This window comes from Peromyscus leucopus, chromosome 4 (assembly GCF_004664715.2).
Source record: "Peromyscus leucopus breed LL Stock chromosome 4, UCI_PerLeu_2.1, whole genome shotgun sequence".
Taxonomy (NCBI): Eukaryota; Metazoa; Chordata; class Mammalia; order Rodentia; family Cricetidae; genus Peromyscus; species Peromyscus leucopus.
In genome coordinates, this window is record NC_051066.1 from 76,338,770 (window position 1) to 76,481,523 (window position 142,754).

Consider the following 142,754-nt stretch of genomic DNA (forward strand, 5'->3'; position numbering starts at 1 on the left):
ACTTGGATCTGAGCCAAAATGTGACTATCTGTGATGTAATCATTTGTTCATTTATTTTTCCTCCTGAATGTCATTTTAAGGTGATTTTGGAGATGCGGTAAATACTCAGTCATACTATTTTCCTAATACGTTCTATTTCCATCAATTATTGTTTTTAAATGTAGTGACTTTGCTACCTATTTGGAGAAGATGAGCACGTGGGCAGAATTTCTGAAAACCTTACTGCATCTCTTCTTCCCTTGTGATGCCACTGAACAGTTTGTTTGATATACAGCATATTAGAGCTTAATTACAGAAGAATGCAAAGTGATCACTTTGGGTGCCATCTGTGTGAAACTCTTTGTGATTCTTGCAAATGGAGGACAACTAAATAAGATGGAGTAGACTCATTTAGACTGACAAACATGGAAGCCATGATGTCAGTGAAAACACTTTTGAAAAGCAAAGGTTATGACCAGTACTCCATGCTGTCCCTGACATATAAGGGACCCCACAGGCCCTCCTTGTTTATGAACCCAGAGCATCTGAAGTCCAACAGTCAAGCCCCCATCCTCAGCCTGCATGTGCTCTTTGTCTTGCCCTCAATTAAAGCCCTTCTCCCAGAGTTCTGTGCACCTGCATAGGAGCCACCAGGTGCTCAGCTGTTTACATGCAAAACAACAACCAGCACACATCTCTATGTGGGACACACACTCTCTCAGTAGACTGAGGGAAGCAGAAGCTGAGTCTGCAGGCAGAGTCCCCAGCCAGAACAAGAGCAAGGACATCAAGCTGAATGAAAACAAATGCTGCAGTGTTTTTCCCTGAGAAAGTCAACAGATCCGACTTCAGAAAAACAAAAGGGCAATGCAGCTTACCGACATTTGAAAAACAAGTTGGATTCGCTATAAAAATCTAAATATCTACCCACTGCAGATATGTATAGTTTGTATATATGTATGTATGGAAATGCTGAGTGGTCAGAAACCATTAACCAGCACATCAAAACAGATGAAAATAAAATCAAAGCATTTAAAGAAAATCACAGAGCATTCTTAAAGAACTAAGGCCTCTTCAGGAACCAGTTGCTGACATTTCCCAAACACTCTCTTAAAAGACTTAGGAAAACATGTTTGCAAAGACATTTGATACTATGATTTTTATAAAGCCTTAATCTGTGTGTGATTCAAATCCTTTGCAGGGCTTCCCATCCTTGGAGAGAAGATGGGGAAAATGAGAATAATTAGTGGATTTTTTTCCTGTCTGGTAGTTAAACACCCTAATTACTTCAAGCACCATTACCACCACTTTCACATAAGCCATCCTTTGAAAACACTTTTCAATCTAAACGAAAATTGATGCTAATTTCTTTCCCAGAATATAGCCAATATTAACACAATTTGGAGAGCCACTGGATTTACTTTTTAAATCTTAACAGGGATGTCAATATTATAATAGTACACAATGGAGATAATCTGCCACATCCAAAGTGGAACCAACCAGAAACTCTTTACAATGACTACACACTTTTGTAGGCATAAAAAGTACTATAATTATATATCATGTACCATAACTTTTATTACTGGATTGCCATTATTTTGGTACTAAAATGCCGTCCTATATTCCTTCATGCAAAATTTACTTACATTAGAATTATAGTGCTGGGCCTTTTATTCTTCCCTCTTTTATGCTGGAGAGAATAACTTTTTCTGATTGTTATCTCGATAAATCAACATGTTGGTGAAGCTTGTGAACACATTTTTCATTAGTTTCTTTGTCATAAATTCAGTGGATTAATAAATCATGACATTATTTGTTTCTAACATAAAATATAACAAAGGAACCAGACACTAGGTACATATTAGTTGAATGAATAGTTCATGTGCTCATTTTTGTGACATTTCACCTGGCTGCCGTAGACTAATGAAGTCAATGATCAGAAACATAATGCTCAAGAGACAATCTTCACTCAAGATAGAAAATGAGTGACATTTGGTTGACCTCTACTTTGGAGTGTGGGACAAAGTGCATATAACAATAACTATAATATAAGATAAAATGCAAATAGCAAGTGTTACAAAACCATATCAACAGTCCATGGTGATAAAGTTATACCTGCCCAGAGACTCAGAAAGACTGCATGAGCGATGTGACCCCTGGAATGCATCTTAAAGGATGAAAAGAAATTCACTGGGCAGAAATGAGTGGTGGCCATCCAGACAGAAACAATGATAAGAACAAATACATGCAGGCAGAATGAAATGCACAGGAGTCAAGTGTAGTCAGTTTGCTGGTATCCTCCGTACATCGAGACAACCTTAGTGAGTCAATAGTCAATGAGCAGCAGATGGCAATTTCTTTTTTTGGTTTGTTTTTTTGTTTTTCGAGACAAGGTTTCTCTGTGACCTTTCCTGGAACTCAGTTGGTAGCCCAGGCTGGCCTCGAACTCACAGAGATCCGCCTGGCTCTGCCTCCCGAGTGCTGGGATTAAAGGCGTGTGCCGCCGCCGCCACCACCACCCAGCAACAGATGGCAATTTTGAATCAAGATTGTAACATGAAGATTAATAGGAAATTAATGCATACAAGTTGCAATTGTGAAAACAGAAGCAAAGAATTAGAAAATAAGCATGCAATGGGAAATAAGTGAAGATGAAGAGGTGAGTTATAGCAGAGGAAATGCAGAGAAGAGGTTAGAAACAAAAAAATAATGAAGGGGCTGGGAAGATGGCTCAGCAGGTCAGAGTAGTGCTCTGTAAGTGTGAGACCGAAGTTTGAATCCCCAGCACCCACGTGAAAAAATGCTAGGCATGGCTGAATACTCCCAGAAGCTGAGAATTGGAGGGGAAGGAGGCAAGTGGATCCTGGTAACTCCATGGCCAGTCTGCCTAGTAAACAGCCGGCTTCTGGTTCAATGAGAGACCCTGTCCTCAACGTGGTAATGTAGAGAGCTATAAAGAAAGATGCCTGGCCTGCACTCATACACTCGTGGGCTTGTATGACTGTACAGCGCGCGCGCACATACACACACACACACACACACACACACACACACACACACACACACCATTATACAGACGCAAAATGAACAGATGTGGCAAGCCAATGTGGCACGTAAACAGGAGAAATGTCAGAAAAAGAAGGAGGAACTGTGTTAGGCTAGGACAGTAAACACATGGGACAAGACTGGCAGTAACTAAATCAGCCCTGTCTAGACAGTCACCAGCCTAGAACCTCTCTCTCCTCTCGCTGTCACATCCTGTAAAGCTCACCTATCTATTGTCATGTCACCCTGGAAGCTTCCTCCAGTGGTGCAGGACTGTCCGAGGCTCTCTCCTAATCTTATTCCATTTCCTACTACACATTTTTAACACAGTTAAACACAAGCCCCAACCTTCAGGAGACATGAGCTCAACACTGTGAAGGGCAGGCCCTGAGTTGACCTTCACACTCTAATAGTCCAGTCCAGGGGCACCACTGGCAGAAAGGGGTGCTTTCTTTGTACTTTACTTTTTCTTTAAAAAATGAAAGTGAATTGAAAAATAATGTAAAATTCAAGATCCTAAAATAGCAGACAAATTGCTATTAAAAATGCAGACTAGAAGGCAGGGTGGTGGTGGTGCACGCCTTCAATCTCAGCACTCTGGAGGCAGAGGCAGGAGCATCTCTGAGTTTGAGGCCAGCCTAGTCTACAGAGTGAGTTCTAGGACAGCCAGAGCTACACAGAGAGACCCTGTCTTTCAGCCTGTCTCTCAAGTGTGACAACTCTCATGAGCATTACTATTTGTGAACGAATGCACAAAGCCACCTGCTTTAGACAGCTAACATGGAATTGTCTTCTTCCTATCTCTACCTTTTCTTCCCACTTCTAGTTCCTTCAGGCAGCAGTTTGCACTCTCGGGGTGCAGAAGACTGGTGATATCTATTTTGTATCTTATGAATTGTCCCTAAGTGGGATTGTTTTTACTTTTATTTGTGTTATATGCATGTGTCTGCTTGTCTGTACACAGTGGTCACAGAAGCCAGAAGAATACATTGGATCCCTGGAATTGTACTTACAGACAGTTGTAAATAGCCATGTAGGTGCTAGGAATCAAAAGCAGGTCCTCTGCAAGAGCAGCCAGTGCTCTTAACCCTTGAGCCATCTCTCCAGCTAGAAAGTGGGAATTTTAATACAGGAAGGAAGGCATAAGAAGGACTCAAAGGAGAAATTGAGATGTAAGTAAAGTTCTCCAAGAGATAAGGGGCATGCTGGACATGAACAATTGTATCCAGCCAGGTGGTTCGTGATTTGCATTGACCATCAGACAATCACCATTCTGTCCCAAAATAGTTTAGGGGTCAAAACTGCCAAAACATGACAGAGACTAGCCTGCCTGCTCGTTGAATCTCAGACACATTCACCTGCCACCTTCCCTGCCTGGGTAAACAATGAAATAAGCTACCAAAATGTATTTTAAAGACTGTGTTTAAAAACTGTGTTTCTTACATACATCCACACCACAGTGGACCTCCCTCCACTCCTCCAGCTACTCCCAGTCCTTCTCCCTCAGATCCATTCCTCCTCCATTAATTCAGATATGCCCTCTCTGATTTTTAGCTAATTTAGATAAAGGTTTATCTATATTGCTAATTTTCTCAAAGAACCAACTCTTTGTTTTATTGATTCTTTGTATTCTTTTTGTTTATATTTTATTTATTTCAGCCCCAAGTTTGATTATTTCTTGTTATCTGCTCATTTGGGTTGTATTTTCTTCTTTTTATTTTAGAACTTTCAGGTATGCTGATAAGTTGCTAGTATAAGATCACTCCAGTTTTTTCATGTAGGTACTTAGTGCTATGAACTTTCCTCTTAGAACAGCCTTCATTATGTGCCATTAGTTTGGATATACTGTATATTCAATTTCATTCAATTTTAGAAAGTCTTTAATTTCTTTCTTAATTTTTGTCTTGACCCATTTTTCATTTAGAAGAGAGTTGTTCATTGTGGTGGTTTGAAAGAAAAAGATCCCTAAAGGGCGTGGCACTATTAGAAATATGAAGTTTTGCTGTAGGCTTATTCTATAACATTAAAAATATGTACGTTTATTAAAAAAAAAAAAACTGTGTTTCTTCTATTACAAAACTGAGTCCATAAAGGGGGACTGTCTTTAAGATGGTGCCGTTTTCTCTTTATTTTAAACACCAAGACAGTACATGGAGTCCAGAGTCTCTAACCCTGTAAATAATTACATTATGAGGTTGTCTTGTCAGCATGTACATCAACTGCATACCTCCCAGGTCCTCCAGGAATTTCCCTTGTCCCCAAGATGCGTAGACCATGACCTCACAGTTCTTCTCCAACATCTCTAATCTAATCTATGCCCTCTACTCCCTCCGCACCACCTCACTCCAAGCCCTACCCCACCCACACCAGCTGCTCACAGCTGCCCAACTTGTCTCCCAGATTTAAAGTCACACCACTCACTTTACATTCCACATATCTGGGTCTTTCTGAAATATACTTTAAATCACCCCACTGGTTAAATATCTTAACCAGCTCCCCATCAACTAGAGAACAGAACCTACAACATAGGGCCTTCAGTATAGACGCGACCTACATTTCTAACTTCTTCCAGTAAGTCATCCCATTCATTCTCAGGTTTCCTTTTGAAGTCTTCACACATAGTTGTAGTTGATCTTGTTCCCCATACTCTTCTCTCCCATGAACCTACTGCCCATCCCCATTTGTACCCCTCGATCCCAAGTGTCCCCCTTCCACTTTCATGTCACATGTCTATTATCCTCCACACACTCCTCCCTTAGAACCTCTTTTTTCTACTGTAATGGGCAGGTCCTTTTCTAGTTTCCTGGTCTCAGCTCATACTCACTCCCATGTGACTATATGAAAAATTATGTAAAAACATGTAAATATGTAAACATTAAAAGCTAGGATCCACACATGAGAGGACGCATGATCTTTGAATCTGACTTACCACACTCAACACAGTATTTTCCAGTTGAGTCCATTTTCCTGCAAATTCTTTTTTTTTTCATTTTTCTTTATTAAGAAATTTTCTACTCACTCCACATACCATCCACAGATCCCCCCTTCCTCCTCTCTCCTCCCACCCCACCCCCAGCCCTCTCCCAAGCCACTCTGCATCCCCACATTCCCCAAATCGATGTCTCCCATGGGGAGTCAGCAGAGCTCAGCACACTGAGCCTAGGCAGATTCAAGCTCCTTCCCACTGCACCAAGGCTGCACAAGGTGTCACACAACAGGCACCGGATTCTCGATTCCCAGAAAGCCTGCCCATGTACCAGGGACAGATCCTGATCCCCCTGCCTGGGTGCCCCTCACCCCAAACAGTTCGAGCCAAACAACCATCCTCCATATCCAGAGGGCCTAGTTCAGTCCCATGGGGGCTCTACAGCCACTAGTCCACAGTTCATGGGCTTCCACTAGTGTGGCCAGTCATCTCTGCATGCCCTTTCATCATGATCTCGACGTTCCCCCCCACCTGCAGAATCCCTCCTCTCTCTCATCAATTGGATTCCCGGAGCTCAGCCTGGTGCCTGGCTGTGGATCTCTGCATCTGCCTTCATCAGTCACAGGACAAAAGCTCTATGATCACAGCTAGGTTATTTGCTAGGCCGGTCACCAGAGTAGACCAGTCCAGGCACCCTCTAGACCACTGCCAGCAGACCAAGGTGGGGTCATCCTTGTGGATTCCTGAGAGCCTCCCCAGTACTCTGCCTCTTCCTATTCCCATAATGTCCTCATCTATCATGGTATCTACCTCTCTGCCCTCCCACTCTGTCACTGTTCCAGGTTGACCCTCCCATTTCCCTATGTTTTCATCCCACACTCCTCGCCCTCTGCCACCCCCCTCACACACACACCCAGTTCACTCATGTAGATCTCATCCACTTCTCCTTCACAGGGTCATCCATGTGTCCCTTTACAGGGTCATCCATGTGTCCCTCCTAGGGTCTTTCCCTGTTAGCTAGCCTCTCTGGAGTTGTGGGTTCCTGCGAATTCTTTAATTTCGTTTTCCTTTATTGCTGAATAAAATTCCATGGTGTCTCTGTGCCATATTTTCATCATCTGCTGATGGACAGCTAGGCTGATGCCATATCTTTTCTATAATAAACACCTCATAGGCTAGAGCCCAGACTGAATAAAAAGGGCAGAAAAAGAAAGTCGGCTGAGCACCAGCTTTTCTTTCTCTGCCCTCAGCAACTGTCGGTCATTCATCATCATGTCTTTTGCACACTCTCAGACTTCACATCCTCCCACATCACTGACTTAAAACCTTCTACTGACTCATGACCAATAAACATGGCCGTACATGTATCACCATGGTAGGATATCCTTTGGACATTTTGCCCAAGAACAGTGTAGCTAGATCATAGGCAGTTTTTAGTTTTTGAGAAGCCTCCACTCCATGACGATTACACTAGCTTAGACCCATCAACAGTGAATAAAGATTTCTTTCCTCACATACACGCCAGTCTTTGTTGTATTCAGTTTCTCAATGGCAGCCATTCTGCCTGGAATGATAGAATCTCGAGGTAGTTTTAATTTGCATTCCTGTGATGCCTAAGAATATGGAAAAATACTAAAAATATGTAATGGTCGTTCATATTTCTGCTTTAAAAAAAAACTGTTTAGTTCATTAGCCCATTTTATAGACTAAAAGTTTTGGGTTTGGTGCCAAAACTCCAGCAACATTCTTCAAGAGAAACCCCAAACCTAAAATCTGTATGAGACTAGAGAGAGCCCAGAAATCGTAAGGAAGAAGAACATGGCCAGATGAAACACAATAGCTGAGCTCAAACTACAGTCAGAGCCATAGTGACAGACAGCATGATACGGGCACAAAAAGACATAGACCAATGGGATACCATGGAAAACCCTGGAATAAACCCACACAGCATACATACCTAATTTGTGATGATGTGTCAAAAACTCTAGAAAAAGAGACAGCCTATTCAATAAGTGATGTCAGCAAAACTAGGATGCCCACTGTAGAACAAAAGCAAATCCATTCTCTGCTCCTACACAGACAGCAATGCTAAATGGATCAAGGACCTTAATTTAAAACCTGAAGCACTGAATGTAACACCTAAGTAAACACCTCAGGATAAACATAGAAGCGAGAACTTTCTGGATAGAACCCCAATAACAAAAGAAGCCCCAAAATTTGACAAATGGGATTATATAAAGTTAGAAGACTTTCGAGTCTCAAAAGAAACTATCAGCAGGGTTAACAGAGAGCCCACAAAGGGGAGAAAATCTTCCCCAGCTCTACTTCAGACAAGGGGTCAATATCTAGAATATATAAAGAACAGCAAAAATTAAACACCCGAAAACTAGGTGTTCTTTTGACAAGTGAGTTTGCCACACATTACTGTCTTTGCCATGTGTGATGTAAATCATGTTCGTAAACTGCCATGTGCTGTTTGAACTCACGGAGAAGCTGGCCCTGGATGTGGGTGGGCTTTGCTCTCCCTTCCCAAGCATATTTGTCCAAGGTACCTCATCTACTGATGGGCTGTCCCCCAACTCTATGACAAAACTCCACATGACAGCGGGGGTGGCCTACTCCACGATGCCAAGCAGGAAGCAGAGAAGGGGATGTCAGTGTTCAGCTGGTTTTCCCTTTTGTTCAGTCTGGGACTCCAGCCAATGGGATGGTGCAGCTCACACTCAGGATTTATGCTCCGTGTTTCTTAATCCAATCAGCTGGCAGTTGAAATTAGCCACCATAGGAGGCTAGGGAATGTCACCGAGTAGACAACATTTGGGTTTGGTCATGAATCAGTAGGAGGTTTAGAGTCAGTCAAGCAGGAGGGCATTAGAGTTGGATTAGCATGCTTTCTCTTTATGGTTCAGAGAATGACCTATGATAGCCATATCTGCGGTTTTGAATGAGTGAGTTTATTAAGACTATAGCAATCCAAAGTAGAAGAACAAATAGCTAATAGTATAGAGATAAGAAAACACATCAAACCAGGTACTCAAAACTGCAGCAGAAATTGACTGTGGGGACTCCTTAAAGGCAGTCACCTGGTGTTCCCAACAGAGCCGGTCCTGGGCAGAGGGGAGTGTTACCTCAGGTGAGGCTTCCAAGACAACAAAAGGTAACATCGACAAATTGGGCACTCACAGCCTCCAGCAGAGACTGGGGAAGGTGAGGCAGTTGGAGTTTCCCACTAAGCTTTTTCTCCATGGCTCAGCATCTCATGGCTGAATCCCCAGTCTTTTTTCCCACTGCAGGCATTTTATAGTACAGGGTGAGCAATAATAACCTCTGTTGGAAAGGATTTACCTTTCAGCTGTTTTCAAAGACACAATGCTTTCACTTTGGGGCAGTTTTGCCTTCTTCCATCCAGTCTCTGCTGGAGACTGTGAGTACCCAATTTGTCGATGTTACCTTTTGTTGTCTTGGAAGCCTCACCTGAGGTAACACTCCCCTCTGCCCAGGACCGGCTCTGTTGGGAACACCAGGTGACTGCCTTTAAGGAGTCCCCACAGTCAATTTCTGCTGCAGTTTTGAGTACCTGGTTTGATGTGTTTTCTTATCTCTATACTATTAGCTATTTGTTCTTCTACTTTGGATTGCTATAGTCTTAATAAACTCACTCATTCAAAACCGCAGATATGGCTATCATAGGTCATTCTCTGAACCATAAAGAGAAAGCATGCTAATCCAACTCTAATGCCCTCCTGCTTGACTGACTCTAAACCTCCTACTGATTCATGACCAAACCCAAATGTTGTCTACTCGGTGACATTCCCTAGCCTCCTATGGTGGCTAATTTCAACTGCCAGCTGATTGGATTAAGAAACACGGAGCATAAATCCTGAGTGTGAGCTGCATCATCCCATTGGCTGCACCATCCCAGACTGAACAAAAGGGAAAACCAGCTGAACACTGACATCCCCTTCTCTGCTTCCTGCTTGGCATCGTGGAGTAGGCCACCCCCACCATCATGCCTTCCACACCATAACAGGATGCACCTCTCTGAACTGTGAACCAAAATGAGCCTTAAATTCCTAGTAGGTAGTGATCACAGCAAAAATCGTGGTACCACTGAATGAAAACATGCCTGTGATGTATAGAATTTTATGCTTCTGAGTAGCCTCAATTAAAAAGTAAAAAGAATATGAAAATTTTAATAATATATTTCATTTAGCCAAGTAATAATCCAAGTCACTCAAATGCATAATGCAAAAAAGATGTAATATTTTCCCACTAACTCCTCAAACTTCAATCTGTATCTTTCATGAAGAGTATATTTTAAATTAAGACACTATTCTGTCATCAAAAATAATTACTAGTATATACATGTAACTACATAATCACTAATCCAAGATTTTGATTTATAAAATGTACAGTTGAAAAAGTAGATTCACATTCAAAGTTGTTTTAAATTTACTTGAAAGCTTTCTGATAACTGAGTTAAATATGTTCTTGGTTTTATACTGAAATAAAAATCAGGTAATAAAACTTGGTTCCGTGGTCACAGCGGCCGCATCTCTTTGCACACACGAGGATGCAGCTAGTGATTGTTACACTGGGTACTGCAGCATTGCCAAAATGGTTCATGCATTTATCACTCTTCCTCACTAAAAGCTCTGAGTTGCTCCGATCTTCCTCACTGCCTCGTGTAAATAAGGCTTGAGTCATAAATGGTGAACGTTTGTTGAGTCAATAAAAATAAACATGCAAATCATTTGAATCTTCTGCAAGATGAAATTGAGAGAATTCTTTTGTACAGACTATAAACAGCATTTTTATGAATATATACACATGCAACTCCTCATACATATACAAGCACAACTGCAGCATGAACCAGGATATAGAAACAACCTAAATGTTCACAAGAATATTTAAGATATAGAAACAACTTAAATGTTCAGATGGATGAATAGAGTGGTATATGTATATAATGCGATACTATGCAGCCTTTAAAAGGAACAAATCCTGCCATATAGGACCATGTGAATGAACCCAGAGAACATTGTAGTAAGTGAAATAAGCGAGTCACTAAAGGGCAGACATGGCCTCTCCACTTCCATGGGGTGTCTCTAACAGCAAACTCAGAAGCAGACAGCAGCTACTGTCAGAAGCTGTGGAGAGAAGTGAGTGTGACTTCAATAGCATGTGGGTAAGTCCTAGAGATCTGCCACCATATTGTGTATGGTTTGTAACATTCAACTGTGTTGTGTGCCCAAGCATTTAAGATGCTGGCTCTGATGTGAAGTGTTCATATCACAGGAGAAGAAAAAGAACAATAGCAAAGAGCCAAACCAAAGCAGCAACAAATATCCTCCGTGGTGTGTGGAGTTAACCATGGGGGAGCGGAGAAAGGGAATGTACGGCAACTCTACACTTCCTAAGACTATGCTAAAACATAAAGTCTACTTAAAAGAGAAAAGATATCAAGTCCATTTGTTACTGATTTCTTCAATAGTAAACATTCCATACATACCCACCTCATCCTCTCCTCTTCATCCATCCCTACTCATTCCCTTGGCAGCTGTCTGAAGTTATAACTACTACTCCATAACACATCTTTATTTTCATTTATTACTAGTGGGGGAAGAGTGTGTATGGGTGTGCATTCTCTGGTACCCACATGGAAGTCAGGGGACAGCATTATGGAGTCATTTCTGTCCTTCCGCTTTACATGGCTCCAGGGACAGAACTAAGGTCATCAGCTTGCCCAGCAAGCACCTGTGTGCCATGGCACCTCTCACCAGCTGCCATGATGTCATTTCACATTCTCGAGCTGCTCTGCTTTTCCAATCCTCAACTTCTGGAGACAGATCATTCACTGTCCTTTGCAGCCATGATACAAGGATTAATGGTACAGTTTTTAATCCCAGAACTCCATGCATAGCATTAAAAATCAGTTCTTCAGTGCCTTCCTTTTCAATGACACTTAATATCTCAGCAACCACACGGATAAATACCAACATCTCCAATACCATCTGGACAATTGGGACCAAAGACCTACATATATAAGTGATTCTATTCATTATAATAATGTTTGAAATGTGTGATTGTCTTTCACCTCTAATAAGATGGGTTCAAATTCCCAGGCTTCAGTACAACACATACATGCCCTGGTACAGTGCCCTCATCAAATGCAGATTCAGCAGTCCCCATTTCCCTCTCCCATCTTCCCAATCAGTCATAAGACACAGCAATGGGAAGGAAGAGAATTCAGAAGTGGAAGTGATATCTTTAGTCTTGGTTACTCTGTGTCCTGCTGACAAACAACAGGGATAAATGAATGGAGATGTGGACATTTCCACAAAGGGAATCAGTTGGTGTATGCTTTATTCTAATGTTGGTTGAGTATGAACAAAATAAAACTAAATACAAAGACATCTATTGACTCAGTCATGGGGCTCACAAAAGTCTGTATTGGTATCCATTCTCTTCTGCTTGGCCCGCTCTTGGATGGTTGCTAACTCTCCAGCAGTGAACTTGGGAGTGAGAGTCACATTGTCATAATCAAATTCTTCATCGAGAAAGAAGGGTTGCACTTCATCTCCAAATATCTATAAAGGTACCGAAGGAGGAAAGAAACACAGTCACTGAAGTGAAGATGAAGTTGAAAACATAAACAGCTTATTAATATTTAATGAAACTTTTTTTAGATGGTCGGCACTCTCAGCTGATTAAGCTGTTTTTAAGTAATGAAATAAATTCAATTATTCAATTTGACCTAATTTAAGCCTCTTAATATGCCCCATTTGATCACACTGTATCTGAATGAGTATCATTAACTAATTCTGCCCCCAAGGCAAGAATCAGATCTGCTTTGCACAAATTCATTTCATTCCTTGCCATACTACAGTGTCAGAGATAGAGGCATATGGAAAAGCTAGACACTCCATTAAACAACAAAAAATACACCTTAAGGTCTTGACCAACCTTTTCACCATTTGCTAAAAAATATCTGTTAATGAAGCAGTCTTTCCAAATGAAATTAAAAACACCTTGCATTTACCATACTCAAGATAATATCATACCCCATTCTAATAACAGGAGAAATTAAAACACATATGATCAAATTTAAAATTCCAGCATCCCTTTTCTTCCTTTTTACATATTACACTTTGACCTGCAAAGAAAGGTAGTATTTTGTACATGCTTATACAAATGAATGAGTTTTAAAGACCTTCTAAAGGATGAGCCAGTCAAAGCACATTTCCCAAGGCTGACGGTGAAACTCAGCTGATAGAGTACTTGCCTGGTATGTGCAAGATCCTATGTTTGGTCCCCAGCATGGGAAAAGGTTTCTGGGTTTGTTCATTTGTTTGTGTTTTAATATAGAGTACATGTTCCAGTAAACAGAAAAGAATGCCTTAAATCTCAATAATTCACCCCCTGAAAAATGCCACCCAAAGCCAATGGTATGAAATACAATGAAATCACACAGCGCCTCATCAACTCTATATATATGGTGGTGCAGAAATAATTGAAAACTGTGGCTTATGCAAAAATGAAAAATGCCCTAAAGCTAGCTAGTGTCAGCTTTAAACGTTCTTGCATGGAAGAAGTTCTTCCCGAGTAGCTTCTGCAGCATGTGTGAAAAAGGAACGTGCTGCTCAGAGGCTCTGCGCTGCTCCTACAGTGAAAAGACTATCAAGAAAGCTCTGCTTTCCCCACCTAGCTGTTCAGAGTCCTATTAGGGAGTGGGGTGTTCAGTGCTAATAGCAGACTCCAGCCACTCATTGCCCTGTGACAAGAGAACCAGCTACTCTGATCCAACCATTTCCAGAGGCCTGAGCCTCTCCTCTGTGTTTTCCTGGGAAGGAAAATCAAGAGGTGCCACTGAATGATTTCCCGTCCTGGGCCTGCCCTGGTATCAGAAACCACATGGCATCAACAGTAGCCTGCCGTTAGCCCTGCCGGTACCTACTGAAAGGATACAGCTCACAATACCCTCAGACCAAGTTCTCAGCACAAAGGAGATTATTTGCCCCCAGAGGGACAGAGGGCAGGGAATAAGAGACAGTGAGGGGAGATAGAGGATGAGGGAGAAGGAGAAGGGAACAGGGAGAGGGGAAAGGGATATTTGTCCTGAAGGAGGACAACGGACTGCCTCTGGATAGAGAAGACACAGAGACGGCACATAAGCAAATGGTGGTTTATAATGGTAAAAGGAGAAACTCATGTTAGGATGAGGTGTTTAATTTTAATTGACTATGTTAATTAGGGCGGCCAAATGGGGACTTTTGTTTGCAGGACTTAAATACTTTGATAGCTAGACCTTGGTTATCAGCCTCAGAAGGAAGAAGTGGACAAATAAGGGAACAGACCTTGGTGGCTAGCTTTAAGACTATAATCTAATGGTTTTTAGCAAGGCAGAGAGAAAGGGGGAGAAGGGCAAGTGCTGCTGGAGCCACGCTTTCCACGCTCGGGACGGCTACAGTCCCTTCATCTACTACGGCCTCCCAGTCACAAAGCTTTGAAAGGCTTCAGAACTTCCCCAAGGCTAGTAACGAAGAGAAGCCAAATTTGAACCCAGGACAATATGCTTCAAATAAAGCCACGTTTGTTCAAAAACACAGGCAAAACAAGTTCAAAAGCACGAGTTCTTTGGGGAAAGAGCCCTTTTCTGGATAAGCGGCACAGTTCCCACAGCTACCACTGAAAATGCCGCAAGGCCATGTGCAAGGTCATGACTGTTTTCCAAAGAGCAGATGCGGACACGGAGCAAATTAGCCTGCAGAGGAAAGTGACTGATGTGCCATGATCACTCTCCGTAATTAAATTTCTCCTCACCACAAAGTAACAGGGAGCACTATTGATAAGACTAGTTCTAATGAAGAAACACACACACACAATGACACTTGATGTTCATGTCCAGAATGCAAGTGTCCAAGTCACCTCCAACTCTCGGGAGAAGTACTGAAACCTGCCATAGTCCATCCTAACTATGTAGACACCTGATTCTTATTGATCCTGGCCAAGATCGTGGAGGAAACTCTCTCTATGAATGTTTTTGGTCGTCGAGGACTTTTAAAGCTCTTCATGCCTTCGTCTAAAAGCAAAAGCCCACACATCCACTGAGCTGCAGGTATCTCACTTATGTCTCACCCTAGGATTCAGAATCCCACCCTGATCCTCTGAACTCATCCATTCTCAGCACAGGCAAACACTTGGCCTTCATCCACCTCCCAGGGAGACTAGGCTATTACTTGAAATTAAACAAGTCTCTCGGCTATGAAAATCCCTTTGATACCATACCATGCCCTTCCTACTCCCTGGTACATAACCTGTTTCCATCTCCCCCACCGTATACATATTCATTGAATAAGCATTGGTTAAGCATTAGGTACTGGGTACAGAATGCCAGTACAGCAAAACCTGGGTCTACAGGATTTTCTGACCCAGGAAAAGACAGTAAACAAGTGGTATCACCAACATGTGGCATGCTCATCACTAGAATAACTGCAAAAGATAGAGCATGAATCTCAGAAGTTTCATTTTCCCCCAATCAAGGATGGTCACTTTGCAGAACATACCACCAGCCTCCACATCACCTCTCCTCATTATCCACCATCTTGTCTTAGTGGTCCAGGTAAAGTAAGGCTCATAGTTTGGACTTCTCAGGGCTTCTGATCAGTACTAACTCCTATGGCCAAGTTAGTTCTTCAAAGATGGCTCCACCTAGTGCCTTCTTATACCTCCATTTCCCTGAGTTTCCAACCCACATTTGGCTGGAATATGTAGCATTATGATACTACAGGTGAAGAAATTCTCTTAAATGGAAAAAAAAGTGTTTTTGCTTAAAGTTTTTCCCCAAATAGTTGAATTCTCATTGTGTTGCATAATTTTCTATAGAAATTTTGAATTAATAAAACATTAGAGGAGTGTGGGATGAGAACATAGGGAAATGGGAGGGTCAACCTGGAACAGGGACAGAGTGGGAGGGCAGAGAGATAGATACCATGATAGATGAGGACATTATGGGAATAGGAAGAGGCAGGGTGCTGGGGAGGCTCTCAGGAATCCACAAGGATGACCCCACCTTGGTCTGCTGGCAGAGGGTGCCTGGACCAGTCTACTCTGGTGACCGGCCTAGCAAATAACCTAGCTGTGATCATAGAGCTTTTGTCCTGTGACTGATGGAGGCAGATGCAGAGATCCACAGCCAGGCACCAGGCTGAGCTCCGGGAATCCAATTGATGAGAGAGAAGAGGGATTCTGCAGGTGGGGGACGTCGAGATCATGATGGGAGGACATGCAGAGATGACAGACCACACTAATGGAAGCCCATGAACTGTGGACTGGTGGCTGTGGAGCCCCCATGGGACTGAACTAGTCCCTCTGGATATGGAAGACAGTTGTTTGGCTCAAACTGCTTGGGGGGCACCCAGGCAGGGGGATCAGGATCTGTCCCTGGTGCATGGGCAGGCTTCTAGGAATCTAGTGCCTATGGTGTGACACCTTGCGCAGCCTTAATGCAGTGGGAGGGGGCTTAGACCTGCCTAGGCTCAGTGTGCTGGGCTCTGCTGACTCCCCATGGGAGACCTTAATTTGGGGGATGTGGGGATGTGGGGTGGCTTGGGAAAGGGCTGGGGGTGGGAGGAGGGAGGATCTGAGGGTGGTATGTGGAGTGAATAGAAAATTTAATAAAGAAAAATGAAAAAAATAGTTTTCTGAAAGCTAATAAACTTGCCAATATAAGGATTAGCCACTTATAATGAACTTTTAAAAATAAAAATATAAAGTTTGTCACTTAGAACTAAAAGTTATTAATAGCAGCTCTTGCTAGATAATTTTCTTTTCTTTTCTTTTCTTTTTTGTTTGTTTGTTTTTCAAGACAGGGTTTCTCTGTGTAGTTTTGCTACCTGTCCTGGATCTCACTCTGTAGACCAGGCTGACCTCAAACTCACAGAGATCTGTCTGGCTCTGCCTCCCAAGTGCTAGGATTAAAGGCATGCACCACCACTGCCCAGTGATAGATAATTTTCTTAGAATATGACTTAAATGCTGAAACAGAACAACAGAGGAAACTAAGAATAGTCATAATTTCATATTTGCAAAGCCAAAATGTGATCTTCCGAACAATTAAGCCATTTGGGGGATATGCTTCAGTACAGCTCAGTTGAGTCAAGGTGTGAGAATAGTCCTCTGCAGTCATTCGGGGATTTTTCATTCTTCCCAAAATGTTGGAGTTCCTACATTCCTAGGCATTGTATAAGGCCCTAGAACACAAAGAAAGACCTGGGTAAAGTCACTGACAAATTATATCAGCACCAACATACCCTGACAGTGAACCGTGGGATGGCAGACTTGGGGGGGGGGGTGATAAGACCATCTAGCAGACAAGACTGGAGTGGGTTGGGAAGGAATCCGAGATGGTTAGATACCTAGGCAGAACCAGTTAACAGGCTGAGGGAAGATCAGCTTTGCAGACAGTTTCCATGAACGCACTATGAAGATAAGGTGCAGGGTTTCATGTCTGAAAGCAGTTCAGCCTTGTCTGAGCATAAACTGTAAGGACAAATGGAGAAATGGCAAGGCAGCAACATCATCTTATAGATGACGAAAAGGCCCTGAAGAATCTTTTGCAATCAGGGCAGACACTTGGTCTTATATGCATTCTCTTCATTTAGTCAAACTTTTTAATGAACACCTATGATGGAGCAAGTATCAGCAGCACCAAAAAGAAATAGGACGATGAAGCGCTGGAAGAAAAGATACAAAAACAATTTTGGAAGATAGTAAGCAGCATTTGGTGACTGGTGATATAGAAATGGCAGAGGAAAAAGCAGAGGAAGGGAAACTCAGTTGTGGACACACTGCATTTGAGGATCCCTGGAAGATACAGAAATCAAAAAGCACTTAAATACACAAACCCGAAGCTCAAGGGGGAAAAGATCTGAAGCTAGACCCCATTTACAGATATAAGCATAACAGGAAGAATTTAGAATGAAAATTGCTTCCAGCATTCAGGGAGGGAAAAGTCACAAGGCGTATGGATGGAGCCTTGGGGAGCTCTGACTTGTTAGGAGTGGGCAAAGACCTCCAAAGGAGGATGGGAGGAGCAATTTCAGAAACACACAAAGAATAGAGCAGAATTGAGAGAGCCAGTAAAGCAAGAGTATAGGGAGACTGCCATAGCAGAAGAGGCGTGGCTCTCCATGCTCCGTAAATACAGAAAAGGAAGCAGCAGACCGGGCCACTGCACTCTACCTGGTACCCTCATTCTGGACACTTTCAGGTAGGCAGCCAAGGCCAAGGCATTCCACAGTTCACTGAAAGAGGAAGGAGAAGAGAGGAAGCAGGGCACTAATGGAGTTGGGCAGAAACTAGAGGGGAGAGGAACTCAACTAGTGGCATCATGAATTTGAGTGGAAAAACAGGAAGAGGAACAGACCACAGGCAAAGAAAGGGCCAAGGGAAGCCAAGGGTGTTTTCCTTCTTTTGTTTCCTTTTTGTCAAGGATGGGAGGGGAGATTTGATCACTGTGACCTTGTGGGAAAGGAACCAAGAGAGGAGGAAAGAGACAAAGACACTACATTATTTACATTTTGGGTCATTGTAAGGAAATACCTCACAAAAGCAACAAAAGGAGGAAGACTTTTATTTGGCTCAAACTTTGAGGGGTAGAGCCTGTCATGGTGGAGAAGGCATTGGCAGCAGATAGCTCCATGGTGGCAGGAGCACGTGACAGTCACTTCCTCCCATCCATGTGGACCAGGAAGCCTAGCAAGGGCAGGATGTGAGCCAGTCTATAACACCTTGAGACCCATCTCCAGTGACCACATCCCTCTCACCTTCTAAAGACTCCACACCTCCCAAACCAGTGTCACTAGCTGGAGACCAAATGTTCAGACATTCATCTATGTGGTGCATGTCACAGTCACACCAGGACATTCTCTCCCTGGCCCCATAGGCTCATGGTTGTTTCATAATGCAAAATGAATCCAGTCCAACTTCAAAAGTCCTATAGTTTTTGGCAATCATTCAAACGTGCAAATGCAGAGTCTCTTCTGATATTCAGTATCTCTAAACCATCAGCCCCTGTAAAATCAAGATATTACACACGTCCAGCAGTGTCAGAGTAAATACGCCCATACCAAAGGGAAAAAAAGAAACCCAGCAAGGGAAGGTCAGCCCCAGGTCTTGGCATCATGTGGGGACATGTTACAGCATCGTGTACCCATCTACACAGAGCAGGAAGCAGACAGAGGACAGGCAGAGTGGTTGGGCTGTGCAGCCTCCAGGAACACACTTCCTCCAGCTACAGTCCAACCTCCAAACGTTCCTCAATTCCCCCAAAACAGCACCAGAAGCTGGGGAGCGAGCATACAAAGGCATAAGGTCTGTGATACAGACCTCAACCATGGCACTGTATCACAAAGTCATTCCCAGTTAGCAGGAAGAATGTGTTTGTTTATTGAGTAAATATCTGCTCTACATCTGTGTTTGGTTCTGAGCTCATTCTGACATTTTATGTTGCAATAACATAAGCTTATAGAGGCATGCAGGAGTGACAAGGTGCAGACATGAAATTCCAAGTGAAATGAGGTGTGCCACGCCATTCAGAGAGCATCACCGTGCCCCTTCAAACACAGTGAGGCTGCATGCTGCTCCAGCATCCAGCGGTTGACTGCTGTGGCAGTCTGGAAGCTTTCTTCTTTCAAGGTGGGCTTATTTCAGCATCTTAAGTTCTACGGCTCCAAGGTTTCAACTACAAATTGAAATTCTGGTTTATTTTAGAGAAGAATTGTTGCTATACAACACCAAATCCCCTGCTGCTAAACAAAAACAAGTGTGAATTAAGTTATTAACTTGTTATTTTTGCCTAAGGAGCTGAGAGAAATGTGTGGATTTCAGGTATCTAATTTCAAGCCTAATTGAAAATTTTTTTTGTGACCACTATGGGAATAGAATTTGTGTACTATTAGGAAACTTTGAGTTTCCTTAAAATGGCTCATGTGACTGATTCTTACAGAGACACTGTTAAAGGAGGATGCATTTTCATTCATAATACCACATGGGCAAATTAAGGAACCCAAAACTAATGCTCAAATCAATAACAGTAGCATTTAGCTACAGGCTAGAACACGGAGTGATGTGGTAAATAAAGTAACTTGGTGGGGAAATGTTTAGAATCCCATTGTAAAATGGAAGACAAGGGACCTGAGTTTCTCTACTGACCTCTTCCATGGTTGTGTCTTCAGGGAAACACAATTTCCCTCTCACTATTATGAACTCATCTTGCTCTAGAAAGCAGTTCAAAACCTCCAAAATTTATCAAAACAGAGGAATCAAAGCAAGGATTTATTGACAAATAACAAGCTGGAGGTGTGAAAAAATGTCCCTCTCTCTAAGGGGAAAATGTACATACATAAACTAGTAATAAAATTGGGGGGGGGGAATCAAACAGACCCAATCCATAGCAGAAAGCTGGGTTCTGAAAAGACAATTATGAGGAAGCAGGACTCACAGAACACATTTTAGCTTTCAGACTGCAGTCACTGAATGCAGCCACCACCAGCTCTAGCCCCAAAGGCTCCTTGATGGTTCCTCACAGGACACTTGCCGAAAACTGATGATTACATTCTTTTATGATTTAGGTGGTTAAAAATAAGATTTGTTCCATTAAACCCAGGCAGACTTGGTTCAGTGTTGTGATTTCAGACAGTTCTAAAACGATCCTCCAACAAATAATGATTACACCTGAAAATCCCAACTGGGTGTGGTGGCACACACCTGTAATCTTAGCTCTAGTGAGCAGGAAAATGAGCAAGTTCAAGGCTGACCTGTGCTACCTAGTGAGACCTGATTGCAAACGAAAAGTAATGAAGCTTACATACAAAATATCAGCCTGGGTAGCCCAAAGGCAGCCAGAACTAGTCCCAGATAGCTCCTGAGTTTGACAACACCAAAGTTGTTCATATTAATTTGATTCCAGCATTTTTAAATGTTCATATTTTCTATTAGGACAGTTACAGTCCTTTAAAAAAAATGTCAGCCATGAGTTGGCCTTAGTGATACTCACCTATTATCGTCGTACTTGGGAGGTTGAGGCAAGAGAACTGCCAGCCTGGGCTACAGAACAGGTTCACGGGCAGCACAAGTTACACAGGAAAGATACAGTTCAGTAAAAGACAAAAAAAGGATGTGGAACTGGAGGAGAGGCTAGGGAGGTAGGGGTGTATCTAGGAGAAGTCAGGAATTGGGGATGAATATAATAAAAATAGATTTCATGAGAGTCTCAAAAAGTTAATTTTTAAAATGGGGGAAATAAAGGCGTGCCTACTGTGTGCAAGGCCCTAGGTATAACACTCGTAGTTGTAATTGAGTTTCATCGACTATGAGAGAGGCCCAAGAGTAAGCTTCTTTAACCACTAAATGAAACTAATTTATAATAATTTCAATCACTGTCCCAAAATACAGAGACTCTATAACCGACGTAAAAGCAATTGCATTTCTTAGGGGCTGGGTGCCATGTCCGGTATCCTGTATGGTCACAACTAGCCAAGAATATAAACAAGCCTTAAAATGAAATGGATTCCTGCTTGGGGAAGCCCTGTAATTTTAGCTTCTTACAGCTTAGAGAGTATAATCTATAATTCAAAAGTAAGTCAGCTGTTCTGACTTATTTGTCTAGCAACCAATTTGGGAGTTCACTCCAAGCCGCAAGCATCCTGGGTGTACTTTTCAGAATAGCAGACAAGAGTACTATAAGGAAAAGGATCATTTAAGATTGAAATGTGTATGTCATCTCTGATTGAACAGCTGATTCCATAACAGAATATACAGTACAAGAGCACCTGAATGATTAAGGAAATTGAAGAGGGGCCCTAGGCTAGGGATTCTAGCAGAAAACGCGAATAGAGAGCCCCAGCAACTCCTGGGTCTCCCGCTCCATGTTAGACAGGGTATGCAGTGTGGTTGTTGGCAGAGAGCTGTACAATGAGAGCACAGTGGCTCTCAAGGAATACTTCAGGGAGAATAAACTACAGCAGGGATCCTGTTCTCCCCACTTTTGAAAACTATGCTGAGGTGACATTCTCCAGCCTTCCATATGCCTAGATATGAACAATACTCAGCAGTTGTCAATGGATTCAAGTCAGAGCCTCTAATCTCCGATTACTCTAAGGAACCAACCCATTCACTGTAGGAACTCTCTACAAATCTTTAAATGCAAGAAATGAACTTCTACCTCCTTTCAGGAACGGATTTCAGACTGGGATTCTGTTTACATCCTGTCCTTACCTTACCCAAAGGTTTACAGGTCCTCAGAATGACCAGGTTAGACCAGAAGAGAAGAAAACGTCCTTTCATCTACTGAGCAGACCCTACCCAGAACTACAGAGGTAAAACATGTTTCTACATACAAACATCACTGCTCTGTGTACATCAGAGACAGATGGAAATGAGCGAGATCAACTAAACAATTTGAACTCCAAATTATCCCAAACCGAGGAAAATACAAAAACATGCAGATACAGGAGTTCCCTGGAAGGACAAAACCCATGTACTGTCATGATGGACTTCCCGGGGAGTACCTCTTCTGTGTGCTTCGGAGTTCTTCCCATGGCAGGCTTCTGCTTCACCTCAGAAGTGAGAGGCAGGTCCACAGAAGGAACATAAGCAGGAACACTGGTGCTTATACCCTGTTCCACTTCACCAGGGAGGAGCAGCCAATCTGTTGGATATAAAATATTTCAGCTGATCCTCTAGTGAAGCTCATCATCTCCCCAAGTCTAAAAGCCTGTGGCAATCAAGACTGGCAGCTATGCTCAGGGAAAGCCGGCCCCTTGCACAGTTCTTGTCCTCATCTGTGAACTTGATTCAAAGGATTCCCCTTTCTATAAAATAGAAGCTACCTGTCTACTGATTTTTTATCATGTTGCAAGGCTACAGTCCATCTGGAAGGCTGGAGGAAGGCTTAGGGGTGACATGATGGTCCTCCCATGCCTACCTCCCTTTCTACTACCATAGGAAAATAAGGCAGGAACGTGTGCCTTTCGCCTCATTTTCCCATATTCTCCTAAGGGGGAGAAAAGAAAGAAAATGGAGTGCAGATTTCATTCTGTAACAATGCAGCAATATTTCAAATATATATATATTACAAAATGAGGAAGCCAGAAGGAAAATACTTTAGCTTTCAGCAGAAAAAAATGAAATACTCTGTCATATGAAGAATGTGCGGGCTCATTTTCAACACTTGCAAACAACATGTTTCCTGCTTGTTTAGCACAATCACAAGAATTCAATAACTAATCTTAGTTTCCCCCATGGATTTATTTTAAGTGGTTATGTTGGCTTGTTTTCACATGTGTGACACTTCATGAATGTATCACAGATGCCACTGAACCTCTGCAAGCTTCTTTAGGTGAGCAAACAGACACACAAAAGCATAAGGCCCATCCCTCCTCGGTCTAAACTTCCAGAATATTAGAGGAACTAGTGAGCGCTAGCCAATAACTTGGAACTGGTACAAGATGCTACTGCCTGCTACTCAAAGATGATCCTAATTAAGCCACTCATTAATTTCTCAGTGGAAGTGATTAATTAGCAACAGGCATATCTGGGCTTGTGGCAATGACAGCACACACAGGGAGATAACTGTGCAGGTCTGAGATCCCAAACCTGAGAGTATTCTGAAATGCATCCTTCACCCCCATAGACATCACACTCACAGGAACAAATCACTGTTGGTTTTAAGTGTTAGGAGGCAGACACAGTCAGGTCATCTGGAAACTGAGAACTGGAAACTGGGGAAACAGTGAAGAAGGTAGTTCCATCGAGCTCAGTGACTGGAATTTTAGAACAGCATCTCATCACTGGCATAAATAAAAGCAGTAATAACCACTGACACTGATGTGTCCAGTATTTTACAAGGACCAGCACAGCTCATCCTCCTAGCAGCTCTTAGGGTTCTGGTTGTAAGCAATGAGCTCTCCACACTGAGAACAACCTCACTCAGGATCCCACAGCTAGAAAGCAGACTTGGGCAGTCTGCCCTCAGAGCCAGGGCCTCAGCCAATGTCACATTATACATTTTTTAAGCAAGCATTTCTACTACATGTTTAATTTTGCTGCATTATATGGAACATCTAAGCACAGTCCAAGAAGTATCACCTGTAGCTCCTGAGCAGCAGAGCAGTGCTAAGTACATTTTGCAAACATTTGATGCCTAGAAAGTAACTCATTTAAACTCATTAACACTGGGAGAGAAACTGGCCTCCTGATGTACCCATTTATGAGTTCAAAGCCAAACTCCTGCACTGGGCTCCCTTGTGTAAGAGCCTAGAGTATGCCCAAGGCTGCTGAGGGCCTGCCAACAAGCACTGAAGAAAAGGCGTAGCCCTCTTAATGTGAGGACCAACATCTATCAGGTCAGTTGGTTGCTGGTGTAAACACTAGTTCCAGTGTGAAATCAGAATCAATTCTGCTCTCCAGGCTTATGCTGAAGACCACGGTTCTGTCTGACAAAAGGTATGGCAAGCAAGACAAGTGTCCAGGTCTTTTACTGAAATTTTACAGCCCTGATCTGTTCTCATCGAAGGCAAGACTTCCAACTACAACAAAAATGAGTTCTTCTATAACAATTCTACTGCCATGGGAACAATTACTTCAAGGCAAGAAGACGCCACATCCTCAGCATCTTAAATAAATTACTGTCGCCTTTTCTCTGGGGTAAATATAAAATCCAAGAAGGCATGCTGTCAGGGGCTAACACGGTGCCTTGCGCATGGTAAATGGCGAATTCTCAACCAGCATTTGGAAGCAGAGAATTCATTTCCTGCATTAAACTGACCAGCAACCATCAAGAGCCTGTACAGCAGTTAGACACCGTATGTGATGTAAAGCAGGCACAGTCCATCCCCTCAGAAACTGAAGGTTGTTATAGGGATACATTCTCCACATACAAAATCAAAATGAGAAAATCCAAAACCAAAATTGAATTGTTCTGACTCTAAGCATTACAGAGCTATAAAGGTAAAACAATCCTGACAGAAAGAGCCTGGTTGGGTATCTATTAGGAAAGAGAATTACTCCTATCTTTCAGCCATCTCACAGTTATTTCTACATATACTCATATTTCCCAGACACTGGGCGGGGGCAGAATATTCACTGATGAGGAGGAATGGATTATCTGAATTTACAGTCTAAATCTAGAGTGTTTCAAGACAAGAATCAGATCTTATTTATTGTCTCTAAAGCAACCCAAAGGCTTCTTACATTTTTGAATGCCCTTGGTATCTGGTATGCACTATAGAGTCAGGACAGCTTCCCAAAGTAAATTTTGTGGCTGACTGACTAAGCTGGTTGAGACTGTTTAATTGTCCTTTCTCAAGAACATTTTAGGGATTTTTAATACTTAGAAACAATCCATGCCATTTATCTATCAGTATTTAGTCACTGATGGGTAACTCAAAGGCTACAACCACGAAAGCTAATAACAACACTTAAAAGTGAATGATGTAGGCCTGGGACTGCAGAGATGGCTGAGCAGCTAAAAGCACTGCTCTTCCAGAGGACCTGGGTTTGATTCCTAGCACACACATGGCCACTTGCAACCTTTTCTGGCTCCAGTCCTGGGGGATTTGATGTCCCCTTCTGGCCGCCATGGACATAGAGCATGCATGTGACATTCAAACATACATACATGTAAAATACCATACACATAAAAATAAGTATTTTTAGAGCCTTAGTAAAAGCAATGGTTTTCAATTCTATATTAAGGACATTTTTCAATTAAAATTAAAATTTGTTTTAACAATGTATGGCAGTGAAGATTATAGCTATAGTATAGTTTGGTGTCACACACTTGGTTCACACTAAGGTACCTTTCCAATCATTGCTTTTATAACTTCAGTGATAATATCAATAAAGATGATGTGGGGTCATCGGGGTTTCCCAAGGATTCTCAGACTATATCCTTAAGGATCCACTCTTCTAGCTGGTATCAATCCAACTCTTTCTCTCTGAGAAAAACTAGAAAGGCCAGATAAATTCAAAAAATCAACTATTTGAAAGCATTGGAGGGCTACTAGGGTGGCTTGTATCTTAAGAAGTTAAGATCTCCCCAAAAAGAAAAGAGTTGAAAAATAAGTCTAAGGGTCAAAGTGGCTTTTTCAACTCAAGGCATTTTTACTGGTTTGCACGCAGGGGTTATGAAGGCAAGAAGCTAAAGCGCTTTAAAAACATAACATCAGCACTGGAGAGATGGGAGAGTGGTTAAGAGCACTGGTTGCTCTTCCAGGGGGCTGGAATTCATTTCCCAGTACCCACATGGAGACTCACAATCAGCTGTGACTCCAGTTCCAGAGGATCCAAAGCTTTCTGCCAGCCTTGTGGGCAATGCACACATATGGTACACAATATACCCACAGGCTAAACACCCATATACATAAAATTTTTAAAAATACATCTTTAAAATTTTTTAAAGTAAAAAGCATAACAGGGCTGCAACAGGGCTACAAAGGTAAAGCTGAAGGTCCTCAGTGCTCTGATGTGTCCTTACAGTGAAGAATGCTAAATAGGGAAGCTCAGAGCTCATACAAAGTATGTATAAGACAGTTGCATGCACAGAGAAAACAAGACACACGATTTCCAACAGCATGAACCCCACAGCAGAAACAGAAGGGTGGATCCACATATACCTAGTTTCTTTCCCCAAGTTATCTGATTAGGAAAACTCTTCCTTTCCTTGGATGGATTATGAAAAAAAAAATAGAATTATGTTCCTTTTTCAGGAAGAAGATAAAAATTTCTTTACACAATAATAAGTATGGGAGAGTAGGGTTTTCTTCTGGTTAACATGGCTTCCCAAATACACCTTTATAGATGAATAAGTTAGCAAATATAAAAACTAGAGTAGTGGGAATAGAGGACCACTGTAAGGTTAAAAAAAAAAAAAAATGTCTCCTTTCTATGTTTTTAGTAAGCGGTGAAGCCATCAAAGAATGATTACTTTAGCCAGGCAGTGGTGGCACATGCCTTTAATCCCAGCATTCGGGAGGCAGAGCCAGGTGGATTCCTATGAGTTCCAGGCCAGCCTGGGCTACAGAGTGAGTCCCAGGAAAGGCGCAAAGCTACACAGAGAAACCCTGTCTCGAAAAACAAACGAACAAACAAACAAACAAACAAAAAACAAAAACAAAAGAATGATACTTTAAGTTGGTTGGAACATGCCATCTTCTCCAAGCCTGGGACTCTCCAATATACATTCCCTTATGCCACAGCATCTTAAATCGTGGGTTGCAATCCTATATGGAGTCATGTAACCAAATGTATTGGTTGTGAGAAGTTTGGAAAGAGGAAGGTTTCTTAAGACACAATGACCAGAAATTCAGCCAAATCCCAAGGTATTCCTGGAACTCACCTATGGTCATAGCATGCAACTTCACTGCAGCCCTGGTCTGAACACCCAGTGTGTACACTAAATATCATGAATGCTGTTAACCCCACAGTCACTGTGAACATTTCCCAAAACACCTACCTCAGACTACAGTCCACTAGATATTATGAATTGCACTGTTTTCCCTACACATACAAAGTTTTCGGTTCTTATGGAACCATAATGGTTTAACTACAGAAAACAAAGACTTAATAATTTCCTAGCATTATTCCTCAACATGTAAGCATCAAATTAGTTTATCTTTGCATTGAGTGCATTGAGCTAGAATGGCTGACTTTAAAGCTGTTTGAGTTGCAGGCTTGCATTTCATTTTTTAAAATCCAATAAAAATTTGGCTTGGGATTGGAAGAGAATTTCCAACAAATTCTGAAGTAGCCCTAAATATAATTCTGCCACTTTGTACTACATAGCTATGGCAAGAGGAACTTGCAGCGCTGGCAACTATAAAATCAAAATATCTATCGACTCTAAAAACTGATGAAGATGTTCTGCATACTGCAGCATCAAATATTCACCCAAGATCTAAGTTTTTAATCCATCCAAGCATATCCATCTCATTATTATAAAAATTTGTTTTTATCTTTAATACATAGTAAAGTTATATGTATACCAAAAATGTTTTAAGATAAACTTCTTTATGACTTTCATAACTTTTTTATGTGCATATACCTAGGGCTACACATAATTTCCTGGTGTGAAATACAAATCATGGGAGGAAAAGGTTTTTTAAAAGCCCTACTTTCCGCCATTCCTATGCTCTCCTGTCTCCCCTCCTGCTCACCTAAGGCTCCTCAGTTAGTTCACGGTTTTCACCCTGTAGGTCACATGCTCTTAGAAAGCTTTCTCTGATTCCACAGACAGATTTCAGTTGTCCTGCTCTGTGTACTCATGAGATCTAGAACAATTTATAATGATATATATATGTGATTCTATGGTTAATACCTAATTCCTCCAATAAACTGTTAATCACATCACTTGAGAACAAAAGTCTGATGTGTTAGTCTTCAATTACATTCTAGGCACAAGCCACAGTTGTTAAATATTTGCTGAGTAAGAATCACTGGTCACAACTCTAGCAGAAGCCTCCTACTCCACCAGAAGCCAGGCCAGCACCCTGAACCCCAGAGGACTGCTTGCCAGATCAGAGGCCACACACACAGCCAGAACTCCAGCTCCCAAATTGGGTAGCAACCTTCTACTGGACCAGAGACCATCCAGGCCATCAGAAGTTCAGCTGCCAACTTGGTTGAAGAACCTCTTACTCAGCCACTGGCCACTCCAGCCAGAAGACCAGAGAAGAAACAGAAACTAAGAAAGAAAACACCCACCCAACAAAGACAAACCCAGAAATCAGAACCTAGACCTATAATCACTCCAAATTCAGATGCCTAAACATCAGCATAAGAACACAATCAACAACAGCCAGGACAATATGTCACCTCCAGAGCGCAGCCATCCAATTACAGGAAACCCTGAATATTCCAATACAGCTGAAGTGCAAGAAAACAACTTTAAAACCAACTTTATGAAGATGATAGAGGTCCTTCAAGAGAAATGAATAAATTCCTTAAAGAAATCAAGGAAAAGACAATCAAAAATTAGAGGAAATCAATAAATCCCTTATAGAATGTCAAGAAATTCAAGAAGAAAAAAAACTGTTCAAGATCTGAAAATGGAAATAGATGCAATAAAGAAAACACAAAATGAGAGAATTCTGGAAATGAAAAATCTAGATAAGCAAACAGGAACTACAGACACAGCAACATCAACAGAATGAGAGGGAAGAAAGAATCTCAGGCGTTGAAGACACAATAGAAGAAATTTGGTTAAAGAAAATGCTAAGTCTAAAACATTCTTGACATAAAACATCCAGGAAATCTGGGACACTATGAAAAGACCAAACCTAAGAATGATAGGAATAGAAGATTCCAAGCTCAAAGGCCCAGAAAATACTTTTTAACAAAATCATAGAAGAAAATTTTCCTAACCTAAAGAAGATGCCTATAAAGGTACAAGAAGCTTACAGAACACCAAATAGATTAGACTAGAAAAGAAAGTCCCCTTGTCACATAAATAATCAAAACACTAAACACACAAAACAAGAAAGACTATTAAAAGCTGCGAGAGAAAAAAAGTAACATATAAAGGCAGACCTATTAGAATTACACCTGACTTCTCAATAGACTGTAAAAACCAGAAGGGCCTGGACAGATGTCCTGCAGACTCTAAGAAACCAAATATGCTGGCCAAGACTACTACTCCCAGCAAAACTCTCAATCACTATAGATAGAGAAAACAAGATATTCCATGATAAAGTCAATTTAAATGATATCTATCCACAAATTCAGCCCTATAGAAGTACTAAAAGGAAAACTCCAACCTAAGGAGGTTGACTACACCCACAGAAACACAGGCAATAATCTTACACCAGGACAACCCAAGGAAAGAAAACACACACACACACACACACACACACACACACACACACACAACAACAACAACAACAACAACAACAACAAGTGCAACAAAATTACAAGAATTAACAATAATTGGTCATTGATATCTCTCAATATCAATGGACTCAATTCCCCAATTTAAAAAAAAAAAACAGACTAACAGAATGGATGCTAAAACAATGTCCATTCTTCTGCTGCATTCAGGGAAAACACCTCAAACATCAAAGATAAACATTACCTCAGAGTAAAACGGTGGAAAAAGATTTTCCAAGCAAATGGTCCCAAGAAGCAAGCTGGTGTAGCTCTTCTAATATCTAACAAAATAGACTTCAAACCAAAATTAATCAAAAGAGACTAGGAAGGATACTTCGTATTCATCAAAGGAAAACTCCACCAAGATGACTTTTTAATTCTCAATATCTATGCCCAAAATGCAAGGGCACTCACATTTGTAAAAGAAACATTACTAAAGTTTAATTCACACATTGACCATCAAACATTAATAGTGGGAGACTTCAATACCTCACTCTCACTAAAGGACAGATCACCCAAACATAAACTAAACAGAGAAATAATGGAGCTAATAGACCTTAGGAACCAAAGGGACCTAACAGATGTCTACAGAACATTTAACCCAAACACAAAAGAATATACCTTCCTCTCAGAACTTCAAGGAACATTCTCCAAAACTGACCACATGCTCGGTCACAAAGCAACTTTCAACAGATACAAGAAAATTGAAATAACCCCCTGCACCCTATCAGACCACCACTGATAAAAGCTGGATTTCAATAATGACAGAAACAACAGAAATCCTACAAACTCTTGGAAACTGAACAACTTTATACTGAATGACGACTGAGTCAAGGCAGAAATAACGAAGGAAATTAAAGACTTCCTAGAATTCAATGAAAATGAATGCACAACTTACCCAAACTTATGGAACACAATGAAAGTTGTGCTAAAAGGAAATTTCATAGCACTAAGTGCCTATATAGAGAATTTGGAGAGATCTCATACTAGCAACTGAACAGCACACATGAAAGCTCTAGAACAAAAAGAAGCAGACACACCCAAGGAGAGTAGATGGCAGGAAATAATCAAATTGAGGGCTGAAATCAATAAAATAGAAACCAAGAGAACAATACAAAGAATCAATGAAACAAAGAGTTGGTTATTTGAGAAAATCAACAAGATAGAAAAACCCTTATCCAAACTAACTAAAAGGCAGAGACAGAATATCCAAATTATCAAAATCAGAAATGAAAAGGGGATATAACAAGAGATACTAAGAAAATCCAAACAAACACTAGGTCATACTTCAAAAACCTGTACTTCACAAAATTGGAAAATCTAAAAGAATAGACAAATTTCTTGATAGATACACTTACCAAAGTTAAATCAAGATCAGATAAATAATTTAAATAGACTTATAAAGCCTAAGGAAATAGAAGCATTCATTAAAAATCTCCCAACCAAAAAATGTCCAAGGCCAGATGGTTTTAGCAAAGAACTCTACCAGACTTTCAAAGAAGAGCTAATACCAATACTCCTCAAATTATTCCACAAAATAGAAACAGATGGGACATTCCCAAGTTTATTTTATGAGGTTACAGTCACCCTGCTATCAAAACCACACAAAGACTCAACAAAGAAAGAATTACAGAACAATATCCCTCATGAACAATGATGCAAAAATACTCAATAAAATACTGGCAAACCAAATCCAAGAACACATCAAAAAGATCATCAACCATGATCAAGTAGGCTTCATTCCAGAGACGCAGGGATGTTTCAACATACAAAAATCTGTCAATGTAATCCACCATAAAAAAGGGGAGGAGAGAAAAAAAAAACACATGATCAACTCATTAGATGCTGAAAAAGCCTTTGACAAAATCCAACACCCCTTCATGATAAAAGTCTTGGAGAGATCAGGGATAAAGGGGACATATCTAAACATAATAAAGGCAATATACAGCGAGCCGATAGCCAACATCAAATTAAATGGAGAGAAACTCAAAGCAATTCCACTAAAATCAGGAACAAAAACAAGGCTGTTCACTCTCTCCATATCTATTCAATATAGTACCTGCAGTTCTTGCTAGAGCAATTAGACAGACACTAAAGAAGATGACGGGGATACAGGCTGGAAAGGAAGATGTCGAAGTATCACAATTTGCAGATGATATAGTATACACAAGTGACCCCAAAAATTCTACTAAGGAACTCCCACAACTGATAAACACCTTCAGCAAAGTGGCTGGATACAAGATTAACTCAAAAAAATCAGTAGCCCTCCTATATACAAAGACAGAGAAAGAAATTAGGGAAACAACACTCTTCATAATAGTCACAAATAATGTAAAATATCCTGATGTAACTCTAATCAAGCAAATGAAAGACATTCATGACAAGAATTTCAAAAGCCTTTCAAGAAAGAAATTGGAGAAGATATCAGAAAACAGAAAGATCTCCCATGTTCATGGATCAGTAAGAAAAATGGTCATTTTATCAAAAGCAATAAGGCAATCCCCATCAAAATTCCAATACAATTATTTACAGACCTTGAAAGAATAATACTCAACTTCATATGTAAAAAAAACAAAAACCCAGGATAGCTAAAACAATCCTGTACAATAAAAGAACTTCTGGAGGTATCGCCATCCCTGACTTCAAGCTCTACTAAAGAGCTATAGTAATAAAATAAATAAAAATAAATTAAATAAATAAATAAATAGTATTGTATAAAAACAGGTGGCTCAATGGAATCAAATCAACAACCCAGACATAAATCCACACAGCTATGTACACCTAATTCTTGACAAAGAAGCCAAAATTATATAATGGGAAAAAGAAAGCATCTTCAACAAATGGTGCTGGTCTAACTAGATGTCGATATGTAGAAGAATGCAAATAGATCCACATTTATCACCCTGCACAAAGCTCAAGTCCAAGTGGATCAAAAACCTCCACATATATCCAGTTACACTGAACTTGACAGAAGAGAAAATGGAGAAGGAGAATAGCCTTGAACACATTGGCACAGGAAACAACTTCCTGAATAGAACACAACAGTGCAGGCATTAAGAGCAACAATTAATAAATGGGACTTCATGAAACTGAAAAGCTTCCATAAGGCAAAGGATACCATCAATTGGACAAAGGACACCATCAATAGGACACAAAGCCTATAGAATGGGAAAAGATCTTCATCAACCCCACATCTGATAGAGGGTTAATTTCCAAAATATATAAAGAACTCAAGAAGCTAGACATCAAAAACCCAAATAATTCAATTTAACAATGGGGCACAGACCTAAACAGAATTCTCAACAGAGCAATCTCAAATGGCCAAGAAGCACTTTAAGAAATGTTCAACATCCTTATCTATGAGGGAAATGCAAATCAAAATGACCCTGAGATTTCATCTTATAGCTGTTGTAAGGACTAAGATCAAAAACACGAGTGATGGCCCATGCTGGCAAGGATGTGAAGCAAGGGGAACACTCTTCCATTGCTGGTAGAAGTGCACATTTGTGCAGCCACTTTAGAAATCAATATGGCTGTTTCTCAGAAAATTAGAAATCGCTCTACCTCAAGACCCAGGTATATCACTTTGGGACATATAGCCAAAGGATGTTTCATCCTACCACAAAGGCACTTGCTCAACTGTGTTCATAACAGCCAGAATCTGGTAACAATCCAGATGCCCCTCAAACAAAGAATGGATAAAGAAAATGTGGTACATTTACACAATGGAGTATTATTAAACTGATTTAAAAAAAAAATAACATCATGAAATTTGCAGGCAAATAGATGGAATGAGAAAAAAAATCATCCTGAGAGAGGTAGCCCAGACCCAGAAAGACAAACATGTTATGTACTCATTTATAAGTGGATATTAGCTGTAAAATAAAGAACCATTCAACAACCCACACACCCAGAAATGCTAAGTAACAAGGAGGAGTCAAAGAGGGGTGCTTGGATCTCCCTGGGAAAGGTAAATAGAATAGATTTTTTGGATGGACTAGGGGTAGATGGGGAATGGGAAGAGGAGAGATCAGGTTGGGGTAGAGTAGGAGAGTACTGGAAGAGATGACTGGAAAAGGGGGGAGCATTTCAGGGTGAGGTAGAAACTTACTGCAATGGAAATTCTCAGGAATCTATAAGGATGGCCCTAGCTAAGACTCTGGGCAATAGGTGAGAAATAGTGTAATTATATTGTAATCTCAAAAAAATACAAATCTTTTTTTTAATTTTTAAAAAAATCAAACAGGGCTACAACTGTTGAGCAGGAGTCAGTGCCCAGTCTCATCCAACACAATGAATGGCAGTCTAAATACACCCACTGTAAGAGACCTTTCTGCACAAGTGTGATTATAAGAACTGGACCTCCAAAAGCCAGTCTCTCAAGCCAGCTGCATGGAAACTGAGAGACCAAAAGAAAAAGGAACAGTATTCCTTCTCTAATGACCTCAATGTAATGACTGCAGCTATCCCAAGTTATAATTTTGTTGTATAGCAATTTGAGCCATCTTGTCTGAGGCAGGGCAGTCACCAGGTTAACTACCCTGTGTTAAATTCAAAAGAGGTAAAGGTGCTAACTGTAAGGACGTGACAGTCAGCCCTAACCTCATGGCACTGTTTTTCCTGCCCAGAAATGAACTGCTCTATTCCAGTCATTAGAGTGCTCAGACCTGAGTAATAATTTACATAGGTCCCCTGTGATGACTAAAGAAATTCAATATGGAACCAGGCATCCCTTAAGGGCCATTGACCTTTTGCTCTGGAATGCCTGGGAGATCCTAGTGGCCTGCAGGTGAGAGAAGAATAAGATAATGGGCTGTGAGGTATTAACAGCCGCCTTTGCTTCTGTAAAACCTGCTATTGCTATGGGAAAGGGGATGAAATGGTCTTTTATTACTATATAGAGGGAAGAAAAAGACAACTGAGGGAAGTAAACAATTTTCTTGCCCAACTGTGAGTTCCATGGATATTTGTAATGCATACCTTTCTGATGTCAGTCCTTAGCCACACCCCTTAACCTCCACTTCTAGCCTGGTATGAAGGCTGCAGTCCTTCAGCTAGGCAGGAGAGCTGGCCCTGCCCCTCACCAGCTGCAGCACTAGGGAGAGTGGGTCCTGCACCTCACCTGGGCAACACAGTAGAGCTGGCCCTGATGGTGTGGGTGTGGGTGAGCTGCCCTGGGGGCAGGAAAGCAGTAGAACTGGCCCTGCCCCCTTGCTACATGCTACATGGGGGGAGGGGGGAGAGGGGGCAGTGCAGGAGAGCTCACCCTGGTGGCAAGGATGAGGGAGAACTGGCAGGCTGACAAACCCAGCTACCACCCAGGCCCAGAACCAGAGCTATGAGTTGGCCCACCAAAATATCCACCCCATCTGTGAACTGATGGAGCACATGAAGGGACTGGGATCTCCATGACACGGGGCAACAGCAGGATATCCAGGAGTCGCCCAGTGAAAGCCGAGAATTGACAGTGAAGCAGAAGCCAGAGGCCTCGAACCAGACCAATGACGCACGCAATGAACACTTGCAAGTAAAGATGTATGGACTAAAGGGTATAGTGTGTGACTCACAGTGACACACTACAGCTTTGGCAATGAGATCTTTTTTCCTTTTAAATTTTATTTTCTTGGGGTAAGGCTGCAAGGGTAGAGGGCAGATACAAAGGGACAGGGAGACGAATGGGATCAGGATGCATCATGTGAAATCCACCAAGAATCAATAAATAATTTTTTTTAAAAAAAAAAGAATAAATTCATTTAATTTAAATTGGAATTGAGTCTAGGTCTCTGATTTCTCCCAGTGGACTTAAACACCACAACACTAACTTGATGTCAAATGAACAGAGGGTACCAAACAAACCTTTAGGTAAATGTTACACTCAGGCTACCCACGTCGGTGGATTGTGTTGCTTCTGCCAAACACCTGAATCTAAACTCTCCTCCTTGACTGTCAAAATAATGAGGCAAACCCTGGAAAGGAACTGTGCTCTTGAATCTTGAAGAATATTTATGAAGGTGAGCACAGTGAACAAATAAAATCAATGGTAGAAAAAAAAAAAAAACAATACAAAACGCGCTTCCTTGTTGCCCCAGGCAAATCTGTAACAGTAACAACAGAATCTAATCAGTAAACTTCCCAGCTGCCAAAATTATACGAGCAACTTGCCTATTTAAAAATGTCACATTTCCCAGCTGATATAAATATTTGCCTTCTGCTTACATTCCTAAAGTGCAATACAAATTAGGCCACACACTGAAATTCACCTTGGCACAAAGTATTTAATTTCTTTCTTCCTTTCAAGTGACCCAGATTGTACATTATGAAAATTGGGAAACCCTGGTGGCCTTTTGGTGATTAGAAAAGATCACTGCAGACTGAACCGACTGTCAGCCATCAATTCACACATCATTTCACACAAGAGACAGTCTTAACTACTTCATTCAAGTCCACTGAGACTTGCTTCAGCCTCAGTAACTGTTTATACACAAATACAAGACCTCCTGCTACCTAGTTTCTGGAAACATGATACTAGTGAGACCTTTTCATTCAACTTTTTAAAAGAAAGAAAGAAACCTGGTAACTGAATAGTATACTTGAAAAATGTTTTTAAAAAGCAATGCCACAAATAATAGGAAAAGCTGATGTAAAAAAAAAAAATTAAATTTGCCAGCCACATTGGCTTACGGTGGTTCGATGAAAGGTATCCACCTCTCCCTCGTGTACTTGCCTGGTGTTTAGCATTGTTAAACAGTGCTAGAATCTCACAAATCACTATTAACATTAGTGATACACTCTAAGTTCTTGTTGTAAGCAATACTGATCATTTCCCTGTAAATAAGCAAAGATGTTAGGGATGAGAAAATGTGACTCCCTAATTAACAGCTGTTATCCCACGTTACAGTGGTAGCCCTCAACATTTAACTTGTAGACAGCCAGGCAGATAGCACTGATGCTTATACTGGCTGTTCTCAACCCTCTACAGACACATTGAGAAAAATCCACAGTGGCCACACAATGAGCTCCTGAAGTACATTCACTCTCCAGCAAAACAGTGTCCTTTTCACTGGAAGAGCTCTAGAGAGCTTTCAAGCCTGGAGGGCCAAGGCTCTTCAATACCCTTGGCCCTGGAGATACAAAACTGGCCCTGCCAAGGGCTGGGGTATGCCAACTCCCTGAGCCTACACTTATAAAACGAAGGGCCATGGTACCCTAGGCCTATACAATAGCTGAACCACCAAGTGGAGCAAAGGGGCCCACTCATCAGAGCCAGGAGGGGAGTTACACTCTAGAGGGTGCTACATGCTGCTGCTCCCTCCTGTCTGTGGCTACCACTCACTGCTCTCAAATGCTAAGGGATAATAAAAAAATAAAAAATAAAACAAAAAAACCAAAACCCTGTCAGATACCACCACTCACAGAGATTCTCCTCAGCTATCCACAATTTCTACTGGGGAGAGCAAAAGAACACCAAGCCGTATGACTGACAAGCACAGACCTTTTCACTGCTAGCAGGAAGTAAGAAACTTCACCACAATGATGCCCAAAACAGGCTCTCTCCTGCCTGCCTGCCTATAAAACTTTTATCTTGGAAATGTTTTTTATATAGACGAGAACCAGTAGTCTTAAGGTGTCAACCTCAAACAATACCAGAATGGCTAAGAATGCAGTTCATGGGATGTCACCAAAGAACTAGTGAATTAGGTTTTCTTATGCGTGCAGGACATAGAAATCTGCCTTGTTTTTAAAAGCAAGCTTTACTCCCCAAATCAACCAAAGCAGGTGCTTTATCCTTCCTGGCTCTCCCTTAAGCAGGTCTTACAAAACTCAGAGTCACTGGGGTATGACATGTGGAAGCAGAACAAAAAATTTTATTGTTTCAAATTCTCAAAGCCTTACCAATTCAAGTAGCCCAAAAAGCTAGGGAAGGGCCTACATATCAAGTGACAAGCAGTTGCTACTCCAGATCAACTATCCACATGCCTATCTAGTCATAACAAAAACTCTTCTCCCAACAATAGCAATAACTTGTGGTTTTTATGACTAAACAGTGTGACAGCAGGAAAAGGTCAACCAAACCCACATGGGAACATCCCTGTGCCTAAACTTTAAGATTAACTTCAAGATGTCCTCTCACATTCAATAAAGAGCCAGGGTTTTCTGCTGTCCCTATTGTTAATGTTTGCTTGCTTTTCTTCATGATAGGTTCTCATGAAGCCTAGTGTTGTAGAATATTGTTTTAAGATGTGTTACATTTGTTTATGCTGTGGAATATTTGTTTGATGGTGCAAAGATGTGTTGCATTCTTTTATGTTGCATCTGTTTGACTCTGTGAAGCTATGTTACTTTGCCTGCCTAAAACACTTGATTGGTCTAAAAAGGAGCTGAACAGCCAATAGCAAGACAGGAGAAAGAATAGGCATGGCTGGCAGGCAGAGAGAATAAATAGAAGGAGAAATCTGGGGGGAAGATCAAGGAAAGGAAGACTCCAAGGGCAAGCTACCCAGTTACCCAGCCATTCAGCCACCCAGCCAGACACAGAATAAGGAAAGAAAAGATATACAGAAATAGAGAAAGGTAAAAGCCCAGAGGCAAAAGATAGATGGGAGAATTTAAGTCAAGAAAAGCTGGCTAGAAACATGCCAAACTGAGGCTATGCATTTATTTATAAGTGAGAATTAAGTCTCTGTGTGTGATTTACTTGGGAGTGGGTGGCAGGCCCCTCAAAGAGCCCAAAGAGTGAAAAAACAACCAACTAAAGCCAGCCTAGCCTCAAACTGGCTATGTAGTCAAGCATGACCTGAATTTCTGATACTCTTGTACTGATATTACCTCATGTGCCACCACACCCAGTTTTAATGGTGAGCTGAGGGTAGACATCAGGACTTCATTCGTTCTGGGCAAACACTCTTCAGTTGAGTTATATATATCGCCAGCTCAAACTCCAAAGGTCACTTGAAGAAATACACTTTTGTTTATACAAAAATGCTAACCAGGAGAGAAGAAAGTAATCCTCCATATGAACATCAGTGGATTAGCATAAGGCCCTTTTCAGTGGATTGTGGAAAAAGGACTCAGAAAAAGCAGTCACTACATGTGTTCATTTACATATTTCATAAATTTTTAAAGGCAAAATTCTGCATGTTATTATTGTTTATTTTGTGATCAATTTTTATATTTTTTATTATTTTTATGGTCAATTGCTGTTTTACATTTTCCTCTAAAATAATATCAATTTACAAGACCGTTCTTCTGGGAAATAAGGCAATAACTTTATAAGAGCTATATGTGACATGATTATTTAATAGTTTAATTTATTCTGAATTTAGGGGGAAGGAAAAGGACAGCTCTATATCAACTAGACCAAAGGTTTTATAAGTTTCAAAAGATAGATGGGGTAAAAGTTTTTGCTTTTCAAAAAGAAATTTCACAACTTCAGTTTTCCTTACATCAAGGGAGGTAAGGTAAAGATTGCCAAAAATACAAAGCAACATAAATCACTTGTAGTTTCTAGAAAGAGGTCATACAGTATGAAAAAGACAGAGAGCACATACCCTTGTTCATCTGGGGTTCACTCTCCTCCTCCATGTCCAAATCTTCTAAGTCTAGGAAGTTGTCCACCTACAAGAAGATTGGGATTATCTTGCATATATTAGACATGAAGAAAGGCAATGTAGTCAGGGACCCACACACACAGCTGAGGACTGGTTCTGCCTTCCTGTGACCTCTCCAAGCCCAGTTAAAAGCCGTTGTATGCATATACTTTCCCATCTGCAGAAGCATGACATTTGCAAGCCCAGGGTTTTAAAACACCACAGCCTGCTCTCTACAGCAAAAAGGAAAACAGACTGGGTTTCTTGTAGGGGACTCTGTTCCAAATTTTCTTCCCAGAATTTTTATCAGAGGAGAGAGCAGGTTCTGGGGTTTGCGTTTGCCTGCTTCTCAAGCAACCAGTGATGGATGGTACAGCCAGGACCCTACCTCACAGCATAGAGAGCCAGAGAGAGGAAGTTAAAGATGGCAGGAAAGAAAAGGTCATTCAAAACAAAAGCATGCTGCCCAGGTAAATCACAGGAGAGGTCAGCAGGATAAAATATCAAGTGTTCTCTCTTTCAGGCCAATAAAACTGAGAATTACTTCAAAGGCAAAAAGCACAGCAAATAACCTCCCAGACCCACTAGCAGCATTTCAATGAAGACCTATTCCACATGGAATACCGCTTCCCACTGCACACTGACAATGAGGCTATCAGGGGACTATCAAGGAATGTAAATAAGGAAATGCTGGCACACGGCACGGAGTAAAGACACAAGGTCGCCACTCGTTTTATGCTCACGACCTGAATGTAGAATTAACAAAATATCTTAAAGTTACAAATGGAGATTCCTTAACTGCAATTCAAGACAGTCTGTGTCTTTCTGTCCTGAGCTGAACGCAGAATGTGTAGTAGGCAGACCATGCTGACCCCACAGAAAGGGAAAATGATAGCTTCCATGCTGCTAACCTGGTAACAGCAACTATGACTTAGCATGCAAACTCAAAAGCAAAACTCACCTTCCATATGTTTCAATACTAAAATTTGAGAATCAGTTACATTATAGCATCTTTCCTAATGATTATGCTAAAATTCCCTTCCCATTTGTTAAACCTTAAGGAAACAAAGATCCAGAACCCAGTCAAGCACAAACAGTTTAAGATGTTCCAACACCAATTTTAAAAAAGAAAACCTTACAAGGATAAATCTGGTGACTCTCCAGTTTTGTACAAAGAAAAGCAAGAGTCTACTGTTTGCCTGTTGGTTTGTATGGGAGTTAAAGTAAGGGCTGTCTCCCACAGGCTCTAGTAATTGAATACTTGGTGCCAGTCAGTGATGCTGCTTAGGGAGGTTTAGGAGGCAAAGCCTTGCTGGAAGAAGCCTGTCACTGGAGGTGGGCTTTGAAAGCAAAAAGCCTTGCCTGCTTCTAGTTCACTCTCTCTGCTTCCTGCTTGTGGTTGAGGTTGTGAGTTCTCGGCTTCCTGCTGTCTGCTGCTTGTTATTATGCCTCCCCACCATGACGGACTTTTATCTATATACTCTTTCTTTCCAAGTTGCCTTGGTCATGGTGATTCATCATAGGAACAGGAAAGCTGCTAATACATTTGTTTATGTGTGTTCTTCCCAAGGCAGATAACTGACTCTGGCCTTACCTTCACCTTTCCAGCCCGGGTCATATCACCTTGAAGGAAGCTGCCAACTTGCTGGCCTTCATCAATCACTATCTGAAGACACAGTAAGGACACACAGTCAGGAAATAATAGTTTCTGCTCCTAGCAATATCTATCTGCAAGACCAGATTCTCTAAGCTATAGCAATGGTGAATGGATAGGTTTCAGCAAGTCTAACTGCAATTCTGGTACCCTAGACTCACCCAACATATAGCAGATGACTTAACTCAGCATGCTTATGTATAAAACAGACAGCTGCTCTACCTCCTAGTCAGGCCCACAATGAACCTCTGATATACAAATCAGAGACCATGGCTACAATATAACAATTCTAGGCCTCTCTACATTTAATAGAATCTCAATCATCACCAGTAGAGTGTGAATCCTTTATGGAAAATATCTCATATCTCACACTAGAAGCAAGCTCTTAGAAAAGGATTATGAATCACTGTTCTACACAAACACATTTCTATCACAGAGGCTTCTGACCCTTATAAAAACAAAATATTGTGTAATTCTCTCCATAATATTACATGGAAAACATTGCAAACAGAAACAAAAACTCAAATGATTTTTTAAAAAATTAATCAAAACTCAAATGGCTTGAAAAGAAAACACTATGAATTATCATTCCTTGATAATTAAAGACAATAGACAAAGAGGAGATGAATACTGTTGATGAGGCCTTGATGATTAGAGAACACCATCTAATGTCTACAAACCAAATCTTAGAAAAAAGCAAAATAATGTCTTCTACTTTAAGTCTAAATGTGATAAATTTAGGACAGAAAAAAGTCCAGTTTATACAAAGAAGTACAAAAGGGAACTCTCTTCTTAAAAACAAAATATACAATTTTATGAAGCATTTACACATGGAAAAGTGCTAAGAAGTTTTCACCAAAAACTGAGAACTATCAAACTCTGGCATGTCAAGACTTAATTCTCAATAGAGCGCTGTTCCAATGGCCACTTTTCCTAGGAAGAATGCTTTCTTCTTCAAGCTGTTTCTATAAACATAAGACAGAGTTACCTGGTCATCTCTGAGCATTCGGATGAAGTATGAGGAAAGATGGCTGTATTTCTAAAATGATGACCATTTGATTCATTTTTATGGGTCAGTTTTTCAGCAGTAAATATATTTCCTGATGAATCAGTTCCATGTGCTCCCCCTTTGGCCACATTATCCTCTGAAATGGTAAGTTATGAATTATTAAAAAAAAAAAAACACCTACTGTGGTCAAATTGTTTCTTTTGTGTTTACTGAAAAATTTTCGTTCCTTCCCCCCCCAAAAAAAATAATCCTTCTCAAAGAACTATATAAGTAGAAGTTTCTTGAAGCCTTAACTACTCTTAAATATAGATAACACTCTTTCAACATCTGATGAATATTGTCTACTTATACCCAGCACTATTTTTTTTACCACTGTTAAAAAGTTCAAGAAAGTACAGTTCCCTCAAAATTGTGAGACATTATTTATCTCATTTTCCCTTAGGTTTGGAATTTTTTCCTCATATGGAAGCAATGTACGTCTACTTTTTTAAAAAAATATGAGGAAAAGAGCAAAATACAAACATCATCCCTTTAATCCTACACAGCAGAATAACCACAATAAAACGTTTTGAGTGCTTATCTGTCCATTTCTTATGTATCAAAATACTTCTAAAACTCCAAATAGGATACATAAATGCTATAATTTTGTTTGCCAGTAGTATTTTTATGTTATTGAATATTACTCTACATAACTTTAAGTTATAGAGAACTCTATTATCTAAATGTAAGGTAGTTTACTTAAGTCCATTATTCTTTCATTATTAATTTTTTCTAGCCTGACCACAGTTTCCCCTCCCTCCTTCCCTGCTCTCCTCCCAGTCCCTCTCCCCAGTCTCCCTTCTCTCCTCACCACCACCCAACCACTCCTCCCTCCTCTTTCTCTCCAACCTCTCCATTCTCTTCAGAACAGGGCAGGCCTTCCATTAGATATCAACCAAAAGTGGCCGATCAAGGTGCAGCAAGACTAGGCACCTCCTCTCCTATTAAGGCTGGACAAGGCGACCCAGTAGAAGGAAAGGGTCCCAAAAGCAGGTAACAGAAACAGGCCTGCTCCCACTCTTACGAGTCCCACATGAAGACCGAGATACACAACTGTAACATGTATGCAGAGGGCCTAGGCCAGTCCCCTGCAGGCTCCCTAGTTGTCAGTTCAGTCTCTGTGAGCCCCTGTGAGCCTGGGTTAGTTGATTCTGTGTGGGTTTTCTTTTGGTGTCCTTGACCCCTCTGGCTCCCACAGTCCTTCCTCTCCTGTTTCCACAGGATTCCCCGAGCTCTCTAATATTTGATTTTGGGTCTTTGCATCTGTTTCCACCAGCTGATAGGTGAAGCCTCTCTGGTGACTATAGGCACCAGTCTATAAGTATAGCAGAATATCATTAGGAATCATTACATTTACTTTTTTTTCCCACTAGTCATGTTTGGCTCTATCCTAGGTCTCTGGGCTATCCAGCATCTGGGTTCTAGCCCTCCAGGCAGTGTCAGGAGCAGACTCCCACTCATGGTGTGGGTCTCAAGCTGGACCAGTCTCAATGCCCATTCTTAACTATTTATAATTATAAGTAATACCTCTTGCTGGGTGGTGGTGGTGCATGCCTTTAATCCCAGCACTCAGGAGGCAGGGATAGCCAGATCTGAATTTGAGGCCAGACTGGTCTGCAAAACAAGTTTCAGGACAGCCAGGACTACACAGAAAAACCCTATCTTGAAAAACCAAATTTTATATATAAAATTTTGGAGTCTGGGATGGGATTTTGGACAGAACAAAAAGGACAATTTTATGTGTGTGTGTGTGTGTGTGTGTGTGTGTGTGTGTATGTGTGTGTGTGTGTGTGTGTAAAATTTGGTTTTATATAGAATATATATATATATATATATGCAATACCTCTGTATTAAATCCATGCACAGTTATGGTTTTTCCTTAGGATAAGAAAAAAACCTAAGATTAATGAAAAATTAAGAGACTAAACCCATCAATAGAAATGTAGGGGAACAAAATAGAATAAGTCAGGTAAGAAATAAGAAATCTTGATCTTGGATGTTTCATTTGAGGTATTATGGAGCAAAAGACCCAAACACAGCTGCAAATGTAGGCTGAAGTGTGGAAGGAATATCACAATCAGAGGTGACTACCCGACCGTCATCTACACTGAAGCAATAGCTTAAACCAAAGAGAAAATTTGAACATTAGCATAATGGTTAATATTGACTGTCAACATCACAGACTCTAGGATCACTAAGAGACAAGCTTCCAGGCACACCTGTAAGACATTATCTAGGTTAGTGTAAATGCAGTGGGAAGACTCACCCTGAACTCAGGAAGCAGTCCATGGGCTGGGGTCTTGGACAGAACAAAAAGGACTAAGTATACAAGTACTCATGTCTCTCGGCTTCTTGGCTGGGATCCAATGTTGCTAGCCACTTCAAACTCTGACCAGCACACTTTCCCTGTCATGATGGCCTTTCCTGGCAGACTGAGCCAAAATAAACCCTTCCTTCTTTCTTTAAGTTGCTTTGTCAAGGAATTTTGTCACACACAACAATGGGACAATTAACTAATACAATTAGCAATATTGACATTGGTAAGGGCTTAAAGTCACTGAGTGTTGAATGTTCTTTCTGAGTATTTCATGAGACATTTCATTCTAAATCTTCCAAAATCTCTAGAAGGCAGTCCTGTTTCTATCCCCACTTCACAGAAGACAGTAACTCAGGATACTAGAGATTAAATAAAGTGTCCAAGGTAATGTAGCTGGTAGGTACAAGTTTGATATAAGCCCAAGCCTTCTGATTCTAAAACCTACCCTAACCACCGTTTTGCTACCCTGAGTAAAACAGCAAAACAACAAAGGGAGAGGTCCTTACTGAACAAAATAAGAAAGAAGTGCAATAAGGAGAAGAGAATGTTGTGAGATGTCTTTCTGTATTCTGTGAATATGTGTTGCTCTGATTGGTTGATAAATAAAGCTGCATTGGCCCATGGCAGGGCAGATGGAGCCAGGAGGAAAAATCCAAGAGAGACAGTGAGAGGAGAAAGGAGAGTAAGAGGAGACGCCAAACTGCCATCCAAGGAGCAACAGGTAATGGGACGGAGGTAAAGCCATGGAACACATGGCAATACATAGATTAATAGAAATGGGTTAATTTAAGATGAAAGAGCTAGCTAGCAAGAAGCCTGCTATAAGCCACACAGTTGGTAATTAATATAAGCCTCTGAATGATTATTTTATAAGCAGCTGCAGGACCTCAGGGCCGGGCAAGACACAGAAAAACTTCCAGCTACAAGGGAGAGAAAATTTAAAACGAAAAAAACTTTCAACCTTCAAAGAGGAGTCAAGGCTACAGGATATATTTAAAAAAAACTGTAACTCACTTGTGTCAATCACAAGTAGATATAAAAAATTATAAAGGGCTAAAATACAGTCATATGGTAGATATCAAGCTATTCCCAATTGGGGAATCCTATGCCATGCCCTTAACTAAACTATGATGAAAATGTCCCAGAGATGGAGGTATTATTTTAGCTGTGAGCAGAGCAGAGCCATCATACTTATTTCTTTTGAGATGTTATTTGCATGACATTAAATCTGCAATTGTTGTGATGTTCACAATTTGGTGAAGGGCCAGTTGGAACCCTGTTGTAATGGTGTCAATGAAAATGGCCTCCATAGTTTCTTATATTTGATGCTTCATCACCAGGGAATGGAACTATTTGAGAAGGATTAGAAGATGTGGCCTTGTTAGAGTAGGTGTGGCCTTGTAGGAGGACCTGTATCATTGGGGGTGGGCTTTGATGTTCCAAAAGCCCATAGAGACCCACTATGGGTCTGCTCCCTTTCTGCCTGCTCCCTGTAGATCAGGATGTAAATCTCTCAGGTACTGCTCCAGCACCATGCCTGTCTGCTTCCTACCATGATAATGGATTAATGCTCTGAAACTGTAAGCAAGCCCCCAACTAAATCCTTTCTTTTGGTTTATAAGAGTTTCTGTGGTTGTGATGTCTCTTCACAGCAATAGAACAGTAACTAAGACAGAAATTGGCACCAGGGAATGGCATATTGCTGTAACAGGCCTGAGCATGCTATTCTGTTGGAGGAAGGTGGAAGACTTTTGGACTTTGGGCTAGAAAAGCAATTGAATGCTTTAAGCGGGATTAATTACTAGTAGTAGCATGGAAGACAGTGGTGCTGAGGGTGACTGTGGACTGTGGGGACCCAGCTTAAGAGTTTTCAGAAGTGAAGAATATTATCAACTGGCCTAGAGACCATTCTTGTGATATTTTGGCAAAGAATATGGCTGGTTTTTGTCCTTGTCCTAGAAATCTTCCTGAGGCTAAAATTGAAGAGTTTAGGATTACTGGCTTTTGCAGAGAAGATTTCAAGACAGCCTAGTATTGGCCATGTCAAGTGGTTATTAGTGATCACACTTATGCAGATCTATAATGAAAAGGAACAAACAGGGCAAAGAGAAGTATAGAACTTTAGTCTGAGGGGAAAAAATAGCACTAGGAAATGGAACGTTGGAGCCACGTCGTCTGTTTAAGGAAATGAAAAGTTTAAAGAAAAGCTTGATGCTGAATGGAATAAAGGCAAGATGTCACCCAGATACCCTGCAAACTGTGAAAGGAAAAGGCCTGAGGGATTTCCTAGGCCTCAACAACAACAGAAATCTTATGCAAATGTAATTCAAGGAGGTACCCAGTTTCCAGCCCCAACAAGCAACAGAATCTGGCAGCTTTTGCCACATGGTTCTAGACATAGAGTCAAGAAGGATATAGGAACTGGTATCTCCCTCCATTGTTAAGAAAAGTTACTGAAGCCAGGCATGTGGCAGGGCAGTCCCTGCATGGAGGCCCAGAGAGGAGACTGCACGAAGCTGTAAAGGTGAAGCTGGATTGCCTTGGAGACCACAAGATGTTGAAGATGCCAAAGTCGTGGGATACCTTGGCAACTGCTAACAGGAGGTAGAACCAGTCCAAGAGAGATATGAATGTTTCAGTCAGCAAGGCTAGAAGGGAAGAGCATATAATAAACCCTTCAATATTCGACATGGAAATGCAGAATGTACAGTTTGACCTGCTGGTTTTCAGTCTTGCTTGGTCCAACATTTCCTCACTGTGCTCCTTTTCCTCCCTTGTTTGATTCTGGATGCCTTATTAAAAGTAAAGTTTGTCAAGAATTAACAACAAAATGCTGTTTGTTTGTATATGTGTATAGGTGCATTGACTATGTATATGTCTGTATATCTTCGCATGCCTGGTACCTGAGAAGGTCAGAAAAGGCATCAGATGCCCTGAGACTTGAGTAACTGATGGTTTAGAGCCACCCTGTGGGCACTGATAATGGAACATAGGTCCTCTGGAAGAGAAGCCAGTGTTCTTAATCATCTCTCTGGCTCCTTTTTTCCAAACACTTTAATACTGTTATAGAACAAAATTAAGGTAACACAGCCTGTGATAATAATTCACATCTAATGAATAATTTTCTCTTTTAAAAAAGCGTATCCATATACTTTGAAAGCAGCTCTCCAATACTGCCTACTGCACCAATACCAGCAACTCCTAACTAGCCACTATTGGAAAGATGACCTGTGCTTTGGCACCAACAAATTCTGAGTGAAATCTCCGTTGTGAAGTACAAGCCTTGGATGCCAGAGGTAGAAGAGCTCAAGAAGTGGGTAGTGTGCTAGGAGAGTTGCTAAAACCACTGCTGGGATACCAAGCAATATGAAGAGTCAGGCAAGTGAGGCTGAAATTGGTCTAGTGTCCTAGACCTCTTCCATTTTAGAGTCAGGTTTCCCATGGTTCTCAAGGTAACAGTCAGAAGTGGCAGGGTGACATGGAGATGCTTAGAAACAGGATAAGCTCCTGAGGGATGAACAGATGCCTCAAGCTTCATCAGAGGCAGAAGGGAAGGAAGGCTTCCTGTGGCTCCCACCATTCCTCAGCACACTGTTGGCAATAAAAGGAACAATTTCAGTCCTCCTGGGTATCTTTTAAGTCAAACAAGCCTAAATGTGGTAGTTACCAAGAAAATCCTGCATACTCAACCCAGCACTCCTGTACTAATCAATTGACTTAAATACTTGAAAAGCACAGTGGTCTCTGAAAACAAACATTCTGCAATGACAGGTTATATATGTTGTTGCCAGGTCACTCTGTGTATTCCTCTCTCAATTCCCCCAAAAAAACGCCTAGGGTACCTGATAGGTCATCAGATGAAACTCCTTTGAAATAAAGTGAAGTTCGAGCTCCTGATACTGTTACTGAATTACTGATAATAGTCCCAGATCCAACAAAAACTCTACTCTTTTAAAGTCCACCCTCTCATAAATGTGAAGTTTTTAATCTTTAAAACACCAAAGATTCAGAAAAGTACTTGCCCTCTCTGTGATTAAACTTAAAAGTGCCGTCCTAAACCTTGAAATTAGTTTCACAAGCCTATGTACCATGCCCCCACAAAGACGCAAAAAGTGTTTTTGCATACAGGCCTTTTATTGGTTTTTAAACCTAGTAAATAATAAATCTCTTGGCAGAATGAGATGAGAACAAAGTTCCTTTTCAATATGATAATGTCAAAATGGCAGATGTTGGCATGGCCCAGACTTGGAAGTGGCCAGCAGCCTGATTAGACCAGATGCTGCTTCCCAGAGTGAGTCTGGTGGCAATGCACACGGGCCACCCAACTGTTCATCTCTTCTGCTTCTGTTTTTCATCAGAGTCCTTCCCTACCCTTTCATCTTATCCCTAATGCTCCTTGCTTTGAAATGCGGGTGAGGCATAATACAATGAGGAAATCTAAGAGCAGTGTTTCACGTACACACAGGTTACAGAGACCTGAAAGAGCATTTCTTTGGGCATTTCTGAGTCAAACTTCAATAAAGATGAGAAAAAGTTGTTTTTCTAAAGGTTTTCACAGGTTTCATTGTTCTGAAGTGATGGAATTTCAATTTCCTTTTGATACCAAACAGATAAGTTTCCAACAGGTCAAGCCTACAAGACCATCTACACCTTCAATGTCTAATTTCGAACCAAAAAGAAATGTCGCACTCCTTAAAAAAGTGGAAAGTTTGGGTGCCAAGGTAAATTATACTTTACAAGGAGGTAAAGTTCTTGTTGATTACATCTTCCAGGTAAAAGTGATTATTTGGAGAGAGCTCATTTTTGAGGGAAACTCTTATAAAAAAAAAAATTCAAATCCTTCTATACAAAAGCCAGAGCAGTGTCTGTGTACAGAACAGTATTTCCACAGATCAGCACAACCAGTGTCAGAATCGAAGATCAAATCCTGCCAGCCACCTCCAAGTATCCATTCTTCTGCAGTGTGGCCAACAGCAATATAAATCAAGTGCATGTTCTCAGTCACAACAAGATACTGAAGACATTGCTGGAAGGAAAGAAACCCAAGTGGGGAATGTTCTGTGCACCACTAGACAGCTACAAACAGCTTTCTGCAAAGAGAATAGGGGATAAGCAATCAAGCTTGTAACAAGGTTGGGTACTCTGAAAGTCTGGGGTGATTTTCACATTACACTTTGAGTCCAAGGCAATGTTCCTCTGGACAATAATATTGTCTCTTGATCTGTCCAGCCAAACTACTCCACACCACTGCTTTTTGCTCACATGCTTTTCTTCATATCTGGCCTCCCCTGGAGCCATAGTCGTTAGGATTAAATAAGCAATTTAAAAACCAATCAATCATTAAATCAGAATAAATCCAAGGAAGCTAAATTCAGCACACCAGTGTTTTGTCTAAATTCCCTTCGCAGTGCTCTGAATTCCAACTGTTTTATGTTCTCCGTTTGAAAGGGCACAAGGAGGGAAGGATTGCCACAGCCTGGCCAGTCAGGAATAATTGTGCTTTCCCCGAGGCTGGATGATAATTGACTCATTATTCACAGTCATAGCTATCAACCTGCCAAGGCACAAATGCACAAGCCTGGCCTGGGGTGTGTGTGTGTGTGTGTGTGTGTGTGTGTGTGTGTGTGTGTGTGTGTGTGTGTGTATATATATATAATATATATATATGTCAAACACATTAGATGAGGGACACAACAGCACTAAGATGAAATTTTTGAAATGCCCAGTGTTAAGCACACTTAGAAGAAAATGTGGAGAGAGTATAAAGTTGCTAAAATTTTACGATTTGTGTTCAAGAAGGAAATCTGTGATTAGTAGGGTCCTGAAGCTTAGAAAGTCCAAAAGTGACATTCTGGGCATCAACTATGTGAAAGACGAGAAAGACAACTAAGGCACGGTCCCTGCCCTTACAGAGGGGCCAAGCTAGGAGGTTAAGTCATGTATGAAAAGCCCCCAAAGAGAAGGCGTCTGTGACAAACCACACAGGACACGCTCCAAGTCAGAACGTGGCAAAATGGTAATTGGCTTTTAGAATCATGAAAAGCTTCACTGGAAATCAGTCAGGTGAGATGGGCTTTGGAAGAAGCTGACAAGCTCAGCGGGCTTATTTATTCTGTGAGGGGTTGGGAGGTGGTACGCTCCTAAGTGAAGCTTCCAGGGCCAGAAGGCCAGGGCTGGAGGCAGCACAGTGAATCTTCCAGGAAGACTGGCATACACGTTCGGAGACAGGTGAACAGGGGGTATCTGGAGAGCTCAAATCCAACTATGCACTTGACCAAAGGAGTCAGTCACAGTCCAGCTGTGCTCTACAGAGAGACACAGAGTAGAGCAGACAGGTTAGGTCGTGGAGGCAGGAGGGTCACCTGACAGGTGAGGCACACACTGCATTGTCTACCGTGTAACACGGGTGAGAAAGAAAAGACGCCGCGCCTACAGAAGAGGCTGGATTTAAGAAAGGGGAAAAAAAGCCTGCAAAGAGAGTCCTCTTTGTGTTTCTAAAGCAAAAAGAAGACACTATCTCCCACTCGTTATGTTTCCTCCCTCTAGATATCACAGAATATGCTCCTTATCTTCCCATTGCCGGCCACACCAGTCTCTTACATTCAAATTGGCATGTCCTCGGTAACTTTCTCTGAGTCTCTGTGATGGAAGATGTAGATAATACAGCATGCTTGTAACCTGTCAGGTGAACTAGAATTTGGTTCAGATAACCCACATAACCCACCTGACAAGCTGAGCTGTGCTGTTCTTCCCAACTGACTTAGTCGAGACCACAGAATAGCAAAGGCCACCATGCAAACACCTAAAGCATTATTTGAATGTTGCTTCCAGAAGCTTTGGTCTCCATTAGGGTAAAAGCTGCTGGTGACAGTATCTACAGATGGCAGTATTTACAGAAGGTAGACTCCGTGGCATCTGCAAAGTTCATTTATTGTACACACAATCCACTTGTATTAATTCTTCAGATTAGCATACAAAGTGTTAAGTTCCATTCAGGCACTGTCCTTACCAATATGAAACTACTAAGTTAATGTGTAGTTAAATGGCAGTGGCTTTTTACATGCCATTTAAATTTTAGTTTCTATCACCCCAAAAAGGTGCCTAGTGTCAATCTGCAGACTTCCTCCACCCCTGTTACCAATGCCAGCACTACAGGCAGCAGTTCATATAATTTTTGTTGCTACTGGTTTGTGTTTACTAGACATTCCATTAAAGTGAAATTATGTACACACGATTTCTTTTATTTAGTATAGCAATGAGATGCAGCCATGTCTGGGATATACTATTATTTCTCTCCTTTTATTGTCAAATAATCTTCCACTGTGTCTTGTTTCTCCCTTCGGTTAACATTGGACATTGGGATTGTCTCCACATCTTGTACTCCCTTGATTACAATATTGCATTTGCTCCATGGACCAGCATCGCTAATCCAGGTCCACACAGTGTGAAACATAATGAAATCAAACCAACAGATAACTACAGTCTCAGCTGCCTTCCACATCAGAGGAGAGAAGAGATGCGTATGTTCCTGAGGCTCTGACTCTCCAGTCACTCCATACTATCAGCACAGATGTAGAATCCGGACTCCATCACATGGCCCTGCTTTCTTTGAGTTTATAGAAAACTCTCAGAAATTCCCTTTACAGTTTGTTTATTGTTTATTTTTTCTGTACGTGTAAGCAGAGCAAGGAGCTCCCTTTTGGGAACTCACTCATGGTTCCTCCTCTCTCTAAAGAATATGAAACAAGACTGGGAAGTAGACTGATAGTCAGGGAATTCTGCACTGGCTGCTGGGCTGGAGAGTGGATGGAAGGTTAGGAAAGTTAGGAGGCGCTGCAACATTACACCTATCTCTCAGCTAGTATATCATCTAGAAGGTTTTCCAAAAATAATGATTAAATATGTGAGCAAAGATTTCATTAAAAAGCCAGTAATATCTCTTCTATTTATTTCCTTGAAATTTTCACTTGATTGATGCCATAAATTTTGACTATTTTTGAACTAGCATTTCCATGTATAAAATGTATCCAGAGACCACAAATAAGAAGGCTACAAAGAGGTAGACAGAAAGATAAAGGTGGGGGGAGAGGGAGCAGAGGGAAGAGCAGAGGGAAGGAGAGGAGAGGAGAGAATGGGAGAGGGGAGGAGAACAGAGAAGCAAAGAGGAGGGAGGGAAGGGAAGAGGAGGGCAAGGGAGGCTAAATCTTGATGAGGTCCTACAAGGCCATCTATCTGTGATGGCCTGCCCCTACTAACATGCCCTCTGACCTCAACCTCCACTCCTCTGACTTGTTCATATCACACAAGGCACCCTGGCATTTCAAGGTGCCTAAGGTGCCAATGGCTGCTTTACCTGGCCTCTTCACCAGCTCCCCTGGACTTTAAACATTCTCAGGCTTAACTCCCTCTCTTTCTGATCTCTTTCAAATTTTATCATCCATGGCTGCCAACCCTCATTAATAAGGAACTTCAACCTGCACCTTCATGAACCACTACTCCCTCTCTGCCTCCACTCCCCAAAAGTTACCATCTTCTAACAGATGGTATTATATTAATGGTTTAGTAACTATTTCCCTTTTCTAGAATGCAAATTCTCTGAAGGCAACAATTTTTATCACTCTTGTTCACTTACATGAGCAGCAATTAGCCAAATTATAATGGCAAAACAAACTACGGCATACTCATACAACTGAATCTGTGCAGCCATCCAACACTGTTAAGTAATAATATTTATTAGCAGAGAAAGATATTCATAACATAATGTTATTTTTTAAAAGGCAAGTTTCAATGAGATAATGTACAATATGATCTCATTTCTATAAAATTATTTCAATAAATTTGTCAAATATATAAATGAAAGAAAGAGTAGGTTGAGCCTTTCACTATAATTTAGGCATCATAAGTATGAATAAATATGCAAATATGTATAGTATATATATGTAATATGTAATACTAATAAATCTATTCAATAGAAATTACTATATATATATATATATATATATATATATAATTACTGATGATAAAAGTGAAGCTCAGAGTTTGTGAACAAGCGGGTCTTTGATTCTTGTGTCTTCTCCTGGTTTCTTTCCCTTCTATTTGTTTGTTTTATCCAATTACGATGTGTTAGTTTTTGTTTTATCTAATTTTATTTTACTTTATTATATATTATTTTATTGTTATCCCTTAAAAGTCTGTGTGATTTCTTTTTCTATTTTTTAAATTTTATTCTTCTCTTATTCTTCTCTCATACATTACACCTTGACCACCATATTTCTCCTCCCTCTACTCCTCCCCGTCCCTCCCCTCACTTCCCCTCTGCCCCAGATCCACTCCTCCTCCATTTCCTTAAAAAAAAAAAAAAGCAGGCCTCCCAGGGATATCCACCAAACATGCCTAACAAGATACAATAAGACTGGGCACAAACCCTCATTTCAAGGCTGAACAAAGCAACCCAGTAGGAAGAAAAGGGTCCCAAGAGCAGGCAAAAGAGACAGAGACACGCCCCCACCCTAATTGTTGGGAGTCCCACAAGAACATCAAGCTACACAACCATATGGTATATGTAGAGGACCTAGCTTAGACCCACAGATGTCCATGTTTGTTGCTTCAGTCTCTGTGAACCCCTATAAACCCTGTTTAGTTGATTCTGGGGGCCATGTCCTCATGGTGCCCTCGACCCCTCTGGCTCTTACAGTCCTTCCTCCCCATCTTCTGTGGGGTTCCCCTGGCTTCACCTAAGGTTTGACTGTGGGTATCTGCATCTACTCCCATCACTTGCTGGATGACGCCCTTCTGATGATAACTGGGCTAGGCACCAATCTATGAGTATAGCAGAATATTATTAGGAATCATTTCATTGACTTTTTTTCTTTTTTTTTTTTTTCCTCAGTCATGTTTGGTTCTATCCTGGGTCACTGGGCTGTCCAGCCTCTGGTTCCTGGCTATCTAGGCAGTGTCAGGAGTAGGCTCCCTCTCATAGCATGGGCCTCAAGTTAGACCAGTCATTGGTTGGTCACTCCTACAAGTTCTGTACCACCATGACCCCAGCATATCTTGAAGACAGGACAGATTTTAAGTTGAAAGTTTTGTGGCTGGGTTCATGTCCCAGTCTTACTGCTGGGAGCCTTGCCTGGTTATAGAAGATGGCCAGTTTAGGCTTGTGTCCCTGTGGTGATATTGTGTTCCCCAATATATCGTGCACCATAATAAACTTATCTGGGGTCAGAGAACAGAACAGCCACTATAGACAGACATAGAGGCCAAAAAATGGTGGCACTCACACCTTTAATCCTATCACTTGGGAGGCAGAGATCCATCTGGATCTCTGTGAGTTTAAAGCCACACTGGAAACAGCCAGGCATGGTGACTCATGCCTTTAATCCCAGGAAGTGAGCCTTTAATCCCAGGAAATGATGAAAGAAAAGAGAAAGGTATATAAGGCGTGAAAACCAGGAACTAAAGGGGTTAAGCATTTAGGCTTTTCAGCAACAGTTCAGCTGAGAGGCACCCAGTCTGAGGAACCAGATCAGCTGAGGAATTGGCAAGGTGAGGTGGCTGTGGCTTGTTCTGCTTCTCTGACCTTCCAGCATTCACCCCAATACCTGGCTCCAGGCTTACTTTTATTAACAAGACCTTTTAAGATTCATGCTACATGTCCCCCATTACTAGGAGACTTTGTTAGACTCTCATAGATTCCAGGGAGTTTCCATTGCACTAGGTTTCTACATCACCCCCTAATTCTAGTCGTCTCTCCCAGTATGCTCTCCCTTCATTCCTCCCACCCCCGGCCTGATCCCTCTGGTTTCCATTCCCACCCACCACAGTCCACCCACAAAACCTACTCTATTTCCCATCCCAGGGACACTCATGCATCCCCCCACCACCCCGTGAGCTCTCCTAGTTATTTAGCCTCTCTGGGTCTGTGGGTTGTTGCATGATTATCCATTTCTTAACAGCTAATGTCCACAAGCCTGTTTGTTTTCTAATGAGATACAGAAAGGGAGTAGATCCAGATAGGAGTGGATGTAGAGAGGAAATGAGAGGAATAGAAGGAGGGAAACTGTAATCAGGACATATAATGTGAAAAAAATCTATTTCAATAAAAAGAGGAAAAAGTGAAGCTCAGAAATATAAGCAACTTTCCCAGGACTACCTAATTAGATGGTAACAAATCTTGTATTCAAACATCTTGATTATCTGCACTCATCTGTTATTAAATAATGATTGGATATATAAGTACATATTAATAAATATAGAAAATTCATAAAAGATATGTACTGTCATGGTTTCTAAGATATACGGTTTTTAATTGAATAGTTTAAAATAGTTTTGCCTGCATGAAACAGACACCTAAGGTAGCAACTACTTAAACAAGATGGAAGATTACTTCCTGCTCCCATACTACACAAATGTATACAATCAGGGGCTAATATGGATGCTGTTGTTACACAGAGTTATCCTAGAACCCATCTTCCTAAGACTTCCTTCCCTCTTCCTACTCAGCTACCACTAGAGCACCACCCTCTCCACATGCTCCAGCATGACACCCCACCACATCTCTGTGCAAAAGCCAAGGGAAGGATGAAAGAGGTGATGAAGACATACTTAACACTTCCCATGACCGGCTAAAGCACAAGGGTGCACGCCGTTAATCCCAGCACTGTGGAGGCAGAGACAAGTGGATCTCTACAAACTTGAGGCCAACCTAGTCTACATAGGGAGTTCCAGGCCAGCCAGGACTACATATTAAGAACCTGTCTCTAACCCAAACCCAGAAAGACAGTTATGGTATGTACTCACTCATAGGTGGATTCTAGATATAAAATAAAAACAATCAGACCACAACCCATAGAACCATAGAGGCTATATATATAGCATGGAGGTCCCTAGGACGACTGTGACATATAATAAATTTCAGTTTTACTCAATTATTGAAAAAAAATAGCCAAATGAATGGGAACACATGAACTATGAACCAAAGGCTGAGGGGCCCCCAGCTGGATCAGGCCCTCTGAATAGGTGAGACAGTTGATTGGCTTGATCAGTTTGGGAGGCAACTAAGCAGTGGGACCAAGTCCTGTGCTCATTGCATGAGTTGGCTGTTTGAAACCTGGAGCTTATGCAGGGACACTTGGCTCAGTCTGGGAGGAAGGGACTGGACCTCCCTGGACTGAGTCTACCAGGTTGATCGCAGTCCTCGGGGGAGGACTTGTCCTGGAGGAGGTGGGAATGGAGGGTAGGCTGGGGGTAAGGGGAGGGGGTGGGAGGGGAGAGAATAGGGGAACCCATGGCTGATATGTAGAACTGAATGGTATTGTAAAATAATAATATATATATATATATATATATATAATATATATATATATAAAAAAAGAACCTGTCTCAAAAGGTATAAAAATAAATAAATAAATAAAATTTTTGAAGGTGATAGATAAGTCAAGGAAGACAAAAACTAAGCAGCCCTAACAGGGATCCACCCAGTCCAGCATGATGTGTATGCTTTGCTCCATGATGTGATCCTTGAATTGGGTTTGGAAGACTGCTGTGGCATCCTGAGGACATGGCTCCCAATTCCAGGCCTAAGAGAATTATTCTAGCAATCTCAATTCTGAACTAGGAGGAAAGGATAAAAAGAACCTCTCTTCAATGGAAACACTCGGAATCTATGTGGGTGACCCTAGCTATGACCCCTAGCAATGTACGACAAGGAGCCTGAACAGCCATCTGCTATAAACAGGCAAGACTTCCGGTGGAAGGATTGGGACACCAACCCAACCACAATTGCTTTGACCTACAATTTTTCCTGCCTACAAGATGTGCTGGAGTAAAGATGTCACAGAAACTGTGGGAGTGACCAACTAATGACAGGCCTAGCTGGAGACCCATACCCTGAGAGGGAGCTCACCCCTGAGGGCCAGGACCCAGAGGTAGGATACCCCAGAGACCTACGATAGAAACAAACATGAATGGCAAAAAAAAAAAAGTCAATGAAATGATTCCTAATGGTATTCTGCTATTCTCATAGATTGGTGCCTAGCCTAATTGTCATCAGAGAGGCTTCATCCAGTAACTGATGGAAAAAGCTACAGAGACCCACAACCAAACATTAGGCAGACCTTGAGGAAGCCTGTGGGAGAGAAGGAGGAAGGATTGTAGGAGTCAGAGGGGTCAAGGACACCACAAGAAAACCCACAGAATCAACTAACCTGAACTCATAGGGGCTCACAAAGACTGAACTGACAACCAGGGAGCCTGCATGGGACTGACCTAGGCCCTCTGCATACATGTTACAATTATGTAATGTGGTCTTCTTGTGAGACTCCTAACAGCGAGAGCAGGGGATTTCTCTGACTCTGTTACCTGTTTTTGGGACCCATTCCTCCTACTGGATTGCCTCATCCAGCCTTAATAGAAGAGGAGATGCCTAGTCTCTCTGCAACTATATATTGCTGTAGATATTGCTCTGTATAAATAAAATGCTGATTGGCCAGTAGCCAGGCAGGAAGTATAGATGGGACAAGCAGAGAAGAGAATTCTGGGAACAGGAAGGCTGAGTCAGGAGATGCTACTAAGGGCCGCCATGCGTACCAACATGTAAGATACTGGTAAGCCACGAGCCATGTGGCAAGGTATAGATTTATAGAAATGGGTTAATTTAAATGTAAGAACTAGATAGCTTGAAGCCTGAGCCATTAGGCCAAACAGTTTAAATAATATATATAAGAGTCTGTGTGTTTATTTTATAAGTGGGCTGTGGGACTTCTGGGGCTTGGTGGGAGCTGGAGAGAAACTCTCCAGCTACAATATATATACCTTGGCTTACTGATATCCACGGGAGGCCCACCTCTATCTGAAGAGACAGTGGAGGAGTAAATGAGGGAGAGAGGTAGAGGAGGTGGGGGGAAGAACTGGGAGGAAGGGAAGGAAGGGAAACTTTAGTTGAAAGTAAATTTTTTTTTAATTAATTAATTTTTTAAAAAAAAAAGGAAGAACCTGTCTTAAAGTTATAACTCAGGAGCATTTAGCTGTAGGGGAGAGGGAGATGTTTAATCTTTATCATAGATGATGATAAAGTAGCTAAGTTCTGCTACAGAACTTACCCCCCCCCCCCGCCGTGTGTATGAGTGGGGGTGGGGGAGAATTTGTACCTTATATTATTTTCTAATTTTCCTGCCATGACGAAGAAAGTTTAAAACAAATATTCATTTTTAACTTTGATGTTCCTCTTTTAAATAACAGCTTAATCTAGTCATTCTTGGGTGATTATTTAAAATGTACTAAACACCTCCAAGTATGAAACACACAGCTAAAGATGGCTATCACACAGAGAATCTGGATTATGTTCTCTTTGATATTTGTAGCTGAAGAAAAACATTTGATTGCAAAAGCTGTTGAGTTATGCCAAAATGTATATTTTAAAGGTACCTTGACTTCAAAATTTAGATATAAGGATATGTTGCTTTGGAAAAGAGGCTCTGTTTTTGTCTCTACAGAAAGCCAGAGGCTATGGATTTGTTCCAGATTAAGATACATCATGTTTGACCAGCCAAGACCCCCTGAAAGGTCTCCGATGACACCATGGCCCAGATGATCCAACATCCAGAATCGTTTCAAGGCAACTGGCTCAGACGATACAGTCTCACGGACTACTCCATGAACCTAAAATTTTCTTTGTGTCCCCATAAGATACTGCGCCCCCTCCAGCAGGAAGTAGTAATAGAAGCTACGCCCAAATTCCCAAATATACCAAGCTGGCTTTAAAGATGTGTAAAAGTTAAAACCTTCCTTTTTAAAAAAAGAAAAGGGGAAGTGCTGTGGGATGTTCTGTATGTCCTGTGGGAGCCCTTCTTGGGTTCTTTGTGGCGTTACCCAGCAGGTCCGCATAGAGGATGATTAGGACCATGGGCCTGAGTGCAGGTGTCTGAGATGGTCTGCACTTGGCTGTGCTGGGGGATGGTCTGTATGTCAAGTTGCTCTGATTGGTCAATAAATAAAACCTGATTGGTCGTGGCTAGGCAGGATGTATAGGCGGGACTAACAGAGAGGAGAAATAAAAGAACAGGAAGGCAAGAGACACAGCAGCCGCCGCCATGACCAGCAGCATGTGAAGACGCCGATAAGCCACCAGCCACGTGGCGAGGTATAGATTTGTAGAAATGCGTTACTTTAAGATATAAGAACAGTTAACAAGAAGCCTGCCACGGCCATACAGTTTGTAAGCAATATAAGTCTCTGTGTTTACTTGGTTGGGTCTGAGCGGCTGTGGGACTGGCGGGTGACAGAGATTTGTCCTGACTGTGGGCAAGGCAGGAAAACTCTAGCTACACACAGCAGAACAGCAGAAAGCCCACCAGAAACAGAAGGATTATTAGGGAGACATTTCCTGGAAGTTCAGGCAACAAGATGCTCCACAGTCTGAGTTTTTCATTATCTTCTTAATAGCAAAATGCCCTAAAAGAACACAGTTCTCCTGGCAATGCCAGATTGTGTAGCAAGGACATTTTTCTATGGTGGAGTGATTTGGGCATGGACACTGGCACTGATAGCCTTGAGACTTGAGACAGAATTGTGTATAACCAGAGACTACTCTAAAACTCTGCAAGCGGTATATCAGCGATCAGCAAGATCACAGGAAAATTATCCCCATAATTCACTACATTCTTCCTGTCAGAATGTCTTTATATACTATGAAATGGTAACATTAAACAAAAAGACATATAGAAAACAAAAGAGATTAGTTCCTCTTTTTGTAGTATGTCCAAATTACATGAAAGCTATATAATTTACTCTTAGAAAAATGCAATTTGTACCAAAATGAGCACAAGTTTTTGAAAATTTCATGTATTTCCCTTTAGCCATCACAAACACACACACACACACACACACACACACACACATAAACACACATAAATACACAAACACACACACATATACATACGCACCTCCATCTCATTTAAGGCGTATTTTTTTAAAGCTATTCTGAAAGTCAAGGTTCTTAGGTTGCACAATGAAACTAGTCAATCGGAATTTAAAGAAAAATGCAATTTAGTAAGTGAAAAATGCATTTTAGTAAGTGCCACTCATGTGATTTTTGTTGAAACATAAGGTAGAATTCCCATGACAAGGTTTCCTAGGATAGAATTTTATGGTTATGTGAACACAATGTATTTAGTCCATCCACCAGAGGCCAGCACAGGACTAGTCACTGACTTTTGCAGCTGTACACTATGCCACACACCATATACAATATCTACTGCACATAGTTGGTTCTAACAACCTCAAGAAATAGCATAGAAACTGACTGATAGTGTACATCTAAGGCTTTAACATTTAACTTTGATATTGCTCTTTTAACATCAAAATCAGTTCCCCTCACCATGCAGCCTTTAAGACTTACCGAGGACCTTCATGAATATTTCATCCAATTCTCACCCCAAGTGCAGGAGCCAAACAGCAGAATTACTCTTGTTTTGTGCATTTAAAGAATAAATGCCATGGTTGTGGTCTTGGGGGATGAAATGTCCCAGACTAGTTCCTGGGTCATCTGATGGGAAAATAGAATAGTGCCCTTCCCATTACACTGGCTTGATCTACATCAAAAAGAACCAGAAGGGCAGCACTGTGTGTTCTTCACAAAAGATCCTGGCACCCTGAGATCATGCCTGTCTACCAACTCACAAAACATCCTCACACCCTGAGATCATGCCTGTCTACCAACTTCACAAAACCTCCTGGCACCCTGAAATCATGCCTGTCTACCAACTCACAAAACATCCTGGTACCCTGAGATCATGCCTGTCTACCAACTCACAAAGCATCCTGACTCCCTGAGATCATAGCTGTCTACCAACTTCTCAAAACATCCTGGCACCCTGAGATCATGCCTGTCTACCAACTTCATAAAACCTCCTGGCACCCTGAGATCATGCCTGTCCACCAACTTCATAAAACCTCCTGGTACCCTGAAATCATGCCTGTCTACCAACTCACAAAACATCCTGGCTCCCTGAGATCATGCCTGTCTACCAACTTCACAGCTCACTCAAGTTAGAAGATATTGCAGCAATCAGCTTTCTCCTCTTCCTCACAAATAAGTCTTTGCATACATTTATAATAATCTAACACTCAAACATGGCATGTGGCATTAGGGATCTCCAGCTTTTAAATTATGTGAGTGTTGAAAATTCTTTCATGTTTACAGGATACGTTAGAATATCCCTCATTTAAAAAAAAGAAAAAGAAAAAAAAAAGCTTGAAGTAAAGAAAGAAATGTCTACACTATTCTAATTATTCTTTTTGGGGGGTGGAGGGTTGAAACAGGGTTTCACTGTGTAGCCCTGGCTGTTCTGGAACTCACTTTGTAGACCAGGCTGGCCTCAAACTCAAAGAGATCTGCCTGCCTCTGCCTCCCAAGCGCTGGGGTTAAGGGCATATTCTGCCACTGCCCAGCTCTAATTATTCTTACTGCTTTTTTGTTGTTGTTGTTGATGTTTTTCAGAAAGGGAAGTTTGAGACAGTGTCTCCCTATATAGCTCTGGCTGTCCTGAGCTCACGATGTAGACCAGACTGGCCTTGAACTCACAGAGATCAGCATGCCTCTGCCTCCTGAGTGCTGGGATTAAAGATGTGTGCTACTGTTCGCGGCTTGCTTTTTTCTTAACTCATAAAAAATTCACTCAATCAAATCTGAGAGCCAGAACCAAAAGCAAAGTTTTAAATATGATTTGTCAGTACTATGCAAATAGTATTAATATGGCCTCAATGTACAGTCTCTAGGTAGCAAACATGAATTACTATCTGTCTTAATATATCTAAACCATTTAGACTCAGACCATCTTTCATAAGCAGACAGCAATAAATAGCAACACAGCAACTCTAACACAGAGACTCTTTCTCCATCTCTGCATTCCCAGATTTTAGTTCAATCCTTACAGCATAGCTACTAGAAGAATGTTTTCACATGTCATACTACCAAATAGAACAGCCCATGATTCTGAAATGATCCCAACATTACCAAGAACTGGACTGACACCGTATTTAGAGACTAAAGCCAGTGACCAGGTTTAGATGACTGCTTGCAATCCTTTTTGTCTAATCTGTGGCTTGTAAGACCACAAAATCTAATGCGAAAATCAGACAAAGTCCAGAAAAGCACATAAAAACATGATGATTGTCCCTATTCCCCTTACGCCCAGCGAGCACTGGGCTGCAAGATGAGCAAGCTGTCTGCTATCACTTAAATCTCTCTCACTGGAACAAATCAAAATTAGAAAAGAAAAAAAGATCCCATACTAGAGAGCTGCGGTTTTCATATAAGGAAGACACAAGGATGGTTAGAGCACAGTTTCCTGTTTGTATCCCTTTGGGCTTAGCCAAGCATTTCAACGAAAATATTATTGTTTCATGGCTGAAAGAACACTCTGCCAAACCATTCTGATCTGAACACATGCTTATTCAACTGGATCAACACATACGTCTTACAACTGCCTCAGCTTCACGTGGAGTAACTCACCTTTTCCCTTCAGGGAACAATACATTTGCCTACAATGAGTAAATACAACACCTCACCTTCAAGAAAAATAAATTCCAAACAACTGTTCACCTAGGTAATATTGCTTAAATCAGCAAAAGGTTGAAAGTATCACTTGAATTAATTTATCTTGCTATTAGTAATTTCCTATATTTTGTAAAAGTTTGAAATCCATCTGTTTGTTCAGCTCTTTAATTTATACACACACATGAAATGTGTTACATATAATGCATAAATGGAAAAGACATAGAATTGAAGAAATTATTCTTATAATTATGATCAAACCAAAGTTCTTTTTTAAAAAAATCCCTCTTCTCCAAGAAGCACACCAAGAAAAGATATCATTATAACAAAACAGTGCGCATTAAGAACACTGCCGAAAATAAATTTAATGATCATAATTCAAAGTGCTATACACACTTAAATATTTTCTTTCTGTACCCAATTACATCTAAATTGCAGAAGACACACACACAAAAAAAAAAAAAAACTAACGATTATCTATGGACTAAATATTCCCATTTGAAGTGAATATGAATTGTAAAGACCTCTGCAGAAGATTTATGCTAATATACCTAAAACAAAATGGCTCCATCAGCTTGAAATCTGTCATAATTTGAGGAGGGAAATTTCCTTCTGCAACTGAACCAGCAGTTTTCTGTGTTTCATAATTTGTCAATTTATTCCCTAAGTGTAGTGATTTAGTGACGATGAAAGAGACTGAGAAACAAATGAAAACTGCTTAATTACAGTTCGCAGATGTTCCCCCCAAAGAGAAACCCAGGCTAATGCTGTGAACGCCGTAGGAGTCTTCCACGGGGCTTAATGTAAGTTAGCTCCCTGTTCTTGGGACTATTTTCCTTCTTGGTGTTCTATGTGACATTTGATGCTATGACGAAGAGGTCACACATAGAGGGCTACTCACTTAGGATCACTAGAAGACTTACAGCCTATTTTGTCCTTTTCTTCAAGGATTCTAAAAAGCACAAGGAAAGCCTTACAGGGCTGGAGAGATGGCTCAGTGGTTAAGAACAAGTTGTTCTTGCAGAAGACCTGGGTTCAATTCCCAGTACCCACATGGCTGCTCATAACCGGCCACAACTCCAGCTCCAGGGGACATGATGCTCTCTTCTGACCTTCAAGGCAGCCAGACACTTACATGGCACACGGACATACATGCAAACTAAACATTCATACACATAAGTCTAAAAATAATTTTTAAAGAAAAGCCTTAAAATAACACTGCTTCCTTATTCCCTCCCCAAGAATGCCAGATTAATAAGCTTTCTCCTTAACTGTCTGGTTAGTTTGATTGGGAAGTCCTCGTGTGATGCCTTGTCAACTTTCCCATAGGGTTCAGTTTCCTTCTGTTTGCTGTTATTTCTTGACTGTGCTCTTTGCTGTTAAACCCATACTTGCAAAAGAGCTTCCCGGGTGGCCTGACTTTTTTTTTTTTTTTTTTTTTTTTTTTACTTCTTCTTCTTAATGTGGCTAACAGAAAAAAAAAAAAAAGAAAAAGGAAACAGAAAGACGCTCCAAATGGGTTATGAACTAAAAACACCCCTCAATATTCAGTGGGGAATTAAAGGACTGAGAACAACAGCACAGACTATGTGGTGCCGCAGCCACCTGGAAGCTGGAAGCTGGTCAGTCCGTTTCCAACTTCCTCCAGCAGGCAATCTGCCAGTTGCACGAGTATCAAAACAATGTTAAGCCCTCGGGTTTCTGTCTAATACACGACAGAAAATAACTGTGAAAGGCTACACAGCAAGGATTATTTTTCTTGTTGTGTTTTCTTTTATGAAAGAAAGCTGTTTTTCTGCTCTACTGAAATTCCTCTCCTGCTTAGAAACGGGTAAGAGGGCCAGCTGCTTGCTTTATTTTTTTCTCTGTGGTATTTTTCTACAGCAGATTTTAAAATTCATTCTTCAGACTGGGAAAAGTCTCTCTTTATACCCAACCCCACCCATGAAAGTTTAAAGATTCATTTCTAACATTCAAATTCAAAATAGCTTTGGGGATCGAAATATGTCAGCTTTAGAAACGTGTTGTTTTATGTGCTGTCTCCAGTTTCATTTTTAATTACATTTTTTAGAAGTTGTCAAGTATGAGTAGTGATATTCCTTTGGCTGAACTGACAAGTCAAAATTTATCAGTCCAGAAGTGTAAACCAAATCCCAGCACAGGATGCTAAGCTCCTGACAGAACAGACGCTCAATATGGAAGCAAACAATAAAAGGCTCCTCAGATGAGACGCATGGGGCTTTGACAAGAAACTTGGCCTCTGCGGGCCTAGAACCTCCTAGGCAAAGTAGCCCTGACTCGCCCTTAACTCCTCCATCCCCTGACCCTGTCAGTCACCTGCTCCTTGGTGCTGTCTGCCATGCCTTGCATGCCTCACGTGCCCTTTTGCTCTCTATTTCTTCTTCCACACCCAAGCTCACATCTCCACCTCAGCACCTCTGCTCAGCCTCCAGGCCAGTCTCCCTGATTCAAGGGGAATCCTCTCAGAATCACCAGCAGTGTCTCTAAGTACTTTTTATATATCTCTATGTCTGCTTGCTTCCTTGTAAACAGTACTGTGGCTTCCAGTTACTGTGTATATCAGTCTAACCCTGGAGCACTGTGACCCAAAGGTGGCTATTCCTCAGGGTCAGGTCTGACCCTACCTATCTGCTAGTCAGTTATCTCTTTATTCCATCCATTCAATAAATATTCACTAAGCATACACTCATTCCGTATTACAAAATATCATTTCTAGTGCTAGGGTGAGAAGCCATACATAGTGAGCGAAATCCACCAGAAGCAGCTCCCATGGGGCTTGTACTCAAGAAAGGCAAAACACATATGTTCTGGCATCTGTTGCAATGGCTCATATCCACATCAATGCCTCCTGGACCTCAGGAAAAAACTGCCCAGTGCTGTCAGACAGAGAGGAAACATCTCCTTCAGAGTGTGGCCTTTGAAGTCACTCTGAATAGGCAGACAGTACAACTGTCCCACTAACTTGTCACATGACCTATAGCAAGCTGGCCTGGGCAGCTACAACAAAATAGCCACAGGCTTAATGACTTAAGCAGCAGAAATCGCTCACAGTCTGGAAGGCCAGATTCCTAGGTCAAGGTTGGGTTTCTTGTGAAGACTTTCTCCTCAACCATCACAAGGCCACCTCCTCATTGTGTCATTTCAGTGTACATGTCTCTTCTCTCTTCCCCATTCCCCAAAGTCATAGCAGATTGAAGAACTCTTCTGGACTGGTTAAACCTAATGACTTCTTTAAAGGCCCCCATCTCAACATCTACTGCATATTATGGTTAGGGCTTCAACATAACAATATTTAGGGTTACATAGTCCGGTCCATAATGGCCAGTTACTTAACACCTTAGACCTTACAACTTGTTCATCCGTAAACTGGTAATATTAAAAACTAAAGTAGTTTTTAAAAACTTCACTAGGCTATACAAGACTAATTAAGATGATCCATGTAACATGCAGAGTATAAGAGCTAGTTACCACTAAATGCGGCCAGTATGCGAGCCTGGTTTTCTCACAGACTCACACTGTTGGGTGTCTCTGTGAGGGAAGTATGACGGTCAGCTGCCTGGAATTTGAATCTTTGACCTGACACCTGTACAGTGACTTTCTGGTCCCTGTGGCATAAAAAAGAATGGCAAAGGCTATACCTTCATATTATTGTGACAATAAGATTCTTGAGATGAATGATGGGTGAACATATCAATAATTGAATCCAAAACAGAGAGAACCAGACTGTCTCTTCCAACTCTACAATTTAAACAGAAACAAACTGGAGCAATTTTCTGGAAGCTTAAAGAGTGTACACAGTCCCATGACTGCAATAAGAGTCTCTGTTATGTAATCTAGACCAGTGGTCCTCACAGTCAGGGAGCCTCAGCGCTGGCTGCCTGCCTCACAATCACCTACAGAATCCCTCCCATAAAGAGAAAAATTCTTCAACTCCTCATGATAGGGACTCACTTCATAAATCCAGAATAAACTTCAAAGTCTATGTTTTCATAAAGGGTTATCATAACCCTTTCATAAAGGCTAGTTCTCAGAGCTAGCCAAGTCTAAAAACTATTGTTCAGCATAAATGCAATGGAGCATGTGATTCTAAATTTTTTTCAAATAGTCATGTTTGAAAAAAGATAAAAAATAAAAAGTGAAGTTGCCATTCATGTTTTTATTTAAATCCATTTCGATGTAGTATCTTAATACTACTAACCAAATCTAATTAATTAATATTACTAATCAAATATAGGCAATTAAAAAATATCATTGATTTTTTTTTTTTTTTTGAGACAGGGTTTCTCTGTGTAACAGCCCTAGTTGTCCTGAAACTTACTTTGCAGACCAGGCTGGCTTCAAATTCAGAGATCTACCTGCCTCTGCCTCCAGAGTGCTGAGACTGAAGTCATGGACCACCACACCCAACAATATATTCTATCTTTATATTGAGTCTTCAGAATTCAAAATCTATTTTACAGTTGTAGCATATTGCAAATCAGAAGCCAAATTTTCATTAGAAATACTTATTTTACTTTGATTTCCAAAAATTTGCCTTTAAAAAATGACTCACGTAGCCAATTTGTCTCAAACACATTTAAACTTTTATCCTAATAAATTAACCAAGTATGATTATCATATTTATATTTAAAATAATTAAATGTAAATAAATATTGAGACCCAGCTTCTCAATGGCACCAGCCACAGTTCAAGTCTCAATGGTTACCTCTGGCCAGTAGCCACTGTGCTGGACAGGGCAGGTAGCTGTGAGCACAAACCACATGATCGCCACATATCCCTGAAATATGTGGTCAGGTAGGGAGCTAGCACAGCTCCTCAAGTAACCACATGTGAGTGACAAGCACAGGTTTAGTGCTCTGTGATGACAGAAGATATTAAACTCTAAGCAAAGTGGAAACCTGTTTAGGTTTTGAAACTGTAAGGCCAGAACACCATCATTTGTCCTGGACACTCAAACAGAATGTTCTACCTAGTGTGGAATGTCTTTTCCTGAAGATATACTACAAGAAAAATAAAATGCTAAGAAGAAAGTGCAAGTGAAATGAGAAAAACACAGAGAAGTGGGAAATAAAAGTTTCCATCAAGATCTGAAAATAAAATCTTTGATTTCTACTTAATAAAGACACAACAGGTTAAAGGAGGTAGAGCAAAAAGAGTCCCTTGGGGAGTTGACCCTAGATATTTTAAGAAATAATAAGAAAATTAGGAACAGATTAATTTGAGTTGTTAATTATAAAATCACAGTGGATTCTCTTCAGTCTCCTGGTAGCACTCACAACGAATCCCACCACTCAGGAGAGGGAGGCAGGAAGATCATAAGTTCAAAGTCATAGCTGGCTACACAGCGAGTTTGAGGCCAGCCTGGGCTACATGAGACACTGTCGGAAAAAACCTCCATCTTCGTTTCCAAACTTAAAAACTACTTAGAGATGAATGGTGGGCAATATAGGAAACTTTCAGGGAAATTAATAATTTTACCTAAAGCACAAAATTAGAACAATGGCTGTAGGTTGTACATGAGTGCATGCGCAAGTAAATGTAAACACTAGAAACTGAAATTAGTGATTACTGTGATGTTCTATGTTAGTCCAATTTCTGTTGCTATATTAAAATGCTTTGGACTGGATTCTTAGAAAATTCAGTTTGTGTAACTCATCGTTTGGAAAATTCAAGCTCACAGGACCAGTATCTGTTGACAGGGATGCCAGTGACTTGGTAAGGGCTTCATGGCGGACGTTGCCATGTACAACATGATGTAAGAACACAATGGGGGAGAAAACTCAAGTCAAGATAGGAAGCCAAGGACCAGGGAGAGACCAGTGTTGCTCTTCTTATAATCGCCCATGTTAATTATCAATTACTCCACATACAATCTTCTGAGGGCAGCATCCCCACCAGCCTATCCCTTAAAGGTCTACCGACTCAATACGCCAAATGAATATTTATTTTAAAAATTCACATTTTCAAAACCTTTACAATGATACAAATTGACAAATGGGGGGGAAGCCTCTTCCACCTAGATATTCTAGAAAGTTCTTAAATTAATAGCTACAGAGGACTGAAACTTAGTACCTATCTTTATCCACAAGGTCAACAACATAGACTGTCTCTATCAATAGGAAAAGCAAAACTCCACATATTGATTTCTAACACCTATCTTCCAACTTAATTTATTCTCTTGAATTGAAGATGCTATTGAGAATTTAATTATAACTGTCTGTTTAAAACTAGTAATTAATATATCTAAACATTTTGATAAAACACTGTGCTTATAATCAAATATGTACCATTGTTTAAAAATCTAGGGTTGAAAAAAAAGGAAAGGAAAGAAAAAAAAAACCTCCAAAATATAATCAACTTCAGTGTAATGTAGTGAGAATTATGTGCGATATTAACACTCTTCAGCTGCTTTCCAGGGGTCTGAAGCAATAATGTGAATGTCTCTCAAAAAGCCTATAGTTTAATTTTTCCAGAAAAATAAGTTTAATAGGATTACTGACCCTCTTAACACTCCTCTAAAGAAAATGAATTCCATAAGCATTGTGGCATATAACTATTATAAACATAAATAGAACAGTCAATCAACAGACATAGTAATGGACTCGAGAACTTGAACCTACTGAGGAAACGTGCCTAAGTCTGCCTGATGACCATGTTAGCAGGAAGATTCATGTAAAAGAACCAAACATACTGAGACAAATGAAGAGCCTAGAAACAAGACAGGGAGATAGGAACTTTAAGAAAATAACCTAATTTCTCAGCATATCAGCCTGGATCAACTATCCAGGATATCTCTCAATTCTGAGCCATGTACCTAAGTACTGTTTGGTCTTTTGGGAGGTATTTAAATGTTTCAAGAGGGAAACGGGACAATTACTGATTTAAGACATATTTTTGTACATACAACTCTTTGTGCTTTAAGAGGAATTTTTTCAGGTCATTAGTTTATAATGTGAACAGGCGCCTAGGGATATTTTGAAAGGGAAAAGCAGCTAGTATGCTTGGAGCTACAGTTTATGTGGCTCGAATCATCATTTATTTCAGCTCAATTTGGGGCCCCATGCTGAACTCCAAAGGAACTCACCACATTTGAAGCAGTTTCTTTCTCGGCATGCAATGACCAAATCGGAATCTGAAGACAGACTAGATAAAGGGTCTGCTAATGCTAAGGTTTTACAATTCCACGGTACAAAAAGAAAATCAGCTGTACGAAAAATATCTAAAGTAATATAGATTCAAACTTCATTAATTCTTCCACTTTTATCTTTATTTGGACCATCTCATGCCAGTCAGTCACACTGCCATATTTGGGTCCAGAAAGCAAGAACTAAATCACTAGGCTCAGAGAAAGCAAGCAACTTCCTAAACCCAAGTTCATTAACAAAAAGATGCTATAAGCCCAAGTTCACAGACTAATGGTCATTCTGACATGTTCTGCATATCATGTCAAAACAGTTCATTCACACAGTTCCCAAATTAATCAACAGTCCTAAATTCTCTACTTCCCTCAAATATAAATAAAACTCACAGCCTTCCTATACGTTTTGTTTAAGTGTTAACAAAATAGATAGTGATATTATTCTTTGGCTATCAGAGAAATATGACTCAATGCTACACTGAGAGTCCAATACCATCAGAATTGAAAGTATTTTTTAAAAGAAAAAAGAAAACAGCAGTGTGTGAGAAACCCTCACCTGAAAAGGCTTCAATTTTTGGGCTTTTTTCAGATTTGAGAATATTTTAATGTATATAAAATGAGATTGGGAGGGGAAAAGGACCCAAGAAACTTGATATTGATGATTTATACACTTTAGTCTAAAAGTAATTTCATACAGTATTTTTAATGCATGGGTATTTTTACTATAACTTAGCACATATGGTTCAATGTGGACTTTTGTACTTGTGGAATCATGAATTTTGAAGAATTTCAGGTTTCAGATTTTTCAGATTAGAAGTGCTCAACCTGTACCTTGAACTATGAAACATTAGAATTCCCTTGCTTTTGCATTTATTTAGATCACAAGTCATGATTTCACATCAGGAAATGAGCTTTACAATGAAGGCCATGGTCTTCCAGACAGGAAACTCCCTATTCTCAACCATGGATACACACTAAAGGCGCCAGAGGAGCTTTTACAAAATGCTGGCTCCTTGGTCCCAGCTGAGCTGCCAAGTGCACTGTGTCACAACAGAGTCCAGAAGCCTCAGAGGAGTCCAATGTGCAATTCGGTGGAGAGTCCATGACTTACATAGCTCTCAAATGTGTATTGATGGCCCAGAAATGTCCAATGTTGAAAGCAAGTCAAGATAACTGAATGCAGAACCCCAAAATGGACACAACTCTAATGTACATGAGTGAGCAAGGCATGCACACACTTTCAGATGGAACTAAGGCACTCCAAGGCAGGCACAAGAGTGAACAAGCTGTGCACACATTTCGAGACAGAACTAAAGCACTCCAAGGCAGGGGTCCTGAGCTCCAGCTAACACTGTTATAAGGGAAATCACAGACACCAGATCTTTTCATATGGCCTAAAAAACTAGAATCAATTTTTTCATAAAACTACTAAGCATTTAAGAGTTGGCTCAATTAAAAACCAACACTATGCAGAATGAGCAAGCATATAATGAAACACACACTTTTAAGTTTAGACTTCTGGCTCCATCCAGGCTCTCTCACCCTGGGTCAAAGGGATATTTCCTGTCTACAGAAACCTCAGCACCATCCTCAGCATCAGCATCACCATCATCACAGCAATGATAACCACACCCAATGTATTAACCACTATGACCAGTTCTGCATAGTGTCCTTAGTCTTGAGCCTCCTTGGAGGGAGGTACCATGATTAGTCCCACTTTCTGGTAACTACCCCTGCCAAAGCCAAATAGCTGGTCAAGGATGACACCAAAATCCAGATGTGGAGACTGTCTTAGTTTTAAATGTGCTTTTAACAACTTAAAAAAACCAAATGAAGTGAACAGCTAATAATTTCTCAGCTCACCTGTAGCTATCAAATATCTCTGACTCTGCAACACAACTCCTGAATAAATAAAGACAGGTGTTTATACCTCCCAGTCACAAAGTCTCTAGTAAGAACCATGTGCTCTAAGGAGTTGAATGAATGTTCATGAGTCTTCTGAGAAGAAACCAAATCCGTTGCTGCAAAAAGTTTACTTCATGTACCTCTCCAGGTGGGGAAGGACTCAGCTTTCTTTAAGGGGCTGGCCACTGCGAGTGAGCACATGAGCAACACAAATTGGACTTTTTTTTTTTCTTTTTTCTTTTTCTTCTTTTTTTGGGGGGGAGAGGGGGCAGTGGGAGGAGGGCGGGACATCACAACGGTGAGGGAGTTGGCAGACCTGGGAGGACTAGGTTGTGAGTTTGCTCAGGGCTCATGATGTGCAATTCCTAAATAAGCAATAAAAATATGATGGAAAAAAAGTTTACTTCACTATTTTACCTTTTGAAAGATGAGTAAAAGTGCTCAGAAACTCTTCGTATGTTTGCTCAGGACAATTAACAAACTTATCCAAGACTTCTTTCATTAACTGATCTTCATCCATCATCTCTGGTCTCAGTATTTGCGCAGGCATTCCTAATCACGGGGCCACTCTACAAGACAAAGAAAAGCAGAATCGAGGAAGGCAACTTCAGCAACCCAATGGCAGGTGGTGGAGGAACTCAGGGCCCCAGCAGGCAGGTGATGAATCGCTGCTGCAGCAGCCGACTCCAGCACAAGGGCTAGAAGCTGCGGCCCACTTTGTGCTGATGAACTGCTTGCTTACTGCACCTATTTGGGTTTGGATTTCAGCCTTCACATCATATGCTAAGGTCACAGGAATAGTGTCACATAATTTGACTAGAAACTAAAAGTCTTTCAGTGTGAGGAGAATCTCGGGGACATCTACTGACCACAGCCACCATCACCACCACCACCACCCCATGCAGTGGCAGTCACTATTGGAGCTGATATGGAAAAGTAACTTATTTAGCTCTTACTGTGAATGGGGTGCTGTTCTAAGAGCATCAGTGTTAGCTTCCACAACCCCAGGCAAGTTCACAGAGCCAAATCCCTGAACTCAAGCCCTTAAAACAGCAAATCATGCTTCCCTCCATCTACTGTGACCACAGCAGTAGTATGGCCAGCAAGAAGTGGCAGGTCTGAAAATTCTCTCATTCCAGTGAAGCCATTGGCAGCCCTACTAAAAATGTCTAAAGATGAGCCTGCATCTGTCTTCCTAACCTACCCCAAATGTTTCTTGGGCCAGTGAGGGTGTATTGAATAATTTTAATCCTTCTAATATCTGACATCCTTGAACAAAGTCAAACTAAACCATCTCAATATTCTATTTGTTAGGACACATTTCTTTTCCAAAAGTGAGTTCAGAGTTGAGGTTCTCTGAGCAGCCCACACACATCCCTCTCACCATAATGAGAGAAGTTGGCTGTGACTTCTCATGCCACCATGTACTATACACTTAGCACATTCTTTAGGAAGAGTTATGCATACTTCTTCATCTGCTTCTACACCCATAATCATGAAAGACAGAGTGCATCTTCTCATACTTGTATCCCAAGTACTTAAGACCTTAGGATGTGGTGTATGCTGGCCACCTAATGTGAGCTAAAGGTGCTCATTTGAACAGGTACAATGGTCAAAATGTAACTAGACTTGACAAAATTCAACTGAACTTGGCCAATGACTTCACCTGTCCCTGGATAGGGAGTTCCAAGAACACTATCAAGCCCTCAGTCAGTGGACTGGGAAAGATTTGATATTGCATCACCTGTAAGTGTTTCCAATATGGAAAACTGGAGCAGAGACTCCAACATGGTCTGGGTATGGACTAATTCTCAAATTTTCAAGGCTGCACCCATTCTATTCAACTAACATCACATTCACACCACCACTGGCCCCTTCACACATAACTCATTTTTCATGCTCCTAACTGCCTTATTCTTGGCAGTGTGAGCTTAGTCTTCACGCGTGATATCATATCTGATTGAATTTCATTCATCCTGTATAAAATATTATTTCATAAAGCTTTGGGGAAATTGACCATCTACATTAAGAAGAAGAACAAACACTGCCAAAGCAATACATGCAGAATAATAAAAGGGGGAGGAGGGATCACCACACTACATGGTAAGAAAAGACAGCACCAAACGCCTTTATATTTTTCTGAACCAAGAATAAACATCTGGAGCTGGGGAAAGAGCTCCCTTGTGCTGCTCTTACAGGAGAGCAGAGTTCAGTTCCCAGCACCACAACTGCAGGCACACAACTGCCTGTAACTCCAGCTCCAGGAGGAGCTGACGCCTCTGGCCTCTGCAGCACATACACACGTGCACACAAATACACAATACACATGCATACACACACAATTAAAAATAATAAAAGTCAATCTTTAAAAAGTGATCATCTTTCACTTAGAAAGGAATAAAAATCCGTTCCTTGCTCCTAACTTTTTTCACCCACTTTCCGTTTTAGATGTTTTCTACTATAGATGTCATCATCCTTTACAATATAAACAACACAAGGATATGAAATGTAAAAAGCATTAAAGATGTTCGTAACTATCCCCTGACCCCACCTATCCCACCTGGAAATGCTGTCGGAAGTCCAGTAAATATATTTCTAAATCTTTCCCTACGATGTTTATGATTATAGACACTTTTACAAAAACAGGGAAATACAAGCTGTTCTCTACAAATAGAATTTTTTTGTGTGTATGCTAAAGACTAGCTTTTGAACATAATAAGATCCATGGCATCCCACCACATTAGGAAGTCAAAATCTAGCCTGTTCTTTCAAACAGCTACCCAGTCACAGTCCAGCTGTGCTCCTTGTATATAACATTTGGGAAAGTTACTTGCCATCTCTGGACCTATCTCCTCTCATCTAGGAGGGGGCACTGTTACGGCTCACCCTTGTTTCCTAAACCTCACTTCTAAATACTAAGGAGGTGGAAGTGTTTTCTGAAGATGATATCCAAACTCACTTACTGGTAAGACCTGACCCGAATTAACATGAGAGTACTTGTGGTTCTTATTTCTTCTACCCAGTGTGACTAATCATATTTCAACCCCCATCCCCCAAAAAAATAATTGGCTTGCATATGAGGTACCTTCCCAGCCCACCTAGAATTTGTACAATGCATGTCATATACCGCCTACCTTACTAAGATCCAACACATTCTGAAACACATGTGAACCTATGGGTTTTACAGAACCATGAAGCTCTATGAGGCTTACAAGACTGCTCTGAGGATGAAATGTGTGTCCACCTTAGGAAACGTAGCCTTCCTGATGTTCATGAGGAAGAAGACTGCAGAGAATCACTTTGACTGTGACCACTCTGGCTTTGAATGCACTGGTGCTACCCACAGATAACACCTTGTACAGTCTAATCCCACAGGAAGCACAATGCTAGTGGACCATATGAAAACAATAGTTTGGGGATCGACTTCAAATGAAAGGCACTGTTTCAAGCTACTTGTGCCTGAAAAGTTGGATACATGAAAAGTCATCACTTACAACAAACCCATGTGTACCAATGCCCAGGCTTCAACAATGTACAACTTATTAAGGTATGCTTGTAGCTGATAGATAATGAATACCAACAAAGAACCTCACCAGATCCGTGACTATTATTGCATTATCAGCAGGACATACATGAAACACAACAATCTCAACATCCATCTACTTTTCCAGAATTGGAGCACAGCATACCAATAATCTCTTCCTCAAAGCATTCAGCTGGTCTACTTCAGTGCATCAAAAATGGCCAAGCTGTGGTTTCTACTGCTGCAAATGTCTTCTCACAGTTATGGTTAACAACAACAACAACAACAAAAAAGTCACCGAAATTCCTTTAGGGCTCCTTTCCAAAGCTCCAATTGATATATTTTGAATATTTACCCTCAATGTATCTCAGTACTACCAAAGGCAGATGATGAAGAGGCTATATACTGCACAGAGATAAAACAATCTTCAAGGCTCCTTATTTCATTTCTGTGTTTATAACAATCTAGGCATTTATTGGCTTTTTTAAGACTTTCACAAACTGTCAACAGTTGAAGAATTTAACGAGTACCCATCATCCAATTTAGACCTTTCATTACCTAGAAAAGCATTAGGAACCTAATGTTAAAGGTCCCCAGAGACTGACAAAGCAGATCACCCTTTACCAGACAGTCTGGTGGTTTATGTAAATGTCAGTGGTTTTCTAGACGGAAGCATGCTTTTCATTTACCACCCACATGCTAGTGTGTTTTTATCATGAAATATTTTTCTAAAAGAAAAAAAGAGAAAGAGAGGCTTGCCTAGATAACAAGATTCATATTTTTTTTGGCTTGGCTTTGTTTTATGCTTTGAGCACCACATGAAAGGTGTAGAACATAATGGTAAGTAAAGGCATATAAATAGCTACTGGTAAATCATAAGCAACACTTTCACCATCAGAGCCTTAGAAAGGAAACAGAATATTCACTGCTCTGCTCTGACTACTAATGTCACTTGGAAACCAGGTGGTTAGAAAAAGGCTTCTCTCCTTTGCCCTGACTGAGAGATAGGAGAGGGAAATCCATCACCTCCCAGAGGTCCTGTTGTGTATTATCAAGTAACGAAGCCAACAATCATATACGCAGAGTGTTGTGTGCACTAACAAGTATACGTCAATGAAACGTGGTATGTGATGTCATCGCCACCAACAGCACATCTTGGATGTCTATCTTCTGATCCTGGTGTAATGAACTCACCCAACGAAATGCAACTCTCTGAGATGAGAGTGTGAAGCTTTAAGATACAGACCCCTACGAACAAGTCTTCTCTCGTGGTGCATTGCCTGATTTCTTAACAATACAGAGGGCTGTATGTCTGCAAAACTGTTGTAAAAAATATGCTGCGTCCCAACTTGAAAATAATAATCAACTTCTAAGGAGCTGAACTAGGTTTCTCAGAGCCCACCTTCTGTGTGATACAGTTCTGGGAAGGAGATGAAGGAGAGGACACAGCAGCAATGTAATTGACTTGACCTAAGGAAACAACGCCATCAACCTTGGTGTGTCACAGGGTGGCTGTCCTTTTATATTAGTATCAACAGTCTAGTCTCCAAAAGACCGAACTGTACTGTGTCCACGTTATTGTGACCGGCTCATAAGGTAGGAAAGAGCAGGTGTGCAGAGGTAGCCTCCTTGACTGAACTGCAACCACTCTGCACTTGCCCCGACGTTTCCAATCTTTTACACCATATCAAGAAGAGAGGACAAAACTCCTACTCTCTGGGCTGGAGAGGTAGCTCAGCAGTTAACAGCACTTACTGCTCTTCCAGAGGACCCGAGTTCATTTCCCAGATATTAGGCAACTCACAACCACCTTTAACTCCAATCCCAGAGAATCCAAAACCCTCTTTGTCAACTGATGCCACTGAAGAGCTGTCATGTACGGTTCTCGTGTTACAAACCATGAAGAGATGCTCATGATCAGGAACACAAAGAAACCAGCAGGAACATTAAAAAAGAATAGAATTAGTGAAAAAAGAGACTGTGAATTTGAGGGGGAGAGGACAGGGGCATGTCAGTGGGTTTAGAGGGAGGAAAGGGAAGGATGAAATATTGTAATTAAACTATAATCTAAAAGAGAAAGACAGAGGGTGATTGTCAACTTCCATATGAGAGGGAAAACAAAACATAATAATGTGTTCAGAACACTAAACAAGAGTGAAAGTGACTGGTGGCCTTCTAACTGTAGAGCACACTGAAAGTGGCCACCTACTAACTGTAGAGTACAGCTGAAACCTTCCTTCCACTTGGAATCCTTCTTGACTCTGATATATGATTGTTTCCAGGAGGAATAAAAAAAAACAGTACTAATGTTGGATGAGTGGACTCATGCCTCCAAGTCTAACATAACACAACTGATATATATATATATATATATATATATATATATATATATAGAGAGAGAGAGAGAGAGAGAGAGAGAGAGAGAGAGAGAGAGAGACCTATAAAATACACCCAGGAAAATAAAGGAAGATATCAGAGAACAGAAGACTATAAAACAAAACATAGCTTATAAAACAGAAAAGAACCTGCAGTCCTCTACTGTTCTTTCATCAGGGTGAGATAAAAGTAGACAACTCCAGCATCAAAGGATACACCACACTTCAAGTTGCAAACTTCTAGTGACATGCCTTTGCAATACATGAAAGCCAGAGAAGGCTTCATTAACACCCAAAGGCTGAGAGTATAAGCATCTGGGCCTAGATCCCCCAGGAATAACCCTCAGCAGTGAATATTAAAGGAAGCGTTTGGGGGAAGGTAGGAAAGGCTTTGGGATTACTGTTGACCTCACAGTTTCAAAAGAGATGTGCTGTCTTCCAGGCCCACTTTCCCTGACAAACATATCATCTTACGGAAAAGAGTCAGAGCACACCCACACTAAAGACTGCACACAGTTTCAAAAGTGTGGGCTTAGTAAGTGCTTAACATGACTGTAGATATCACAATGGCTGCTTCAACACACATGCTTCTGGTTCCTTCCTAGAGAGATTTAAAAGTTCCTTATTCCTTACAAAACCCCGCTTTCCTAACAGGAATGACTATGAAGAAATATTCAATGATGACCTTAAGATTACAATAACATGAAATTGAGTGAAAGCATGCTAAAAATGAAGGGGAAAATAGAAATAACAGTAACAGATCAAGGCAAAATAGTATATGTTAAAAAGAAAACAGGAAAAATAGAAAATCGTCAGGTCATATGACTAGGCACAGAGTAATTCTTAGACTTGAACCCAAAAGCATGATCCACAAGAGAAAAATCTGATTAACTTCATTAAAAGCAAAAAGTGTCCTTCTGCAAAAACCTATTAAGATGCAAAGAAAAACTGGGAGAAACTATTAACAAACCACATATTCAACAAAAGAGCAGCATCTGCAATGTGGAAATTCCTCTTGAAATCCACCATTATGTCAACTTCAAAGGACAAGAGACATGCATGGATACTTCACCAAAGAAAATCCACAAATGGCAAATTAAAACCATGAAAAGATGACTGGAATCACAGCTATCAGAAACATACAAAAGTATTTTCATACACAAACTTGTACACTAAAGTTCAATGCAACTTCATGTCATAACAACCAAATACTGGAAACTATTCAAATACCCTTTAACTGGTGATGCTTAACCAAACTGTGGAGCAGCCACACCAAGGAATACTACTAAGCAATAAGATGGAAACAAATTGTTGATTCATGCAACTTCGATTTCAAAGGAAGTATTCTGGGTGAAGCCAAGGTTAAAAGGTACATATGTATCCCATGGTTTCATTTATATGACATTTATAAAATATATAATTATAGAATGAGGAACACATTATTGGTTACTATGGTTAGGGGAGTGGAGGGAACAGAGATGAATATTAAATATTGTGGTATATAGCTGAATATCACTGTGTGGCAGTTATTATGCAAAATTACATAGGCTATAATTGAGACACACGAACACAAACAGGTGCACACATAACTGATAAAATCCAAATATATTTTGTGGCTCCCACCAATATCAATTCCCCAAAATTTCATTTTAGTTATGCAAGATGTTAACTTTGCAGAAAGTTAGACCAAGGATGCATGGGACTCCTCTGTACCTGTCTTTATAGCCACCTATGATTATTTCAAAATTAAAAATTCAGAAGTGCAGACAGAAGAGCAGAGAAGGGCAGGTAAGGCAACCAAAACCAAAAAGTGGAGACGGGAAAGCAGCTGCAAGACTTCTACCAAGGGCCTGGGGACTGCTGTGCTGATGGCTTTCTTCTGCAGGAGCACTTGGGGGAAAGGAACAATACCAATGTGTAAAAGTGCATGCTTAAGCAGAAACACTCTGCTTGAAAAGTTTGCTTGCTTTGCCTGCTCATCCACCCAAGCCACTATCATAATGCTTCTGGAGGCGACCATTCATTAAGCCTTTCTGCTCATCAGCAGATTGCATAAAATCAATTTTATCTTCCCAAAATATGCTCTTCCTCCCAGCAACTGAAGTCAATCCGGAAACCTCAGTGTTAAAGAACTGAGGCTGTCCAACTAAATATAAAGTATTTTTAATTACAGTTATTAATTACTGAAAACAAAGAAAATGCACACAACTAAGCGTTTGAATTTCCTCTCCCCACTTACTCCCTATTTTTAAAAAGCTGATTAACTGTACACCTCCAGGAGACACCAAGGGGAATTGTTCTTGCAAACAGGAACATCGGCTTTTCACTACCATACCTTCTCAATTCGGATTTAATAGACAGCTGTGTGGAATCACAAACACCCCACCCTTACCTTTGGCTAAAGTCTTACAAGCACACTAGGGACCTCTAGACAGTTCATTTACCAAGGAAAGTCAGCCATGTTCAGAGCCAACGCCCTAGCCTCAGAAATGTCATCAACTGCATTCGTGATTTAACAGAAGATAATAGTATGCCTCTGTGAACCTTTTTCTCACCGCCCCTGGTAAAGCTTCTAAACCAGAGGAAGTACTGGTATCTGAGTCAGCTTTATAGCTCTAAAACCATGCAATGTTTCAATAGTAAGAGATGTATCATTTCAAATATATCCCATTTCACTGGTATGCAATGTCCTGTTGACGCTTATGGTCTCTGTACTGTAAGACAATTCTGCTTAGTTAAAGCTGGCCCCTCTCTAGGCTTTCCTGAGCCTGCCAGCCACCTGCACAGTGCACAGCACTTTTACAATACCAGAACATCAGCTTTAAGCAAAACTCACACAGCTGGTCGAGAGCAGGTGTAGACCAAGGAACTAAGTCAACACGGCCTGCAGGAATACATTTCTAAGTGTTTCAAAATGCCAGATCTTGCAAATAAAATTGACCTTTTCACTTGGCATTCTCTTAAAAGAAATAAGATTTTTGAGACGTGCATCTCGGCTATTTTTAATTCCAGACGCCTATGACCGGAATACCAAATGGGCTTTAGGAAGGAATGCAATGCTTCCCTTTGCAGCTTTGCCTCCATGTCCACAGCTGAGCACCCTGCTGCATGCATACATACAAACTGCCTTTGCCAACATGGTCTCTATCAAGAGAAAAAAAAAATCACAAGCACCTCTTTCTCTAAAAAGGAACTTTTTATGACTTTTTTCTAGCACATTACAGAACTCTGACATTTTTTGCCACTTTATTTTAAAGCAATGATCTCACATTGAATCAGGGAGTAGGGAACTTGGAGGGGGAAATACTAAGCCCCCTGTTCTGGGGGGGGCCTTACTTAACTGTTCTAATGCAAGGTGACAAATCATTTGACAATGCCTGCTCTTGACAGCCCATCACCCTAACTGTAGATCGCATCCTTTTCTACTTCCCTTTCCTTCCTCTTTTCTCTTTTGTCGGTTTCAGCGATGGCTCCCATTTGCAACTCACAGGACAAGTCAAACTCTCCTGTTTCTGCTGCTTCCCTGAGCATCAGTGCCTCGTCACGTGAGACCTAACATCCATGCCATCTCCGTGCTATGAGAAGATGCCACTCCCCTTGGTCCCGTGCCACCATGAAGCTGCTCCTCCACTTAGAGAACAGAGGAGGACCAGCTTAAAGGGAGCAAAGTGAGAGCCTACAAACTGGTGCTCCTCCTCTGCCTCCCCCCACCTCCCCAGCACACAGCCCCTACCCTACATAGGCGTCTGCAGCTGCTATCCTTGGAAAGTTAGTTAACTTTCTGTCCTTAAGAAGTCTGAATATAAAAACAAAGGCACCGGACTTGAAGCTGTCTTTCATCTCTTTGCTTTCCCATTATGCTTCCTTTATTGTCCAATTACAATGTCAGTCTATCCTATTACTGAGTCTTTTATCTCCCCCATGAAATAAAGCTATTTTCATTCTGTAATTAAGCTGACTGGGATTCTTTAGTTCTCCACTCTTTTTTGATTTAAAAGGGATAAATCAATATATTCCAGGAAGAGTTGGAATCTGATTCTGCCTTAAGGCTTTGAAATGGGTTAAGTAACCTACGATTGTGATTTCCTGATTAATATCTAAGAACTCTAAAGAAAAGCTGAGTATAAGAAAAATATAAGGTGTGTTTGTTGACAATCAAAAATGGCTGCCTTGGACTGGCAAGATAGCTCAGCAGGGAAGGGCACCTGTTGACAAGCCTGACAACCTGAGTTCAATCCTTGAAACCCGTATGGTAGAAGGAAAGAACCAACTCCCCAGATTACCCTGACCTCCACACATATGCCATCACACACACACACACACACACACACACACACACACACACACGTAAAAACAATGCCACTTCATTCTACTATAATATATGCTGCTTAAGTGCAAGCCTGGGTTTGCAAGGATTTGTCGGGGGGCGGGGGTGTTTTTTTGTTTTGTTTCCTAATCCCCCACATGACTGAACATGGATTTAAGTCACCAGTGCCCCTTAATCCAAAAGATATGTTCAAAAACCTCCAGTAGATGCCTGAAACTGCAGGTGTATCAGACCCTACATTGACTATGTTTTCCTATCTATACTTATAATAAGATTTAACTTATAAATTAGACAAAGTGAGCGTGCTTTAAAAAACACACAATAAAACAGAAGTAGCTCTGTACTATTTAGAATATACATACGTAAGATCATTCTGTCTCTCATACAATGTTTACCCTTCCTCTTGCGGTGATATGAGACGATATCTAAAGAGAGCACTTTACAGTTTATCCTTGTCATATCCAAATTTCCGGTTTCACCTGACCCTTGAGCTTTTGAACCACAGTTAAACAAAGCAAGGGTTACTTAAACGCAAGCACTATATGTCATTTCATTTGATCAGTTAACAAAAGAGGCTACTAAGTAAATATTACAGGAGGTAGCTTATACTGTGTGAACATACTGGACAAAGGGATGCCCCATGTCCCAGGCAGGATACAGAAGAAAGCTAAAGGACATCACTGTGCTCATCAGGGCATTATACAATTTCAAATTCATAACTTGCTTATGCCTGGGATTTTCCATTTAATACCTTTAGATGCCAGAAGACCACAATTTGCTTCCACATAACAGAGAGACCCAAGGAAAGTGAAGGCATGGCTAAGGGAGGGTTACTCTCCTAGTCTCTAGTTACCTCCAGAGATAGATAACCTATTCAAAAACTAAGTAAAGATTGCCAGATTGATGATGCTACTAAAATTTGAAGGCTAAAATCTTCACCAGAAGCTACTTTAAGAGCAAATGAGGTCTGTTTTGGAAGAACTGTAGCCCCATCCAGCACATCAGCTTTAGGAGTGTGGTCACCGCTGCTGTGATTTCAGACATCGCAACCATCACACAATGGTATTAATAGGAAAACGGCCAACCGTCCTTTTTCAGACACACAAAAATCATCATGGAAATACCTAGACAATGATATTTGAAGGACAGACCAACATTTTCAGATGAGAAGAATCAATCAAGGAATTGAACTGCACATGCATTTTAAAAAAAAAAAGTCAACCCTGAAAACAGATCTTAACATTTTCTAAATAAAATTAAGTAGCTGTTTATACAAATGAACCCATAACATCACTCACCCTCAAAATCAAGATGTATTGTGCAAACCCTCTTTCCCACACATGTTCTGTCCAGCAACACTCGGTTCCTTGTTTTAGAGACAACAAAATTGAAGCTCATAAAGGTCACTCTACTGTGAGTGATGGAAGCAAAAACCTGACCAGACCTGTCCACCCCTTGTCACTATCTGTGGGCATTGAAGCTTTGTGCAAGCTGATTAAATGGACCAAGTAGAGTAGGTGTTCTGGGAAACGTTTCTACTCAACGAAATCCTATGCAACTATTAAAATTGTACAGGTGGTTCTGCTAACAAGGCCACATAAAGTTGAAATGCCACCTCTGACCGAGGACGTTCATAAGTTATCTCCTTTCGTCTTTTTCCAACAATCACGTGAGGTAAACATTCCTAAAGCAGACTTGAGGGTTAAGATGACTCCACTCGGGAAAACAACAACCCCTATTTTCACAAGCATCACATCGGACATTACACCACAACTACCTGGCTTAAAGTGGACAGAGGCCCTCAAATAATTAGAACTCTCGATTCTTAGTCTGTACTAAAGAAAACTGGGTCATAGAAGAGACATTCTGATCTCCGCTTCAAAACAGATAATTTCCCATTTGATTCACAATAGTGTTCATTTAAACCAAGCTTGTGATACTCATTTTGTGTTTTTCTAAAATGTTTTTAACTTTAATACATCAAGTTTCCATTAGACTTTGTCTTTACATATGACCAGTGACTCAGGACTTACATTTTCAATCTGTCAGTAATGAAATGGTTAAACTTGCGGGTAACACCCTGGTGGATATCTCTCTCCCTCAACCACCAAAGTGGGGGGTGGGGGGGTCACAGTCAGTTACTCCCGTTACACCAGCGTTCACTGGAACATCTGGAGGCACACAAACACTCTACCCTTCAGCCGTCAGCTTGCCACAGTCACACTAAACAGTCAGTGACTCTTCCCCAAGTGCCGAGTTTAATTCCTGGCTTAGCCGCAAGGATTCAGAGAGGGATAAGCAGCCCCTCTGGCCTTCAGGTAGGTCCAATACCTTCATTTTAGCAAAGCGAAAAGATGGGAACCTATGTTTATAAACTTTAAGGGACTGTTGATGCCACAGTAAAGCAGTATGCTGGCTACGGATGAACAGGGCATCTGGCTAGGGAAGAAGTACTACAGATCTTGAAAGTATGGGGTGGCTTGGCCTCCAGCTACTGCAAGGATTAACTGCGATTCCTTCAGGGTATTATTATTAATCTTGGGACATAAATGATCCTCCGGCATCAGCACAGGAAGACAGGCCTAATCCTGGTTTCAAGGCCAGCAGAAATCAAATAGCTATACCTCTAACCTGATTAACTGTGCAAACAGTGTTAACTCACACACTAAGTGGTCGCAGTGCATGGGGTACTTGCTATTTTGGAGTCAGGAAACACAGGCAATGCTGATCTGTAAGATTTAGTGCTTCAGAGTCGACTATCTGTCTCTGGAGAGAAAGTCAGTTCAGACACAGGAAACTGCAAACCCAGACCTCACACCATTAGTTCTCTTCTGATAATACTCAACTATGCCCTGGCTTCAAAGTGAGTGAGTGAACATTGCCCTGCTGGGGAATGCTAGCACAGGGCTGAGGAAACTGTGCTAAGGGGATTGGCCCTGTATTCCTTCCTTTTAAAAAGAATCTTTAATGTGTTGACTTTGAAATTTCCCTGAGTTGAAAAGCAGTCTTTTTCCTTTTTCAATCTGCCTGATATTTTTGTCTATTAAAAGAGAAACCTTCAGTGGGTTATTTTAGATCTAGCATAATTTTTAAGCAGCTTTTAAAACCCTAGATGTAACTAATATAGTTACATATTAAAGCCATGGAAAAGATAATTGTCAACTCCAGTAAAAAATAGATGCACTAAAATTTCAACAACTCAGTATGTCAAAAACGCTAAAACACCTCCAGTGCTCCTATTATTTAGATATATGAATTGTCTGACTAAGACAGATCATCTAAGATTTAAACGGGCAAACCCTTGCCTATGTTCCAAGAGGAGACAGTGTAGCTAGGACTCCAAGTTTGCTACAAAATGGACAATCTTCCCTATGCACTGCTCAAGAAATTGCTTCTATCTAATCCATATTATTCCAAATCTCTATGACAACCTTCACATAGCACAGAGGGCTACAGTGAACTGTCTCTCTCTCTCTCTCTCTCTCTCAATCTCTCTCTCTCTCTCTCTCTCTCTCTCTCTCTCTCTCTCTCTCTCTCTCTCTCCCTCTCTCCCTCCCTCCCTCTCCCCCTCCCTCCCTCCCTCCTTCCCTCCCTCCCTCCCCCTCTTCCCTTGGGATCTGGAACCCACTGTCCCTGTGCAGCTTGTTCTATGATCCTGGATCCATTCTCCTGGGTGTTTGAAATAAGTAAGCTTTGAACTCAGTGCTGCTCCGCCCAAATGAGGCAAAGCTCTGAAAATAATCACTCTGCATGGACAATGTAATTGCCTATGGTTTTCACTTCCTGAATTAGGGGGTCAACCTTTTCTTTTAGTTCCTATGGGCAGAATGTTCTCAGTTGAGGGAAGATCCTCTCTTATGCATACTTGAACAGCCCAAGAATAAATTAAACATTTTCCCAGGTTATTTCACAATCAGAGCAAGTTGCTGGATCTACAAACCACCAAAGCCTGAGGAAGGGGGGCTTGCTTTCATAGCTCCAGAAATAATCTGTCTCAGGCACCATTTCTTCTCTTGACTTAGTCCATGAAAGAATATTAAAATATGTCTTGAGTACTCTCTCAAGTAAACTATAAGTCATAGCTGCAAGCGAATGTTTGCGTGTATTAATTAATTAATGACATGTAAACTACAGACATGCTTCAGGGATATATGTATATGTATATGTATATACATATACATACACATATATAGGGATATATATACATATATATATCAGATATTACATGACCCAAGGAACATTTACAGGAGGAACAGAAATATAGTGTCCAGTAACATTTGCTGACTAATTTCTGTGCACCAGGAACCACGCCTTATAATCGGCATGTGCTAACTTACGTCACAAAGCAATTCAATGAATAGGTTCTAATATTATCCCCATTTTCAGATAAAAGAGAGAAAATCGGTCGTCAAGGTTGATTACAAAGGAACTAGGTGGTAGAGTTGCAGATTCAGACTCACCAAGTCTAACTTTGGACCTTGCACACACCACGATGGCTTACAGAGGGAATGACAAGAACAAAATGCCCCTTGTTATTTAAACTGCGTCACCACCAATACCTGTGGCTTATAAATTTATCCGACTATTATTAGTTCAAAAGTCTATCATTGACACCACCCCCTCTACTGCTCGGAGAGCATCTTGAAGGAAGGGAGGGAGCCAAAAGAATGCTAAGAGCCAGAGGATAGAGGGGCTGTGAAAAGCCCTCTTTAAGGTATGGCACAGGCACTACAATCACGAACTCACAGTGGCTGTGGTTTCCTAGACTGGGCCCGCACAACACTGGCCCCATCAACAGCCAATTGTGGATGTGACGGGAGCTCACGAGGCCCTGCTCCACTCTGCAGCACTACTGACTACTGATAGACTTGGAGAGAGAAGGAGCCACTGCCTTCAGATATGCACCCATTCGGGGGCACTCCACGCTTCTCTACAGACAGTTCCAACCCCACGGTCACACGGATGTCTCTGGTTAAATTCAGTGGGTCACAAAACAACAACAAAAACAAAAGGTTTATCTCTCTACATCCACTGACCAAATCTCAACATCCTATAACCCCTTCCAAACATCTCCATCATCATTCATGTGTGATGTCATTAGCAGCAGATAACTGAGCCCTAACAGCCTTGTTGTCTATTAGTTCAAGGACAATGCTATCTACCATTCACTGTGTTCGAGCGCTGTTCTGAGTCCTCTGCAATTCTTAAATTACTAATCATAACTAATATCAACCTATGTGGGTAAAATTACCTCATTTTACAGATGAGGAAATTGAGCCATAGAGTTAACCAGCTTGCTCAAAGTCAAGTAGTTACTAAGTGACAGCCAGGATTTGATAGCACCGGGTCCTAGTCTTGACCATTGTTTTATTCTGTTTTTTAAACAACTTACTCAAAAAAAAAATCTTATTTTATTTCAACATTTAGTGCCAAAACAGAGTGTTTCACATCTGCAAGCAGCAAGAGTACTTCATCTCTCTCTAAGGTAGGTAACAGAACAAACTTCCCAAGCTTACTCTATATGATAAGTATTTCTTAACGGCAGTACAATACGAAAAGGACCCCTTTTTGTACTCGATATAAAATTACTCAAGACTCATCTCACAGTTCGTGGGCTGGAAGTGATCTGAAACTAGGTGTTGGAGCAGGGGGTTATTTCAGGAACTGTCTCTGCTTCGCTCAAGAATCCTCAAAACAAGAAGAAAGGAAAGCTGCTGAGCAGGAAGGGGGCGGGGGTCTTCTAAAGTGTCCCTTGCAACCGCCTAATTACCACACTTCCGTTAGTAAGTGCAGGAGTGGGGGGAAAAATCATTTTCAAACAGCTTCTCCCCTGCGTGCCAAGTATTCTGAGATTCGTCTTTTGGTTCTGAAAGACAGTCAACTTTCCTAACTCCCTGTCCCAGCAAGCGAAGAGTCCTCAGGGTGCAATTCTGAGTCTCGCTTCAATACATCCAGAGTGGAGTCAGTAAAGACGACTCAACCATGGCTTCCCTTCAGACTGCGGTTTCCAGGCAACCACACTTTGGCCAGAAGTAAGTGTGCCTCCTGCAGGACACCCCACTAAGAGTTCCAGGAGCTGCGGCTATTCCTGAGCACAGGTTTGCAGGAGCCCCTCCTGGTACTCTTGCCTTCCAGCGCCCCGTTGTCGGCAGAGGGGCGCTTTCTCACCTCCGTTCCCTAGCTGTCCGTCACCTTGGCGCCCATCTAGTCACTTCGCACTTTTGGAGTCCTTATCCAATGAGCCTAAGAAGGCTCCAGTCCTGAAGCAACAAGGAGACAGACCATAGAAAATGGATTCCTGGGAAATGTAGTTCTACTGGCTCCTATGCACGGGCTCTCTAGGAAAAAAGGACTACAGTTCCCAGAAATCAAAGCGAAGCGAGTCCGCCACTAAAATAGGTCCCAGCGGTTAGAATTGAATTAAGTAGGAAAGGTCTGTGACTCTTCGCTTCCTGATTTGAGGACTTACAGTTCTAGGACAAGCACGTTAAATGGTTTTTCTCTTAAACAAGCCTTTTGCATGTGAGAAAATATAAAAATAATGATGTATATCAAAAGGTATTTTAAGATTGCGTTTTATACTTCTTTCAGATAAAAGACCTAACTCACAAGCAAAAATGTCCCTGCAGATGATAACAGTGGGTCATAATATAGCCTTAATTCAACCAGGCTTCTCACTGATGAATTTTGATGGTCAAGTTTTCTTCTTTGGCCAAAAGGGCTGGCCCAAGAGATCCTGTCCTACTGGAGTCTTCCATTTTGATATAAAGCAAAATCATCTCAAACTGAAGCCTGCGGTTTTCTCTAAAGACTCCTGCTACCTTCCACCGCTTCGCTACCCAGCTACTTGCTCTTACAAAGGCAGCTTCGAGTCTGAAAAGCATCAATTTATCATCCACGGAGGGAAAACACCAAACAATGAGCTCTCCGATAAGATTTATATCATGTCTGTTGCTTGCAAGAACAACAAAAAAGTTACTTTCCGTTGTACAGAGAAAGATTTAGTAGGAGATGTCCCTGAAGCCAGATATGGTCATTCCATTGATGTGGTATACAGTCGAGGGAAAAGCATGGGTGTTCTCTTCGGAGGACGATCATACATGCCTTCTACCCAGAGAACCACAGAAAAATGGAATAGTGTAGCTGACTGCCTGCCCCATGTTTTCTTGGTAGATTTTGAATTTGGGTGTGCTACATCATACATTCTTCCAGAACTTCAGGACGGGTTGTCTTTTCATGTTTCTATTGCCAGAAATGATACGATTTACATTTTAGGAGGACACTCACTTGCCAATAACATCCGCCCTGCCAACCTGTATAGAATAAGGGTAGATCTTCCCCTGGGAAGCCCAGCAGTAAACTGCACGGTCTTGCCAGGAGGAATCTCTGTCTCCAGTGCAATTCTCACTCAAACAAATAATGATGAATTTGTTATTGTTGGTGGTTATCAGCTGGAAAATCAAAAAAGGATGGTCTGCAACGTTGTCTCTCTAGGGAATGACACAATAGAAATTAGTGAAATGGAGACCCCCGATTGGACCCCAGATATTAAACATAGCAAAATATGGTTTGGAAGCAGCATGGGAAATGGGACTGTTTTCCTTGGCATACCAGGAGACAATAAGCAGGCCATGTCAGAAGCATTCTATTTCTATATGTTGAAATGCTCTGAAGATGATGTGAGTGAAGAGCAGAAAATCTTCACAAGCAGTCAGACATCAACAGAAGATCCTGGGGACTCCACTCCCTTTGAAGATTCAGAAGAGTTTTGTTTCAGTGCAGAAGCAACCAGTTTTGATGGTGATGATGAATTTGACACCTACAATGAAGATGACGAGGATGATGAGTCTGTAACTGGCTACTGGATAACATGCTGCCCTACTTGTGATGTGGACGTCAATACTTGGGTTCCATTCTATTCAACTGAGCTCAATAAACCTGCTATGATCTACTGTTCTCATGGAGATGGGCACTGGGTTCATGCCCAGTGCATGGATCTGGCGGAACGCACACTCATCCACTTGTCAGAAGGAAGTAACAAATATTACTGCAATGAGCATGTACAGATAGCAAGAGCGTTACAAACTCCCAAAAGAAGTCTGTCCTTACAAAAACCTCCAATGAAATCGCTCCACAAAAAAGGTTCTGGGAAAGTCTTAACTCCTGCTAAGAAATCCTTTCTTAGAAGGTTGTTTGATTAGTTTAGCAAAAGCTCCTCAAATTCAGGTGCACTGACCTACATTTTAAATCGTAATAGTGACATAAATGATATTTTGATTTTTGTTTACTGAAAAATCTCTGTGCTGTGTTTTGGTTGTATGAATTAAGTGCTAGTTTTAATTTGTGTTAAATATAGTTATTTTAACATGTGTGTTTTTAACATTTTATTCAAAAATTTCTTAAATGAGAAATGTTATCTAATTTTATTCAGAATAACAGTTATAAAGTATACACAGAACTCTTGCATTATTTTGTAACAATCTACATGTTGAATAGTAATTAAATCCCAATAAATAAACTAATGCACAAATGAATTAAATTGTTTTTTTATAATAAGTAGCTTATAGTTGGTTTAAAAAGTTAAAACCAAGATCAACTACATCCCACACTGCTGCTCTTTATAAACTTTAAGACAGCCCCTTGGATTATACCTATGAACTGAAATACACCTATATTCCCGGCAGTAACACAAAGGAAAAATTAATCTATATCAAGCCGGGAATAATGACACATGCCTGTAATCCTGCCACTTGGGAAGTGGAGGCAGGTGAACTGTGAGTTTGATTCTGGCCTAGGCTACATTGTATCAGAAAAACTCAAAGGCTGGCCTTGATAGAAAACAGAGCACTGGTAGAATTGTCACCTACTATGGTGGTTTGAATGAAAATGGTCCCCATAAGCTCATAGGGAGTGGCACTATTAGGAAGTGTGGCCTTATTGGAGTAGCTGTGGCCTTTTTGTAGGAAGTGTGTCACTGGGGATGGGCTTTGAGGTTTCAGATGCTCAAGCCAGGTCCAGCATCATTCTCTTTTCCTGCTGCCTGTCAATCCAGATGTAGAACTCTTGGCTTTTTCTCCAGTATCATATCTGCCTGCATGCTGTCATGCTTCCTACCATGATGACAATAGACTAAACTTCTGAATTGCAAGCCTGCCTCAGTTAAGTGTTTCTCTTTATAAGAATTACAGTGATCATGGTCTCTCTTCACAGCAATAGAAACCCTAAGACACCTACTATGCCCAAAGTCCTGAATTCAATACTGTGGTACATTTTCTTGAATTATCTACATGCACTTCAGAAGGGTTAAAACATATTCCAACAATAAACTTTTGTTTGGATCACTTTGGGACTCATTTTAAATCCCTTCAAAATCAATGGTTCATCCCTTTGAAATTGCTCAACTGTTGTCTCTCTTCTTCATTAAAGACAGTTATCTCTGGAAACATTTAAATGTCATTCAAGGCCCTGAATATTGCATTATCATTTTAAGTAAAAAGTGAAACATGAACATGAGCTTATATAATGGTTTTGGACTTTCACTCTCAGAAGGGCTCTAATGCTAAGTCCTAAATGGTTTTCAAAATAGTATAAGAAGGATATCAAGAAATATGCTATCAGTGAAAAGAAAATTTTCATATTCCATGAATGAAAACTCTTCATTTCTTGTATCAAAATCACCAAATCCCTCACCGTGGTTTGACATGATTCTTTAGTTCCTTCCCTTCCTTCCCTGAATCCTCTGTGTATTTGAGTTCCATAATTGTTCAACATCCTTTCTCAAAAAATAAAAATAAGGTGAATGGCGCCTGAGGAGAAATGACATTTGAAGTTGACCTCTGACCTCCACATACGTATGCATATATGTGCACATGCTTCTGCACACACATAACCATGTACACATATAGACACACACAACTTTTTTTAATTCCAAGGTCCACATTAAACATGGAATCTGCACAAAACAACAAAACTCATCTCTAGAGAACTTGTTGTCTCACTATAGAAAGAGGCCAAGGACAGGGCAGGCAAGGTATAGGAAACACATCTGTATGTACTTGAGCTGTTTATGTAGGAAAGGCGGTCCATGCAATATTAACTCTTTTATAATCTGGAATATGCTGATAAAATACAAAATAGGGCCAAAATATCTCAAATACTGTATCTCATATCAACCTTTGCTGAAGAATTACTGTGGCAAAGATTTTTTAAATCTAGACTAAACCATTTGAAGTGATATACAGAATGTATAGTGAGCACTCAAAAAAGAAATGGGGATCTGTATTGTAAAGGATGACCGAATCATTTGTGACAACTTTAAGACAACTCTGTCTTAAAGACAGAGATGGAAAGATAATTATAGAAACTGATAAATTCATCAGACTTTGACCTGACCTCAGTATAGAAATACACAGATCTTAGCTTTCAAGTAAATTAAGATATGTGTGTATATGCATGTGTGTGCTTGTGTGTGTGTATGTGTCTGTCTGTCTGTCTGTCTGTGTACACACATGTTCCTCTGTGTTTGTGTCCACATGTGTGAGGGTGTACACCTGTGTGTGAGCATGTGTGAGTGTGTGCTTGTACGTGGAGGCCACAAGACAACCACAGGTGTCATTTTTCAGATGCCCTCCACCTTTTTGTGACAGAGTTTCTGTCTGGCCTGGAACCAGCCAGGTAAGTTAGACTAGCTGGCCATCCAACACTGCCTTGTTTCCACCTCCCCTCGCTGACATTTAGAGAAGATTCCAACACCCTGGCTTTTTATGTGGGTTCTGGGGATCAAACTCAGCTTCCCACACCCTTACAAGCCAAGCACTGTAACAATCAAGCTATCACTCCAGTCTGAAATGAATTGGTTTTTTTAAGTCAGAAATACATTGTCATCATCAGGAGAGGATAGAAAGCAATAAAAGGAGAGAGGAAAATTCCATGGGACAGAAGGGGAGAGAGCAGGGGAAGAAACAGTGTCATGAAAAGAGGAGACTTTTGATACTAATGACCCTGCTTCATCTCTTCCCACCTAGGCTGGGCATAGTTGTCTGAGAGAGTGAGATATTAATTTGTAGGCAATGTACCACTGAAGCAAAAGGGGATGTTAAACTTGCCTCCAGTTCCTTTAAATACATACACATAACCTTTCTCATACCTACACAGAGCCTTCTGAGCTTAATGCTTTCCAAGAGCATGCCCCTTGTGCCTTGCTCCAGCATGGTTTAGACTGCATCATGTGACCACCTCAGACGCTTCGATGGTTTTCTTTTACACACAGGGTATGTCCACTGGGTCCTGCATGATAAAGCTTCTGCCTGATTCTCCAGTAGTCCAACCCCTCCTCCTCAGTCTGTTACTGCCCACTTGTCTTTCTTAAATTCCCAAACACTCTGAATGCTTTCCCATCGGCTGTCTGCTCTAGGTAACTGCCCTAACCTCATCCCTCACTCAATCTGTATATTACCCTATAACTGCATTCTGTCTGTCTCCACTTAAATAATCCTTTCTTCCCAGGTGCTTTTTTCTGATGCCGCAATTTAAATTCTACTGTCACATTGTACTCTATACTTATCTATTGTAATTGCTAATCTAGTGCTTTTCCTCCTCCACAGCACTGGAGTATGATACCAAGCACTCATTAGTCTTTTTGTTGACTTGATGTCTAGCTCCTTGTGAGCCCAAACTATGCTACTTGCCACTATAGATCAGTATCAGTCATACATTGCCTGCTTAGAAAAAGCATCCCATAAATACTTAAAATGGAGGCTGATAATCTGCTAAAGGAGAAAAGTTACCAACAGTCTTACATAGCTGCAAAGCCTCAGAGCCACAACAATGATGGCACCAGCAAGATACCCCAACTGTGCAATAATGGTAGTTGGGGTAAACTAACAGTTGTCTAATTGGACCTAAAGTCCATTCAGTTAGTGGAAACTCATGTGTAATACTGTAAACCTGGCCAGGAGCTCTCATGTTTAGAGATGCCATTGAGACTAAAAGAGGGTCTACTACTACCATATTACTAAAGTAATATAGTTTTCAATTAACTTCTAAATGTCCACCCTTATACACATAGACCACTGCATCTCCACCCCTCATCAAAAAGCTTCTTTTTGCAGCAGACAGAAACTATTAAAGATATCCACAATTGGTCAAATGCAGAAATGGTAACCTTGGAGCACCTAGCCTCCCAAATGGGACATCCCTAACACAACCCTGAAACCTAAATCTCGAGGGGAAATCTCAGAAAGGGAGATGGAAAGAGTCCTAAAAACCGATGAACTGGAACAACTGCTACATGATAGTTTCTTCTGGACAGGACAGGGATGTTACTCCCATGAACTCTCAATAACATGGCTACCCTCTGAGTCCTGCAAAGACCACACCAATCAACATGTGAACATGGATGAAAGAAAATTTCAAAGTTCCCTTTCCCACAGATGAGCTACAGGAAGTCAGTGGCTGCTGACGGAGGGAAAACCATTTTTATTTTGTTTTGTTTTAAGGTGATGGTGGTGGTGGTGGTGGTGGTGGTCTTGTTTCAGAGATGATACTCCAATCCTATATCCTCAGTCCTAAACACAGCAAATAAGGGAAACACTAATTGTACTCAGTAGGTTGTGTGTATGTATACATGTATATGTATGTATGTGTGTGTATATGTATATGTGTGTGTATATATATATAAGTAGCTGGAAGTTTTCCTGTGCTCAGCTCCCATGGTCTCAAGGTCCCAAATAAACACACAGAGGCTTATATTAATTAAAACTGCTTGGCCATTAGCTCAGGCTAACTACTGACTAGCTCTTACACTACAAGTCAGCCCATTTTTGTTAATCTATATGTCACCACATTTTCCATGGCTTTACCTGTGTGCCATTACATGCTGCTCCCTGGACGGTGGGCTGGTGTCTCCTCTGCCTCTCCTTTCTCATCCTGTCTATATGTTTGGATTTCCCGCCTCCCTCTAAGCTGCCTTGCCTTAGGCCAAATGGCTTTATTTACTAACCAATCAGAGCAACATATATTCACAGGGTACAGAAAGACATTGCCCCATCATATACATATATGTGTGTGTGTGTGTGTGTGTGTGCGTTTGTGTTATTTTTTATGTATAACAAAAGCTTATATATAACAAAAGCTTTTATACATATAAAACAAAAACAATATACATATATAGAAAACAAAAATAAAGACACAAGAAATTATACATTTGAGAGAGGCAACTGGAAGATACAGGAGACAACAGAGGAGGGAGTGGGGTTGAAAATTATGCAAATGCAATGTATTCACACATGAATCTTCAAATAAATAAAAGAGAGGCTAAAGTACTTAGAAATGTTACCATAAAGAATATGAACATCATTGGGCCTTACTTTTTTTTTTTTTTTTTTTTTTAACAGGTTTCTTTTAGCTTTGCTTTTGAATCATTGTACCAGTGTCATACAGAATCACCTGCCTCCCCAGTCTGATAATGCCCACCCCCTGGCCTTACTTTTAAGTAAGGGAACACTACATTCTCAAAAGCAGGATTAATATTCGATTATTCAGAAGCATCACCAGGAGCTGGCTAGCTTGCTACTAATCATGATCCCAGTTTCTTGGAGAATGGAATAGAGATGATAAATTAGTATAAGGTTGGGCAACTGGGTCTTGGGGACAAGCTATTTGCTGTATGTACAGAATTTTTTCTTCAGAATTTTAAGAACTGATGTAGCTATAGAGAGAGCCAGACGGAATCCCAGTCTAAAGTGAAATGAAACATGGAAGTGTCCAGTTAAGTGACAGGGAGAGTCATGCAAAGCTACGCAGAGTAGACTGTAAAGATATGATTCTGGCTAAGATATACATCCCTGGCCTCTTGTGAAAATGGAGGTCACAGAAGTGAAAATGGAGGTCACAGAAGTACCCGGTGCAAAAGAATAGAATGTGGCAACATGCATAAAGTGCTTACCGGAAGAGAATAAGTTTGATAAATAATAGCTATTTGGTTTTGATTTGGTTTTGTGTCTGTGTGTGTTTCGTTGGCTTGATTAGTCTTTTGAGACAATGTCCCAATAAGTCAGCCTTGAAGTCATAATTCTTCTGTCTCAGCATCCCAGAAAGCTGGGACTATAAGCACTTTCCACCAAGGCTGTTTTTATTGCTGTTGTTGTTGTTGTTGTTGTTGTTGTTAGCACTAGGCAAAGAGTCTGGGATCTGGCTAGATTCGCCATAATGTGGATGGCCATGGACAACTCAACAATCAAAATTTTAACCATGGGTTTTGAGTTTATAAGAATTTTCTAGATAGCAGCCTATTGTTCCTGAAGATTCTCGGAAGAATTAATAAGGTTTACTGTTTACACTGAGTATCTGGAAATTCTTTCCCCCTACATTATGATAAATTATACCCTTTATCCTAATCTAGTACCCTGTATTTCAAATATCACTGTCTTAGTACCTTTTCCTGTGATAAACATCGCCTAATGACTCAAGGGCAAGAAGACGTATTTCACCTCCCAATTCAAAGGCATCCATCATGGCAGGGAAGTCAAGACAAGTCTTCAAGGAGCTTGAAGCAGCTGGTGCAGAAATAGCAATGGATGCTTATATTCAGTTCACTTTCTCCCTTTTTACGCATCCCAGGGAATGGTACCACTCACAGTGAGTTCTTCCCTTTGGTTAACCCAGTGGAAATACACTCCCACAGCTACGGCCAGAGGCCACCTGTCTCCCAGGTGACTCCAGGTCTCCAGGTGACAACTGAGACTAAGTATCCCAATCACCAAATTTATTTTTTATGTCCTTCCAAAAAAGAGGGGTAATTTTAAGTATGGACAGTCAACGTTGTTGATATGTAACAATAGAGCAACAACATAAATCACAACACATGTTCTTTTCAAATCTTCAACTTTTATTCCAAATACTTAAACACAGAACTGTGGATAATAACCATAATGCTAACAAGTAAGCTATTAAAAGATAAAAATAAGCACTGAAAGAAAATAACTCATCTTCTTCTGTGTGAAAACATGTAAGATGAAAATACAGATCCTCAAATCAAATGATACATTGCATTCTGGTGTCTAAATATCCCTTAAGGGAGAAAAGAAAACTCTTGGAAGCCACTAAACAAAACATATCATTAGATGTAAGAAAATAAAGTGAAATACAATCCCACAAAATATCTCCAAAAACTAATCAACTTTGAGGTTTGCTTCCATAAATACTTAAAGAAAAAATAAAGAGAAATGGGTACAAAGTATCAAATTCAGTTTAAAATCTCTTACCATAGAAAAACTAGAAACAACTGTCACACACTATCTAAAGGGAGACACCTATGTAACCAAACACTGCTTGCAAAACTAGTCCAGCTGGTCCATATCTGTCATCCCAGTTACACAGAAGCTGAGGTGGGACGGTTGCAAGTTCAAGGTCGACCTGGGCAAATAGTGAGGGCTTGTCTCACGCACTGGTTAAAGAAAGCTGAGATATACCTCAGAGGTAATATGTTTGCCTAGCATGTGCAAGACCCTGGCTCAATCCTGCAATCCTGCCTTCTAACTGTGTGGAATTTGAAATATGTGTGAAATCATATGAAGCCCATACTTTCAAACCCCACTCCTGAAAAAAAAAAAAAAAAAAAAAAAAAACAACTTTGTTTTCATGCATATTTTGTGAAAGCAAATTGAGATAAAATTCAATTCCAGTCAACCTGAGAGAAAAAGACATCTTTCCCTGCTGCTCTGGCATCTGTGCACATGTTTATTAATCCCAAGACACTTCTTAACCTCACACCGACCATTCATCAATTTTCATCAGCTACCGTCACGGGTGCCCGCAGTGCACCACAGAAGGCTGGCAGAGAGTCCTGTAGAACCAAGTTTCAGAGCAGAAAAATGCATTGCACTTTTCCAGCCCTGCTCTGTGCTTTTAAAAGAAAAAAAAAAAAAAAATCCCCATTCATTGCGGTGAATTTCCCTGGAGTATGTGCCTGCATTTGCAATGGGCATTGTTAAAAAATAAAAGTAGAGTATTAAACCAGAGCCTAGGATATTGCAATCTCCACAATGAGGAGGAAAAAAAAATAGCCATAGGCGGCACTCTACATATTGAAATCCTGTGACCAGGTGTTCTTGGGGTTTATAAGAATGTGATCTGATTAGGGGAGTCGGGAGAAGGTTGTGCTATAAATCATGCCCTGAGTCAAATGCTTCTGAAATTGTCCTACACTGCTAGCAAGGGGAATTTAATATTGGGCAGTATTTACAGTGCTGAAAATTGACTAACGGAGTGAATGGGGGAAAATATCTACCAGCCAGTGCCAGCATGCTCCGGGGAGCAGGATGACGGTGGGAATTTAGTTGTTTATTAGTGCACAGACATCTGTAAAGATTAAATAAGATGAAAGGACTGGTGGTTTGGAAGCCTATTCACTTCCAAACTACAAAACAAAGAGAGGGTTGTTAAATAATATTTAAGTGTGTATATGTTTTTGACAACTAAATTATGAATGTCTTCGATATGCTCCATACAGAAAGCAAAGAAAACTGCTGCATCTTTCAATGGAAAACACTAAATTCAATATGTACCAAATGTGTGCCATTTAGGATAATGTCATTGATGCACACTTGACAACTAAATTACAAAGCTCTTTGATATACTGTGTATGAAGACTGACAATTATGACCAATAAAATCAAAGGAAGAAAACAACTAATTAACACTAACATATCATTATGACTCACTAGCATATAAAATCCCATGCCTGCTCTTAAATTGCTGGTGCCTGGCAAATGCTGAACTCCTCAAGACATGAATAGTTTCCAAATAACTGCATCCACTAGACGGTTTATGGGTTCCTTAGAGGTTTGGCCCAATTTCATTCTATCCAAAGGCCCAAGACAAACAGATGACTTTAAATTCCATCCTGAAAGATATAACTCTTGGGATTATAATCTGTAGGTTAGTTGTATATCCTAATTAAATTCTGATGCTACTATATAAAAAATATAAACATAGTATGAAGAACACAGAATTAAGAGACAAAAGGCTTGGGTTCAAATTCAAAGTCAAGTATCAATTATCCCTGTAACTTCAGAATAAATCGTTCACCCTCTATCTAATGTTCCCCTCTTCACGGAACTGTGGTGAGGAAAACAAGTGTGAGGAAAAAAACTCAAAAGTGGTAAAAAGAAAGTAATGTACATGTGTTCACTCCTCTACTCTACTATGAGTAGACTTTGTCTAAACCTCACAAATGGAGAAAGTACGGACACACTGACACTCAACTGATCATAATCCAAAGAATAGCCCATTGCAGAAGAGAGGCCTCTAAGAAGCCTGCGCTTATTCAAATTGATCCATGTTGCACATAGAGAAAAGCTGACATTTTCAGCAAGGCATTAAATCTGTTTTTAGGCAGTAAGGAAATATGGATTTTTAAAAATCTGTGACCTTGAGGTTGTATGGAAAAGCATTGAGAGTATAAATTACTTTTAATTAAAAAGTAAAAATAAACAACCAGAGTTGGCTATAGATAGCTAAGCCAACACGAGTTTATCAGATTTAATGGGTAGCTGGAGCTAACAGGTGCATTCTCTAACTTCATTATTGAAAATTTTATGACACCGGATGACCTCCTACACACTGAAGGTGACAGTAGCAATGCCATTTAAGCCTAGAAAAGGCTGGTTTTTCTGAAACCTGTCTTGATGTAATTTATTTCTGCATAAATATACCATACAAGAAAATGCACTGAGAGCCCTTGGTAAAAGTCACCATGTCCTACAAATGTACAGTGCTGTTAGAGAAACCTAAAAGGCTCCTTTGAATCTTTTTTTAAAAAAATCAACATATGTGAAATTCACAAAATAGTCCTACAAAATATGAAATGAAAAAAATGCATTAAATCTCAATACAAAATATAATAAATTGAAGTGGAAAAAAAAGGCATGCCCAAGACAAATTCCTTTCCTAGCATGCTTGGCTGTTCTTTGACAGCCCTGGCTTTGATTTTCATGACACACAGTGCCATGCACACACTGTACATCCTTGTCCCCTGCAGTTACCACTGTTCTCAGTTATTGAGTTTTCAAATAACTGATTTCTCCTGCTGCTCTTCTGGGCTCACTAAACAGCTCAGGCAATCATCTCATCGACTCTCCATTCCTGACCAGGTGACAGCACCTCTGGCCTATCACTCCAACCTGCCACCCCTTGGGTGGTAAGACCCACACACACAATGATGTGATGGGTACTAGGAGAAGACCTCACTGCAACCCAAAGGAAAACACTTTTGCAAACACCAACTTATATGTGGTGATCCTACTTAGAACTCCATTGAATCTTGGATTTCCAGAGAGTCCTCAATGCCCAAAGGGTCCCCTAAAGTCTCCTTTGAGTTCATGGTAAACCCAGAGCTTTTTAATGCGTTATGAGCATTCATAAACTTCTGGAGGTACTTTGAAGTATACAACCAGTGGTGTTTCAGGACATCTTCCATCTCATAGCACTTGGACTGCCTGGCATTCATTTTTCGGAAACGTCTAAACAGTTTATTACCAGATTCATTTCCTTCACTTGCCCATGCCCCAATAGAGCCATCCCTCTCAATAATTTCAGGGACATGGGCCAAGGTTTTGTGAAAATAATTAGTGATTTTGCCCTCGTATCTATATTTGAACTTGGTAGAGAGGAGCTCAGCAAAACGCTGTGAGTTGAAACTGTACTGGCAGAGGGATTCTGGGCACTCTTTAGCAGGACATGTCGATCGCCACACGGGTTTCATCTTCAGGTAAAGGTCCATCAGTTCTCTGAGAGCTTCATGCCTCTCCTCAGAAGGAATTAACTCACAAACTGCATCTACAGTCTCTTGGGTCATAAGCTTCCGGGCAAAATTGCCATTCATCCTCATGATTGGTTTTAGGTTCATTCTTTTCCGGAGATGTTTGTCCAGTGTGGCCTGCCATCTCTTCCTCTCCTCTTTAGAGGCATTGGGGTTTTTATACACTTCCCCTATCTCCAGCTGGAAAATCTTGTAGAATTCAGCTGCGTTGCCAATGTCACAGTGGAGTGCATCTATAGAAGGGACTGTCTCGATGAAAGGTTTGGCAGAGACCCCTTTCACGCGGTCCCGGAGTTCTTCCACTGACTCGTGATAGGGATTGGATCGCCAAACCTCATAGCGCTCCAGGTTCTCAGCATGGCTTCTGGTTATGGAGTGGAAGACAAGATTTTGAGAGGCTTCCAGACGAGTGGCATCACAGAGGGTACAGATGTAGACAGAGCCAGAGGCTTCTAAGCCTTCTACTTCCCGGACAAGTTTTTCATCATATCCAGTGCCCCTGAAGATGAACTTGAAAGTCCTGGGGATGCCTCCCATCTCCAGTATTAATTCACTGCCCTTCATGGCCTCCCTTTCAGCAATGAGAGGGCTTAGGATGGCAGTCAGGGTCTCGTGGTCAGACTCATCTGCCAGCATAAGACACAATGGCTTGCAACACAGTTCAGAATTGGGTTTGGGTTCCTCAAATACCTTCACGTTCTGCGAACCATGCTCTATCGTAATTCTCATTACTGTGAATGAAAAACGAACTGCCTTCTCTGGAACTGCAGGCCCACTCCCATGCTTCTCACTCACATCCCCCATTCCATCACAAGACTCCTTTACCACTACAGTAAAGGGACCGTTCAGGTAGTCGTCAAGATCTTGGGATCTCATGCCTTCCAAGATGTCTTCTTCCATGTCCATCAAAGCAGACACCAAAGCAGAGTCATAGCGGAACCTCTTTGCAATGGTATCCACTGGGTATTCATCCACAGAAGAGGCAAGTCCGGACAGCCCATCAATAATTCCAACATCAGTTCTGGAGGACACATTCTTCAGAGGGGGCTGCCACTCAAAGGGATGGTAGCCTGGCAGAAGGACTTTCTCAGCATTTCGAAGAGCATGCAAAGGCTGAAAAATCTGCCTCCCGGTGATGGCTTTCACAGTCCTGTACATCTTATGGTACTGGCTGCAGCTGAGGAAGGTATTGACACGGATGGCCAAGCAAACAGCTGGTTGCAGACCAGAGCCCCGCCCCTGCATGATGGCCTCTAGCTCATCGGCTTGTCTGTGTTCATTCCTGGCCCTCAGGGCCAGCAGGAACAATGTCAAGCACACAGACTTCACATCTCCACCTTCTTCTTTGTCAGCAAATTCTTTGACTTGAATCTTGAGCTCCCTGAGCCTGTGTTTCTGAGCCCTGCGTGTTAGTGACAGGAGATGTTGACGAGGCCGGCCCCCTTTATTAATATGCACCAAAGCCTCTTTAGACTCTTTGTGGCTTGAGACATGATGGTTATATTTTTCCAGACTCACCTCCTCATCGCACTCTTGTGCAGGACACTTCACCATCAGAGAATTCAAGATGTTCAGAAAGGACTTAACTGGACTCTCCAGGTCAGTAGGGAAGCACGGGTATCGGCAAGAAGGACAGTAGCTGCCCATGACTTTGAGGCATCGGAGGATGCAGATCCTGCAAAACACGTGCTTACAGCTGGTCTCCACAGGGTCAGCCAGAATGTGTTCACATATCTGGCAGGAGATGGATTTCACGAAGTGTGCTGGGAAGTCCACTACAAGAAGCTTGGTACTGAGATGAATCTTACTGCAGCTAGAGATCTTCTTCATGACTTCCTTACTGCTGACCCTAGCCTGAGCTCTCTTGCGCTGACGGTCCCGTCTCGCTTGGTTGAGCACAGTTTTTAGTTTCTTGCTGAGCTGCACATTGGGCTGATGCCTCTTCCTCTTGAGTCCCCCGTGGGCAGTGAGGCAGATGTCACAGGATGGTGTGTGGGGATGCCACTCCGTGGTCACATTCCTTGGGAAGTAGACCTCACAGGGGGCACTACTGAACTTCCTGTACATAATGCTCCAACAGTTATGGCAGAATTCAGTGGGGTGAATCGAGTCAACATCTGCCTTCACATCAATCCGGAAAACTCTGGCAATGAGGTCTGGCCAGGAAGTAACTCTCTTTTCCTTCTTTCGGAATAGGCTTTGGGTTTTAGCATCCACCGGCCCATGGACTGGGTATCTCCGGTTGTGCCCATCACTCTTGAATGGATTCCCACAGATGCGGCAGAAGTGTCTAAGCCTGGCTTGGTGAATTGCTTTGTCTCTTGACTTCCCATCAGCATGGAATTTCTTTGAAAATTTAGGGTGGAGTTTCAATGCTCGCTGAGTCAGAACTGATTTCTGACCACCAGGCTTGTCTGGAACTACTGGAGACTGCTCTAGGTAAGGGTTCCCCTCTGAGGAACCCTTCTCCTTTTGTGCTTCTTCGGGTGCCTTTTCCGGTGCCTTTTCAAAGGATCGCACCCTGAAGAGCTTAAATTTCCACTCAGAAAATTTGATATGCGGGTGCTGAATTTCATCAGGGGCAGGACTGAGTCTCAGGGTGGGTGGCAAGGAGACAGCCATGTCGGCTAAACTACCTGGGAACAGTGGGAGGAAAAAAAAGTCAAATTAAGAAAAATATCAATATCTGATTGCTGTATCTTGGAAATAATTGAGATTGATGCACTTGATTTTTCATTCATTAATTCTTTCCAAAAGATATTTATTATATCTCCTGCTGTGTTGGGTGCTGATAATACAGCCAAGAATAGTCAATCTCTTTTCTAACAGTATTTGGGGCCACTTAAAATATATATATATATATATATATATATATATGCTTTTAAATACTGTGTATATGTAAAATTTAATTCCCTTACCACAAAAACTTTATCTTTGAAGACAGCATCATTGAGTGATTGATCCTGTTTCCCAAAGTCCCTGGTACCCATTAGGGGCTCAATAGTTGTTTGTGAATAAATATAATGATAAACTAGATACTAAACCAGAGAAAAGTAATATTTTCAACATTGTATTAGCCTCATTACACTAACTGGACAATATATTTCCAGGTTTTTAAAACATTCTTCCGGGAGATTGGTTGTTTATTTCTTCCAAATAGGTCATAAAGAAATGATAAAGCTACAAACCCAAAGAAACTAATTACTCACTACTTGAAAGGATGAAGTGAATTTTGAGCTTTATGGATGCAAACTAATAATAAGTATCATGGATAGTAATTATGCTTGCAATTTTAATTAGTGAATGCTGTTGTAAATTAGAAGCCTGAGTCTACATTAGAAACAAAACCTTTAAACCTGCAACAAACCATAGCATGAGCATGCTAAGGAGGCTGAAGGACTTTTAAGATGAAAACTTGAAGTCGTTTCAGACAAAACTCACACAGGTCATCCTGAAAGTCACTGCACACCAAAGGTCATTAGTACTACAGTGTGTAATAAGAAGAGATATGAGGAACATTTTTCTCCTGGTTAAAAATATTACAGATGAGGGAAATGATATAGTTACATTATAATCTCAAAAAATAAAAGAAATAAATTTTTAAAAAATTACAGGTGAAATGAAATGATTCCTAATGCTATTCTGCTATTCTCATAGATTGGTGCCTAGCCCAATTGTCATCAGAGAGGCTTCATCCAGCAACTGATGGAAACAGATGCAAAGACCCAGAAACAAACATTAGGCCGAGCTCAGGGAATCCTGTGAAAGATGAGGAGGAAGAATTGTGGGAGCCAGAGGGTTCAAAGACACTACAAGAAAACCCACAGAATCAACTAACCTGGGCTCTTAGGGGCCCACAGAGACTGAACTAGAGAGCCTGTACTGGACCAACCTAAGCCCTCTATGTATGTTACAGTTGTGTAACTTGGTCTTCTTGTGGGGCTCCTAACAGTGAGAGCAGGGGCTGTCCCTGATTCTGTTGCCTGCTTTTGGGACTCTTTCCTCCTACCAGCTTGCCTCATCCAGCCTTAATAGGAGAGGAGGTGCCTAGTCTTGCTGCAACGTGATATGACATGGATGGCTGATATACACAGGAGGTCTGCCCTTTTCTGAAGAAAAAGGAGGACTAGATGGGGTGTGGCCAGATGGGAGGCTGTGGGGAGAGGCTGGGAGGAGAGTATGAAGGGAGGGGAAACTGTGATTGGACTGGAAAAAATTAATTAATTAATAAAAAATACAGATGAGCATGATGGTGCATGTCTGTGGTACCAACACCAAAGAGGTGGGAGCAGAGGAGTCAATGCAAGTTTGAGGCCAGCCTGGTCAACCCCAGGGAGTTCTAGGCCACCCCGGGCTTCATAATGGGACCCTGTCTCAAGTACTAATAATAGTAAAAGCAATAATAATAAAATGATATGCCAATTATGGTATAAATATCAGTCACAAAATAGAAGAAAAACAAACAATGCTATCTGAGTACTCTCTTGACCTAAACTAGACCAAACTGCCTACAGTTCCTTAGTTCATAATATACCATCCCATCCATGCTCCCCAAATGTGTCTGGGTTAACTCTTCTGACCTACAACCTATGTCTAGAAACCCATTTTTCCCTCAACAGATTAACCATATCAATGAGTTTTATAGCCACATAGGAAGATAATCCCTCAAATAATACACTTTGACCAGGAGTGGGACTTGGGCAAGTGAAGTGATGGAGGTAAAGACTAGTCCTGAATCCTTCTAGCAACACTGCCTTTTAATTTTTCCCTTTAAACTAACACACTTTATTCCATGTATATGTGTATTACACATCAGAGTTGTTGGTGTGGGGTTTTTTTTTCCATTAAAATTAAAGGCAAATTTTAAGACTTGATTGAAAGGGAAGCACAGTTTGGCTGTTCCTCATGCGAGACTATGGAAGCTAAATAATTCTAAAAACATTTCAAAGGTCTCAAGAACCCCAAAGGTATTTCAATTGCAACCAAAGGCCTCAACGTTGCTTTCTGATCAATTATGCTTCTTCATTCTTTCTTGTAACAAATGTGAGGCCAATCTCTGTGTTCCTTGCCTTTGGCTTGAACCAAATGCCATTTTCACCACATTAAATATTAACCTTTCACATTCAGTAAGTCAACTTCCCCTGACTCCCACTAGCCTGAAACTCTTACCAAATCCACCACCACATCTGTTAAAGTGTTCCCATGGAATAATGTAGTTATTAACTACTGCCAGTCAAATCTAATGTATTTACTAGAATGTTTTATACCACAAATCATAAAAGTTTATCCAAACCTTTGAAACAAAACAAAGGTTGAAAGCATGGGATAATGCTTTAAGGGAATATACACAAACATGCTAAGGGGGAGTTTCTGTAGAGGTTACATGTTTTATGGGTTTAGGAGATGATAGAACTTTTAAAAATCTGATTTAGTGAGTCCTTGTAATCACTCCATTTACCAAAGACTGAAACTATTGGTATCACTTAGTTTTAAAGAAAGCATGAAGAAATTAAGAAGATACCTTCATATACCCTTGAGAGGAATATAAATATAAATTAGCATAAAATGTCTAGAGACACTTTCATAATGCCTTTTTAAAGTTAAGATGTGTTGTCTTTGGTGCAATAAATTTCCTTTGAGGAAGATATTCTATAGTTATTCTATAGAAATACCTCAACAAGTATATAATGACATTTGTATAAAGCCAGGGGAGATTTACTTGAAAAGTTGTTAGCTACTTTGAAAAAAAAGAAAATAATACAGATAATTACCAAAAGTGCATTACTAAATAAATTATGGTCTAAACATAGAATAGAAACTACATTACACCATGTATAATTTTATATGCATAAAAAGTAAACAAAAGATGTCCATGTGCAAAAAGAGAAGACAGAAACAATAGCAAGTACAGCAGGATCCTGTTTATGCACACATATTCATATTTTATACACATACAGGAACTCTAGAACTTTATGCCCTAAAATCTTAACAGTACTCAAACACTGGAAAATAGAATTAAAGCTAAGAAAAGAGTCTCTTAATTTCATTATTTTTTGTTTGAAGTTTCCATATAACACATGCATTTTTTTTTTAGTTTTATGACCAATTCAGCTCAAATGAAACTTTTTTCAAGACTAGATTTGTATGTATTCATGATCTTTTTATATTCTTTCTTTTTATTTTTCTCCAAAAAAATTTAAGACCTGACTAAGTCTTAAATCTGACCAGCATCCTTATTCTTGTTTGTCTTTTGTTTGTTTGTTGTGTTCTGTTAAACATGTCTCAAAGGGACAAAAATCCAACCTGTAGAAACATGAAGCTAGGATTTTGGAAGGGTGATTTTGCACCATGATTTGAAATTCTTCACATGCCTATTGTCTTCTCTTGTAGCAAAGGGTCTGAGAGTAGACACCTCAGAGTCTTAAAGGCTGAGGATCTGGTGCTGGCACAGCTCTATTCCAGTCAGCACTACTACCTCAGTATTGCCATCATCTACCACCACAACTGTAACAGTCCCTCCCTTCACAGATCAGTGACTATGAAACCAGCCTGGAGTGCTGTAGATGGGGCAAAGCCGTAGCTTGTAGTGAGTAACCATTAGTGTCCTGAGGTGTCTGGAAAGCGCAGGAGAAGCTCATCTCTATCTCAGCCCTAACAGTAACACACACATTCCCCTCCTTGGCTCACCATCTCCTGGTAACAGCTACAACATCATCTCTGACTGGCCAGTGAACCCCAGAAAGAGCTCATTGTCTCTTTCTCCCTAATGCTGAGATTACAAGAATGGGATGTCACACCCAGCTGTTTTACAAAGGTTTGGGAGAACTTACTTGGGTCCTCTTGCTTGCAAGCACATTATCAGCTAAGCTATCTCCCCAACCCCAATCACACAATTTCTGTGTGCCCAAGTGTGATCACTCTTTGCCACACCTTTTCTACTTCATTCTCTTCAGAGGTACTACTCCCAAGTATCTGCACAACGTGCACCAAAACATTTCTAGCATCTACAAAATAACCAGAACATGCTTGCCCTTCTTCCAGGGGACCCTCTCATTGAAATGCTTTAGAAAGACATATACAGTCACAATCCTTCATTACACATCCCAAGAGCACAACCTCAGAATAAGGTCTCTTCCATGGCAATTCTCAAAACTAATATGAGTCAGAATCACCACAGGGATTGTTTTCCAAAGCATGCAGATCATTAGCTTGCAGAGAGCCTGCCTATTTGTCTAGGTGGAGACTAGAGAATGAATTACTGCAATGGTCCTGATGGAGTGGCATACAGATCACATTTTCAGAAACACTGGATGTCTCAGTTCAGGAAATGTCAGGTCACATTGCCAAAACCTGGGAAATTGCACATTTCCTCCCAAACTGGAATTCTCTGCTCCTGATTATTTTTTCTTGCCTGAGCTAACAGTGTGTTAGTTCATCTCTCCTTCGCAGTCATTCAAGCAGCTCTCCTTAAGCCCTGCTCTGCCAATAGCATTCATTTATATCAACTTAGATGTGTTCCATCTGCTCTATAAGCCTACCATGTCTCTCAGCTTGGCCTCTTATTCCTTTTCTGTTTTTCCTTCATTCCAAACAAAAACAAAATCAGTGCCAGCTTTCCTCATTCCCTCCCTTCACTGCCTGCAAGGAACACATCTCTCATGGTTCTGATTAGAAACACACAAAAATATATATAAATATCTTGGCTCAAGGCATGAGAAATATGAGAGTTACCTTGCTCCACAGGCCTCCTGGCCAGAATGTTGAGATGTCTGCAGTTTAGTTGTTACTTATTATTCGATAGCACAGAGATAGCAACATGTGTTGTCTACTCTCTCCTTGCTTTCTTGCCCCTTAGTGCATAATGCTGCATTATTTATCAGTCCCCACTGTCCTTCCCACCCTCCCCCAACACAGAGGGCTAACCACAAATGATGGTAGCCAATCACAGGCCACCACCACCCCCACCAGCTCCAGCTGGCACCTGGCTCTTCAGGAAGCTTAGCTGGAGGACCCAAATGTAGAAACATGCATGATGTGTTCTGGAGAGCTGGCTACCAGTTCACTGCCTGAGAATGCCTGGAGTAGAAATGATCTCAGCACTCTAAGCTCTGGTTTCTACCTGGGTTCTAAAGCTCCATGCTTCAATGTCTGCATCCAAAAGTCAATGGAAGCTAGCAATGAGAGTTCCTATAGGGAAATTACTGGAATGGTACCTGGTTCTTAGTAAAAGCCTATCACATATTAACAAAGCTATGAATTTTTATTTATCATTTGTTATAAACCACCCAGAACACTCCCACCTGGTCAAGTCTTTGTCAGAAAACTTGATACACCTTGAAAGGAAACTAAGTTTAAACTTAGTCTTGAAGACAAGAGACCTGGATATAAATGACTCAGGCCTTGGATTCCTTACTTAAACCCTATAGGTTTAAATCTGGTCACCCACAACATAGGCTTGGTGCTATTAGATCAGTGTGCTAGGTCTCTGAGTGCTTCCTACATACTTAATTCTCACAACAATCCTATACATTTGATAATATTATCTCTAAAGAAAAGGTTTCAAGCAGTAGAAAACCTGGCCCATGGTCACTTGGCCACTTGTTGAAGGTGGGTTGGAATTGTGAAGCCCTCTCCCTGCCTCTGTCTCTGTCTCTCTGTCTCTCTGCCTCTGTCTCTCTGTCTCTCTCTCTCTCTCTCTCTCTCTCTCTCTCTCTCTCTCTCTCTCTTGTATACATGAGTGTGTAAAACCACATGGGCAGATGCAGGTGCACCTGTATGCAGTGTGCATATAGAAGCCAGAGGCCAACATCACTGGGTGTCTCACTTCATTGCTCACTGCCTTATTTTTTGAAGCAAAGTTTCTCGCTGAACCTGAGGCTCAGCAATCCCAGTACATGGGCTGTCCAGCAAATCCCAGGGATCCTCCTGTCACTATCTCCCCGGTACTGGGATCATGGACAATGTAGCACTGTACCTAGCTTTTATATACGCACCCTGAGAATTAAGCTCAGGTCCTCAGTTCATACACTTGGGACACGAGAGAAAAAGCACAGGATGACTTACATGGAAGCAGGTATCTTCCATTCATGCCACACTCTTCAAAATGCTGCAACCCAACTGGGGTCACAGAAAGGAAAAGAATAAGTAAGCCATTCATGCTTCATCTTGAAGGAAAGGGAAAAAACGGTATTATCTCACAGAACTGGAGCTTACTTTTATCAGTCCTGTATCACTTTATAAACAGAAAAATCCAGAAATATTACAAAAACTAATCCTAATGAATTAGTAAAAACATTGGATACGTACAAAAATAGACTTAAAATTGTTTAGTCTTACAAAAGTTTAGATGTCTTTATATCAAATTCTTCAAAGTCAAGAGCACTAATATTATCCCCAATTTTGCCCAACAGCCTCTTCCTTACCACCCACATTGCAACCATACTGTTGTTATTTGTCTCCCACTGTGAGCTGAGACCACTTTCCTGGCACATGGAAAAACAAGCTAAGCAAAGGACCCAGGTCCTTTTGACTAGCGACTAAACTTCTATTCACTATCCTTTCAAGTATTTTCAATGAAATAAGCCCCACCTGGAGCAATCCTTGACTTTCATCATAAAACTGCAAAGTCAGAGCTGCCTAAGACTCTGTGTTGTTCCAAGCAAATTAAAAAATGGAACGTGCTGACAGGTGTTAGCCAAATTTTGCAGGAGGCAAAAAAATGAAAAGGGCGAACTAGCATCTGGACAATGTGGTGCCAGATTCCAGCCTGCAGCATAGCTGAGTGATTATCTATGGAGAACCCTGGAAGAGCCCACAGGTCCTTTGCTCTCTGGGCTTCTTCGCGCATGCCTTCCTGCTGTCCTTCCTTTCAGCCTGCCTGTCCATCCAAGTCCCAAACCCTCCTTAACAAGTTGCCTGCACTTATTCCCTGTGACTTCCCAAAGGCCCTTTTAAAAGACCTTTTCAAATTCAATTTCTTCCCAGACAGCAATGAGCTCTAGTTGCTGATACTAATCAGAATCTCCTCCTGCAGCCAGAGTCTGAGTAGGTGAGCACCACATTTCCCACTCTTATCATAACCCAGCAGACGCTGGTTGCCAACACTGTGATTACATACATAAGCATGTATCTATACATCTCCAACTAGCAAACGTCTTGTCTCCTAACATCATCGAAAGCCGGAACTAAAGGGGGACTTAGAGGTTATCTGGTCCTGAGGCTGCATCTTGAAGGACAAAGGGCCTCCATGCAATGTCACAGGAGAGGAAGAGCTGCAGAGAGAATGCTTCAAATGTGGTCTCCAGGGTCCCAGGACAAGATTCTTTTCACTCTAGTAAGAAGAGATCCTTACCCCTCCCACCCTGACACCTCTTTGACGAGTTTGGGCCAACAAGGGACTTGAGTTGGTGACAGGCCAGAACCTTAACGGGTCACTGCTAAATTCGAGCCTTGGATGATTGTGAGAATTTGCATGCTGCATGGACCATAAAGAGACAGTATCTCCACTCATTCATTTCTCCCCCACTTCCCGGGCCTTAAAATTGCTTTCTAATTAACTCAGTGTGGATTATCCCTGTTAGTAAATTTTCTAATGCGTTATTAATTACTCTAACCGTCAACGGCAGCTCATTTTCAGCACGTTCTGGAATGCCGCAGCAGGTTTCCCCTGAGCGCAGCCAGCCTGTTTTCTAAACAACTACTGCCACCATGTGGGAAAAAATGGGCAGATTCTTGAGGAATCAAAACAAGCCACCAGAAAAACAAAACAAGTACTGAATTTGTGGACTGGTTAAGAAGAAATTGTGCTTTTTATTCTCTTCTCTACCTTTGTATCAACCTCTATCCCCTATCTACCCTTTCCACCATGGCTTGCCACTCTAGGAATCCTCCACCTCATCCCCATAGTTCCTGCGAACCAGGAAATAACACTAAAAGCTTACAAGGTCAAAGTAATTCGCCCAAAAGCTCACACCTAGTTAGTGCCAATGTTCCACCAAAGTCACAGGTCCCACATGGAAATCTGGCACCACTGTCTCTCTACTACTGACTGCTCCCGGGCCCCCTTGACACCTTCTCCTAATTCCTCAAGCAGGTAAAGGTGTGAGAACAGCATCTTCTTTGGTGATGCCGGAGACTGAGAAGTGCTGGGCTGGACACAAGTCTCTACTAGACAAAGTTTCTAACCTGGTGACAGGTATTCCTGTCCAAACCCAGCAACAGAAGGGTTGCCTCCATTCCATCTAGCTGCCAAGTATTTAACAATGGTTTCAAAGGTCAAACTAGGATGGACTTGGTCTAAAGTTCTCAGAGCTAGTATTCATGTTTGAAAACCAAGCACACCTATCCTAAAACTCAGAGAACAGAAACGGTGTTGACAGGACACCACTGTGGAAAGTTCTTTTGTTTCATGCACAAAATTGTAAGTCATACTCAAAGCCATCTTCAGATATGAGGTATGAATAAAATGGCTCCCAAGGCATCTCATATTGCATATATTGATATTTCCAAAATCTGGAAATGTGCCAAATGAAGTTACACACAATCAATATTTTATTCTGTTGTAACAGGATAGTTTAAAGGACCATTTGAATTCTAGTGCTTTTTATTGATGCCAATTTTAGATTAAAAGTAACTGTCATTCATGAAGGATACAAGTTGAGTTTAGCTGTAGTTGGCATTCACAGTTCTTAACTCTGCTATCAATGGGTGACCTATTTCTTCAGGCTTCTCTGAGTCTTCAGTGAATCCTCACTCCAGAATCAATGACAAACCAGAACCAACAAGGGATGTCACTAATTAACATGTGGCAATGGTTTGGAATACTGTTTGAGTATCCCCTGTGGTTTCAAGTGTCTACATTTAATCCTCATTGCGGGACATTAAAGGTGAGGACTTTGGGAAGTCAGAGAGGGTCACTAGAGCAGAGGTCATGATTGAATACTTAAGGGAGAGAGACCTGATAGAAACACATTGACCCACATGCTATCAGTCTCCTGCACTATGATGCTCTGCACCTTCAGAACTTTTCCAGCAAAAACTTTTTGTACCCCTAGAGTTGTGAGACAAAATAAACTTGTTTCTATTATTGAATAGCCTGCCTTGGATATTTTAGTACAGTGATGAAACACTAATACAGAAGTATTACGTGTATCATACCAGAAAAATTATTCATAACAATATGACAAAACAATTTGTAAGTAATTTCCAGGCCTTCTAAACATCTTCATGGCCTCATAATTATTCATTGGCTATCTTTGTTTTATAGAGACTACAATTAAAATACAGAGGGTGAACTCAGATTAGGTAGTTTCTGGTCATCTGGATTTATAATCCCCTTTCTCTAACACAGATGTTTCACGAGCTGATGAAATATCTTAGTAGGCAAAGCCTGACTACCTAAGTTCAATCCCTCGGACTTATTTGGTAAAAAGAGACACAGACTCCCTCAAGTTGTAGCTGTCTTCTGACCTCCACATTTCTGACATGACACATGCCATGCATGTGAGTACTACACACACACACACACAAAGAAACAGACAGACAGACAGACAGACAGATAGACAGGGACAGGGAAGAGAGATGATAAATAAGTGAAATGTAATGAAAATAATTGTAAAAGGAGTAAGGTGCTGGAAAGATGGTTCAGTATTTAAGAGCAGTTACTATTCTCCACAAGACTGGAGAGCAGTTCCCGGAACCCATGGCAGGTAGTTAATAACCACCTATAACTCCAGCTCCTGGAGATCTCATGCCCTCCTCTGGCTATCATGAGTATCCACACACATGTGACATACGCATTCACACAGACATACACACATACAGATAAATAAAATATGGCTGTCTTTGATGATCTAAGTGCTTTGATGCCCAATACCTCAGGATGTGACTGTATCTGAAAACAAGTACTTGTATAAGTCAGTATTCTCCAGAAAGAGGGGGATAGAGCAAGGGAGGGGAAAGAATGAGTTTGCCTCACATGACTATGGATGCTGAAAATTCTCACAAACGACTTATCTAACAAGATTGTGAACCATGAGGGCCAGTGGTGTGAATCAGTCTGAGCCTGAAGGGTCAAGAACCAGGAGCTCCAGTGTTCAAGAGCAGAAAATGGAAGTTTAGCTCGAGGAAAGCAAATTTTCCCTTCTTCTGCCTTTTTGTTCCATTGTAAACCTAAACATATTGGGGGATACCCACTGTCACTGATGAGGGTGTCTTCTTTACTCAGTTCATTCAATTACTAATTTCTTATGAATAAGCCCATGTTTTACCAGCTACCTAGGCCTCCTTGGTCCAGTTACGTTAACACATAAAATTACCTATCATGACTCCCTATAGAGGTGATTGGGCTAAAATGAAGCCATTAGATTGGTTTCTAATATACCAATCTGACTATTGTCACATGTAAAGGAAATTGAGGTTTGGAGACATGGCTCAGCAGTTAAGAGTACTTGCTGCTCTTTCAGCAACTGGAGTTCAGTTCCCAGAACTCACACAGGGTAACTCACAAATGCCTGTAACTCCAGCTGTATGGAATCTGACACTCTCTTTTGCCTTCCTGGTATTTGTGCACACACGATACACACACATGCACGTGAAGAAAAACAAATGTTTAGGAAAAACGAGAAAAGGGAAAGGGAACATTGTGGGAAATGGGGCAGGAAGATTGTAAGAGCCAGGGGATCAGGGAGTTTGCTGGGAGATTGTGTCCCTTAGGAACATCAGAAGCTACAGCCATACAGTCTCACCAACATGACCACATAAACATGATCTAAACACATGCTAAAGTGGCTGGGGTGGGGGAGCCAATGAGGCCCAACCATACACAAAGAACTACAGGCAACTAAGGAACATTGAGAACAGGAAGAATAGTCTTCCCCAGGGAAGAGCACACCAATTGGTTATTCAATACCAAATGGTCAGTCCTGGAAACATACATACAAGTAACATCACACAGACTGAGCAGGTTATGTTTATGTATTTAGGAACATATATGTGTATACATATGCATATATGCATGTAACAAGATATATTTAATGAAAGTAGAGGCCATTAATTTGAGGGAGAGGGAAAGGAGGAAGATGTGGGAGGATTTGGAGAGAGGAAAGGGAAGGGAGAAATGATATAATTACACTATGATCCCAAAATGTACAAAAATAATAATTTTTAAAACACAATTTAAGAAAGAACCCTGGCTTTGAAACTTTATAATGTCCCCCATTATATTCTAGCCCTACCTCTTTTAACCAGTGTGAATTTGGGAATATTCCTTAGTCTCCCTGGTACCACTTTTTTAATTTTAAAATTGGAGTCATGGGGCTGGAGAAATGGCTTAGCAGTTAATAGCACTTACTAATCTTACAGAAGACCTGGGATCAATCCTCAGCACCCAAACAGTGGCTCACAATTGTGTGTAACTCTAGTTCTATGAGATCCAGAGTCCTCTTCCTGCTTCTGTGAGACCCTGGATGCATGTGGTACACATCAACGCACACAAACACACACATACACATACACATAAATGTGGTGGTATTGTGTTCCTCAAAATATTGTGTACCTTAATAAACTTATCTGGGGTCAGAAAACAGAAAAGCCACTAGTTAGGCAGTGATAGCACACACCTTTAATCCTAGCATTCCAGAGATAGAAATCCCTCTGGATCTCTGTGAGTTCAAGGCCACATTGGAAAAAGCCAAGCATGGTGACACATGCCTTTAATCCCAGAAAGCCAGCCTTTAATCCCAGGGAGTGATGGTAGAAAGAGAAAGATACATAAGGCGTGAGGACCAGAAACTAGAAGCATTTGGCTTGGTTAATCATTTGGCTGGTTAAGCATTCAGGCTTTTAAGCAGCAGTTCAGCTGAGAGCCATTGGGATGAGGACACAGAAGCTTCCAGTCTGAGGAAACAGGACCAGCTGAGGAATTGGCAAGGTGAGGTTAGCTGTGACTTGTTCTGTCTCTCTGATCTACCAGCATTGACCCCAATAATTGGCCTCAGGTTTGATTTTATTAATAAGAACTTTTAAGATTCCTGCTACACATAAAAATAAAGATACAGGATCTTTTTTAAAAACATAAAATTGGAATAAAACTGTGCACCTAGTGATGCCCTTGGAAAAATTAAACAAGTTAATCCGGGTGAGGTGATTATCACTCTGTTAAACAGATCTCCCAATCTTCCGCAAAACACTCTCCTTCCACAGTCTCCTTCAGTCTGCTTGGTGACAATTCCACACCTCAATGAGAGCTCTTGATCAGGACCAGGTCACACTGACTGTTCTTCTCGGAACGCTCACATCCAATCAGTCAGCAACTTTTAATCTTCTTAAAATCACGGGGGATATTTCATTTCTCTGGTCCAAACCCTTTATTCTGCTTTTCCATCCTGGTTAAATCTAACACCAAAGGTCTCACAAGAGTCAAGAGCAGACCACCTCTTTCCTCTATTTTTCCACTGGACTTCAGCTGCTCCAGACTCCCTGTGCTCCCCCAAAAAGCCCAGATAGCCATCACATGCAGTTCACTTACTGAAATACCACGTTAGACACTTCTGTGCTAGTCAGGGAGCTACAGAGGGGGTGAGGGGTTATACATACATACATACATGCACACGCACAGGCGCACGCACGCACGCACGCACGCACGCACAGAAGAGAGAGAGAAAGAGAAAGACTGCTCTCTAGATTTTGTGTTCCCAAAGAATTTCACTGCCTCACAAGGCTGGGACTGTAAAAGGCCACCATGTGACCTGATGATGAACTGTGTGAGAGGAAGTCCAACCAGACAAGAGAAAACAGGAAGCAAATGGGGCGGGGGGAGATCTGACATGAGAATGTTTAAACTTTTGGATTAAATAAACTACAACCTTACAGGCTTCTAAGTGATGGAAGTCATAAAATTCTATGGACTACTTAAGTGAGGTTGATTTTAGGGTTTTTGACTCATTTTGTTTTGTTGGCAAGGTCCTGTTAAATAGGTTGAGTTGGCCTACAGTTCACAATCCTCCTGTCTCAGTCTCCTTAAAGCTGGGACTTCAGGCATGTATGTGCCATTTATACTGGGTTGAATTTAGGTTTCTGTCCATTAAAACCATCCTAAGTCCAAAGACACAAAGATCTTATCTTCTATCCTTGTGAGTTTTCCTTAGAAGTTTTGAGTTCCTGGAAAATTACAGGATTGTCCCAAGGAAAACTTTCCTTCAACTTACAGTGTGTCTGGAACTTTAACATTTCCCTGGCTACTAAGGGAGTCCTTGCTTTGGTAGTTTTTTCCTTAAAGAAGATTGAAATTTAGGTTTCTCATTTCCCCCTCTTTTTTCAGATTGATACAAATTCATTTTACATAGTGACGTGTTTCCTAAAGATAATTTGTTCAATTACATCATGTACTTTGTCCATATTCACCATCCCCATATCTTTCCATTCCTCCCACCTCCCTGTTTACCCCGGCAACTATTCTCCCTCCTGCTTTTTCATGTGGGGTTTGTGGGCGTGTGTGTGTGTGTGTGTGTGTGTGTGTGTGTGTGTGTGTGTGTGTGTGTACATACATATTTGGCTTTGTATAACTTTGTACAATCTAGGATTCACAGATGAGAGAAAATATGTAACAGTTTTATTTCTGAGCTTATTTCACTTAATATAATAACCTCCAGTTACATCCATTTTACAACAAACGATGTAAAGTTTATCTTTCTTTACAGCTGAATGAAAATCCACCATGGAGTTTACTAACTATGAACCAGTATTCACCTCTCCACCTTCCTGACTGTGAACTCATTGTGACCAGCTGACTCCCACTTCTGCCGCAATGGCACTCCTGCCATGATTAACTGTATCCCTTCAAACTGTGAGCCAAGACAAACTTCTCTCCTTAAGTTGTTTTTCGTCAGACATTTTGCCACTATAATGAGGAGAGTGGCTAACACAGTGATCGTTCATGATTGCATAGCCTGCCTCAACTTTATGAGTTCTTCAGTCGTACCACCTTTGTTAATGTTTGGTTCATGTACAGACCTTGAGAACCTGCTCATAACACGGAGGAACTCAAGCCTTTCCCCTGTTAGTCTATATGTGCGATCTAAGAATGTCCATAGACCCAAAGTGGAAATGGGTTGTTAGCCAACTGCATAAATTATTCAATAGGCATAGGGTGGGAAGAAACACACACACACACACACACACACACACACACACACACACACACACACACCATACACGAGAGAGAGGGGGAGGGGGACCACAGGGATAAGCAGGTAACAGTACAAAGATGAAAGCAGCCCACCTTCCAAACGTTTTCTAATACCGGGTTTCATTATAACATTTTCATATCTATACATCATCGTATGTGCTCACTTCAGTCTCGCCACTGCCCTATCCCAGCCCTCCTCCCCACTTCACTGCCCTTCCCCACAAATAGTCTCCATTCCACCTTCATGTTGTATATACATGTGTGTACATGTGCAGGTAATTAAATCTGGATTCTGCATATGAAAGAAAGCTTGTGATATTTCGTTCCTCCCTTCCGCCCCCTCTTGTTCCTCCTCCCCCTTCCTTCAACTCCTTCCTCTTCTCTCAGAGTCCTCCTCTTTACTTTCATGTCCTCTCTACATATTTATTTTACGTGTACATTCCATATAGGAAAGAAACCTTGGTACTTGCAAAGGCTCTGTCTTTAAGTACGGACACACTGAAGATCAGCTTTAACCTGGAACTTCTGAGAAGACCCAGAAGTCCCATGCCTCCTCATTTATATCAAGTCTATTCAGAAGAAGCCAGGTGCAGGAACACACACCTGGAATCCTAGCACCTAGGCTAAGACAAGAGGACACTGAGTTTAAGGCAAGCTGGGCTCCATAGGTAGTTCAATGTCAGTCTGGGGTACAAAGCAATATCCTGTTTCCAGAAAGCATATTCACCCAAAATGTAAACAAAAGTATATACGTACAAGACAATTTACTAAATCACTGTTGCAATAACAAAATATTGAGAACAACCTAGGTTGTTATTTGTTAAATCAATTCTACTCAACATTTTAAATGGTCTATACTGCAACCATAAAACATCAGCAAAAGGTTATCTGCATAGAACAATCCCAAAGGGTTAATTGTTGGTGCAGGAAAAAGCATGATACAGAAGTCATGTGCAAATCTGTGACTTTTAACAGCACTGCTCTCCAGCCTTACAAGAATCTCTGACTCCATTTTGAATTTTTATTTTTAATTGGCTTGCAAAATGGTAGGTTATTTTAAAACAAACAAATAAACAAAACTCCAGTACCAGGTATGGAATACCTCCTTATGAACCATTGGTCAAGGAGACTCCAATGCCCTCCTAAAAAATACAGGCTCTTGCCATTCTTATTGTTTACCCACCAGAGCTAGATAGTAAGACTCTGTTGCTGAAGATAGCATAGACTTTAATGACAAGATATACAGAAATCAAACTAGAACTGGGCTAGAAGCTTCCTTCCTGCTCGCTAATGTTCGTGGTGTCAGAAGGTGCTGCACACGATTCTAGAAAAGATGTATCAATAGTCTTACCCAGCTATGAATCCGATGAACTACAATACCAACCTGCTGGGCAAGATGTGCTACATCTTTTTATTTGCCCCAGAGGGACACGGGGCAGGAAGTAAGAGACAAAGACAGGAGACTGAGGATGAGGGAGTAGGGGAAAATAACAAGGGAGAGAGGGAAGCAGAAATTGTCCTGAGGGTGAGGGGATAGAGAGGAGACAGACACGGCCCATAGACAAATGGCAGTTTATACAAGTTACCTGCTACAAGAGGTACAGAGGTAATCAGCCACTCTCTGATTGGATCTGAGGCCTGTTCTGCAGGGAGAAATTCACTCCTGGGACTAGAAACCTAATCAAAAACCCACAGCTGAGGAGGTGTTAGGCCACAGTGAGGAACTTTACTACTGGTTAGCTAAATTGACATGGGGCCAAACTACCTTTATATACCTGTGTTTAAAACCATAGACAAATGCTACCCTCTGCCTTAACCACAGAAGCTTCTCTTTGCAGAAACAGTGGTTAATGTCGAGGTTCATAACTGTTCACGGTGCTGAAAGTAAGTGGTGGTTGATTGTTGGGCCTATGTAAGACATACCGGGCACTTATACTACGCCCTCAAAGTCTTAGTGAACAATGAGGAAGAAGGGGCAGAAAGACTGAGCTGAAAGGAAGGAGAAGTGAAGGGACTCTGGCCAGCTCGGGTGAGGCAAGCATGACTCTGGCAGGCCCTGCCCTTCTCTCCATTCCCTCCGCCTTGCTAAAAACCATTAGATTACATTCCTAAAGCTAGCCGCCAAGGTCCATTCCCTTATTTGGCCACTTCCTCCTCTTGAGGCTGACTACCAAGGTCTAGCAATCAAAGTATTGAAGTCCAGCATTCAAAAGCCCCCTTCAGCTCACCTAATTAACATGCCCAATTAAAATTAAACACCTCATCCTAACATGAGATTTTCCCTTGTATCTTGTATAAACTGCCATTTGTCTACGGGCATGTCTGTCTCCTCTCTATCCAGAGGCAGTCCTTTGTGTCCCCCTCGCCCCAAGGACAAATACCGCTTCCCTCTCTCCTTTGTTATTTTCCCCTACTCCCTCATCCTCCTGTCTTTGTCTCTTACTTCCTGCCCCATGTCCCTCTGGGGCAAATAAATTTCCTTTGTGATGAGAACTTGGTCTTGAGGGTCCTGCGGAATACTATCTTCTGGGCATGATACAGCCATTGCCATCACGATTCCACAGTATCTAATGTTGCCTGCACTGGGCATGGACAAGACTGGGCCTCTCCAGAGTCAATCATGAATGAGGGAGGGCCTCCTGGGGCTCTACGCCTCCCTGCTGAACTATTGACTGCCAGTGCATGTTAGGAGTCTAGCGGTCACTGTCTTTACTGGGGAGTCCACCACAGTCTAGTAGATGGCTTGAAACCCATAATCACATTGATGGATTTGTTGAAACCCAGGGGTCACAAAACAAAACAAAAAGACATGCGTATAAAAAAAAGGACTAATTGAGGAGGGAGGTTGACAGATCGACAGGGAGAGCAGAGAGGATGGGGTTGAGAGTAATCAGAACGCACTATGTGCATGTATGAAGTTGTCAAAGAAAAAAATTTAATAAACTTTATTTAAAAATGTGCAAATCATTTAGGTGAAAAGAAAGTTCTTAGGAACTAGATTGGTGTGTATTGCCTGTATGTGCAGAAAACATCCCAGGAAAGATGGATGGGCACTAACACACACTGGCTGCCTTCTGGAAGGAGAACTGGGAGGAGAGAGGCTCCAGGCTGTGCCTTGTATCCTTTAAATTTGGAGAGTCTTACCTCAGAATTAGATCCTTCCTCTACCCTCCAGAGCTGCACTCTTTGTGTTCCATCAGCGACAGCACAAATTTCAATCTGGACCTCAGTGGTCACATTGTCTTTTTCCAGCCATGTGGTAACCCATGATTACAATTCAGTACCTTCCTGTTTAATCCAAGATAATTTTCCCCATCACAAAATCCTTAGCTTATTCACCATTTACAAACCCTCTGTCATATTGGTAACATGGTCAGGTCCCAGAGATTATGACTGAATATCTCTGGGAGTCATTACTCAGCCTACCATAATTATCCTAAGAGAATAGTTAAAAGATGTCTACTGTTTATGAACTGCAGTGAGTGTCTTACACAAATATATGACATTATTAATATAGGAAAATAATAGTAGGATATATGAAAATTCCCTATACAATCTTCTCAATTTCTCTGCAAATCTGAACTCTTATTTTTTTTAGTCTATTAAATTAGATAACACTAAATGTGCAGCTACCATGTAACTCAAGAATTGGCCACCTGGTCCAAGAACTGTAAAATTTGGTTCCTGCAAAAACTTGTCTGCTAATGTTTACAGCAACTTTCTAAATTTGTCTGTTGAAATTTGTTACCCAGAAAATAAATCCAAAAGAAATGTTTTGGTTTTACTCTAGCCTGAGATTTCAGAATTTCATATATCCCACAAACAGTGTGGATGAAATCAGGCCTTCCATCCCCAAGTGTGGAAACTAAGTGTTCCAGTGCATGGAGAACAATCTTGAAGGAAAGTTTGGAGGAAATGGAGAGGTCACGCAAGACAGAGATGCTGGGAAGAAGGGATCGTTTGCCCAAGCTCCAGTGCAGAGTTTCTATGTGCATCTCCAAGTTCATGTGCTGGGAACTAAATGCCCAACACAACATTGTGGGGAGGTGGGACCTTTAAAATTGGTGAGGTAAGGGGGTTGGGGATTTAGCTCAGTGGTAGAGCACTTGCCTAGCAAGCCCAAGGCCCTGGGTTCAGTCCTCAGCTCTGGAAAAAAAAAAAAAAAAAAAAAAAGAATCGGTGAGATCATGAGGACTCTGCCTTGTAAATAGATCATTGTATGTTATCTTAGAAGTAGTTTCACTGTCACAAGAGTGGGTTTGTTATAAAAACAAGTTCAGCCCTCTCTTCCATTCCCTCCATGCAATACCTTCCTTGCTTTATGTTACAGCAAGAAAATGCCAGGTGCAGCACCTTACTCAGGCTCCACAATTGTAACAAACAGTTTTCTTTATGAGTTACACAAACTAGGGTATTCTGCAATCGCAGCATAAATAGGACCAAAAAATCTGTAACAGTCCAACACAGGAAGTCACCATAGAACCACTTCCTATTAAGTTTTGGGACCCAAGAGCAGAAAAGATCTGACTTCCTCCAGAGCCCCTGCAAAGAAAAATCCTTCCAGTACACTATAGCAAAGCTGCATGAGACCTGGAGACAGGAAAGTCACTAATGTCACACTCTTGGTGAATAAGACATCCTCACCATGGGCTTTTGGAGCTGAGACGTAAAGATGGCACAGGCATGGGTAAGAAAGGACCTCACCCACAAGAAGGAGGAAGCAGAGGTACATACTGATGACCAGTAATGAAGAGTGATGTCCACAGAGCTTCAAAGGTAATTAGGACAATACCCAAGAGTCTGAGAGCCACATCTCTACCTGCCATCCTTGAGCCGTGATGTAGAAGTGCAGGAGCATAGAAGGATGGGGGATGAGATGGAGAATCTAGGACTGATTCATCTGAAAGAACAAATAAAACTAAGCATTGATTGGAGTAATGTTTTGCCTTCATGTCCAAAGAAAATGCATATATTCGTGTGTGTGTGTGTGTGTGTGTGTGTGTGTGTGTGTGTGTGTGTGTGTGTGATGTGTGTTGGGTGAATAGATGCATACAATGATGCACATGTGAAGTTGTGAAGTTTAGAGGAACACTTTATGGAGTTAATAATCTCCTTCACAAAGGTGAAGGTTCAGAGTATCAAACTAAAGTCACCAGGTTTGTGCAGCAAGTGCCCTTACTCATTGAGTCATCTGGCCAGCCTCAAAGGGAATTTCTAATACACAGTCTATTGGCTTATAAAATGAAGCAGCTCACTTGTCCACAAAACTGAACTCTACCTGCCGTGCTTGGGAATTTCATACACAGTCAGCCTCCAGTCACACGGATTCTCCATCTGAGTATTCAAACAATCATGGAACAAAAATGATGTCTGGAAAACACATAAATACATTTGTTTCTTGTCATTATTCCCTAAATACAGTAGTCTATATAACAACTATTCACACAACACATTGTAGTACATAGTATACATAAACAGAGACTATTTAGCATATAGAGAGGATGTTCATAGGTCGTGTGCAAGTACTATATTATTTTATGTAAAAGATTTGAGTGTCCCAACTTTGGTATTGGTGGGAGCCATAAAATTAATCTACACAGATATGAAGAATCATAGTATGGGACATTTTTCTACTTTTCTACATAGGAGGTATAAATGCATATAAAAATAACTTTAAAGGAAATATTAAAAATAACACACAAGACCCCAAGTTCAACAATGATGACCTTAAGCATCATTTTCTTCCCAACGCCTTGCTGGTTAACATGCCCCTTTGATGTGACTGAAAATCCTTGGTTTCTCATACCTTTCAAAGTCACAGAGGCTATACTCCCAACTCCCCTCATATTCTTTTGGCCATGAACTCCTGAGGACCATCAAAGAGTGGATACATCAAAGATGTTCTCAGTGCACCAGCCATCATCAAGCTCCATGTAGATGGGCAGCCTCTTCTGATAAAGAAAAGTCAGTCTTTTCTAGGGCAGCCTCTTCCTTCATCCTGGGCATCCTGGCCATAGCAGATGTCATTAGTCAACTATCCCAATTCTCTGAATAGTCACTTTACATCATGGAAACAATAGGAAGGTGTAACCCAGTTTATTCATATCAATCTATTCACCTCCCCAGTTTTTCTTACTCAGTAACAACCTGCAGGGTTATTTAACGTCTCCACTTAAAGGGACTTGTGTTTTTAAGTTGAATTCACTTGCTTAATTATTCAAATTCTTTTAATGATATCAAATGGTAGTAACAGAAATAGAATAGAATAGAATAGAATAGAATAGAATAGAATAGAATAGAATAGAATAGAATAGAATAGAATAGAATAGAATAGGATCTCTGTTAGAAAGGGAAGGTCGTCAATACAGACAAAAGTGTCCAAAGTCCCACCAGCACCACCCATACCTTCTCCCATCCCAAACAAAAGGACACCGGCAATGCAAGTTGCTGTTAACCTTTGCCTGATAGTAATGTGTGCTCACCTGCTGTCACCTTGCAGGCAATTGAAAGCCATTCTGTTTCCTACAATAGGATGTTGTGAAACACAAAATAATATGATGTCTGAGAATCCTTCCAGTCTGATCCTTGTTACCAATCTCTTTGTGTTCTATGGCTGTCCAGCTGTCCATTCAGAAGATGACCAGTAGGTGGCAGGATTGAAGCACATATGGCAGAGGCAAGGCTTTTCCTGATGTATTAATAATAGCCCAGTTGTTTACAGCTCTGCAGCTGTTGTTTATAATCTCTGCAGCACGCTTGGTGGCTCTTCTTCCTCACCTGCTATTTGTCTACATCTGCCTCTATGTCTCCAAGGACATGTCACGTGGGAACTAGAACTAAGGAGTCCTAAGTCTTTGTGTTTGTTGGGCAAAGACACCAGCCTTCTCTCTTCTCTCTCCTCATGAATTGTCAGGTTCTAAAACTAGGCAACTAAAAGAATCAAGGTCTCTGCCTATGATTCAACTTAAGGATTTGAACTAAACAACCACCTAGACTTTTAAAGCCTCAGCACTGTGATTGACAGAGATCACAGAACACAATAATGTGTTACTTGCAAGCTACAGAATATCTAAACAAGTGACATGAAAACTGCTGCTGTCAATGAAGAGACGAATGCTAAAGTGAGAGGAGCCTTAAGAAATGCTAATTTTCATGGGACAGACCTAGGCCCTCTGTGCATATGTTCCAGTTATATAGCTTGCTCTTCTTGTGGGACTCCTGACAGTGGAAACAGGGGCTGTCTCCGACTCTCTTACCTGCTTTTGGAACGCTTTTCTCCTACTGAGTTGCCTCGTCCAGCCTTAATGGCAGAGGAGGTGCCTAGTCTTACTGCAACTTGATATGCCCTGGTTGGCTGATATACATGGGAGGCCTGTGCTTTTCTGAAGAGAAAGGAGGAGGGATGGATGTGAGGAAAGATGAGAGGTTAGGGGAGGGACTGGGAGAAGAGGAGGGAGGGAGTGGAAACTGTGATTGGGCTGGAGGAAATTAATCAATTAATTAAAAAATTAATAAAACTTTAAAAAAGAAATGCTAACTTTCAGGAAGATTAATAGGTGATCACATGAATTCTCTTTCCCAATATCCCATCCAACAGTAAAGAGATATTTTTACTTTACCGAAAGTTAGGAATAAAAATTAGTCATATACCAAAATCACCAGAAGAAGCTGCTACATGTTAGCAGAATGACGGGTAGACACAGTATGCTTTTGGCCACCTAGGGCTGCAACAGCTAAGCCATAGATTGTAGATTAAATAACAAACTTTTTTTTCTGATATTATAGAAGGTCAAAGTTCCAGAGGAAGGAGTTGGCAGGTTTGCCTTGTGAGTTCCCTTTTCTAGGCTCAAAGGTATTGTTATGCATCTTGTCTTATTGCTATATCATTATTCATCTCTGGCATCTTTTCATCTTGCTTCTCATAAAGATGCAGGCCATAGCATGCTAGGGCTTCACCTTTACCTCCTTAATTACTTCCCAAAGGCCCCATCTCCAAAACAGTTACACCAGAGTACACAGCTTAGTCCACAATGCAGCTCAAATCCGTTCTTCAAATTTTCCAGGAAAACAGGGAAGGGGAAGAATGAATGGAAAGAGAGAATGAAAAACTGAAGCTAACTATGAGTCACAGTCCAGTTCCAAGGACAGCATCCAACTTGAAGATGGAAAGAGAGGTGACCCTGATGAACAGAGTCACTCAAAGTAAAAGCAATTTGAAGAGTGAAGCTGATTAAGCAGGCTTGAGGACAGAAATCACACAGCTATCTCAATAGATATGGGAAAAGCTTTTGACAAAATCTTACATTCCTTTGTAATAAAACGTCCTTAAGAGACTAGTCATTAGACAGGCTACATAGGACAGACCTATAATAAACTTATACAAAGTGTACTCAATGCATTTATACTATGATAAAATCAATAACAAGACAGGGGTGGTACTGACTGGTTTTTGTGTGTCAACTTGACACAAGCTAGAGTCATCAGAGAGGAAAGAGCCTCACTTGAGGAAATGCTTCCATGAGATTCAGCTATAAGGCATTGCCTCAATTCGTGATCAATGGGGAAGGGCCCAGCTCATGGTGGGTGCTGGCATTCCTTCGCTGGTGATCCTAGGTTCTATAAGAAAGCAGGCTGAGCAAGCCAGGGGAAGCAAGCCAGTAAGCAGCATTCCTCCGTGGCCTCTGCATCAGTTCCTGCCTCCAGGATCCTGACCTGCTTGAGTTCCTGTCCTGACTTCCTTCAATGATGAACAGCAATGCTGAAGTGTAAGCCAAATAAACCCTTTCTTCTCCAACTTACTTTTTGGTCATGGAATTTCATCACAGTAAAAGAAACCCTAAGACAAGAGTGTTCTTCTCTATTCACATTCAATATAATCCTTGCAATCATCACTAGAACAATAATACAAGAGAAGGAAATAAAAGGGACATACAGGAAATAAAGAAGTAACCATCTTTATTTGCAAATGATTTGTCTATAAAATGAAATATCCTAAAGACTCCACAAGAGATCAGATATGTTTATATCTCATAAACACCTTTAGGAAAATGTCAAGATGCAAAATCAACATACAATAATCAGTACTCCCCCTATATTCATGCAACAAGCATTCACCATCCACCATACTAAAAACATACCTTGGAATAAATATAACTAAGTAAGTGAAAGATCTCAATGAGAACATCAATTAAAACATCAAGGAAATAAGTAAAAAAAGCACATTAGAAGATGTAAAGATTTCCCATACTCATTGATTGGAAGCTTTAATATTGTAGCCGGGCGGTGGTGGCGCACACCTTTAATCACAGCCCTTGGGAGGCAGAGGCAGGTGGATCTTTGTGAGTTTGAGGCCAGCCTGGTCTACAGAGCGAGATCCAGGAAAGGCACAAAGCTACACAGAGAAACCCTGTCTCAAAAAACCAAAAGAAAAAAAAAGAATTAATATTGTAAAAAACAGCTGTAGTGCTGAAAGCAATCCACAGATTCAATACAATTATCATCAAAGTCAAAATGCCCTACAAAGAAGAGGAAACTAAATCTTAAATTTGGCTTTTCCCCTGCTGCTGCCGAGTTGCATGGAGGTGGAAGCTCTGGTGCGTTCAAGACTCTGCCTTACCCATAATCCACTGCCATGGCAGAGGAAGGCATTGCTGCTGGAGGTGGAATGGAGGCCAGTACTTCTCTACAAGAGGTGCTGAAGACCACCTTCCATGATGACCTAGCATGCAGCGTATGTGAAGCTGTCAAAGCTTTAAACAAGAGCCAAACTGATCTTCGTGTGTTTGAGTCTAATTGTGATGAGTGTATATATGTCAAGCTGGTGGAAGCACTTGGTGCTGAACAGCAAATCAATCGAATTAAAGCTAATGACAACAGGAAACTAGGGGAATGGGTAGGCCTCTGTAAAATTGATCAAGAGGGGAAGCCACAAAAAGGGATTGGTTGCAGTTGTGTAGTAGTTAAGGACTACGGCAAAGAATCTCAGGCCAACAATGTCATCAAAGAGTACTTCAAATGCAAGAAATGCATAAATAAAGTTTGGCCCATTTTAAAAAAAAAAAAAAGAATCAGCCAGGGGGTGGTGGCACACCTTTAATCCAACACTCAGGAAGCAGAGACAGGTGGATCTCTGAGTTTAAAGCCAGCCTAGTCTATAGAGTGAGTTCTAGGACAGTCAGAGCTATACAAAGAAACCCTGTCTCAGAAAAAAAAAAAAAAAAGGAAAGAAAGAAAGAAAAATGCCTAAACTCGAATGGAAACACAAAACATCCTGGATAACCAAAGCAATCCTAAACAAAAAGAATAATGCTGTGTATTGAGGTATTGTCAAACCTGATTTCAAATTATACTGCAGAGCCATAGTAACAAAACCAGCATGGTGCTGGCATGAAAACACATACATAGGTCAATGAAATATAATAGAGTTTCAGACATGAACCCACATAACTATAGAAAATAGTTATTGTAGAAAAGACATCCCCTTCAAACAATTGCATTGAGAAAACTTGATATCCATGCCTAAAAGACAAACTAGATCTCTATCTCTTACCCTGCACAAAACTCAACTCCAAATAGAACAAAGACTTTCATCTAAGCCCTGAAACTTTACAACTGCTAGAGGAAAAAATAAGGGAAGCATTTCAAGAGCTAGGCTTTAGACAGGACTTTCTGAATAGGACTCCAATCGTACACAAAGTAATGTCAACCAATGGCTAGTGGGACCTCACGATATTCAAAACTTTCAATACTGCAAAAAGAAAACAGTGATCAATGGAAGAGACAGCCTACAGGATGGGAGGAAATCTTTGTTAACTATGTATCTGGAAGAGGATTAATATCTAAAATGTAGTCGGACTTTCTTGAAAGACTTTCTTTGGACTGCCAGCCCCCAAATAGTGACACAGAGACTTTTTACTAATTACAAAAGCTTGACCTTAGATTAGGCTTGTTTTCAATTATCTCTTTTTTTAAAAGATTTATTTATTTATTATGTATACAGAAAAGGGTGCCAGATCTCATTACAGATGGTTGTGAGCCACCATGTGGGTGCTGAGAATTGAACTCAGGACCTCTGGAAGAGCAGTCGGTGCTCTTAACTTCAGAGCCATCTCTCCAGCCCTTCAATTATCCTTTAAGATTTAAATTAACCCATTTCTATTACTCTACATTTTGCCACATGACTTTTTACCTCTCCTCAGTTCTGAGTCTGACTTGCTCCACATCTCACTGGCATCTCCAAAACAGAGCGCCCATCCATTCCACCTAAACGACGGACAACAACAACAAAAAAGCCACCTCGCAAAGTCCCTCCCTACTACTTCCTGTATGCCTTTCTATCATTTTCCAGATACTCTGACTCTCTGTGGTTACTTTTTGTTACCTAGTTGCTAACTTGGCCTCCTGTCCCAAGGTTGATTTTATTTAATTAATGCAAACACAAACTCAGCATTCACAGTGTGACAGAATAACCCACAACATTTCCCTCTTTGTGTCTAAATAAAAAGGAAAAGTTTTAACTCTAACACAGTAAAAGTATATACAGTAAGAACAATTATCAGCTATTATCTAAATAAAATATAAAGGTTTTAACTCTGAGATAGAAAATTATATATAATAAGAATAATTATCAAGTAAGGATTACATTCACAACATCCAGTCCATTTATATTTGGCAAATTTAGAGAAACTATTATCTATACTATCTTGGTGAGTCCAAAGTTTTATACCTAAATCACTTTCTATCTTGTATTGCCAACCTTGAAATGTCTTTTTAGACCTTAAAACATTTTTAGATAAACAATTTAAGCTTTTATGTTTCTCAACTATATAAACTTTACATCTTTTATGTAAGTTTCTTTTCTGAATTTGGTAACAAGGAAAACTGTAAATCTATAACTATGTATTCTTCAACTCAGTCAGAGACTGGAGAAGGATACAATATTACCTGAGTAAACAGAAAGTGCAGAGCAAGCAACTTCTAAAACTATAGAAATGACAGAAGCAGCTGGCTGCCTAGACAGTCACTCAAGTTTCCTCTGCAATGTTGGGGCATCCGTCTTTGGTCTACAGGCCTAGAATGTCTGACAGACATTTTGGTGAAGCAGGAATTTTGAAGGCCTGTCCTACCTTGTCTTGGCAAAGTTTGTCAGTCACCTTCTTTTGTGTTCTGCTTGTCCAATTTGGACAGCATACTGTCAGCAGTTGAAGCAAGAGCAGTTTCTTTCCTAGTGGCTAACTTTGCCACAAATGAAAGCAAACACCATATGGAGGTTCTTCAATGTCTATTATCTTCTCTGAAGTAGATTGATGCTGCAAGGAGCAGACGTATCTCATTGTCATGAAAAGCCTTAGGTTATTAAAACATCTTAAATGTTATAATCTATAGGTCTCTGAAATGTTTGAAGACCACTTATCTATCTAAATATATCTGTGTATGACCTTGAAAGATACCTAACATGACTGTAAGTTTGGTTGTTATAAATGAGTAGCTACTAATCTGCATTTCTTAATTATCCTAAATAGTTTATTATAATAGCTTTTAAGGGCTAGAACTTTACATTACACCTTTAAATGAGCTTTAAATAGGTATAGTACCTTAAACAAGAGTAGAAACATATATACAATACGTTATAACAAAAATTAACTTAAATTTGTATCAATATACAAAAATCCATAAAAATGTAAACTATTTGAGACTAGTAGTTGCTTCTTAGTTTAAAAATAGATTCAATAATCTACCCTTTTATTCTATCATGTCTATATCCCCTTTTTTTAATCTCTTCAGAAAGAGATCCCTGAATCTAAACTTTTGTGCTTAGTTTCCTCCCTGACTATGACCAATAACAACTTGCAATCACAATCCCCCTACAAACAGTGATAAATATCCACAACCCACCTAACAACCAAAAACCACCACCCCACCTCTTGGAAATGTGGGCATCATGTTCTTAAAATTACTTCCTGTTGTCTGGAGACAATGACATCTTTTTTTTTTTTTTTTTTTTTTTTGGTTTTTCGAGACAGGGTTTCTCTGTGTAGCTTTGTGCCTTTCCTGGAACTCACTTGGTAGCCCAGGCTGGCCTCGAACTCACAGAGATCCGCCTGGCTCTGTCTCCCGAGTGCTGGGATTAAAGGCGTGCGCCACCACCGCCCGGCGACAATGACATCTTTAGGGGACCCTGAGAAAACTGAGATAATGGTCAAGTCCTGGAAGAACTATCTGTTGTCCAGTCTCTGTGTGATGGGAAAGTGTAAGGCTTATCTGAAGTCCTGGCTGGAGTAATCTATGAGGCTGGACCATCTCAGCTAGTAGCTTTGAGGTTGTCTTAGATGCAGATTTTTGAGGAAATCACAACAGAGGCGTTCTGAGATGTAGTGGGTAGCCATTCCAGCTCTGGTCTGGAAGTTCCAACCCCCATTGAGGTTTTGGTAACTATCACGCCCACAAGGCAGGGCGAAGGGAGGGCCTGAAGACCCGAGATTGGGACATGCCTTGCTCTTGCTGCTGGGAGCCCGGACACTAGAGGTGGACAGAGGAGAGTTCTCCAGAGAACATCGCTGAACTACTGCTGTGTCTTTCCCAGAACCCTCAACCTACCTATTCCTTCATTTGTAAGTTACGCCATTAAATAAATCTCCTTTTAACTACGTGGAGTGGCCTTAATTTCACCAATACTGAGAGGGTGGATCACCGAGGCTTCTTGTCTTCATTAATGTCTGGTCCTTTTTTTTCTAAAAGCACAAAAACTTTTAAAGGTAACATACATATCTTCATTAACACAAGTATGTAATGTGTGGTGTGCATGAATCAGCTAAAGATGATTCTCTGCTCTATGTTTGAGCAGGTAAAAGGCAACTATATGAATCCATTTGGACTATATAACCAAACTGTAATATAAATCTCCATCCATGCCAAATGAAAGAATGGCATGCAATAATAAATTATGAGGACTCTGTAGCCAACAAGATTTATCATGTCTGCAATAAGAAAACAATCCAACTAAGAAATGAATTAATGAATGTACAGTTTTCAAAAGATGAGCTAAAAATGGCCAATAAACTCATGAAAAATGTTCAACTACATTGGCCATCATAGAAATGTAAATTGAAACCAACTGAGGGCTGGTGCTATGGTTTAGTGATAAAGGAACTTTCCACCATGCCTATATAATTCCCAGAATCCAGGTAGTAGAAGGAAGAACTGACTACCAACTCTGTCAAGTTGTCTTCTGACCACATGCATGCCATTCACACACACACACACACACACACACACACACACACACACACACACAAAATTTCCCTTAGCAGAACTACATATCAAGTGTGGTAATAATTTCTATTGTTAAAAGATATTTTGAAAAAGCCAGGCAGTGGTGGCACACGCCTTTAATCCCAGTACTCAGGAGGCAGAGCCGGAGGATCTCTGTGAATTTGAGGCCAGTGTGGTCTAGAGAGCGAGATCCAGGACAGGCACCAAAGCTATGCAGAGAAACCCTGTCTTGAAAAAAAAAAAATATTTTGAAGAAATAGACTTCAAGTTTTGTAGCTGACTTCTTATTCTTACAGCGCTTTAAAATCCTGATGGCATTGTTTTACTGGGTGTCTACCATCTACCTATCTGTCTATTTCTCCTCCTGCTATGCTGGTATGCTATTTATGTGTGTATGTGGAGGACAGAGGTCAACATCGGGTGTCCTCCTCAACCACCCTCCACCTTATGTTTTGAGGCAAGGTCTCTCACCAAACCTGGAGCTCACTGATTTTGTCAGACTGGTGGGCTAGTGAGCACCAGAGATTCTCTTGTCTCTGTCCATCCAATGCAGAAATTAGAGGTGTGGGCCACCATGCCTGGCTTTTACCTGAGTGCTGGGGATTAAACTCAGCTCCTCATGCTTATCCATTGAGCCATCCTCCAACCCCGCAATCCTTTTAAAACTTTATGATTACTAAACCATACCCTATTTGGTCATAGTATGCTATTTTTATAATATTTGGTATTTTATCTTCTTATTTTTTCTTTTTCTATCATTTTGCATTTTGCAACAATACTTAGCACCTTTTCATTTGGAAAATACCAGTAAATTTTCTTAGAAAAGTACATACTAAGCTGGGCAGTGGTGGCGTACGCCTTTAATCCCAGCACTCGGGAGGCAGAGCCAGGCGGATCTCTGTGAGTTCGAGGCCAGCCTGGGCTACCAAGTGAGTTCCAGGAGAGGCGCAAAGCTACACAGAGAAACCCTGTCTCAGAAAAAGAAAAAAGAAAAAGAAAAAAAGAAAAGAAAAGTGCATACTATTTGATTTTTTTTTTACAATAAACATCTATTTCTGGGTCACTTTCATTCTTAAAAAGTTCTCATATTTCTATGTCTTGATACATTTTTTAAAGATTTATTTATTCATTTCATGTGTCTGTGTGTGTCTGAGTGTTATGTATGCAGTGTCCACAGGTACCAGAAGAGGGTGTCAGATCCCCTGGAACTGGAGTTACAGGTGTTTGTAAGCTGCCATATAGGTATGGGGAACCAAACTTGGGTCTTCTTCAAGAGCAGCAAGGGCTACTAACCACTGAGCAATCTCTCAAACACCCTGCGTCTTGCTCTTTAACAGCCAACGTCCAGACAGAAGTTCTTTGCATCAGTTGAATTTAAGATAGAATTCCTCTGTGACGGGAGGTCTGCCAATGTAAACACTTTTACCTGCTGTGCGATGGTCTTTCTGTATGCTGTAAATATGTGTTTCTACTGTTGGTTAATAAAGAAGCTGCGATGGCCTATGACAAGGCAGAATAGAGCCAGGCAGGGAATCTAAGCAGAGAGACAAGGAGAAAGGTAGAGTCAGGGGAGACACTGAGCGCTGAGGGGGGGGGGCCGCAGCAGGGAGACAAGATGTAGTAGAATACAGGTAACACTACGAAGCCACGTGGAAAAACATAGATTAATAGAAATGGGTTGAAATAAGTTGTAAGAGCTAGTTGATGATACTACTGAGCCATACACCAAACAGTTTGTAATTAATATAAACCTCTCTGTATTTACTTGGGACTCAATGGCTGCAGGACCAGGCAGGACAGAAACTTCTGCCAACAATATTTACCACTGGAACTTTTGAAGCTGTTCTTCCCTTTTTAGAACAGACTTGTGTAATCTTGAATCTGGGACCTTCGTTATTAAGGTGAGTTTCCAAAGTTATAGTCTATCATGGTGGGAGAACAAGATGGAACAAAGAAAAATATCTATCATGGCTGCCACGGTAAAGCTGTCCATTGGTTTTGAAGGTAACACTTAATCTTAAAATCCTGGGAAGGATTGTGCCCAACAAAAACAACATGGAGTCTAGAATGATAGGATTGTTCGGAGAAGTTATTGGTAACTAATTTCCCTTAAAGGAATCGACCTTTAAATCATAGTGGAACAATGGTTTGTACACAAAAGTTCATTGTAAAAGCAAATGTTTAGAAATGACCTGGGGTGCTGGAGAGATGGTTCAGTGGTTAAGAACACTGGCTGCTCTTCCAAAGGACCATGGTTCAATTCCCAGCACCCACATGGCAGCTTACAATTGCCTGTAACTCCAGTTCCTGGGGATCTTACACCTTCACACCAATGCACATAAAATAAAGTTAAATAAGTTTTTTAAAAAAAAAAAGAAATAAAAAAAGAAATGTCCTGACTTGGACCTTATAAAAATAATTAATTTACCATAGGTGGCTGAAGATATAGGCAACTGTACCCTCTTCAATCTTATTCTCCAACATTCTAACTACAAAAGGAAACTCTTTGTGCATAAGTTTAGTTATATAAACAAAAACCATGTTAAGAGATACAACTAGCTCTCCGCCAGATCTCCACCATCATGGACACAAGTTTCGTGTCCCATCAAGCTGGGCGAGGGTACCAAAGTGCTGGGCAGGACCGGTTCACAGGGACAGTGCATGCAGGTACACGTGGAATTTATGGATGACACCAGCTGCTCCATCATCTGACACATCAAAGGCCCTGTTCGAGAGGGTGAGGTGCTCACCCTATTGGAGTCAGAAAGAGAGGCTAGGAGGTTGCGCTGACCTTGCTCTGGGTCCTGGATATCCACCACTTGGCCCGCGATGACCTGCAACTATTAAATAAAGCATTTGCATTGTTTTTTTTAAAAAAAAAAAAGAGAGAGAGAGAGAGAGAGAGGGAGATACAACTAAAATTTCCAGATTTTTCTGTTTTCCAGCTGTTTTTCCATTGTTAATCCTTCATTTTCTCCCTGAGTTATGATTCTTGCCACTTCTCTGCTTAGTTCTGGGGGTTTCCCATCTGAAAGCGCATATCTCTGGTTCTGATGGGAAGAGTCTCCCCTTTGTCAGGTTCCAGTATTCACCCCTTACAAAGCTGCTTCCCAGCTATAAAAACCAAAAGCAGCCAATGACCTCTCCCAGAAGGAAGCCCTTCAGAGGCATGCTAGCAGTGCCCTCAACACTGAGAGGATTATGAATCCAACATCGTTTTATCCCTTCCGAATCTTCTTTAAAGGTAGCAGTGTTTGTATCCACTGTCTCTTAGTACATGAAAATTCCTTTGTTAGAAAGAAATTGCATTCTGTGTTGTTCACTAAAGCAATATTCAGAAAGCAAGCCTCTCTGTTCTGGGAAGAATTAGAATGAAAGTGGTTATTTGGGGTGGATGAAATGCTGAAAGTTCAATATAGGATTGAAGATTTTGTTCTAGTATTAACAACAGCAGCTTCTGAAAAGGGAAATGTAGGCAGGGTTTATGGGAGCACGGAAAATGCATCCTACTGTGACTGAAAACTGAAAAATTGAAAGTGGAGAATACACACACCCACTTAGACACTTCCATGTTTCAAGAAGCAAGCATTTGAGATTTACCTAATTTTACAATTACAATAAACATTCTAGCCTGTTACAAATCTATTTTAAAAAATTATATGCCACCTTGCTCTGCTAAGCATTTTTATTTAATTGTCTAGAACAAAATACACACTCTCTATTATATATATATATAAATCAGGACTAGTTTTCATGTCTGCCCCAACAAAAAGACTTCTGGGTCCATGTTGTATCTGAAATGTTTGCAATGAAAAGATACAATTACCAGAAATGATATTGTTGCAGAGAAAAAGCACATTTTTTTCAACCATGTTGTGGGTAACTCATGGGAATGGATTCTAACTTCATCATCTTTGGGGACAAATTATAAATCCTAACCAGGAGCACTGGAAAGATCTCTTCTATTCTTCCTACTCAAGACATGGCCTGCTGCCTTGTGCACACAGTCTCTGCTTACACTGCTCCAAAGACAACGCAACAGGCAGCCATTGGAAAGCCACACTAATCAGATTCTGGCATCTGGGAGATAGCTCAGTGTGTAAGAGCACTTGCTATGCAAGCATGGGGTTCTGAGTTCAAATACCCAGCGCCCACTCAGGGGAAGGCAATCATACATGGCTGTAAGTGCCTATAACCTCAGCAGTGGGGAGCAGACACAGGATCCTAGGAGCTTGCTGACCTGCCAGGCTAGCCCAAACTGAGCTTCCAGATCAGTGAGAAGCTTTGTCTCAAGGCAATGGGATAGAGAATGATAGTGAAAAGACACCTGATATTTTCCTCTGGCCTCTGCACCCAAAGGCACCAACATGCACCACACACATGCACACACACACACACACACACACACACACACACACACACACACAAAATGGGACTGTAATTCAGACACTTCCATTGTTGAAACTATGAATCATCCAAAAGCTTACCAAAGACTCTTTGGTGTCATGCTGCTATCCATGCTGAAAATTTATTCTGAGGGTCCCAGTGCTCTGACAGACACGACAGTATTGGGTCAGTGGGTCCCAAACATCCTGCAAATCTTAGACTGACTGACGAAAGAACATCGTTTATTCCGTGAACAACACTGGAAAGAAGCACATTGGATCAAGAGGCAGCCACGCTGAAGCGCCCTTCAAATAGTCAGAGGCAAGTCTGACACAGACAGGGCGGGGCCAGCAGTCAGCATCTTACTCAGCTCAGCCGTGCAGGAAGGAACGTATATGCTGCTAAAACTAACTCAAAGGAGAACCAAAGAATGGAGATCTTTGCATAGGCCATCAGAGAAATGGAGAAAAAAATGCCTGCTTAATAGACACAGGCCTAGTTAATATCCTGCAGGCTATCAACTTTGGGTTGGTTGGTTGGTTTTTCCCCTGGAATGGCAAAAAGCTGTAAGTTAATAGCTAGCTTTAATGTCTGACCTCTTAGAAAATATCACTAATAGCAAAGTCACAATCCTCTAATAGAAAGTACTAAATAGTTTTAAGTAAGTGTATCAAAAATGATATAATTTCTTTATTCCAAGCTTTGGTTGAATTATGTTATGTTAGTAATTAAAAAAAAAAAATGTCCAGAAGGGAATGTACCAGAAGTTCTAAGTATTTTTCACTTTAGTGAATGTGACCCTTGACTCTGTCAATTTAAAACTCCAGTTATCCCCACTGTGTGCCAGAACACTAACTCAGCTTACAGGATGCATATATAGACCAAGCAAAAGCTATTCATTTACACCAGACCCAGAACTCACAAGAAGAGCAGATACTCACATCCTCCAATGGTTGTATTCTTGCCTTCAAGGAAAGCAGTTCAGTGGATCAATTTATCATCTTAATGTGGCTGGATGAGTTGGGATGATACTAGGGAAAAAGCTAGCTCTGATGTAGTGGAAATGTGCTTGCTCACTCACTCTCCCAAATGATAAAAGAAAGAGAGGGGGAGATGGAGGGAGGGAGGTGGGGGAGAGAGGAAAAGGAAAAAGAAACAAACAAACCAACAACAACAAAAAAAAACCTCACCAGAGATTCTTTCCTTGAATGTAAAGCAGGGGAAAGAACATGGTCACAGAAACCTACTTTGTACATTGGGATTTGGAGAAGAAATTCTTACACCTTTGCTTGAGCCAAAGGCACAGCTCCAAAACCCATTCCTACTATCTGTGGACATTGCCAGGGACATTTCATCACCCTGGACAGTTCGGGGAATTTGTCCTCTAAGATGTGAAGTTACTGTGGTTTGAGTGGTGTTGGCTCTCTTGAATTTATGCTGGACTTCATCCCCATCATGAGGGGTACCAGGAAAACAGACGGTCAATTCAACCATGATGTGTAAAGGCAGAATCATTTGGGTGGAGCCCTTGTGACTGAATTCTGGTGACTTTATGGGAACACGATAAACTAGAGCACCCAAACAGGTTCAGAGAAGTTCAGGGTTTTGCCATGTGATGCCATGTGCTATCTTTGGATTCCACTAGAAAGGTAAGCTTCGCTGGATATGAATCTTCCAACTTCTGGAAGTGAGCATTCAAGATGCCGCTTTCTTGTCTAATGTTACTAAGTCTCACAGATTTTTTGCCCCAGTAATAAAACACAAACAGAGAATAATTCAAAACTAAGCTTCTGTCTGCCAGTAGATCAGAATCTGCTCCCAGACAGAACAGCTGCCTGAGCCAAAGGCACAACTCCAAAACCCATTCCCACTATCTGTGGTGTCTCCGGGAACCTTCCTGAACAAGTCTGTACCTCTTACCCTTCCCCTTGCCATCCCACCTCAGAATCACAATCACTTTTCCCTCCTCTGCTCAGAGGACTTTGCCTCATTTGGGTGGATATGGAGAAGGCTGTGGAGGAGATAGGAGAATGGTAGGGTTACTCCTTATCTTATTGTATGTGGAATGCTCTTCCCTTGTGCAAAGTCCCATTTGAGGAATGCTCTTTGTGGTGGTTTGAACAGGAATGGCCCCCATAGACTCATGTGTGTGAATGCTTGGCCCATAGGGAGTGACACTGTTAGGAAGTGTGGCCGTATTGGAGGAAGTGTGTCACTGTGGGGGTGGGCTTTGCAGTCTCAGATGCTCAAGCCTGGCCAGTGTGTCACAGTCACTTCCTGCTGCCTGAGGATCCAGATGTAGAACTCTCAGCTACCTCTCCAGCACCATGTCTGCCTGCACACCACCATGCTTCCCACCATGATGATAGTGGACTGAACCTCTGAACTATAAGCAATTAAATGTTTTCCTTTATAAGAGTTGCTGAGGTCATGGTGTCTCTTCACAGCAATAGAAACCCAAACTAAGACATTCTTTTGTGTTCTCTTCTGTGTTTTCAGACCCACTGTTAGCAATAGGGAAATCTATCAACAGGTCATCACTTTTCCATCCAGTCATTAATGGCATCAGGCCATCTCCCGAATGTCTGTCAGTGAAAACACATAGTGAGATTTTGATCCCTGGTACCTCCTCTACCAACATAAGCGGCATAAACCTCTTTGACCTTTTTCTAGGCTCCACTGTGGCTAAATCTCCCTCTAATGGGCTCATTCTTTCTTGGTGTATAGTTATATCAAACACTACCTTGTCTACTTTCTTCTTTCCCTGATTTGACTTGGGTAAGATTTTAACTCTAAAGTGCTTTCCTCCTTGTTGCACGGATCTGGTGGTATCTTCTCTCTGAATATAATCTCCCTATATAATACCCTTCCCGTAAGCTTCAGCAGAGCGCACTCTCAGCCGCTCTCCCAGTTCCAACCACATCACCTTTCTAGATGCTGGGAAATAAATCAAGCTCATTTCATCTTAAGGCCCTCACAGGAGTTGCTCCACTACCTGGGCCACTCTGCTTAGATGGCTTTGCATGAGGAAAGTATTCAGAATTATAGTTCAGCTCTTTCTTTTTCAGAGAAACCATTTTTGACTAAGCAGTCTTAAATACATTTTTCAGAGATGACTGGGGTGATAGCACATGAGTAAAGTGCTGGCCTAGCTCTTCATCACAGGAGCCTTTTTCTGAGCACTGTTCTGGTGTCCTCAAAACAAAGCCAGAGTTCCCCATAGTATGAATAACTATGAGAACAAAACATCTCCTGCACTCTAGCCTAGGAGGCCACATTCTGTCATTTCCACACTATGCCAACAGTTACATGAGCCAGCCATATTCATTGTAGAAGGGGGTTTCACGTGGATGTAAAAGTTATCTCCAGGGATGCCACACATAGGTAATTGTTACTAAATAAATATATTTGACAGGTCCCAAAGAAACCCAGGACAAGTCTCACTCAGTACCTGTGGCTCCTCCCAACACTTCTCACTTTGCCCCCTAGCCTAAACCTCTCCAGCCCAGGGCTGAGCTTTGCTCCCCTCCACCTCCGGCTCCTTACCTTATTCCTATCTAATCCAGCAATCTTGGCCATGCGCTGTCTTGGCCTGTGGTCCTTGGCTTCTCTCTGGATCTACTTGCCCTCTCTCCTCTTCTCTCTCTCTCTTTTCTCTCTCTCTCTCTCTCTCTCTCTCTCTCTCTCTCTCTCTCTCTCTCTCTCTCTCTCTCTCTCTTACCCCCCCCCAAACTCCTCATAGCCCACTTCTGTCTGGACCCTTTCAGATGCCACTGACTCTACAATCCCCCACATGTCCAATAAAACCTTCTCCTCCACCATACCCAGGAGCAGGCATGTCCTTATTTTCCTTCAGTATTAAACTAATGAATTGGCTCTTGAAATTTTATAATTTAACTCTTCAAGAGATGCCTTGTTTTCAAATGTTTAGGGAACGCTCTCACTATCTCAGCCCCATTGCCTGGACGAAGTATCCTATTTTATTTATGAAACAATGTTGTTGTATTGATTTGTGTGTGTGCACCAGCACACACGCCACAGCACACGTGTGGAGAGAAGAGGACAGCTTGTGGGAGCTTCTCTCTTCTTCCACCATGTGGGTCTGAAAACTGAACTCAATTCACCGGGCTCAATGCCAAGTGCCTTTGCCCACTGAACCACCTCATCAGCATCTCCTCTCGTCATTTTTTTAAAAGAATGCAAAAAAAAAACCATCTAGGTATGTTATTGTGACTATACTTTTGTACACAGTCAGTTTATCTGTAGGACCATCAAACAAGGCGTTTTCAGCTAGCAGCACCTTAGAGAACCTGGGCACGGGGATTGCTGTAAACACCAGGAACCTGCTAGTCAGCACATCTGACTCCTCTGTCTGTGCAGGACTTGCCAGTCGGCAGTGTCTTCACATGTCTCATCTGAAACCACTTGGTCTATGAGAAAAAAAAAAGACAAGGTGGATTTTATTCAAATGTGATAGATAAGGCCACCCGATGAGGATCCAGTTTTACTGAGAAGCCAAGCCAGAAGTACAACTTTGGTGTTCTGTTGCTCCTATCAGAAGAAAGACTAAGAAGGAAATGTATCTTAAGTGGGCTGTTGTTGTTTGTTTCTGCTCTTTTGGGGCACTTGCCACCCAGCTCCCCTATAAATCACACACAGAGGCTTATTCTTTTTTTGTTGTTGTTTTGGTTTGGTTCTTTTGTTTGTTTGTTTTGGAGGCTTATTCCTAATTATGAATGCCCAGCCTTAGCTTGGCTTGTTTCTTGCCAACTTTTCTTAACTTAAACTAATCTATCTGTCTTTTGCCTCTGGGCTTTTACCTTTCTCTATTTCTGTATACCTTTCTTTCTTACTCCGTTGCTGGTTGTGTAGCTGGGTGGCTAGCTCCTAATGTCCTCCTCCCAGATTTCTCCTTCGATTTATTCTCTCTGCCTGCCAGCCCCACCTATCCTTTCTCCTGCCTTGCTATTGGCCGTTCAGTTCTTTATTAGACCATCAGGTGTTTTACACAGGTACAGAAAGTAACAGCTTCACAGAGTTAAACACATGCAACATAAACAAAAGTAGCACACCTTAAAATAATATTCTACAACAGTGGGCTGCATTATACTTCAGAAAGCAGCTACAACATCTCAACAGCTTAAAACAAAAGAACTGCTCGTGTAAATCCAAAGTAAGGACTGACTTTCCAAGGTGACACTCCTCCACAAAAACAAGGATTCACCTCTTCCTTCTGGAAGATACTTCATGGCCTCTAGGGTTGTGTTGGTTAATCATGACTGTCAACTTGACTGAGAAATACTTAGGAGGTCGGTAAAGATGCCATTAATTAGAATCTCAACAAACTACTGGGAGGGGGTAGTACTCTGGAAGGTGGGACTGGATGGAGAAGATAGCTCATGCATGGGGCTGGGAGGCACGACCTTAAGGTCAGTGTCTTGCACTGGCCTTTTCCTCTTCCTCTCCCTCCTTTTCCCTCCCTCTGCTTCCTGTCTTCTGTACCATGAGCTGCTCATCCTCTGCTCTGTCACATACTCCTCGCCATGGACTTATATGTTTGAAACTGGGAGCTAAGATAAAATTTTTCTGCTTAAGTTCCTTCTGACATGTATTTTGGCCACAGCTATACAAAAGGAACTAAAAGGGACTAATAGGCAACAGAGAACTCAAATGTGTTAGCATCAAATGACAAGCATCCTTCTCTGTCACAGCTCATGAGCCCTTTCTCATGGCCCCGCTTGACAGAGATGTGTAAGTTTCCTATGCCCAG

General features: G+C 41.1%; 4 protein-coding genes across 4 annotated transcripts; 2 read left to right on the forward strand and 2 right to left on the reverse strand.

Annotated features, from left to right (window-relative positions):
- Window positions 1–12,298: 12,298 nt before the first annotated feature.
- On the reverse strand, window positions 12,299–88,633 carry Iftap (intraflagellar transport associated protein). Its single transcript, XM_028895028.2, has 7 exons — window positions 88,492–88,633; window positions 72,516–72,667; window positions 42,108–42,261; window positions 41,057–41,132; window positions 39,424–39,490; window positions 22,522–22,661; window positions 12,299–12,540 (listed from the first exon to the last, which is right to left on the reverse strand). Exons 2-7 carry the CDS (start codon window positions 72,646–72,648, stop codon window positions 12,376–12,378), a joined length of 735 nt encoding a protein of 244 aa, XP_028750861.1. The 5' UTR covers window positions 72,649–72,667; window positions 88,492–88,633; the 3' UTR covers window positions 12,299–12,375.
- Window positions 88,634–88,862: 229 nt separating this feature from the next.
- Window positions 88,863–90,634, forward strand: Rag2 (recombination activating 2). Its single transcript, XM_028895024.2, has one exon. It carries the CDS (start codon window positions 88,941–88,943, stop codon window positions 90,522–90,524), a length of 1,584 nt encoding a protein of 527 aa, XP_028750857.1. The 5' UTR covers window positions 88,863–88,940; the 3' UTR covers window positions 90,525–90,634.
- Window positions 90,635–97,222: 6,588 nt separating this feature from the next.
- On the reverse strand, window positions 97,223–108,978 carry Rag1 (recombination activating 1). The gene is made up of 2 exons (XM_028895036.2): window positions 108,874–108,978; window positions 97,223–103,778 (listed from the first exon to the last, which is right to left on the reverse strand). The coding sequence occupies exon 2, from the start codon at window positions 103,762–103,764 to the stop codon at window positions 100,627–100,629; it is 3,138 nt and encodes a 1,045-aa protein (XP_028750869.1). The 5' UTR covers window positions 103,765–103,778; window positions 108,874–108,978; the 3' UTR covers window positions 97,223–100,626.
- Window positions 108,979–127,958: 18,980 nt separating this feature from the next.
- LOC114710751 (40S ribosomal protein S12-like) lies at window positions 127,959–129,531 on the forward strand. Its single transcript, XM_037204432.1, has 2 exons — window positions 127,959–128,363; window positions 129,526–129,531. The coding sequence occupies exons 1-2, from the start codon at window positions 127,959–127,961 to the stop codon at window positions 129,529–129,531; spliced, it is 411 nt and encodes a 136-aa protein (XP_037060327.1).
- The last annotated feature ends 13,223 nt before the right edge of the window (window positions 129,532–142,754 follow it).

Excerpts from the sequence above, each read along its gene's own strand:
- Iftap (XM_028895028.2), bottom strand. The coding sequence starts at position 72,648 with ATGCCTGCGCAAATACTGAGACCAGAGATGATGGATGAAGATCAGTTA. Across the intron at positions 42,262-72,515 it reads TTTTACTCATCTTTCAAAAG|AGGATAATGTGGCCAAAGGG; the intron begins GTAAAATAGTGA and ends TTACCATTTCAG. Across the intron at positions 41,133-42,107 it reads TCCGAATGCTCAGAGATGAC|TCAGATAGTGATTGATGAAG; the intron begins CAGGTAACTCTG and ends CTTACTGTGTCT.
- Rag2 (XM_028895024.2), top strand. The coding sequence starts at position 88,941 with ATGTCCCTGCAGATGATAACAGTGGGTCATAATATAGCCTTAATTCAA.
- Rag1 (XM_028895036.2), bottom strand. The coding sequence starts at position 103,764 with ATGGCTGTCTCCTTGCCACCCACCCTGAGACTCAGTCCTGCCCCTGAT.
- LOC114710751 (XM_037204432.1), top strand. The coding sequence starts at position 127,959 with ATGGCAGAGGAAGGCATTGCTGCTGGAGGTGGAATGGAGGCCAGTACT.